Genomic DNA, 137,894 nt, shown 5'->3' on the forward strand with positions numbered 1-137,894 from the left:
TATGGATAACCATTGTCATTAATATGAGACGCATCAAAACTAAAATTTCCTCTCATACTATCATCTGCAAGTACTGACTCATCAAAATATGCATCTTCCTTCCTTTCACTTATTACAGGCTTATCACTTTTCTCCATGTTGACAAGTTTCTTTCCATACTCACACACCATACCAAGCAAAACACTACATAGCTCTTTCTCCATGTTGTCAGCATGGCAAGATGCTACTGTGAGTCCGTCCACTAAAGGCTGCGAGCTCCAGTACAGTTTCTGGGACCCCATAGCACCGTCCATTGCTGCCTACTGCTCCTGCTGCCAGTCTGCTATAGCTCGCTGCTGCAAGCTGCTTGCATCAGTGTGCCTGTAGTTTGCTGACCTCTCTGCTTGCTGTGTCCTGACCCTTGCAAGTACTGATCACAACTCACTGCACTTAAGTCCTTCTTCTATCGCCTCAGTTCAAAAGTTTATCTGTACATGAGCAGGTCTTTCTATCACTGGTTTTACACTCCTGCTTTTAAAGTTCATTCAACACTGAACTTTACTTTTTCTGGATGCTAAATGCACCAAATGTGGCTGGGTGGATTGGTCTCTCACTATCCTTTAAACATGTTGTCCACCTACCTAGATTGTCCACCTACCTAGATAGGTTTCAGGTTGTCTGCCCCTTCACTCTGTGATGGTAGATAGTGGTTTAGCTGACACAAACAGCGTTAACAAAAATTCAGCTAAATACCTACCACACAAAGGCCACATAACTGCAGTCCATGGGCAGTAGCTGAAAGCATTTGGGATACTTGCATGACTTGTCTGAAGAAATGTCTTAAATTTCCTTTAAGTTGGTGTATTGTCTTGAAAACACAGGAAATGGCTATCAAGTAGCTATTTAATACCTGATATCAATTATGCAATGTTGTTGACTGTCTCTGTTATGAGGCTCCTTGTAAAGAAGTGCTCACCATAATGTCTCAATCTGCATGAAACATGCCACACGGAGTTTATGTATAACATGAAATGTTCGTAAGGAAACATCTCCTAAAATAAAAGAATCAAAAAGCTCAAACTTTTACAAAATATTCAGTACTATAGTCACTTTTCATCAACGACATGAGAACTGACCAAATGTATGAATTTCCTCATTTTGGTACAAATCTAATCAGTGTGGTTTAATATAGATGTCTATCAGAAGACAGTTACTGAGCGAATATCTCAACTCAGAGCTGACACACAATGCCCTACTCAAAAGCATGGGAAATGCTGGATTTCTGTTGGCTAGTATCTTAACTAGCCAAGCACTTCCATACTCGCGTTATTTCTAATGTCAGGCATTCAGGTCAGCACAAGTAATTTAGACTAGAAATCTTGTAATTCTGAAACTAAGTAAAATTTAATGAAAAAATTACTATCTGCAAAATAAATTACTAATAGATTTAATATTAAATGCACCTTCTGGCTGCTTTTTATAAAATCAAGCTCACTCAGACACACCTCACAAATTCCTGTACTGCACAACAACTTTCTCAAGCATAACTTTACAGAGTTCTAATAAAATACCACCTTCTCACTTTATGTATGCTCATTACACCAATATGATTCTATATGCATTCTTTAGGAGTGGATACCTAGTTGAACATTTTGCATGGTTTATAACTACCAAGGAGTTCACCTCTGGTCTTTAGGATGTGTACCTTTATGATCACTGCAGCACACCATTTTTCATTTGGTGTTCATGGTGAAGTTGATGGTTTGTTTTCAATGTTTCTTGGCTGCCGCCATTGTCCATTTTGTGAAGTGTAATACAAATGTCCCGAAGAAGGATGATCTCTGCACCTCCAGGATGCTTATTTTCCATCATCTTCCAGATGCACATGGATTTTTCCTTTCATAATTGTTAACACAACACTTTCAAATAAGCCTTACTGAAGATTGAATTTTCACCTCATGTTCAAGTGGTTCCTCATCAGTATACCATTCTCCAAATGGCAACTTTGAAAATTTTCTCATTCAACTGAACTCTTGCCTGTGCTAAATATCACTCTTGACATCATAAATTGCATTAGGCTATGTGATGATATCCATACACATGTTGGTAAACAGAATACTGAGGAGGGAGACTTTATGAACCTAGTAGCCAATTATGAACTATTTGTAATAAATCATTTACTAACAGAGGTGATGCTTGCCTTGACACTGTGATCACAAACCTAAATACTTGGAACAATAAGATGACTGTAATTCACCCAATGATTTCTGATCACAGAGCACTGGTCATGGAAATTTACACAAAAAGAGCTAATAATCAATCAAACTGTTTCCTGCATTCTAATTATGTATTCACAAAAAGGGCCATGAACAAGGAAACATTAAGTGCTTTTCAGACAGCATTATCTGCAGTAGAGTGGCAGCTCTGATACAAGTAATGGCAGTGGTTAATGCTTTTAAAGAGTTCTTTCAGACAATTGAAACCAAATTTGACTATATCTATCAACTGAAAACCAGAAAATGTTCTACAAACATTTTACAACACAGGAAAAATGGCTGAGAGAAGAAAACGTGGTATATTAGAAAACCAAAAAACATTAAAACCCGTTATAGCCATTTTAGTCACTGTTTTTTCTTCGCCAATGAAAAAAATTTATTTTTGTGTTTTTCTTGTTCAAATGTTCACTGAAAAAAAAAAAGAAATTTCAAAGATGATTTTTGAAAAACATAATGTTGACATTTGACACCTGTGTCACTACGGGTACATATAACTAAAGAACGCAGTCAACAACTTCTTGGTACAGAAATAATTAGTAAACCATTCACATGACAAAATTTATTGCAACAAATTACTGAATATGAAATTTTACAAAACAATTGTTATTTTTGTTCAAACAAAGTGTTATATGGCATTTGGAACACTGAACTCAGCTTCTACCAATGCATTTTTCTAATTTGCATCTTTGCTCCCTCCCTTCAGTGTAATGTGGCCAATGAGAAAACCTGTCATATCTGGCATCTGAAACTGGCCTCACCTCTCTTTGCAATGTTTTTACTGCATCCAATGTGGATTCTTCATCTTCAAACTCATCCTCAATCAACAGCAGATGTCTTTTCCTCAAAGTGAAGCTGTTTTCCTTCTCCATTATCATTGAAGTTTCAGCTCCCTGATTTCTGAACTTCAGCAGATCCATTTTCTCTTTACATCCTTTTCCTTTGGCATCCAGACCTCTCAGCTATTGTAACAAGAGCTGCATATGAAGAGATTGACCATATTAAAAATTACTTTTACAGGCCACTTCTTAGTTTTCATGCATATTCTGTACCAAGAGATCAAAAAATCAATTTTGTCAACATTGCCCATAAATGAACAGTAATCCCTTATGATGGCTGGTCTTGTGACCTTCAGATGTTGCTTCTATGCCACACTCCACCTCTTTTCTTTATCGATAATGTCTGCACCCAGGTATGAGGAAGTGAGAGTAACACCACTATTATCAAGCCAGTGAACAACACAGAGATCTTCTTCTGTGGTCACACAAACATTGACAGACCCTGTTCCTTCCTTCTTCAGTTCAGACTCGGATTTCAGTGGACACTTTTGTAACCAGTTTGCTCTGATGCTCCCATTGAAAAAGATCTTCTTTTTCAACAATTCATGCACCAGTGACATAGATGTAAAATAATTATCAAAATACAGTTTGTACCTACAGCCTTGTGGAATACGTTCACTCAGCCACATCACTATGGAACCCCCAAGGTTCAGGTGCTTGTGCTCACTTCAAATTCCCATACTTTTATCCTGATATTTTTCAGAATCATATACATCCCAGAAACTCCACAGTGAACAAAATTTTTTGGACCAACAGGGTTTGGTTTACCACAAAAAAATTGCTTCATTACATTCCTTCCTTTGAAAGGAATCATATCTCGTCAGTACTTTGTCTTTCTCCTTGTATCAAACTGATACAAATTTCCCTGAGTCTATTTAGCTGTAGCCTCACCTTCTTGCAATATATGTGCAGTCTGAGAAATCTTAATGTACCCATCAAAACATGTACCCCAATCAGTTTTTGTATTTAAGAGTTGGTACATTTCACTGGCACTCCATTTTCCTGCACTGAATACAAATTTATTTGTTGTGAAAGCAGTTCCAGAAAATCATCTGTGAACTATTCTGAAAAATATTCAGCAGGACTTCTTACTTCTTCATCAGCTGAAATATCTGTACCACTGGAAGTAGTGTCAAGACATGTGAAAGACATTTTTTCCATATGAAGTTACCATGCGGCTGTTCATTTTCTGCTTGTGAAACTAATTTCTCAGGTTCTATAGTGTCTCTTTCATGTTGTGAGGTCTGGCACTCCTATTGTGCTTCTTCATTCATCTCCAACAGTTTCAGGTCCAGACTCTTCACTGTCTGAGAGCTCTGAAAGTTCGCTGGCACTCAGCTATAGTAGAATCTGCTCAATTTCCTCGTCAAAAAGTTTCACCATATCAGAGTCTGAAAAATTAAAATATTTACTCAAATGATCTATGTGATGTGTGAAAATAATCAGAATATCAATTGAATATATTAAGAATGATTATCTTCCAAAATTATTTCAACTGATCATTAAAAATAATACCTACAAAAACCAGAATGTCCATGTCACATGAACGCATGTCATCACAATGGCGTCAAATGACAACAACCAGATTTGAAAAAAAATGTAGCTAACAATGTAACAAAAAAACACCACACAATAACCTTACCTTTAAGAAACTTGTAACACCTTTGTCTTCTATAAATTGTCGACAGTACCAAAACAGAAAGAAAAAAATGGAAGCACGTTCCATACATTACAGCACATGTAACACAGCATGACGAACATTCAACTGTTGACTTCCCTTTTCAAAGGAGATGAAGGTGCTCCATGTGGCACATGCCTTTACTAGATTGTCGTCATCCACCAGCAGCATGACAAAATGTAGACATTCTGTGTTTCCAATCTGCAGTCGGTGAAACATGATGGTATCAACTGAGAACATGATGAGCAAAAGGGCTACTGCTATTAAATGATCATTTCAAAGCAGCAACAGATCCTTGTGCAAAGGAAATGTTTTACAGCAAACGTTTACAGGCAAAATGTCTTTGAAGGAGGGACACAGAAGAAGCCAAAAAGAAAAACAATGACAGGTCCATTGAAGGAGCTATCAACTCACACAAGGAAGCCTGGGACCTGATCAATGAACAAAGGAAAAAACCCACCTCTCTATTAAGCTTGTGCAGTTCAGATAAGTTCAACAATTATTTTATTCACATTGTGAGAAACACTGTAGGTGCAATCCCTGTCTGGAATATAGATCCTGCAGCTGCTGTAAGAAATGATGTGTTAGGTGAAATGGAGAAATAATAATAATTATAATATAATAAAGACTGTAAAATCTTAAAAGTCTTCTGACAGTCAGGATACATATGGGGTGTCCACTTATGTCCTCACAAAAATTATCCATGATATTGCTGAACCATTAACTATAATAATTAATAAATGTCACTCTGTTGTATTTCCGGTCTTGCATGGACAGTACCAGCTAATTATAAAGGATGACCCAGGCATGGCAGCAAGCTTCAAACCAATATCAATAATTCCTTTTTTTGCTGAAGTCACTGAGACTGCAGTGAAAGGCCAAATCTCAATTTACTTTGATATTAATGAACTTCTCTCAGATGCACAGAAAGGGTTCTATAAAGGCAAATTTACAAAAGCAGCAGCACTAAATCTTTGAGATAGAGAGAGAGCAGGGGGTCCAGTTCTCCATGCAAACATTTTCTGTCAGTTGGTCGAACAGCAAGAATCATTCACTATGGTGTTGCACCACCAATCACAGGTGCTGGACAATCAAACTTTGGTACTTCAATCATTGGCTTCTGTTTTGTCGAGCCAGCATGCTTCTCAGTCTGTGTCACCTGCTGTTTTGCCCTCCGTGGCTCCCATGGTTTATCTGCCTCCGTTTTCTGCGTACAGTGAGTCTGTTGAGGAATGAGACACAAATCTGCACCAACACTTTCAGGCTTTTAGGATTACTGACATTATTTTACATCGTGCCTTGTTCCTTGCATGGATACTGCCAAGAATGTAACAAGCCCTATGTCAACTCGCCCCTTTGCAGGATCCGTCTCTTTAACGTTTGACCAAATGTGTTGAACTACTTTCAAAATTCTACCATAAGCACACCCGCATTATTGCATCACAGGTTGCGTTTTACCGATCGAACATTGGTGGCCGAGCTCTATGGGTTAAGTCGTCCTCGTCATTTTGTGTCTGGCGTGCATAAAGAGCTGTATGCTGATCGGTAGGTGACAGATGCTATCATTCATTTAGCTCCAGATCTTGAGGGATGAGAGCATGACCTCCAGGGTGAAAATCCATCCCTGTCTGAGGTTTAAGCTATTGCACAGCCATTCAAGGTGTTGTACGCTATGGATCACCAAATTGAGTCATGGTGTGAGGTATCGGCAATTCAAGCCTCCTCCACATCAAGCTTCAGATAGTTCATGGGTGGAAGGCACAGTCACGGTGGTCTGCACACCATCACAGCATCAATGCGGCAGGCCTCGCACCCAGCAGCAGCGTACCAACAAAGTATGCAGGCCAGTAAACAGAATTCCACACTCCCACTCTGCCCTAATTGTTTCAATAATCCTGAGTGCCCAGGGGGCCCAAAATCTGGACTACCTGTCATAATTTCAACAAAAGAGGTCACATTGCTTCTGCTTGTAATGCAAAAATTCAGCACAATGACCCTGATGAAGATATGGATGTAAATATTGTATCGGCTATTTCTGATGTGCCAAACAAGCTTTTCGTTGATGTTATGGTTTTTCATAAAGTTCTGCACATGCAAGTGGATGCAGGAACTGTGGTAAGCTTGTTAAACTCATAAACTTATATGGACTTCAACTTCCCTCCATTTCTCCCTGTGTCACGGAAGTTAGGAAATTACAATAAGCAGAGTATTCCTATTCTTTGCCTTAGTGAGCTACAAGTCTAGCCTGGTCACTTACATTCTTGTTGTAGATAATGTATGTCTGGAGAATCTTTTTGGATTAGATGCTTTTAAGTTTTTTGGTTTTACCATTTAAGATGAAGTGAATTTATTGTCTGAGCAAGTGCCATATACACAGATAGATGCATTATGTTCTGAATTTTCCCCTTCATTCTCTCCTGGATTGGGGTGTCCCAACAATTTTCAAGTGCACATTACCATGAAACCTCCTGCTTGGGCTCATTTTTTCTGGGCCTGTCCAGTTCCAGTGGTACTCAGGGAAAAAATCAAGGATGATGTAGATCAGGTCACGGAATCTGATGCTGTTCAGCCTAATGCATCAAGTGAGTGTTCTACCCCCTTAGCTTTAGTAAAGAATCCTTTGGGCCAGTTATGCCTATGCAGTGATTTTAAAGTTTCTGTGGATGCACAATCTGTAGTGGATACATACCCGATACCGCACCCAGACGAACTCTTTGCAAAGTTATCAGGTAGTCAATATTTCTCAAAAATTGACTTGTCAGATGCCTATTTACAACTCCCTTTAGATACAGAGTACAACATATGTTAGTTTTAATACCCCTTTCAGATTGTACCTATACTTGAGATTGCCGTCTAGAGTCACCAGTGTTCCCACTATTTTTCAATGTTTTTTGGAACAACTTACAGTATGTGTGCCAGGTTGTGCAAACTATTTGGATGACATTGTAGTTTCTGTTGCATCCACAGAGGAGCAGTCACAAAATTTCTGTATGCTTTTTTTTCTGTACTTGAAGTATACTGACATTTAGGAAAATGCCAGTGTTTTCAACCTTCTATCATTTATCCTGGGTTTGAAGTTTCTTGCAAGGGTCTCAAATCCCTGCATCAACCTGTTTCTGCTACTGTGTTTTTTCTGTGCCCTACATCAGTCAGAGAACTTGAGGCTTTTCTAGACAAAGTCACCTACTACCATAAATTTTAGTGTGGGGCAGCGACAATCACACGGCCGTTACACGCATTGCTGCTCAAAGGGCATCAGTGTCATTGGTTGCCAGGTTGTGAAACCATGTTTTCCACCATTAAGACCAAGTTCCAGTCTTTGTCCTGCTTAGTGACATACCAACCAGACCTCCACTTGGCCCTTGCAATGGACGCTTCCAGTACGGGTCAGGGAGGAGGGGGGGTTAAGTGCTCATAGATATCCGAATGTCTCCAAGTGGCCTATTGCTTAGGCGTCAGAAAAGCTGACGTCTGCTCAAACTAGGTACGCTCAGGTAGGAAAGGAAGCTTTGGCCATTGTGTATGCTGTTAAGAAATTCCACATTGTTCTCTGTGTTACCAAATTCCACCTGGTCACCAGACACAAACCGTTGGTCTCCTTACTCAGTCCTTCTGTGTCATTACCAGATAAAGCAGCACATCACATTTCTCATTGGGATCTTTTCCTTTCATTCATGTTACAACTATGAGACTCATTTTCAACCTACCAATCAACATGCAAATGCCGATGTACTGTTCTGCCTGCTGGCCAGTCTGGGCACAGGAAGTGGTCAGGAGGAATTGCTTTGTTTCCACATTGATGTCACCACACAGCAGATGGTAGACAGTTTTCCTGTGAATTCAGATCCCATTATGCACCAGGTCATAACATTTGTACAACTCGGTCTGCCAAATACACCACTTTCTCATGTGTCTGACCCCCTCTTTAATTATTACATCTTTCAACATTGATTCTCTGTTGTGGATGGTGTTCTTCTTTTGGACACGGATCACATGGCCACTTGGGTGGTGATCCCCTCAGTGCTTCATTTAGAGGATCTCCACTTCATACATGCAGATTGCTGGGGTGTATCATGAACAAATGCATTGGCCTGTCGACATGTGTTTTGGCCCAGCTTGAACAGTGACATTACCCAACTGGTTGCATCCTGTTCACGATGTGTGATGCACCACACAGCTCACTAGGTGTTATTGTCTCCTTGGATGAGTCCATTGCATGTGTGGGCCTGAATACATGTGGATTTTGCTGGCTCCTTTCTCAACACTTATTGGCTGTTGGTCATTGATGCATATTCTCATCTCCCATATGTCGTTCATTCAATAATAGCCCACAATTTTCATTACAAGTGTTTGCAGCATTTTTTGATTCCCATAGTATCCTTCACATCCTTGCCCCACTGTTCCATCCACATTCTACCAGTGAGGTGCTACACCTAGTGCGAACAGATGAAAAAGTATGTTGCCAACTCTTCATCTGGCATTGCCTTAGATCAGTTACTCTTCTCATATCATTTCATGCCATTTGGTGAGACGTGATCAGCAGAGCCACTCCATGGGCAGCAGCCAAGGACACTGCATCCTCCACCTAGACAACAACCAGTGCAGTGCCACTCCTCTTCCCTCTGGGAGTGGCTATCTGGGTGCACCGCTTCGGACTTCACCCTAAATGGATCCCAATTGTCATCATCAGTTGCCCATGCAGCATTTTTGCAACATCCACATGGAGGATGGTCTCCACTCGAGGCACCATGGTCTGCTTTACCTTTGCATGAATGGGTGGGGGTGCCACCTGATGTCACACCAACACCTCTGTGCCCATCCATGTCGAGTGTTGCATCACCTGCTGCTGCCAGTTCTCCATTCACACACAGGCGAGTGCATCTATCCTAGGTGGTCGAACCAGCAATTCCTCTGTTGCTTCTAACACCACTGTCAGGGATTCCATCATCTGTTTCTGAACATCAGCACCACGAGCACTATCGCCAGAGCAGATACCTGAGGTTGACATGGAAAGAGCCCCAGTGTCACCAGTGTTGCCATATGGTTTGACATAGGAAGGTGGCCACACAATGTATCCATGACCAAAGCACTCCCAATACAGAGCCCAGTGGATGAGAAGTACAGTCATCTAAGGGTACTGCTACTGTTATTTGTGTGTGTAATTGGCTCCTGCTGAAAGTTACTTAAATAGTGTTCAAGTTGTTAATGCTTCCATGGAATAAAGTTGTATTCAGTCTACTGGCTGTGTTGTACTTATACCTAATTACAACAGTCACTGGCATAAAGCACAGTTTTGAAGACACTAGCACTGAAACTTCGTGACCTTACCTTACTGGTAACCTTCAGATCTTATCTGGAAAACAAAAAACAGCTAGTATCAGTCCAAGGAGCACTATCATCTGAATGGAAATTGGAATATACGGTACCACAGGGACTGATAATGGGTCCCCTCCTGTTCCTAGTTTTTATAAATGACTTAAGCTCTTGTAATATGCAGACAATACAACTTTATACTCAGAAGGTATCAATGCCAGCAAGGGTCAAGAAGAAGCAGATGCTTTGTTTGATGTAACAAAAAAAAGGTTTGTTACAAACAAAATGAAAATTATGAGGAAAAATGGAAAAATTGATATGTAAACTCAGTGACAGAGGATACCTAAACTGTGCAGGGATTGTGAAACTTCTGAGGCTCATGGCAGACAGCAAACTACATCTACATCTACATACATACTCCGCAATCCACCATACAGTGTGTAGCAGAGGGAACCTTGAAACACAACTAGCATCTTCTCTCCCTGTTCCACTCCCAAACAGAACGAATGAAAAATGACCGCCTGTATGTACAAGCCCTAATCTCTCTTATCTTATCTTGGTGGTCTTTCCACGAAATGTAAGTTGGCGGCAGTAAAATTGTACTGCAGTCAGCCTCAAATGATGGTTCTCTAAATTTCCTCAGTAGCGATTCATGAAAAGAACGCCTCCTTTCCTCTAGAGACTCCCACCCGAGTTCCTGAAGCATTTCCGTAACACTCGTGGTGATGATCAAATCTACCAGTAACAAATATAGCAGCCCGCCTCTGAATTGCTTCTATGTCCTCCCTCAATCCGACCTGATAGGGATCCCAAACGCTCAAGCAGTACTCAAGAATAGGTTGTATTAGTGCTTTATAAGCAGTCTCCTTTACAGATGAACCACATCTTCCCAAAATTCTACAAATGAACCGGAGACGACTATCCGCCTTCCCCACAACTGCCATTACATGCTTGTCCCACTTCATATCGCTCTGCAATGTTACGCCCAAATATTTAATCGACGTGACTGTGTCAAGTGCTACACTACTAATGGAGTATTCAAACATTACAGGATTCTTTTTCCTATTCATCTGCATTAATTTAGATTTATCTATTTTTAGAGTTACCTGCCATTCTTTATACCAATCACAAATCCTGTCCAAGTCATCTTGTATCCTTCTACAGTCACTCAACGACAACACCTTCCCGTACACCACAGCATCATCAGCAAACAGCCGCACATTGCTATCCACCCTATCCAAAAGATCATTTATGTAGATAGAAAACAATAGCGGACCTACCACACTTCCCTGGGCACTCCAGATGATACCCTCACCTCCGATGAACACTCACCATCGAGGACAACGTACTGGGTTCTATTATTTAAGAAGTCTCTGAGCCACTCACATACTTGGGAACCAGTCCCATATGCTCATACCTTAGTTAGGAGTCTGCAGTGGGGCACCGAGTCAAACGCTTTCTGGAAGTCAAGGAATATGGCATCCATCTGATACCCTTCATCCATGGTTCGCAAGATATCATGTGAAAAAAGGGCGAGTTGCGTTTTGCAGGAGCGATGCTTTCTAAAGCTGTGCTGATGCATGGACAGCAACTTCTCTGTCTCAAGGAAATTCATTATATTCAAACTGAGAATATGTTCGAGAATCCTGCAACAAACCAATGTTAAGGATATTGGTCTGTAATTTTGAGGATCCATCCTGCGCTTTTTTCCAGTCACTCGGGACCAGACGTTGGGAAAAGATTCGCGATAAATGCGAGCTAAGTAAGGAGCCAATGCAGTAGAGTACTCTCGTAAAACCGAATTGGAATCCCATCAGGACCTGGCGATTTATTTATTTTCAACCCATTCAGCTGCTTCACAAACCCCAGGGATGTCCATCACTATGTCCTCCATACGGGAATCTGTACGAGACTCAAATGGCGGGATGTTTGTACGATCCTCCTGCGTGAAAGATTTCTCAAATGCTAAGTTTAAAATTTCAGCTTTTGTTTTGCTGTCTTCCACTGCCAGGCCAGACTGATCAGTGAGTGACTGGATGGAAGCCTTTGACCCGCTTACCGATTTTACATAAGACCAGAATTTCCTTGGGTTTTCAGCAAGATCTTTTGCTAAGGTATGACGGTGGTAGTGGTTGAATGCTTCGCGCATCGCTCATTTTACAGCAGCACAAATCTCTACTAACTTTTGCCCGTCCTCATTCTCCGATCTTTCTTGTACCATGAGTGCAACTGCCTTTGCTTCCTGAGCATTCTCTGAATTGTGCTGTTAAACCAAAGTGGGTCTTTTATTCCGTAACCCACTTTTTCGGCACATACTTGTCCAATGTGTGATTTACAATGTGTTTAAGATTTGCTCATAATTCTTCCACGTCCATTGTACCGGAAGTAAATGAAGTCGATTCATTTACTAAGTGGGATGCTAACAACTGCTTATCTGCTCTTTCTAGTAAGAATACTCTCTTAGCCTTCTTGACCAACTTTTTAACTTTCGTAACCATAGTCGTAATGACAACATCATGGTCACTAATCCCTGTCTCAACACTGACACCGTCGATGAGATCTGGTCTGTTCGTTGCTACCAGATCTAAAATATTTCCATTACGCATTGGCTGTTGATTTAGCTCCTCAAGACAGTTTTCGGATAATGTGTTCAAAAGTAATTCACACGAAAGCTTGTCTGTACCACCTGTAATGAATCCTTAGACATCTCAGTATATACTAGGTAGGTTGAAGTCGCCTCCGACTAATATAGCATGATCCGGGTACTTCTGCGATACAGAATGTAGACTCCATTTCAATGAGTCTAGAACTGTCACAGTGGAACCTGGTGGCCGGTAATAACACCCCACAATTAACTTTATTTCCCCTAGCCCTGTTAAACGTGTCCAGATAACTTCACAATCACACTCTACTTCGACCTCAGTAGATAAAATATTTTTGTCAACTTCAATGAAGACACCACCTCCTATGGTGTCTAATCTGTCTTTCCGATACACATTCCAACCCTCACTGAATATTTCAGAACTTCCTATCTCAGGGTTCAGCCAGGTCTCAGTCCCGAGAATAATTTGCGCGCCACATGCTTCCTGGAGGGGTAAATTCAGGAACTTTATTCCAAACACTCTGAAAATATTGATAGCTGAGGTGTCTTTATACTGAGCACGTCCTGATTTCCCTGCCTGCAAGACCCCAATGCACATGTGTGTGACCAACTGTCACAAGCCATATACCTCATGAGAAAACTGAAGCATGTGATAACTGATCAGTATCTCCTAATAGCATATTATTCATTGTTTCACAACCATATAAGCTATGGCTTGTTACTATGGGGTGTCCACCCCTGGTAGCTGAGTGGTCAGCATGACAGAACATCAATCCTAAGGGCCTGGGTTCAATTCCCGGCTGGGTCGGAGATTTTCTCCACTCAGGGACTGGGTGTTGTGTTGTCCTAATCATCATCATTTCATCCCCATTGACGCACAAGTCGCCAAAGTGGCATCAAATTGAAAGACTTGCACCCAGCGAACGGTCTACCCCATGGGAGTGCCTTGTCACATGACATTTACATTTTACTATGGGGTCACTCTCAGGGTGCAAGAAAGTATTATTACTCCAAGAAAAGAAATAAGGATCATAACATCAACTAGGAGTGAGGAGCACTGCAGGCCACTATTCAGAACATTGGGAATAATCACTATTTATAGTCACTATGTCTTTTGTACACCTTTCACACTAAGGAGCATCTACATTCCCTTAGCAAGAGGCATGACATACATGACCACAAAAACCCATAACAAAGGGAGCATAAATGCATGAACCTGTCGACTGTTCAAAACAAGAGATAGCTTTTCGAACACTGCCCTGAGAATGTTCATGTCAATGCCCATGGGAGTCCACGTTCTCCCATTGGAGATGTTTTACTCCACCCAAGAATTTTTTTAGTGTGAAGAAAGTGTTGTATTTACTGAACTTTTCCCAAATCAAGTGAAGCTGTCAGAGAACTCAAATGTCAATAGCAGCTTTAATGTATATATAGTAATATGAGAGAGAGCTACATACAGCTGTACTTTATAATTAAATGATGGTGGCATCTCCTTGGGTAAAATATTATGGAGGTAAAATAGTCCTCCATTTGGATCTCTGGGTGGGAACTACTTAGGATGTCATCATCAGGAGAAACAAAACTAGCATTCTACAGACTGGAGCATGGAATGTTAGATCCCTTAATCTGACAGGTAGGTTAGAAAATTCAAAAGTGAAAGTCGGTAAATGGAAGTCAGACAGTGGGAATTAGTAAAGTTTGGTGGCAGGAGGAACAAGACTTCTGGTCAGATGAATATAGGGTTATAAATACACAAGCAGGTTTAATAATTAATAAGAAAACAGAAATGTGGGTAAGATAATATGAACAGCATCGTGAATGCATATCATAACCAAGAGAGACATGAAGCCCACACCTACCACACTAGGTCAAATTTATATGTCAACTAGCTCTGCAGATGAAGAGATTGAAGAAATGTATGATGAGCTAAAGAAATTATTCAGATAGTTACGGGGGACAAAAATTTAATTGTAACTGGGGGCTGAAATTCAATAATAGGAAAAGGAAGAGGAGGCAAAATAGTAGCTGAATGTGGAGAGGGGAAAGGAATGAAAGGGTAAGCCACTTGGTAGAATTTTGCACAGAGCATAATTTAACCATGACTAACACTTGGCTTAAGAATCATGGGAGAAGGCTGTTTATGTGGAAGAGACCTGGAGACACTGGAAGGTTTCAGATTGATTGTACAATGATAAGACAGAGATTTTGGAACCAGGTTTTAAATTTTAAGACATGTCCAGGGAAAGATGCAGGCTCTGACCACAATTTATTAGTTATACACTGTAGATTAAAACTGAAGAAACTGCAAAAAAGTTTGAAATGAAGGGATGAAACCTGGATAAGTTGAAAGAACCAGAGGTTGTGAGTTTCAGAGAGAGCATTACACAATGATTAACTAGAACAGGCAAAAGGAATACCGCAAAAGATGAACTGGTAGCTTTGGGAGATGAAATAGTGAAGGCATGGAGGATCGAATAGGTGAAAAAGACAAGGTCTAGTAGCAATACTTGGATAACATGGGAGATATTCAATTTAACTGGCAAAAGGAGAAAATATAAAGATGCAGCAAACTGAAGCAGGCCAAAGGTAATAAAAACATCTAAAAATGAGATTTATAGGAGGTGCAAAATGGCTAAGTAGGAATGGCTAGAGGACAAATGTAAGGATTTGGAAGTACAAAGTATATATCACTATGAGAAAGATAGATACTGCCTACAGGAAAATAAAAGAGGCCTTTAGAGAAAAGAGAAGCAGCTATATGAATATCAAGAGCTCAGATGGAAAATCAGCCCTAAGCAAAGAGGGGGAAGCTGAAAGGTGGAAGGGTATATACAGGGTCTATAAATGGAAGATGAACTTGCAGGCAATATTACATATATGAAAGAGGGCATAGATGGAGATGAGATGGGAGATATGACAATGTGAGAAGAATCTGACAGAGCACTGAAAGACCTAACTCAAAACAAAGCCTCAGGAGTAGACAACATCCTGTGAGAAATACTGATAGCCTTGGGAGAGCCAACCATGACAGACTCTTCCCTCTGGTGTGCAAGATATATGAGACAAATTAAATACCATCAGACTTCATGAAGAATATAATAACTACAATTCCAAAGACAGCAGGTGCTGATGGGCGTGAATATTGCCAAACTATCAGTTTAGTAAGTCATGGTTGAAAAAAATACTAACACAAATTCTTTATGGAAGAATGGAAAAAACTTATAGAAGCCAACCCTGGCGAAGTCCATTTGGATTCTGGAGAATTGTAGGCACACGTGAGGCAATACTGACCCTACAACTTCTCTTACAAGGTAGGTTAAGGAATCGCAAACCTACATTTATAGCATTTGCACAGTTAGAGAAAGCTTCTGACATGTTGACTGGAATAGTCTCTTTGAAATTCAGAAGGTAGAAAGGAGAAAATACATGGAGTTAAAGGCTATTTACAATTGTACAGATACCAGACAGTAGTTATAAGAGTCAAGGAGCATGAATGGGAAGCACTGTTTGAGAAGGGAGTGAGAGAGGGTTGTACCCTGTCCCCAGTGTTATTCAATCTGTGCATTGAGCATGCAGTCAAACCAAAGAAAAACTTAGAGAAGGGTATTGAGGGAGAGGAAATAAAAACTTTGATCAGTTTACTCATGTTGAGCTCGAAGGGCCAATCTGTAGTGATGACTTAGGAGAAGGACTTCTTAGCTCAGATTTCTATTAAAAAAAAAAAAAAAATTATTGTAGATAACCGGTTTTGGTAAAACAAAGTTACCATCTTCAGACCTTCATAACATGTACTGATACAGAGGACCACAAACAAAAAATTAAACCGCTTATGTCGTCACTCAGCAAATGGTTCAGTGAGGATAAACTGATTATAAACATACAGAAAACAACGTACATCAACTTCAGACTCTCATCCCAAAAACAAGAAATGCCTGATGTGATTCTAAATAACCAAGAGCTTATGTGTGTGGACTCTGTCAAGTTTCTTGGCATATGGCTTGAAGGAAATCTTAAGTGGGAGACTCACACAAATTATATCTCAAAAAAGCTCTCAACTGTCTGTTACATTTTAAGGATAATCAAAAAATCAGTCACAAAATCTGTTCTCATACATGTGTATTATGCTTACTTCCATTCTACATTACAGTATGGAATCATACACTCCTGGAAATTGAAATAAGAACACCGTGAATTCATTGTCCCAGGAAGGGGAAACTTTATTGACACATTCCTGGGGTCAGATACATCACATGATCACACTGACAGAACCACAGGCACATAGACACAGGCAACAGAGCATGCACAATGTTGGCACTAGTACAGTGTATATCCACGTTTCGCAGCAATGCAGGCTGCTATTCTCCCATGGAGACGATCGTAGAGATGCTGGATGTAGTCCTGTGGAACGGCTTGCCATGCCATTTCCACCTGGCGCCTCAGTTGGACCAGCGTTCGTGCTGGACGTGCAGACTGCGTGAGACGACGCTTCATCCAGTCCCAAACATGCTCAATGGGGGACAGATCCGGAGATCTTGCTGGCCAGGGTAGTTGACTTACACCTTCTAGAGCACGTTGGGTGGCACGGGATACATGCGGACGTGCATTGTCCTGTTGGAACAGCAAGTTCCCTTGCCGGTCTAGGAATGGTAGAACGATGGGTTCGATGACGGTTTGGATGTACCGTGCACTATTCAGTGTCCCCTCGACGATCACCAGTGGTGTACGGCCAGTGTAGGAGATCGCTCCCCACACCATGATGCCGGGTGTTGGCCCTGTGTGCCTCGGTCGTATGCAGTCCTGATTGTGGCGCTCACCTGCACGGCGCCAAACACGCATACGACCATCATTGGCACCAAGGCAGAAGCGACTCTCATCGCTGAAGACGACACGTCTCCATTCGTCCCTCCATTCACGCCTGTCGCGACACCACTGGAGGCGGGCTGCACGATGTTGGGGCATGAGCGGAAGACGGCCTAACGGTGTGCGGGACCGTAGCCCAGCTTCATGGAGACGGTTGCGAATGGACCTCGCCGATACCCCAGGAGCAACAGTGTCCCTAATTTGCTGGGAAGTGGCGGTGCGGTCCCCTACGGCACTGCATAGGATCCTACGGTCTTGGCGTGCATCCGTGCGTCACTGCGGTCCGGTCCCAGGTCGACGGGCACGTGCACCTTCCGCCGACCACTGGCGACAACATCGATGTACTGTGGAGACCTCACGCCCCACGTGTTGAGCAATTCGGCGGTACGTCCACCCGGCCTCCCGCATGCCCACTATACGCCCTCGCTCAAAGTCCGTCAACTGCACATACGGTTCACGTCCACGCTGACGCGGCATGCCACCAGTGTTAAAGACTGCGATGGAGCTCCGTATGCCACGGCAAACTGGCTGACACTGACGGCGGCGGTGCACAAATGCTGCGCAGCTAGCGCCATTCGACGGCCAACACCGCGGTTCCTGGTGTGTCCGCTGTGCCGTGCGTGTGATCATGGCTTGTACAGCCCTCTCGCAGTGTCCGGAGCAAGTATGGTGGGTCTGACACACCGGTGTCAATGTGTTCTTTTTTCCATTTCCAGGAGTGTATTTTGGGGGAACTCACCTGGAGGTAGATATATTTTCAAAATGCAAAAAAAAGGCAATACACATAATATGTAATCTAAGACCTAGCGAATCATGCAGACAACATTTCAAAACAAATGGCATTATGGCACTGCCCTCTGCTTACATTTATAATATCGTCTCATTTGTCAAGTCATACCTGTTAAAACCGAGCGAGGTGGCGCAGTGGTTAGACACTGGACTCACATTCGGGAGGGCAATGGTTCAATCCCGCGTCTGGCCATCCTGATTTAGGTTTTCCGTGATTTCCCTAAATCACTCCAGGCAAATGCCGGGATGGTTCCTCTGAAAGGGCATGGCCGACTTCCTTCCCCATCCTTCCCTAATCCGATGAGACCGATGACCACGCTGTCTGGTCTCCTTCCCCAAACAACCAACCAACCATACCTGTTAAACAATGACTGCACACTAAAATTCAATGGAGATATTCATAACTATGCAACAAGGCAGCAATCTGACCTACATATGATTCAGTCCAGAACTACCTGCTACCAAAAAAGTGTTTTAAATGTTGGGATACAAATGTATAATAATTTACCCAATGAAATCAAAGCAACAAAGAACCCAAGAGCCTTCACACATAAGTTAAAAAAAATATCTCTTGGACCATTGCTTTTATGCAGTTGATCATTTTTTTGAAAGGGGTTAAAAATGTAAACAATATGATAAATGTTCAATTAGGTCTGAAAATTATATACTGTGCATGTCTATGAAATATACTGGATTATTATATACTGTGCATGTCTATGAAATACACTGGACTACTTTACTATTAAATTTGTATTGGCTGTTTGCATTTTACCATACAACATTTGTATTTACTGTTTTGTTAAAGATAGCTAACTTCCTCATTGCAAATTCTATGATTTGTATTAACTGTTTTGTTTACAATAGATAATTTCCTTGCTACAAAATAACATAAAAATCAATTTGTAAATAGCTCTCTTGACCTATCCAATATCATATGTACAGCTGTACAATACTATGATTGCCTGGATCAATAAAAATACAATACAATAAAGATTATTTTAAACATGTTATGCCAGCTAAGCAGAAAATCTTCCCATTGAATTTCTAGGTACAAAAAACATGAAATGATTGATGTGTTGGCGCAACAAAATTACAATTTGAGTAATTTTAATTTTGACGTGCCAATGAATTGCTCGTTTAATGTTTTATCTACCTGAAAATTTAATGGAAAGATTTTGTGTGTAGCTGGCACAAGATGTTTGTAATAATGTTGATGACAATCTGAAGACTGTAATTTAGTTTTAACAAAATTGGTTAGACCTATGTACAACAAAAAAATTTTTATAGTGGTCTTGGCTAAGAAGTTCTTCTTCTCCTAAGCAAAAACTTTTGAGGTTTGCTGATGACCTCATAATTTTGTCACAGACAGCAAAGGACTTAGAACAGCAGTTGAATGCAATGGAGTGTCTTGAAAGTTGGATGTAAGATGAACATCAATAAAACCAAAAGAATGATAATGGAATGTAGTTGAATTAGATCAGGTAATACTGTGGGAATTAGATTATGAAACGAAACAATTAAAGCAGTAGATGAGTTTTGCTATTTGGGAAAACAAAATAACTGATAATGTTCGAAGTAGAGAGGATATAAAATGTGGACTGGTAATGGCAAGAGAAGTGTTTCTGAAGAAGAGAAATTTGTTAACACTGAATGTGAACTTAAGTGTTAGGAAGTCTCTTCTGAAAGTAGTTGTATGGAGAGTAGCCGTGTATGGAAATGAAACATGGATGATAAATGAGTTAGCAAAGAATAAAAGCTTTTGAAATGTGGTTCTGTAGAAGAATGCTGAAGATTAGATGAGTAGATTGTGTAACTAATGAGGAGGTACTGAACAGAACTGGGGAGAAACAAAATTTGTGGTGCAACCTGATTAGAAGAAGGGATTGATTGATAGGATACATTCTGTGGCATCAATTTAGTATTGGAGGGAATTGGGGGAAGGGGGGGGGGGTTAAAATCGTAGAGGTAGACCAAAAGTTGAATACAGTAAGCAGGTTTCAGAAGGATGTAAGTCACAGTAGTTATTTAGAGATGAAAAGGATCATGCAGGGCAAGGGACACGGAGAGCTGCATCAAATCAGTCTTCGGATTGAAGACCACAACAAGAACAATAAAATGCTTAATCTCTTTTTTGTATTGTTACATATTATTTATATATATTAATTTTGTAACTTCTGACACAGTATATTCAGCAATGACTGTAGAACGACATACACTTGGTAATAAAGAAATGGTAATATGTCACCTTCCTAAGGACTGATCACATAGGGTATAATTTTTGTATACTGTTGGACTACTTGCCACTACAGTGCAACAAATCATACCGCAAATGACATTTTGTTGATCTCTGTAGTACACTGTATGAGTAAAACTATGTGTTTTTGGAATATGCAAGTATAAATATTATATCCACAAACATTGGAACACTGAAATTAAGATGGCAGTTGCTCAATTTGTCACTGTGAGCCATCCACAGCGTGTGCAGGGCATGTGACTTAGTCAGCCAATTACAGTGAGCATAACTGACATGTTCCAGGCAGCCAATTACAACGTAACTTTTCTGTCATGCACGCACAGCCAAATTAATATATATACATTATGATTAAGGAAACAAGCAGAGCTATGCCTTCATATGTAATTTCAATTGTCACAAATATTGCCTTTTTTTTAGGAATGTGGTCAGGCTGAGATGTAAGAGCACAGTTTAAATTGCTGCAAATAAATTCCTATTCTTGATTGCAAGAAATACTTTAGCTGCTTTTTCCAAATATTTTACGATCAGCGAGAGTATGTTTAGGTTGGACATTTCAACACAACTTAAATTGCTGGGAGTGGGGCAGTTGACATTTATATTGTTTGATATTGCGAACATTTGGCTGATGTTCTCCGAATACACTGCAATTTTCAGGAATGTTGTTAGGCTGTTTTTGGTAGTTATTTTTTCAAGTATTTCACAATTTCTGAAGTTGTGGTTACGCTGGAACACAAGAACACAGCTTGAACTGCCCCTAAAAGGCTGGGTGTGGGGACAGATTGATTTGTAGCGTAGCCAGTGGTCTAGGTTAGGCTCGAAGTTAAAAGTTTGGTTGTGAGTTGGCAGAGCCAACAAATGCAGAAGCAAAAAATCTGGTTTTGGTGACAGACTGATCTGTAGCATAGCCCTAGGTCTAGATTATTTTGGGAAGAAACAATTTGTTTGCGAGTTGGCGAACCTAACGACTGTGAGAGCAAAGAGCCTGCTTGTAGCACAGTGACAACGTCAGGGTATTTGACTACTTTCTGGAAATCGTCTCAAACGGTTCAATATATCGTTTTAGCTCATAACATTTCTTTCCCTCATGAATTTCAGTACCGATGTATAAATAGGAAATGTAAATAATTTGAAAGCTCGCTATAACGCTTCATTTGAGCCATGTGATGTCTCTGACGTCACTGGCTAGCAAGCTGTTCCGTGAAGCTCACTGACAGTGGTATCTTGTTTTGGAATTTACGTTTCGAAAAATGGGTTACAAATGGTGTATGGTATCAAAGTGTACAAATACCTCTATAAAAAACCCTGAAAAATTGTTTTTGTGTGTTCCAAAGAATGAGAAGATGCGTAAAATATGGTTGCAACTCGCTCGTAGAGATCCAAATGAGATAGCGGTCTCGACGTGTGTTTATTTCTGTGAGGATCATTTTGATGTAAGTAAGCGCGCCATTTGAAACTTATTATCCTATTAGTTGTCTACGCCTATGAAGTATTATCCCGGTTGCAAAGGTGCAAAGTATAATTACGTACAGGTTAGTGTGTTGATGTTTACTTTTGCGAAGTAGCTCGTCACGATATGATACGCTAACCATATATATCTAGTTAAAGTCGTTCTCTAAGCTACAAATTTCATATTGTTTTGTACCACCATAAAGTATTAAGCTGCGCTTACAGCTGTCAGTTTTAATATTTACAGCACTGATGCATTACTTCCGTATAGTACATAAGGATCGGTTGATTTGCGTTTCCAGAAACGCATTTTCGAGAGCTTTCCAGAAACGCATTTTCGAGAGCATCTGATGGATTAAACTACTGAAATTCAAAGTTCATAACATGCATCCGATGAATCAGATACGGCGGCCTAGTCCAAAACTATTACTGCGAAATGCAGTTCAGCAGTGAGGGAAGTAATTCATCTTAGGTCACATTCACAACACGTTTTTAAAAATTAGTGTTTTCAGGTAGGCATCGTTGTACTGGCGTATTGGAAAGTATTTCGCAAAAGTAAATAAATAAACAATTTATAATAGTATTACTAACTAACCACGAACCAGTTATGCATTCAATTTAACGATATCAGTAAAGGATTTGCTACCAGACTAGAAAAATTCATGTGGTCTAGTGTCATTTGTAACTGAAATTTCATATTACAGCTAGAGAGGGATATTGAAAACTTCTACCAGTACAGATTGGGCTTCAGTAAAAAATTACTTTTGGTGAAAGGAGTTTTGCCATCGAAATTACACTGCCAACAAAATCGCAGCAAAAGATTCAGTGATTGTAGTACATCCAGAAGACAAAAAAATTGCTTTATTCGAGAATGTGAAGCAACAGCTCAGTCAAGTTCAGAAAATGTGATTGCTACCAGTAACGAAAGTGTTGGCATTGAGATGCAAAATGGTAATGAATCAGTGTCCATAGTTAAATGACGAGTTGTTAATATAATAGTTGCCAAATTGTTATAATGTGTGAATTCTTATAATTTTTCATTGCCTATTGTGTTTCAAGTAATGTATAAAGAGAAAATATTTTGTATTTTCAGAATCCTGTAATGAAATAACAGCAGAACATTCTGCAGCGGCTAATAAATGTATAGGCCTACAGATAAATTTGGAACCTTATTGTAGAAGCAAGTCAGTACCGTGCCTTTCGGGGAAACGACCGTCTTTACTTTCCATTCCACTAAAGGTATGTTGCAGCATCGCTTTGCTAGGTATTTAAGCGCTTTCCGCCTCTTTTCTCTGTCACAACAACGAATGGCATTTAGTACCACTTTTAACGTACCACTTCGAACAACAGTTCTTTTTCGCATTGGAGTACACGCAGCTTAAGGACCACGTACAGTTCCGTCACTTATTTTTGTAAATATGAGTGTCAATCGCAAAGAACACTACCATACACGAATCAACAATAGATTAACAATGGGTACGGCGCACAATAGTTGTAAGGTTGGCAGAGAGAATAGATTTCGGAGCACCAAGAAGCCAGCCGATTTCCTCTAAACACAGAGGGGCCACGTAAAAGTGCGCGATCAATACAATTTTTACGTTACTTTTCGACATCCACTTTATTCCTCTTTCATGTCTAGTATTTTCGTCGTTTGTGTATTGGCGGATTGAAAAAGTGATGTGATTGGCTGGTAACTCCACGTGTTACAGTCTATGCTGCGATAAGCTTCCTTTTTTCGGTTTGCTGTGTTACTGTACATTGGCAAGAAGTGCGATACCGGTATATAAAAACACAATCCCACAAAGACAAAAACAATGACGGCGCCCAAAGACATTTAAGCATTCATTCTTCCCGGTTTCTAGTGTGTAAGCCTGGATTTAGTACTATGGGGAGAAGCGATAGTATAATAACCTCACACTTCCCGTTAGCTTCACGGGCATATGCTAGTTAACTTTCCTAATATTATGTGACCATGTTTTGCAAAAGTGATTAGTTAAAACATGGCGCACAAGGCCATCAGATTGTGTTTGTTTTCCATGGACCATCCTGCTGGTTTGCCTTCATGTCATTAAAGCTACATTTGATAATGGAACCTAAAGCGAATTTTTATCATTGAAATTTTGTGTAGTAATACAATACTCCTTTCTTAAGACATACATATTTTTCGACACACTACACGAATGTGAATTTGTATCATTGTAGTCTTGTATAGTAACACAATACCCCTTTCTTAGAACGTATGATTTCCGACACTACAAATGCAACATCATCTAGCAAATGCTGTTATCTTATCGACATATGTCGGTTGCGGGTTGGACCTCCCTCGTATCACACACAAACAAAACGTAAACTGTCAGATGCCGTTGATGTTTTCATGCGGAGGTTAAGAAAATTAGAAGGAATTTTTCAGTGAGAACTACTGATTTACGTTCCAAAACAATTGGCGTTGGAGATGGTAAGAAACAATGTCGAATGAGTCGTTGAGGTTTATTCGCCAAACTCTAGTGGTCTCTCTCTCTCTCTCTCTCTCTCTCTCTCTCTCTGCGTTCTCGTAATTGGCGCTTGCCGCAACAATTAATAATTTGCTGTAATCGTATCGAAGATTGTAATGCTTCAGGTTTGTATGATAATGATAATAATGAAAACTAATAAGAGAAATTCGATTTATAAGCCTGTAGGCTATACTTTCTAAGGAGATAATGCTTTCTACACCTAGCGATGAGTGCTTAAAAATTTTGTATTTCGTGTCTCTTAATCGATTGGACATAAATTGAATTAGATGATGGGGGCAGTATTAACACCTTTCGCATTATGTAAACATACACAGTAAAATGAAATGTGCTAGAGTATAAAAAACTGATTTATTTTAGTCTCTTTGCCTTTTAATGAAGACCGCCAGGGTGTTGCAAAATTTAACACAAAAATTATTCACATACATTTACAAAAAAGCTTGTTTTGCTCATTTATGGTGAGATGTGTTGCGTCTTTGGTAGTTAGCAGTTGTCAGAAAATTCTAAATTAACACACTTGTTTGTAAATACTGGGGTTGTTATTGGAACATGAAACTTCTGAATGGAGGTGCTGTTTTTCCAAGGAAGACTGTGTGTTGACATACAGTGACTATGTTCTGAAGTGAAATAATGCTTTTAAATGCAAGTGGTAGAATCACAAAGTATTAACCTGTATAATATGTTGCAAGGAACTAGAAAAAGCCACAGTAGAGAGGAAGTTGAGGTTAACTGAAATTCAGGTTTAATTGGACCATCAAATTAATTAACAATTCAAGAGAGAAAATTGTTTTTTCATGCCGTAAATTTGACAATATACCAAGATTGGTGCCAGGAAGACAAGAGGTAGAAAGAAATGAAAATCAACTGTTCTTACCTGTTAGATGCAGCAGCAAAAGACAGAAGATCAAACCAGTTGTCAAAAAAGCACCCAGTCAACAAAGTAAAGCCCTCAGTCAAATGCCAAATGTTGGAAGAGGGCAGTAGCAAGTCTCAAGATGCTCATTATGTGCAGTACATTGATTCCTCTGATACTGATATGTACACAAGTAGCGATGAAAATGTTGGGCTGAGGTTTACAGGTGTTCTGCCATCTTACATTTCCCCGGCGATCCTTTGTAAAGTTTTATCAAATGTTGAAACAGTGAAGGAGAAGATTTCATTGTAATCAAAGTAGAAGTAAAAACGGCCATGAGTGATCACTGTTAAGATGCTCAAGTATTTAAAATGTACGATGATGGCTACTAAGTAAAATGTTTTACTAGAGTTGTTTCTACTACAATTTGAAGCTGCAGATGATGATGATACCTTTGTTGCTTCAAATAAAGTAACTGCCAGCCATGGCATTAGGTCCCATTATGAAAACATGATTTGGCTCTAGATTGACATTGCTAAATTCACTGTGCACTAGTTTAGTTATTTCCATGATTTTCATTATTAATATACTTATAAAGGTGTATTTACCATCATTATTAATGTTGTTGCAATAAAATTTTGTATTTAGGACCCTGCAATTCATTTATTTAACAGAAGTGTCCTTAAACCCTGACATATGGTCCAGTTAACTCAGCCCAGGGTTGCCACAAGTTCTGGAAATCAGGGAATTTCAAATGTATCAGGGAAATTTGAAAGAAAAAAAAAGAGACATTGGAAAAACCTCGTTTCTGTCACAGTAGATGAATTTATTTATTTATTTATTTTTTTACGGAGATGTCGTGCATTGTTGCTGGCTGGTTGCAGCTGGGTATGAGAGTCGCTTCCCTACTCCCTCATTCTTACTGCTTCTCCCCTGTCCACCACTATGGCCGAAAATTTATTTGTGAGTGTGTGGTTGTCTTTTCTGTGCACCTGTCTGCGGGCCTGCTAATCTGAAGCCCATCATTTCCCACTAATGTGCAGACCTGCCTGTCAGATATAGTCTCCTGATCTGCCTGCAGGTCAGGTCTGTTTGTGGGTGATTTTTGTGGATTTCAGGAATTGCGACCATGTCACTGCAAGTACATTGTACAGTGTGGCGTTTTATAGACATTTTATTTATTCTTGTACATTTCGACACTTCAAAAGTATATATATATTAGAAAGTACAGACAATAAGTAGAAGAAAATTGCGGCAGTCACTGGCAGTTGGTTCACTATGTACTCACGTATTTCTTGAAAGAGAAGTTACAGAATACCTGTAAAATAACAGACATAACACAGTTAGTAATAACCCAACAATAATGAACATAGTAGAACCAACATTTTATTGGCAGTCACCTACAGTGTTGGTTTACACAACTCTTCCCTGCCTTACACACTTAGTTCAAGACGCCTACTTTTTTCTGAGGTTATTTCTGAAATCAGTTGATGTATTTTAAATCTGCCGTACAAATCCAAGGAAATGCATATTTTTGTCACCAGATGTGTTTCGTTTCATTGAAATAAAATAACACCATTGGTCCTAATGAAATATACATACCATTTGGCTTGCTTTCTCTGTCTAAAAACAGAACACTGCGAAAGATGTTGATGTTAGTACTTTAAGCTTTTTGCTCACATGTTTAGAAAGACAGAAGTCATTACATTTTTTTGTCAACTTACGTCATTACGTACCATTGAGATCTCAAAACTTGTCTGGAAATCAGGAGAATATCAGAGAATTTCACTCGGAGAAACTTGGGGAAACCCTGCTGGCCACAGAGATGAAACGGTCCAAAAGTAGGGTCAAAGTTCTTCTCCAGTCCTATAAAATCTGTGTTAGATAATAAAAAAATGAAAGTTAGATAGTAAAAAAATGAAAGTGCCTATAGTTTTTGTACATGTTTTCCTCCAGATTCACGAATAGAGGTTTAAAAAGACTCATTCTTTAAGTAAGGTTTCAAGGGAAGAAAAAAATACGTTAATTTAACTCCAGCTTCTTCTAACATCCTGGACACACATGTGCTGCAAATGTTTCATGTAATTCTTAGAGCAAAACAGACTGAACTTAATCTTTGCAAGTTTCATTACAGGATCTTTATATAATTTAATTTGTGTCAGTAGTTTTTTAAATTATGTTTTTTGTGATACTGTCATTACTCAACCCTGGATTTAGGTCTTCATTCTGTTTTATTTTCACTTTTTGCATCAGCTTATCTTCATTTGCATTGCCATCATTTTAATACTGAAAGAAGAGTAGAACTCTCTCAGTAGTTGTACACAAGGATTTCTTTGCATCATTTGCAACTGCATGGCTTTGGTTGAATTATCTGTTCATACCATGTATATAAATGAGAAACAGTATGAGACCTTTCTTTGTGTCCAATACTAAACTGATTTTGTAATTGAAAATGACTGATATCAGTCCTGCAATCTCTGTTCTGTTCCAAAACATTTTTTGGCTTGTCCTTAGATATCAAATGCATCCAATTCTGGCTAAGGAATTCTTTTCTGGGAATCACAGATACAAACATGGACCCAGCTTTCAAACTGCAGAAAATTACTGTAAGAAAAATAACTAAAAGTAATGGTCGAGCTCATTACAAAGAACTATTTAAAAAAAAAGAAAAAAAAGAAATAGGGTGTCCTTACTGCTCCAAGTGAATCTATGTACCAGCCAGTTGTGTATATTTGGGAAAACATTAACAAGTATTTGACTAATAGTCCTATACATAGTTGCGGAACAAGTCAGTTTGGACTTGCATTTACCAAGGAAAAACAAACAAAATTCAAAACAGGATTTTTTTCTATCAGAGAATATAATTGTACAATAAATTGTCCAAGAAAATGAAACTTATTCTAAATATATGTTTAACTTCTTACTTTTATTTATTTTCAGATAGGAAGTCGTACAATATGATTACCAAGTTTCATGTAAACGTTCCTATTGCTAAGGCATCCACAACTGTTATTCATCACCAATGATAAAATCTGCTACATTTGTAAAAATTGTATTCCTAAAAGGGAAAGCATAACTCAAATTCAGGACCTTTGTCCCATCTTCAGGTGCATGTGAAAAATTTTAAATCAAAAACGACACCCATCCACATTTTTAATGCAAGAAGAGCTAAACAGAATCAATAGGAATCCATTAGGAAAAACCCCAATATATAGATTAAAATATGAATCCGTACAAGGTGCATAACTGAGTTAAAAATAGATAAAATGTGTTAAAATAGTGCATCCCTAGTACAGGGCTTGAAACAGGAGATCCCATTTGATCCTTGGCCTGTCAGAAAGCCCCTTGTACAGCAGGACCTGCATAAATAGAGAAAGGTCCCTGGGAGATTCCATGGTGACTCATGTTATGTTTTGAAATCGGTGCTTTATTATGTTGGCTTTTTGTCAGTCTATAAACTGATATTTTCTTTTGTAAATCATCATCATCATTATCATACATTATGTTATTCAGGCAAAGATCTTGAATTGATACTTAAGCTGGAAAGAGCATTAAAATTAAAAAACAAGAATGTAATTTATATTGTGGCTCATGTTATGAATTTGGGACACCCTATTGCTAATGTACAATTTAGCTCAAAAGTGTCCGCAAACTATGAGGATTGTGGATCTGGTTTTTATCACAGAAAGTGCAAATTAGGTTGCAGATTTCTAAAAATATTTATACTATGTAAAATATTGTCATATATTGAAAAAAGCGTGTCACTCAAATGTTATGTGACTCATGTTACTTGCTACTTATTCTGGGGAAAAACTTTTCCCTGCAGGCAGAGAAATGAAAATATGACACTATTTACCAAGTAAGATAAACTTAACGTTAACATTTCAATTTTTTAACATTATTACTAAGTACAAAAGCATGACATCATGGGAAATAAACTGTAATTTTAATTAAGTCAGAGAACTGAAAATACCTTCTTGCATTGACAACATGAGGTGGATTAATTTTCTTTATAATTTTGTCCTGTGTGTACAGAATTTCATCACATTTTGCAGGCAAGTTCCACACTTCATTGCACTGAGTAGATAAGAATTTCAAAACTTGCACATACTTCTCCAGCATAGAATTTACCATTATATTCTACTTTGTACCAGTCTCTAATTTTTGCTCTTTCGTTTCTTCAGTATGATCTGCAGCAGGGAAATTCTTTGGAGACAGTAGATATGTTTGTAGTACTCATATCTTGTAGTGAAACCAGTGAATGCTTTTTATGTTTGGTACTGATGATGCTGAAGAAAATATTCAAGCCAGATTAAGTTTCACATTGATTCCTTGAATTTCATCAGTAGACATATGAAAAACATGTGCACATAATTGTGATACTTGCAGCTGCCTGAGCAAAAGCAGATGCATCACCTATTACAAATTTTTGCCTTTTTACTGCATTGCAGACTTGCCGTTTTGCAGCTGCACAAATTCCATTTTCAGGTATAGTTGACAGTACATTGTATACAATCACAGTGTCCTTGGAATGGGTTATGTTGTCTGCTAAGTGACACAGTGAAAATACTAACTTGTGCTTGTACCCAGTGTGCACTTTGCACCTCATCTTGATTCTCATCTTGATTAACAGAAGTGTAATTTTCAGTAAAATCGATAAGCAGCAATGCGTACTTCTTAGAATCTTGGCTCAGAACCATTTCCTTTTTCTGATAATAAGATGCAGATTGAATTCTCTTTGTATAGCAATGAAGAAGAAACTGGGGAGTTATGGAAAAAATGTATTTCACTGTATCAGCTTCAGAGCCATTTTTTTCCATCTTCCAAACATACCACAATAAATTCACAATATCCAGCTTCTGACATGTCACCTTAATTCTGCCAACAAAGCTCACTGGGTGCATGGCATATGATAGCTGATACAAATGTGTTTCTGTCATCTGGAATATTACCAAGTTTCTTATGAAGGCTGCTGATAGTGTTTATGAAATTTTCATTATATTTATACAAACATATGTTATGCGGTAGTTTGCTGCTTAATTGAACATGTGGTGGCCATACTTTCCTGTGTTTGCTAACTTTCACCCTAGTTTTAGCACTTCTTTCTTCTAATAACAGTCATTGCTTATGTTGACTCATCTGTTGAAACTTTTGTTTCTGCTTCTGATGACTTCTTCTAGCTTCATCCAGATGCTTCTTCTTAAATTCTTCATATTTTCCTTCACTTTTTAACTTTTCCCTCCTCCTTTTCTGCCTTTCTGCTGTTGTTTTCACCTTTAAAAAAAATGTAACTGTGACTCAGATCATGCGATTCATGTTACAAATTTAATTTTTCTGTTTTTACAATGTTGGTTGAAATTGGGAAAATTTTAATAGTGATATTAGTAAGACCTTCACACAAAGAAGTAAATTACTGAACAAGGTGAATTTAGCTCTTACATTCCTCTTAATATAATAACTTAATTACAGGAAAGCAGCTCATGTTACATGGAGGTTCATGCTGTTGTATTATATTATTTATCCTCACATATAATTTGCCTGCTTCAATTTTGTACTGTTGGTGCAGGACGTTAAGCTATGTCATTGTAATGTAAATAATGATATACTAATTCTTACCTGCCAATTAGTTGAAAATTACATGAAAAACATACGGCCTTATAAAAATGACTACAAATTATGGAGGGAAAGCAATAATGGGCAACAAACCATTGTTGCTATACAATAAAAGTCTAGCCTTTTCAAACAACATGTAAGAAGTACCAAATTTTAAACATTTAAAAATCATAAGTATGTCCTACTTTACACAGAATATACCCTATTGATTTAAAAGAGTGGAAACTGCTGATGAATCAGATATAGAACATTGATTGCTCAACATCCCATTATAAAACTAACTATTTTAATAGGGACCTTTATCCCTTTATGTAGGTCTTCCTCAGTAACAGGCTTTCTTACAGCCCAAGGGTCAAAGAGTATCTGCTGTTTCATGCCTTGTACCAGGGATCCACCATTTTAACATATTTTAACCTATTTATGCATAATTTATCGACTCACATTGTAATGTACGTATAGGGTGTTTTTCTAATGAATTACTGTTCATTTTGTTTAGCTTTTGTGATGGTTAACAATCTTGATGGGAGCTTTTAGTGAATGATGCAGATGCACCTGAAGATGGGACAAAGGTGCCAAAACCAGGTTATGCTATCCTTTTTTAGAAATGAATAATTTTTGCAACTGTAGCAGATTTTATCATTGACAATTATGTGAAACCATTCCAGATGTTCCAGAGTTTTACTTTGTAGGACCCCCCCCCCCCCCCCTTACAACCCCTGTCAGGTTAAGTGTTATCAATACTGTCATCCATCAGCCAGTGATTTCAAATAATGTGGATTTGTCACCAGGTAATTCAGTTTGATTTCTTTTTTCTTTGTGACCCCCTTAACCTCCTTAATCCAATCATATGGGCACAAGTAGTGTTTTATCCCAGCTGTTTGTTTTGCCAGTAGTGTCATGTATGTATGAAGTTTGATTGAAATCACAGGTCTAGTGAAGTGAACTGTGATGCAATTGGCTTACAACTTTTTTTTTGGTTGTTGTGATTGACTGATGGGCAATGTAAAGTGATTTCTATTGTGCTCTGATATTGTGAAGTTTCTAATGTGATTTGAGGTATTAATAACAAGAAAATTTTCATCGAAAATCACTTATTCCTGTGGAGCTACCAACAGTTCGTCAGTTTTTGCTTTGGTTTTGTTTTCATATTAATATGAATTAATTCACCAATTAGTGATGTCACCTGTTGGTTGTTACGTGAGGCTCGTCTGTCTGCCATGTTAATGAAGTCATCAGTTCAACAGTGTTTTTTACTAATTCCTACATTGCTCCAAGCATCCTAGTGATTTGCCTAAAAGTCACCACCCCCCTGCCTTTCATCCTTCTCTCTTTCCCCTTTCCAGCATCTCTCAGCCCTTTGAGTACTATGACTTTCCTAAAACACGCATGCACACACGGGAGTCACTGATTATGTTACAAACTTTCAGGCATGAGGGATGATAGAGAAGGGTGATTGTATCAATTTGAGGTGAGGAACCCTGGTCCAGAAATGACCAAGTCAAAAGTTATAAGTTAATATCATTTTGATACCTCTGACAGTGGACCTCTTCTACTGCAGATACTTTTCTTTCAATATTTTGGAAGGAGGTAGTATATACCAAAAGAAGAAAAAAATGTGTAGTAAACATGGCATCTAAGGTGCTTACCCTAAGGGCTACGAGCACGAGATGTTTCACAGTGGCAAAGGTGAAAAAGTGCTCATAGCTCCTAAGTCATACATTTTAGAGCTCAAGTTTCAACATTTTTTTTCCTTGTTTTGGTACATACAAGCTCCTCCCAATATATGGAAAACAAAGAGCTTCTAGTAGAAGAGCTGTGTGTCACAATATTGGAGGTGAACAAGTGCTCTTTTAAGATGTGCACTGTAGAACTCATGTTGACCGGACATTTTACCTTGTTTTGGTGTAAGGAACCCATCCTTAGAGACTGTAAAGGGATTTAGTTACACTGTGTGTGTGTTTCTTTCAGATAGAGAACCTCCGTTTTAATGAATCACTGTGGACTCAGATATGTTTTCCTTAAATGGGGGTTCTGCCTAGGTACATGGAAGGAGTGACACTCAAATTTGAAATGCCGAAGTAAATTTAAAACATAAATGTCAACTGTTCGAACACACAGGTTTTCATTTACAACATGAAATGTAGAATCAAATGCATCAGTTCTTAGTCATGATAACAGACACACCTGATATTCTCCGATTACAGTGCCCTCTACTACAAATGGGAAACAGTTGTTTGAGTAAACCACACATATGAGGGTGGATTGGAAAGTTCTTGGAACCAAACAGAAAAAGAAATACTTACATCACTGAAACTTTTTTAATTTTTCAATGTAGTCTCCTTGCAGATTAATGTGCTTTGTCAAACGATGGTCCAGTGCCTTGATCCCATCTTGAAAATGAGTTTCCTCCATGCCTGCAAAATAGTTGTCAAAACTCCGTCTGTCAATTCTTCTTTTGAAGTGACTCTTCGTCCACAAAGAAAAATTTTCAGTTTTGGGAAGAGATGGAAGTCTGACGGAGCCATATCAAGTGAATAAGTCGGGTGTGGCAACAATTCATACCTTAGTTCGTGTAATTTTGCCACGGTGACGACACGTGTGTGTAGGCGTGCAGTGTCTTGATGGAAGATGACTTTCTTCCTTGTTAAACCTGGCTTTTCTTCATGTAGCCTTTGTTGCAATTTGTCCAGGAGGTTAGCATAGTATTTTCCAGTAATTGTTTGCCCAGTGGGCAGATACTCTACAAACAGAATGCCCTTTGCATCCCAGAACACTGATGCCGTGACTTTTCCCGCCAAAGGAATTGTCTTTGCTTTCTTTGATGGTGGAGAATCAGCATGTTTCCACTGCTTTGACTGTTGTTTCGTCTCTGGGTCGAGTAGGCACCCAAGTTTCATCTGTGGGCACAAACAATGCGACGAAGCTAGCTGCCTCCTTAAATTCGTTTTTTCATTTTTGGCTAATTACTATTAACATTCGTGAGTATAATCTGCATTTTCGTATGACAGAAAGTTTGGTCTACAGTATTAAAGTATATAGCACCAGATCTAATTTTGTGCTTAGTTTTGTGTATGTAATTAATTTGCTAATTCATTTTGATTATTCATAGTTAATATCTTTTGTTATAGGGTTAAATCAGTAATTGTTTTGTAACTTAAATTCTATTGTTGACATAGAAACTAATGTAAATTCTGTAATAAAGATAAACATTTGGAAAAAGACTCACTAGGCTTTTTAACATATTTATTTGGCTCGATTCGAAAACATGTTAGGAAAGCCAGCTCTTAATTAATTCCAGTTTGTATAACTATATCTGTTAATTTCATCATTTAAACAAATAATTCAGCTTAACCCTAGTAGTGGAAGAAACTGTTTAAAAGAAAGAATTTTTCCATTCATTTAGGTAATTGAATGAGGTATGTTTTAATTGTAATTTCTGTAACTTTAACATCAAACAGTGTATAATTTCAGTACCTATTATTGTGATGATATATAAAGGCCCAGTTTTTAGTCCCAAGACAGTCAGTCCACGGCTGAGTTTCAGACAAGAAACTTCTGTTGGTTAGAACAATAATAATGCATCAACTGAACTGTGAAATAAGTGTAACACAATTAGGCCATGTATTAAAACAATGACAGTGTCTATTCGATACATACCATATTATTCTGCAAGAACTGTGTGGTTAGATTTTTACTGCTCATAGATATTTAACAGTAAACTATTGTTGCAGAATGCTGATGTTTGCCTGCAACCTATTAGTGAGGCTTATCAAAATTTGCCAATAGTTAACTGGCCATATTAGCTGTGTATATTGGGGGGTTGTGGACAGTGAAAGTAAAGAACTGTGAAACGCTACTGTGCACCTGCCCTCTACATCATTTATAGTAGTCAATGTTGAACTTCCACCTCCTATTTTTCGGCCAGTATAACAACGCAGTACATTGACACCGAGGACCATCAGGAAAGAAATAAAACAGGCAAACTTCACAACCGGTGCAAAAAATCTTGTTCGTTTCTTCTAAAAGGGGCCAAATATTGTTCTGATATGTCCATTCTCATGTATTTTTGATCCAGCGTCAAGAGTTGCAACACCCATCTTGCAGATAATTTCTAATTTTTCTTTTGAAATGTGATACACCCTTTCAGATGACATCTGGCAAGTGGGAGCAATTTCACGCACTTTCAATCGGCGATCCTCCACGACTATTTTGTGCACTTTTGCAATGATTTCTGGAGCAGTGACACATCTTTGCCAAACACTGTGCAGATCATCATCCAAGCTCTCCCAACCAAATTTGAACTCGTGTGTCAACTTGGCAACAGTTGAATATGAAGGAGAAGAGTCTCCCATTGTATTCTGGAAATCGGCACGAATGTCCTCCGCTTTCATACCTTTCTTTATGAAGTGCTTAATCATTGCTCGAGTCTCAATTTTTTTCCATCTTCGCAAATCACTATGTGGTAACAACAATAGAGCCATGTCATCACCACAGCTCTCTTCCAGGAGCACTGATGTGGCATGTGTTTACAGGCAACAGTCCAATGAATATCACATGAACAACTCATTGTGCTAGTGCTGACCTCTTGTGGTGATTCCGAGAACTGTTCAAACCACCCTCTTATTTCTTGGCATAGAATCTGAATATGCAATAAAGGGGGTGGGGGATTCCCACTTGAAAATATGAAGTTGACCATGGGGGTGGCTGGTTAGGTGGTGGCCAGTTGTAGCACTTCTCATCTAGAAATTTTTATTTTATTTTTTCATTCAATGTTTCGTTTTCGAGATATTTAGTTATCTCAAATTAAAACAATCACCGTTTATACTTGATAGACAAAGTTAGTTAGTTACTTATCGCAAGTGCCAGGCTTCACATGACATTTGATTAAATAGACAGCACATCTCTTTCATGTGTATCTGTTGCACAAATACTATCCAGTAGTGCACTAGATTACATCCATTTGTAATACACATTTCTCAATTTAGTCAGTTATGAGTATCGAAACTGCCTGTCTGTTTTAAGTTTTAATGTATTGCCTTTGCAGTGACATTATAGTCACCATGTTCTTAATGTTGTTTGTCACATGTTCACTATGTCACTGGTCAAAGATGGTGACCAGTATCACAGATTCCTCTCTGTCGGTTATGTCTTTCTCCAACAGAATGTTTCCATCTATTAGGGCATATATTTACTAAGTTTTATTCCAGTAGCTCCTAGTGTTCCAGAGTTACACTGATATGTTACAACATTCCCATCCCATCCCTACAAATAGAGCTGCTAGAATTGCATTATTCTGACAGTATCTTTTTTCCCTTGTGGAAGCATCACTCCCCAAGACCTGTGTACTAAATTTGGTTGAAGTTTCTCCTTGCCTTTGGAAACTATGCTTTCATGTCATACCCACATACTCATCACCTTTCCTAATAGTTCTTTGATTGTGTAAGTCTCTTATTGGTTTTTTTTTTTTTTTTTTTTTTTTTTTTTTTTTTTTTTTTTTTTTTTTTTTTTTCAGATATTAAGCCATGTGTAACAAATTTGGTGGCTTCAGGTGTTCTCGAGTTGTGCTTTCCAGTTGTCACTGAATGTCACCAGTGCTGTCACCGATCATACAAGGAACCACAAAAACTGTAGTGTACATCAGTTTGATTATTTTTGTGTCAACATCTTCTCCACCACACTTGCCCTCCCACCTCACTCTTAAGGGTGCAGGGGTTGCCCTATCCTAACATCAAGTTTCACCAGATAATAAGTCATACATGTATCAGATTTTGCTGAAATTGTTCCAGGCATTGCCAAGTTATGGTTGTGTGTCATCATTTTCCCTACCCAGTCTCCATAAAGAAGGGCTCTACATTTTATGAAAGCCATTCACGTGCTGTGCTTGTTCACAGTATGCTGGTAATGTGTGTCTATCAAGTTGGAGGCAACCAGTGGGGTATTGATAGGGTAGTCAGTGGTATTTTGCTAACTAGATAAATTTTCGTGCCACTTTATGTAAATACAGAAAATTAAGATAGCGCCATCTGCTCTAATTCATATCTTTTGCCATTACAACAAATATTTATATTTCATACAAAATCATTAATTACATTTCAACTTAAAAAACATATGAATATATGTAATAATTGCTGAAGTCATATTTGGAATACTGGCAATATTGTATCATAATGTGACAAAAAGAAAATTGGTCCAGATCGCGAGTGGTGTTTATTTTTGTGATTGACATAGAACGAAAAACGAGAGAAAACTCATTGCCGTGATGGCTATTTAATCTTAGATTATTGCTGAAGTATTACATGGCTGCAACACGGTTTTCATGAAGGGAGGTTAACATCATTGACACGCTGTCAGTGATACTATAGTTGACTTGGGGCATTTTTGACAATTCCTACAAGGTAGAATTATACAGATTGACAATTTTTTTTAATAGTTGTTTATTTGAGTGCTGAGGTGTTGGATAAGGAAATAAGTACAGGGGGAAAGAGAGTGTCGGACTCTCACCTATAGTGATATCTGAAGTACTGACTTTTGACTTCTTGTTATGGATTGACAAAATACCACAGCCAACAATAAAGTGAGGGTTGATGAGTGACCCATAAGGCACAACAGACACCTCTCAGAGCCTCTCACAAAGAAGTCATTGTACTCTATCAACCACATATTGGTCATGAGAGACTCGCCTGTGAGTTCATCTGATAGTGTGTATGATGTGCCCTCATGACAGTGTGTGAGTGGTAGTCATAAAGTTTTACTGTCATCGTGAAAAAATAAAATTACTTAATTAATGCAGGAATGTGTTTGCAATTGTGGTGCACATTGGAGTCCCTTAACCATGGAACCACAAAGGCCACTAGGGCATCCAAATCAACTGTCACATATTGTTCACAAAGTAGTGTCGTGTGGTAATTCATTTTCATTAGCTGCAGAAATGTCACAGCTGAGTCTGGACAATCCAGCACTAAAGAAATCGTATGGATTGACCTTACAGAGCTGCAGCATTTTTGCTGCTGCTGAAAAAAAAAGTTACTGTACAACACACTGCTTTATCAGTGTGTTTTGCTGTTATCTCTCAGTTCCTCTGGTGGCATTTGAAATGTAGCAGCTCATTCTTCATATGATTCCGAGAACTGATTTAGCTTACCTTTCACGCAAAACAATCTGTTTCAGGTTGCTTAATTAACTGTTACATCATTAGGTAGGATCCATGTAGGTAATTTCACTTTTGAACAATGAAATATAATTTTCAGTAACATCATGTCAAAGTTCTCATCAGTCTTACATCCATCCACTGCAGGGAACGTATAATCAGTTTGTTTGGTTAACAATTAGAAGCATTCCCTTATGAACAATTAAATAATAAAAGAGACACTGAAAATACTGTTATAATGTTTGGAACCTGTAACAACTTGGATTAACATACTAAAAGTCAGCTTAATAAGCAATTGGTGATCATAACAGCACATAATTACTTAGTAATTACTGAAGCTCATAAAACAAAATTGTATTGATGATTATTTGGACCATTATTTATTATTTATTGAAATATTGTTCATATAAAAAAATAATGTATGCATATTTGAAATCAGAAACATGTTAGGAAGATTTTGGATGGGATAGTTTTAGAGCAGTTAACAACATTGTACTCACCATTGTTTATTTGAATAATTTCACTTACTTTTGCATGAAAACGTCAGATACATATTTGACATTGTATAGTATTTTATGTAACTTGACTGGAAGAAGGGATCGGTTGGTAGGACATATTCTGAGGCATCAAGGGATCACCAATTTATTATTGGAGGGTAAAAATTGTGGTGGGAGACCAAGAGATGAATACACTAAGCAGATTCAGAAGGATGTAGGTTGCAGTAGGTACTGGGAGATGAAGAAGCTTGCATAGGATAGAGTAGCATGGAGAGCTGCATCAAACTAGTCTCAGGACTAGAGACGACAACAACAACAACAACAACAACAACAACAACAACAGTATTTTATGTATTTCAATCGTAATCACCCAACGATAACATTTTCTGTAATGGTGAACAACTTCTGCGATAGTTATTAAGAAACTTCCAATGCATAACAGCATCCGACTGTTGGCGAATGTAGACCCATGAGAAATAGTGCAGTACAGTGTAAGATCTTGACAAGGACTCTGTGACATAATAAATAGTACACCTGAAACAAGATCTGTCTTCACATTTATTGAGAACTGTGCAGTCCTCCTGCCTGTTTTCGCTTAACAAACTTCCACAAAACAGTAACTGCAGTGGAGCATCAACAGCAAGATAAGTTGGTGATGTTAATTATTATTCTGAAAATACTGAGTTACATCCACCAAACTGCACTTTAATGTTACGAAAAGATGATTAACTTCCAGTTTGTTTTCACTTTTGTGACAACGTCTTTTATCCCCAGTGTAGCATGTGTGCCACGTGTCCTTTGGTACTCTGGCACAGGGCCTCTAAAGTGTACCTGGGCTGCAGACATGTACCTGCTAACAAACAAGAAGTTAACTAAAAACTTTATTTGTTAACTTTTATTTGTAATGATGGCCAAAGTAGGGAAGACGTAATATGCAGACTGGCATAACAAGGAAAACAGTTCCAAAAAAAGAGAAGTTTGTTAATGTGGAAAATAAATTAGTGTTAAGTATTGTGTGGAGATCTTTGCAGTGTAGCCTTGTATGGAAGTGAAGTGTGGACAATAAACAGTCCAGACGAAAGGAGAAAAGAAGCTTTTGAAAGTTGGATCTGCAGAAGAATGCTGAGCATTAGGTGGAGAGGTAATTAGCGAGGTGGTACTGAGATTGGTAAGCGAGATAAGTGTGTGTGTAAGCAGGGTCCTATGTTGCCTTAGCTATGTGGAGGTGAAGAGGTTACTGTGGGATAGTAGCTTGGAGAGCTGTGTCAGACCAGTCTACAGGCTAAAGACCACCACAAAACTAATGCTAGGTTTAATTTTTTGCAACAGTAATTAATATTTTATGTCTACCCTTCACATGCCTTACGCTCATCTGAGTCAAGTTGAAAACTGAACCTGAACCAGTGGCGGATACATATGGGGGCACGTAGGGTGCACACCCCTGCTTGCAGGGCTGCCATCCGCACTGGCCCCGCCAAGTCAGCCCGCACGCTATTCGTTCATTTCTTTCGTCAGTCGACTCAACTGAATCGAGTTATTGAGTAGTTGTACTTTCCTATGCAGCACGCATATCCACGTCGTCATATTTTGTACATTTCTGTCTGGCACATAGATAGCAAACACATGCCTACGAGCAAAGTCGCGACCATTGTAGTGATCTCGACATGTTATTCTGTGTGGCAATTGTTCAAGAAAAGTCGCGAATATTCTACTGTTTTCTTGTACGGAGAACCTTTGATAGTGTTACAGATACGGACTATTTGCCGAAGAGGAAGCATAAACGCCCTTAATGATTGTGATTCTGTTATGCAAGCATTGTCTGTCTGCCCTAGAACTGACTATCCCACTTTGCACAGGCTGTACAAAATATTTGCTTGTCTAACTGCATCTATTGCTACAGCAGAAATAAGTTTTTCAGTATTGCAGCATACAAAGACGTGGCTGAGGTCGACAATGGAAGAGGATCGACTTAATGGTTTAGCTCTATTGAACACTTGTCCTGACATTGATTGTCCTATTGACGATGTAATTAATCAATTTGCCAGGAAGAATAGGTACATAGAATTCATCATTTAAGGAAGAAAATCACAATTGTAACTTTTTTATATCATTATATGGCATTGTCTTGTCTATGTATATAATCAAGTTTAGATAAAACTTTCGTAAACTTTGCATGTGACTTGATTCTTTTTTATTACAGTAAAAGTAAATTATTTTTTACTACGGTAAAAGAATTTTTTTTACGGTAAAAGTAAAGGTAGCTCAAGATATCTTCAGCGCCCCCCTCCTTGAGGTTTCTCTGTATCCACCACTGACCTGAAAACCTTCCAACTGATAGTACTCAAAGATGGTACTGTAGTCAGTGAATGAGTGAATGAATACTGCATTTGTTAAGAGGAAACTGGATATTTCAGAAAAAAATGTAATGCGTTTTAAGTTACCGTTTTGAGGATGGATGTGCAAGCAGTAGCTCTCACCACATCAAGGTTCTCAAGAGATCTCCAGCTATGTTTTGGCACCATAATGAGACACTTAAGTGTACATTTCTAGTGTTCTAACCTGACGACCATTTTAGTTCCTGCAAATAATGTTTCTCACCCATTTTTAGGTAGAGAAGTTAGTACTTTTGAGATCCCTGTTAGTACATCGTGCACTGGTGTCACCGTAAGGTGTGCACGCTTCTTGCCTCAGATGTTGTTCTTCGCTGGGGTCCTTTTGCTGAGCTGCTTCCACACTGCCGCCCCCCCTTCTTCCCCTCCCCCTAAGTTCTCCTTCAAGTGCTTCATTTTAATAATACTGTACAGATTTTAGCCATGGTGGCAAGGTCAACAGCACTGAAATAGACTGTTACATTTTCTCTTTTGGTATTACAATTTTAGTTGAATTTCCTGAGGGTTGAGGAACATATTACTATGCTGTTTAGTCCATTTATAACCATCATAATCTGTCTTCTTGTTTCTTGCATTGTTCTTGATAACATGTTTCAGAAATTTCTGCTCTTTCCTTGCTCCTAAAAATGGTTCCTTGTGCCCCTCCTACTTCTACCAAATTAATAGTTCCTGAGTTCCCTTACACATAATTTGAATAACATTTCGTGTCGTGCATTTTCAGTAGACTTTAGCCACCATTTCATGATAGTGCCTCCTTATTGTGTTCTTTGTTTTCTAAATTTTTAACATTTCAGTAACATTTGCTGATGACACAAGGCCCAAACTCACCCATAGTGGATGTAGGCAGGAGAATAATGGAGGTGGCATGCAATTAGTGTACGACCAACAGCGTAACCTCGAATCTCATAAAAATTCTGTTTATATAACGCCAAACAAATGTGGCTTACTGTTACACAGCAGGTAAGACTTCATGTGTGAAGTTGCTGGGCATCCAGATGCATAATAAATTGAAGTGGCACTATCTCAATGATAAAAGCTCAATTCTGCATTCTTTGCACCCAGAAATCCTTTTCAGTGTGTTGAGCTGCACTAGCATACTTTTACTTAGTATTGTCTTACAGCACAATTTTCTGGGTACTACAATTAAGTTGAAAGAAGTTTTCAGTATACACAAGTGTGCAATAAGAATATTGCCTAATGTTGAGAACCATAAGAGAACTTGTGATTGTTACACTTACATGATGATAAATTACTTCGGAGTGGTATCTGTACTTAATGACAAGGGTGAATTTAGGATGAACTATGCGATTCACTACAACAATAATAGTGATAAAATGATTTCCGCATAAACTATTCATTCCTCTGTAGGGCTCAGAATAGAGTTCTATACTCTGATGCAAAGGTTTATAACAGGTTGCTAGTAGAAATCAGATTGGAAACATCGTAACTTGAAAAGCAGAGTAAGGGATACGTATCAGAATACTGCATAACTCTAAAAGTTGTGTTACACAGACAATGAGTTTGCGAGTATATAGCCAGCTGACAGTGTTCTGTGTAAAGTAATTATTTTGTTTGCAGTATTGTATAAAACCAACAGCTGAGTGCTATAATGGAACAAGCGGTGGCAGTTTTTGCAGTTGCTGTTTTTTCTCCTAACATGAACACACAAAGTAATCTAGAAGTAGTACCCAGAGCTGTCAGTGTGAGTACATTAGTACTAGTCATAATTTGTTGTTGGTATACGTTGTGGAAATGAGCTGCAGATGCTGTTTGTGCCTATTAATGTACAACTTGATTTATTACAAATGCCTAAATCCTGTGTTTTATTATGTGTTTTATGCTAAACAATGTGTGAAATGAATTAATAAATTACACTTCTTTCTGCTGACCATTGGTCTTGTCTCTAGTGTTGTGCTAATGTGTCTGGCCTATTATCTGCTCACAGGAATCTACAGGAGAGGAAGCGACACACGTACTGTCTGGCGAGATAGAAATCAAAGAGGAACCAGTAAGTCATATTAATGAAAATATTCATTGTGGCTTTTCATTGGTGTATTTCTTTTTGTGCAGCCACCATTAAAATAGTCAGTCCATTGTGTCCCCAACAAATCATTGTGCACAGGTAGAAAGTAGGTGTATGGATGTACACATGGCTACTGCCTTTTGTGTGTGTGTGTGTGTGTGTGTGTGTGTGTGTGTGTGTGTGTGTGTGTGTGTGTTTTTGTTTGTTTGTTTGTACCTTTGTAGGTAACTATATGCAGAATTGAGGTTCCATAAAGGATAATAAGTTGTTGGTCTATTAGTTATGTTATTTGTGAAAAGATAACACTAAGAATATTAATTCATTAAATACTGCTATTCAGAGAGATGCTACTTAAAAGCTTTTGAACTTTAATCAAAAGCTGAGCGGAAGTATGGTAGCGACTCAATTTCATTTATTTCACTCGCACATCATGTTGAGTGTTCCCATAATGAAAAAGATTCTTTTGGCATGTGCATGAAGTTATACATTGACAGCAGCTGGCATTGCTGTAAAGTATACTAATACCAAAACAAGTCTCATGCTGGCCTATTCACGCTGATAATTACGAAACATATTGACCTGTGAAGCTCTCTTGTTGATCAAATAAACCTATAGCCATTTGTTCTGCTTGTCCTTGTATACCTTCAATAACATCAGTTATTCCTATTTGGAATTTGTTCCACACACTTTAGCTATATTCTTAATGGGAGACACTGATGCTGTTAAACAGTCTCTTTTTTACATTGCTTTGAATTCATATTGATATCTGACAGAATATTTTCGCAGGTATTTTCAGATAGTACTTAATTTAAAATAACTGCATTATCCACAAAAGTCTGAAGGTACTATTAATATTTTCTGCCAGATCATTAATGTTCAGCACGAATAGCAAGTGTCCCAACGCACTTCGCAGGGGCACATGTAAAGTTGCGTCTACATCTATCCAGTTGATACTCCATCCTGGAGTTTCCTTTGCTTGATTTCAGTTTTACTTCCAGTGTTCCCCTGCAGTGTTTACAGAGACTAGTTACTAACATTCCATTTCTCACCTCTATAGTGATACCCTACAGTTGCATCCTCTCTATCTATAAATGATCTTTCCAGTCACAAATTACATTTGATACCACCGTGTCATTGTACTTGCGTTACTTCGTGTCACTCTGGTGCTGAGTCAAGTGCTACCTGAAGACTCGTATGTTGCTTCTATGTTAAAACATAAATTTAATTTTATAGAATTCCTTTCTGTTTTCAAGACCTTTAATTCTCATGCTGCTCTGTTCTTCAAAAATTAGCTGAGAAATTTGGAAACTGAGGTTGATATAAACATAAATGTTTTTGCTAAAGAGTTATTTGGGAGGGTCGGGCATCATAATCCCCATGAATCATCACCCACATCCCGCCCCCCCTCCCCCCTCCCTTTTCGCGGATACGCACTTGCCTACAAGGAATATTGTTGCTTTTTGACATCATCAGTATTTATTCCTAAATTCTTGACACTTTCTACACCACCACTTTTTAAGTGAATGCATTGTGCAACATTTCAACACAACACAAAGAACTTGATAGTTACATTGACCAATCTCAGCAACAGCTGAAACTATTAGTGCTTAAAATTTCTATAAGTATTACATACATAGCATCCAGATCCTTCTAGAACAAGATGTATTTCAAATGAATTTTAGTATGATTGTCTTAATTGAAATTATTTTTCAGGTATAATTTTCAAAATGTTTTCTGGAAGTAATTACATATATAGATATTTACGCACCTAATAATTAACAATGAAGGTTACAAATTTGGATAATTTTATAATTGTCAGTTGAATTATCGGTAATAAAACTAGAGGGGGGGGGGGGGGGGGGAGAGAGAGAGAGAGAGAAACAGAAACAGAAATTTTGTTTGCATAAAAACTAAAGCATAATAATATTTGTTTCACTGTAAAGTGCTTTTTGACTCATTTAAATTATTATTTGTGATTACTAATTTTTGTGGATCGATATGAAAAATAAAATGGTGTGCTGGTGATCAAATATACGCAAAATTATCTGTAAATGTGTATTGAATAGTTTAAATATAAAAATTAACCCACATCAGGCTGAAGTTTATGCAGAATCGAATAATCAATTGAAGTATGAAAGTTCTGAGTAGGCAAGATTCATTAAAAGTGCTGAACTGCTCTCCTGACATTGTGTACCCAATGTGCAATATGTACTGTATGCGTATTTGCACTCTAGCTCTAGAAAGAATCAATTCTGGGAGCTAACAAGTTTTATGGCTTTTGTGTGTGTGTGTGTGTGTGTGTGTGTGTGTGTGTGTGTGTGTGTGTGTGTGTGTGTGTGTGTTTGTGAGAAAAGTAACCATTCTTTGTGTGTGTCAGTCCTAGTGGATGTACAGCTTGCTTAATACATGAACTGAAGTTCAAGTCTCAACCCTGAGAAACAAGGTCTTGTTACGTGCAGAATAGTATAATAAATTACTATTGTGCAATGTATTTTTTTTTTTTACTTTGGGTGTCTGTCTGAACTCATTCTGTTTCCTTACCTGCAGATATTGACTGACCCCTACCAGCAACCACTGGAAGAAATTGAACAGATCTTCATAAAAGAAGAGAACATTGTAAGTATTACTAGCTATTTTTTCCCCCATGTGTGGTAGCATTTTACTCAGTTTTTAATTACATTGTGTCTCTTGCTTTGATGTTCCTTTTTTAAATTGTACCAGTCAAAAAGAGATAATATACTGCAAATTAATATACGTGTATAAGACTTCTTCAAAAAGTGGGAGACAAGGTACCAGATTTCATCGGGTTTGTAATTCTCTCACTCACCTAGCTCTAAATTTTCCTGCACTGAAAACTGCTGCTAACATCAGTGTTGTTACTAAATCGTATGTTCATTCTTACCATTGTTAACTGTAGCTGAAGGATCTAGATGATGACTATTAACAATTGCGACTCTAATGGTGAAAACAGTTTTAGCTTAGATACGTCGATTTAATAGGTGACAAACTTCAGTAAAATTCATCTTTTGACAGATCATCTTAAAAGAGAATAGTGTGTGTAATATTACGAGTAATCTCCTTAATTGATACTCTATAAGAATCTTAATTAGTGTTAAATCAGTATTACTTTCACAACTGCCCTGCTGTTGGGCAGGAGACGCACTCCTTTGCATCTGTCAGTTCGTGCCAATGCCAAGCCTGCTCAGCCAGCATTTTTAGATTCAAAAAATATACCCTATTATTATCAGTAATTATGAATTTCACTGGTGCACTGCTGTTATGTAATATTGTGCCTGAGCAATAGTACCAAATGTATAATTGCAAAGGAAGAAATACTTAAAAATTAAATAGATGATATGGGCTTTGTATGCTCATAGGTTTTAACAATAGTGTTTCAACTCATATCTTGTCGGTGGGTCTATGGGAGAGGACGAAATAACACAACAGTCACCTAATGTAATGTAGGGGCACCTGTACTGCCCTCAGTGCTCTTGGAAATGACACTTATAATTCCTGTTGTCATATAAGGCCCCAGTAGGCTGTTCTGTGGCTGATTATTAATAAAACATTACACCAGTGTGTCTGAAGAAACAATAAAATTACTTTACTTTAACTTTTGGTGTATTGAGTTTAGAGGCATTGTTTCCTTTTCATGTTCTTTACTTCTCTGATCACATTTTTTTTCTGTTTTGTGCATGATAGCAGTTTAAATACTTCCATTTGTTTTTTATTGTTGCACACAACTCCAGTGTAACAATTTTTGTAGTCTCAAGTGTAGCTCTTCCCCGCCTTTCTTCCTTTTTCAAACTAGAATCATTGTGATTTTACCATTAAGTTTAATTTGAGCAACAGGGAATTCTCAGCTCTTCAACTGATTGACAAATATACATAATTCTTCGAGTGCCTCATCTTCAAAGCACACTGGTGATCATTAGGGTGTTCTGCTGTGTACCCATAACTTTTCTGAACAGCAATTCTTTTCTCAACCCAAATCTGGGTTCTTTAGCTAGAATAATGTTTTATGTCCTGGACCACATCTGCTATTAATCTTTCCTTGAACTGTTGGTTGGGACTGGTGATATATATTATTGTGCATTATGTGGCCAAAGTATTAGAGTTTTCTTTTCTTGATGGTATTGAGAATTTCTAAATTTTTGCTCATGCGGTGCAGTACTTCCACATATGTGACTTTATCTGTCCATTGTATCCTCAGTATTCTCCGATATGCCCACATTCAGATGCCTCCAATTTATTAGTTAATATTGTATAGAATTACCTGTGCATTCTTAGTATTACATAAGAATACAAACAGTTACATGTCATAATTCTTAGGCAGTGGGCAAAGGACAATAAATCTTGATATGGTTTCATTGTGGTTCTGAAATGGTTCCATGAAGACACAAATTGCAATGAGACACTCGTATTTTTGTGTTGCAATCTGCATCTTATACTATTTGGGTGTCAGTACATTCTGCATTGTGTAAACTTCTGAAATAAGAGCTTAACAACCACAAAAATATCATTCTAAATATTAAATAACATTTATAACACACAAATATTATAAATAAGTTACTTTCACGAGAGAGTTCACCACATTAAATTGTAGGTGACATGAGAACATATGACTCTTTTTTTTTTATACACCAATTTTTCTACCATCAAAATATGTAGTTGCAGCTGTGACAAACATCTCATTCGTATGGCTGTGCTGTCTCCTCAGTGGTTGATGGGATTTATACCCTCATTGCATGTAGTTGCAGCTGTGATTAGCTGGTACAAACATGTTGTTCGTATGCCTATACTGTGTCCTCACAGTGGTTCCTTAATTGCAGGTCTGAAATTACGTTTTTAAGACAGACCACTGTGGCTGGACAGTATTCAGACCTGTAAATTGTGAACACCTCGTGTGACCTGTGTTCTGCGAAGTTTTGGATACTGCTGTGTGTGTGCATAACAAGCTGCCACAATATATCAGCACTGTCTTCAAGCCATCTTCAGGTATATGTCATTGCACCAAGTTGCAGATATCTGGCAGTTCACCTGAAATTTCATGGGACGATTTCGAGGGTGAAATATTGTGTGAAAAGCTTGTAAGGGTGTTTCAAAGTAGGTTGTGGTGAGAAATATTGTTAAAAATTTGATATGCTGCACCATTTCTGAGTTAATTAACATTGAAGTTAGCTGTAAAGACTGTGTGTGCAGTTTCAAGCAGCCTACCATATACAGTTAGTGTCAGCTGTTCTCAAGAATAAATGATAGTACATGGAGACTACTCAGCCTTTGGCTCTGCTTCAATCCTTACTACCGCCCCGTGACCGATTTTTGTATTGTTCTCTCATTTGGTATTTGGAAATCATAGGAAAAGCAGGTTTGGTGACCTCTCATCTCCAGAGGACAAATTTACGTAAAAGGAAGAAAATGAGCATGGGGCAGAAGCTGTACTTCCTTTCGAAAAAAGACAGACTGAAAGAATGGAAAATATGAAACGCAAAATAATACATGTAAAGGCAGCTGGGAAGGAAACTGATGTAGATTTATTCCTACCGAGCATGTGTATGGCTAAGGGTACATCCCACTGCTCTGTTATAGGTGAGTCAAAAAAGAAAAAAGAGTAAGCAATTTAAAGATGGATGTACAGCTCAAAAATGAGAAATTAAGACCGAGCGAGGTGGCGCAGTGGTTAGCACACTGGACTCGCATTCGGGAGGACGACGGTTCAATCCCGTCTCCAGCCATCCTGATTTGGGTTTTCCGTGATTTCCCTAAATCGTTTCAGGCAAATGCCGGGATGGTTCCTTTGAAAGGGCACGGCCGATTTCCTTCCCCATCCTTCCCTAACCCGAGCTTGTGCTCCGTCTCTAATGACCTCGTTGTCGACGGGACGTTAAACAACACTCACCTCACTCACCTGAGAAATTAAGATTGTCAGACCAGCCATATTATTTGAAACAGGTGATCATGGGAGCATGATGAGTGTCTTTTTAATATAAATTTATAGTACTGTCCCAATTTTATACTACATTTTTATGTTCCTTGAAAGTAATTTGACATTTTAATGAAAACTACTTATATTAAAATCTTTACCTCTTTGCTGCCCTCAACCTGTTGATGGTGAGGGTGGTAATGAGGGAACTGAGGAGAAAGTAGCACATACAAAGATGTCAGTGCATGTTTGCAGCTGCATTGATGGGTTTCTAGTGCATAGAAATGTACATCAGTTTCTGTTAGTTGCAAAACCTGTGCAAACTGATCGACACTTAATGTGGAATAAAATCTGAATTTTGGGTCATCATTTAGAAGTTGCTTCTTTGGTAACTTGAAGAGCGAACCTTTCAGCTTCATGCACCCATTTTCTGCCACACGCAAGCAATTGATATTCCATATTAGAGCCCCATTTTATGCCTAAATTTCTCAGGACTTCCAAACTTCCTATCACTCCATCATTGAAACATATCACTGCATCTAGTACACCAACTTTTAATGTATTTAGTCCTACAAAAACATTCTTGGGTAATCTTTCCCATATGCAATGGTTGAAACTTTCATTTGTATTCTGAGTGACCCCATGAAGACATTTACTAAGCAAAACAGGGTCACTCTGGTCTCTAAAAATTGATTTAGTTTCATTCATAACAGGCTCAGGAAGAGAAAGCTTATGATGGTATATTTGACCATTTCTTTTGCTTTTTGGTAACCACACCAAGATTCTGCTCCTTTAGGGCCAAGTCCGTGAACAGCTTGGTCATCTGTGGACAACTTATGTAAGTAAGTGTCCCATACAGCTTTTCTCATTGCTGTAACATCATTCAGAGGTGCAGTTTGTCTAATGGCCAGTCCATAATAATTCTGAAGAGGGTCTGTTTCAGTTGCTGTCAATCTGCCTTGGCAAGACAGAGATTTTTTTATCAGATAACAACTTTCCTTTCATTTCTCTTTTTAGCTTCCTTAATCTAGCACCCATCCTCTTTTGCACATGTCCAAAACACTCCAGTTTTGTTACCAAGGTATCACCATAAACATTGAACTCATTAATTTTATTGTAAGCTTTAGAGTCCCCATCGCCTAGGTATTTCGTATATCTAATGTTATAAATGGGCACTGACCTCTGAAATATTTTTAGAGCTCCATCACACTCCATACCTCCACTGTAACCATCATAATTCTTAGAACACTTATGTTCAATATGTTCTTCAGTGTTACCATGGCAGGTGTGTAAGTACTTAGATAAGCACTCAACATCAATAACTTTTCCATTCTCCAGAGAAGTAGCACTTAAACACCATTCGAGGAATGATGTCCTTGACGTTGCCATGAGTCATCAATTGCAACAGCAGTGTCCCTGAGTCCACTAATATTTACAGTTTCTTCTACTGAATGTTTCATAGGTGCTTTAGACACAACCGTCAAGGCACCTACAAGTATTTTTATGTACTTGATGAACCCACTGGGAGGAGGAGCAAGGTCCATCAAAACAAAAAATGTTTGAGCAGCCTTTTTTCCTTTTCCTATTGCATGCATTGCGTGCACTAACTTCAAATTCACATAATATGAAGTATGCACATGCTCGAAGTCATTTTCAAGGTAGATTTATAGCAGGATCTACACAGAACAACTAATTTTGACTCTAAACCCTTACTGCTACTTTTCTTTTTTTCCAGTTATATCCAGACAGCCTACATCATCACATTGTTTATATTTCACCACTTCCTTTATCAAAGAAGATAAGATGCCCACATCAACAACAACAAATCCACTACAAACAGCGTCATTGTTAACACAAAAATGTGAATCCCCAGGAGGCGTGCCATGTGGGAGTTTCTTCCCCGAAGAACTGATACATAGGTTACTTTCAACAGTGTGGCTTGCTTTGTTTGTGAACTGATTACCACGGAATTTCCTGTTATTGAATTTCTTGATGCGTGGCATAGTTCGTATTTATTGCACACTAAATGATATGTACTTCCACAAATATATGTAGCACTTGGGCAACAAACTTTCAGGAACACGTGAACAAACTGCTTCAGCGAAACAATAGTAAATACTAGTGAAGATAATCATTTACAGACACTAGAAAGCGGCACTGTTACCAACATACACAATGTATCATACATATATTCGCTGGAAACAGAAAGTTCAGTTATTTTCGAAATAATACTGCTTTTTGTTACAGAAATAAAGGGGCCGTGGCGGCATACATGACTAATTTTAAAATTTGGTATATGTAGGTCATTTTTCCTTTGGAACCCTATAATGTATCTATCGATGTAATCAGGGAAGACTATAGAATTTAATAAAGTCATAAGAAAATTTCGATTTTTCCACCATTTATAAGTACCCTGTACCCTTAATACAGTCTTTTATTATAACATTTCAAATGAGCACACAAATATGTAGATGTATATTCACCTAAGCAAAGGTACTCTGTGGCTTGCTCTGTTGTCTTCCCTGATCGTGTCCTCAAGATCTGGTTACCTAAGGAATGCATTTTACTTGCTGCTGAATTGTATGCAATGTTTAGGGTAATGAAACAGATGAGCTATGTTAAGACTGCTGTGGTCCTTGTATGTTCAAACTCTCTGGCTGCTGTTAATTCTCCACAACATTTGTACCCAGCAGATAAAATATTCCAGATTATCTAGGACTTCCTTCTTGCCTGTAAAGTCTGGGGATGAGGTGTCTTTTATTCTGGGTATCAGAGCATGTAGGTATTAGGGTAAAAGAAGTGGCAGATGTAACTACCAAGGAGGCATGTCATGATAATCAGATAGTTCACTGTGCCATCCCCCTACATGCTGTCACCTTGTCGTTGAGGTAGACGATCATGTGTTGATGGGAAGAAGATTGGCTGGAACGGACAGGCAGTTGCTGCACTTAGTAAAGTCAACTCCCTGTCTATGGCGTACCTCCTTCCAGGCACACAAATGGGATAAGGGCCTTTTCACTTGTCTTCACATAGGACACATCCGTGGGACACATTGCTTCTGGCTCCAGCAGCGGGACCCTCCACTGTGCGGTGCTTGTGGCATAGGGATCACAGTAAACCACATTTCAGTAGTTAGTGTGTTTTATTTCCAGACAAGGGGGCAGACGCTAATTTACTGACATCTTTGCTTTCTATTTTAACAATCAAATGGATGTGGCACAAATTTTAAGGTTTTGTGAAGTGTCCAACGTGTTTCCTAAAATTTTCAGAATGTGTTTTTAATTTGGTTTATCAGTGTAGCTGACTCATAAGGGTCTATTGTAAGCGATCAGCCAGACACATTTCCATGTGTAATTATTTTAATGTCTTTGTTAAATGTGTTTTAATTGCCAGTTTTAGAAAATTTAACCAATTTTATGTAACAATGAAAATAATCTGTTATTGATTATATAATGTGAATGGACAGATAAAAAAACCTACTCACCAAGCGGCGGCAGGGGAACACAACACACACAAAAGGATTTAACTTCCACAAGCTTTGGGAGCCAGTGGTTCCGCCTCCTGGCAGAAGAGTTGAAGGGGGAGGAAGAAGGGTGAAGGAAAAGGACTGGAGAGGTTTAGGGAAAGGGGTACACTTTAGAAAAGTCCCCCAGAACCCCGGTCCAGGGGACACTTCCTGGATGGGATGAGAAGGAGTCCATCTTTGCTTCTGATCCAACTCTTTAAGTCTCCCCTGGACCGGGGTTCTGGGTGACTTTTCTAAAGTGTACCCCTTTCCCTATCTATCTATCTATATATATATATATATATAAACAAAGATGATGTGACTTACCAAATGAAAGTGCTGGCAGGTCGACAGACACACAAACATACACACAAAATTCAAGCTTTCGCAACAAACTGTTGCCTCATCAGGAAAGAGGGAAGGAGAGGGAAAGACGAAAGGATGTGGGTTTTAAGGGAGAGGGTAAGGAGTCATTCCAGTCCCGGGAGCGGAAAGACTTACCTTAGGGGGAAAAAGGACGGGTATACACTCGCGCACACACACACACACACATCCATCCACACATATACAGACACAAGCAGACATATTTAAAGACAAAGAGTATGGGCAGAGATGTCAGTCGAGGCAGAAGTGCAGAGGCAAAGATGTTGTTGAATGACAGGTGAGGTATGAGTGGCGGCAACTTGAAATTAGCGGAGATTGAGGCCTGGTGGATAACGGGAAGAGAGGATATATTGGAGAGCAAGTTCCCATCTCCGGAGTTCGGATAGGTTGGTGTTAGTAGGAAGTATCCAGATAACCCGGACGGTGTAACACTGCACCAAGATGTGCTGGTCGTGCACCAAGGCATGTTTTGCCACAGGGTGATCCTCATTACCAACAAACACTGTCTGCCTGTGTCCATTCATGCGAATGGACAGTTTGTTGCTGGTCATTCCCACATAGAATGCATCACAGTGTAGGCAGGTCAGTTGGTGGATCACGTGGGTGCTTTCACATGTGGCTCTGCCTTTGATTGTGTACACCTTCCGGGTTACAGGACTGGAGTAGGTGGTGGTGGGAGGGTGCATGGGACAGGTTTTACACCGGGGGCGGTTACAAGGGTAGGAGCCAGAGGGTAGGGAAGGTGGTTTGGGGATTTCATAGGGATGTACTAAGAGGTTACGAAGGTTAGGTGGACGGCGGAAAGACACTCTTGGTGGAGTGGGGAGGATTTCATGAAGGATGGATCTCATTTCAGGGCAGGATTTGAGGAAGTCGTATCCCTGCTGGAGAGCCACATTCAGAATCTGATCCAGTCCCGAAAAGTATCCTGTCACAAGTGGGGCACTTTTGTGGTTCTTCTGTGGGAGGTTCTGGGTTTGAGAGGATGAGGAAGTGGCTCTGGTTATTTGCTTCTGTACCAGGTCGGGAGGGTAGTTGCGGGATGCGAAAGCTGTTGTCAGGTTGTTGGTGTAATGCTTCAGGGATTCCGGACTGGAGCAGATTCGTTTGCCACGAAGACCTAGGCTGTAGGGAAGGGACCGTTTGATGTGGAATGGGTGGCAGCTGTCGTAATGGAGGTACTGTTGCTTGTTGGTGGGTTTGATGTGGACGGACGTGTGAAGCTGGCCATTGGACAGGTGAAGGTCAACATCAAGGAAAGTGGCATGGGATTTGGAGTAGGACCAGGTGAATCTGATGGAACCAAAGGAGTTGAGGTTGGAGAGGAAATTCTGGAGTTTTCTTCACTGTGAGTCCAGATCATGAAGATGTCATCAATAAATCTGTACCAAACTTTGGGTTGGCAGGCCTGGGTAACCAAGAAGGCTTCCTCTAAGCGACCCATGAATAGGTTGGCGTACGAGGGGGCCATCCTGGTACCCATGGCTGTTCCCTTTAATTGTTGGTATGTCTGGTTTTCAAAAGTGAAGAAGTTGTGGGTCAGGATGAAGCTGGCTAAGGTAATGAGGAAAGAGGTTTTAGGTAGGGTGGCAGGTGATCGGCGTGAAAGGAAGTGCTCCATCGCAGCGAGGCCCTGGACGTGCGGGATATTTGTGTATAAGGAGGTGGCATCAATGGTTACAAGGATGGTTTCTGGGGGTAACGGATTGGGTAAGGATTCCAGGCATTCGAGAAAGTGGTTGGTGTCTTTGATGAAGGATGGGAGACTGCATGTAATGGGTTGAAGGTGTTGATCTACGTAGGCAGAGATACGTTCTGTGGGGGCTTGGTAACCAGCTACAATGGGGCCTCACCTTCAGCCCCACTCCCAGATTCAACCAAACAGCCCTCGTCAAAGATTTACTGTCCTACACTCGTACTCTCTGCTGGAAGTATCACTTTGCCACGAAGAAAAATGATCCTAATCCTACCCCTAATGATCCAACTCCCCAAATTGAACCCGCCTGGAACAGTTCCGTCCTCCGTCACAGCGGGACCCACCTCCTCTTCCTCAAAATCACCCTCTCCAAACCTTCCAGGAATTTCTGACTTCCAGCCTTGCCTCTCAATCCTTCTTAAAAAACCTTAATCCTACTCCCAACATCACCACTGCTGAAGCCCAGGCTATCCGTGATCTGAAGGCTGACCGGTCCATCGTCATTCTTCCGGCGGACAGGGGTTCCACGACTGTGGTACTTGATCGTCGGGAGTATGTGGCTGAGGGACTGCGTCAGCTTTCAGACAACACCACATACAAAGTTTGCCAAGGTAATCCCATTCCCGATGTCCAGGCAGAGCTTCAAGGAATCCTCAGAACCTTAGGCCCCCTACAAAACCTTTCACCTGACTCCATCAACCTCCTGACCCCACCGACACCCCGCACCCCTACCTTCTACCTTCTTCCTAAAATTCACAAACCCAATCATCCCGGCCGCCCCATTGTAGATGGTTACCAAGCCCCCACAGAACGTATCTCTGCCTACGTAGATCAACACCTTCAACCCATTACATGCAGTCTCCCATCCTTCATCAAAGACACCAACCACTTTCTCGAAAGCCTGGAATCCTTACCCAATCCGTTACCCCCAGAAACCATCCTTGTAACCATTGATGCCACTTCCTTATACACAAATATCCCGCACGTCCAGGGCCTCGCTGCGATGGAGCACTTCCTTTCACGCCGATCACCTGCCACCCTACCTAAAACCTCTTTCCTCATTACCTTAGCCAGCTTCATCCTGACCCACAACTTCTTCACTTTTGAAAACCAGACATACCAACAATTAAAGGGAACAGCCATGGGTACCAGGATGGCCCCCTCGTATGCCAACCTATTCATGGGTCGCTTAGAGGAAGCCTTCTTGGTTACCCAGGCCTGCCAACCCAAATTTTGGTACAGATTTATTGATGACATCTTCATGATCTGGACTCACAGTGAAGAAGAACTCCAGAATTTCCTCTCCATCCTCAACTCCTTTGGCTCCATCAGATTCACCTGGTCCTACTCCAAATCCCATGCCACTTTCCTTGATGTTGACCTTCACCTGTCCAATGGCCAGCTTCACACGTCTGTCCACATCAAACCCACCAACAAGCAACAGTACCTCCATTACGACAGCTGCCACCCATTCCACATCAAACGGTCCCTTCCCTACAGCCTAGGTCTTCGTGGCAAACGAATCTGCTCCAGTCCGGAATCCCTGAAGCATTACACCAACAACCTGACAACAGCTTTCGCATCCCGCAACTACCCTCCCAACCTGGTACAGAAGCAAATAACCAGAGCCACTTCCTCATCCTCTCAAACCCAGAACCTCCCACAGAAGAACCACAAAAGTGCCCCACTTGTGACAGGATACTTTCCGGGACTGGATCAGATTCTGAATGTGGCTCTCCAGCAGGGATACGACTTCCTCAAATCCTGCCCTGAAATGAGATCCATCCTTCATGAAATCCTCCCCACTCCACCAAGAGTGTCTTTCCGCCGTCCACCTAACCTTCGTAACCTCTTAGTACATCCCTATGAAATCCCCAAACCACCTTCCCTACCCTCTGGCTCCTACCCTTGTAACCGCCCCCGGTGTAAAACCTGTCCCGTGCACCCTCCCACCACCACCTACTCCAGTCCTGTAACCCGGAAGGTGTACACAATCAAAGGCAGAGCCACGTGTGAAAGCACCCACGTGATCCACCAACTGACCTGCCTACACTGTGATGCATTCTATGTGGGAATGACCAGCAACAAACTGTCCATTCGCATGAATGGACACAGGCAGACAGTGTTTGTTGGTAATGAGGATCACCCTGTGGCTAAACATGCCTTGGTGCACGACCAGCACATCTTGGCGCAGTGTTACACCGTCCGGGTTATCTGGATACTTACTACTAACGCCAACCTATCCGGAGATGGGAACTTGCTCTCCAATATATCCTCTCTTCCCGTTATCCACCAGGCCTCAATCTCCGCTAATTTCAAGTTGCCGCCACTCATACCTCACCTGTCATTCAACAACATCTTTGCCTCTGCACTTCTGCCTCGACTGACATCTCTGCCCATACTCTTTGTCTTTAAATATGTCTGCTTGTGTCTGTATATGTGTGGATGGATGTGTGTGTGTGTGTGTGCGCGAGTGTGTACCCGTCCTTTTTTCCCCCTAAGGTGGGTCTTTCCGCTCCCGGGACTGGAGTGACTCTTGCCCTCTCCCTTGAAGCCAACATCCTTTCGTCTTTCCCTCTCCTTCCCTCTTTCCTGATGAGGCAACAGTTTGTTGCGAAAGCTTGAATTTTGTGTGTATGTTTGTGTTTGTTTGTGTGTCTGTCGACCTGCCAGCACTTTCACTTGGTAAGTCACATCATATTTGTTTTTAGATTATATATATATATATATATATATATATATATACCTAAAAACAAAGATGATGTGACTTACCAAATGAAAGTGCTGGCAGGTCGACAGACACACAAACGAACACAAACATACACACAAAATCCAAGCTTTCGCAACAAACTGTTGCCTCATCAGGAAAGAGGGAAGGAGAGGGAAAGACGAAAGGATGTGGGTTTTAAGGGAGAGGGTAAGGAGTCATTCCAGTCCCGGGAGCGGAAAGACTTACCTTAGGGGGGAAAAAAGGACGGGTATACACTCGCACACACACACATATCCATCCACACATATACAGACACAAGCAGACATATTTAAAGACAAAGAGTTTGGGCAGAGATGTCAGTCGAGGCAGAAGTGCAGAGGCAAAGATGTTGATGAATGACAGGTGAGGTATAAGTGGCGGAAATTTGAAATTAGCGGAGATTGAGGCCTGGTGGATAACGGGAAGAGAGGATATATTGAAGAGCAAGTTCCCATCTCCGGAGTTCGGATAGGTTGGTGTTAGTAGGAAGTATCCAGATAACCCGGACGGTGTAACACTGCGCCAAGATGTGCTGGTCGTGCTCCAAGGCATGTTTAGCCACAGGGTGATCCTCATTACCAACAAACACTGTCTGCCTGTGTCCATTCATGCGAATGGACAGTTTGTTGCTGGTCATTCCCACATAGAATGCATCACAGTGTACGCAGGTCAGTTGGTAGATCACGTGGGTGCTTTCACACGTGGCTCTGCCTTTGATTGTGTACACCTTCCGGGTTACAGGACTGGAGTAGGTGGTGGTGGGAGGGTGCATGGGACAGGTTTTACACCGGGGGCGGTTACAAGGGTAGGAGCCAGAGGGTAGGGAAGGTGGTTTGGGGATTTCATAGGGATGAACTAAGAGGTTACGAAGGTTAGGTGGACGGCGGAAAGACACTCTTGGTGGAGTGGGGAGGATTTCATGAAGGATGGATCTCATTTCAGGGCAGGATTTGAGGAAGTCGTATCCCTGCTGGAGAGCCACATTCAGAATCTGATCCAGTCCCGGAAAGTATCCTGTCACAAGTGGGGCACTTTTGTGGTTCTTCTGTGAGAGGTTCTGGGTTTGAGAGGATGAGGAAGTGGCTCTGGTTATTTGCTTCTGTACCAGGTCGGGAGGGTAGTTGCGGGATGCGAAAGCTGTTGTCAGGTTGTTGGTGTAATGCTTCAGGGATTCTGGACTGGAGCAGATTCGTTTGCCACGAAGACCTAGGCTGTAGGGAAGGGACCGTTTGATGTGGAATGGGTGGCAGCTGTCGTAATGGAGGTACTGTTGCTTGTTGGTGGGTTTGATGTGGACGGACGTGTGAAGCTGGCCATTGGACAAGTGAAGGTCAACATCAAGGAAAGTGGCATGGGATTTGGAGTAGGACCAGGTGAATCTGATGGAACCAAAGGAGTTGAGGTTGGAGAGGAAATTCTGGAGTTCTTCTTCACTGTGAGTCCAGATCATGAAGATGTCATCAATAAATCTGTACCAAACTTTGGGTTGGCAGGCCTGGGTAACCAAGAAGGCTTCCTCTAAGCGACCCATGAATAGGTTGGCGTACGAGGGGGCCATCCTGGTACCCATGGCTGTTCCCTTTAATTGTTGGTATGTCTGGTTTTCAAAAGTGAAGAAGTTGTGGGTCAGGATGAAGCTGGCTAAGGTAATGAGGAAAGATGTTTTAGGTAGGGTGGCAGGTGATCGGCGTGAAAGGAAGTGCTCCATCGCAGCGAGGCCCTGGACGTGCGGGATATTTGTGTATAAGGAAGTGGCATCAATGGTTACAAGGATGGTTTCTGGGGGTAACGGATTGGGTAAGGATTCCAGGCGTTCGAGAAAGTGGTTGGTGTCTTTGATGAAGGATGGGAGACTGCATGTAATGGGTTGAAGGTGTTGATCTACGTAGGCAGAGATACGTTCTGTGGGGGCTTGGTAACCAGCTACAATGGGGCGGCCAGGATGATTGGGTTTGTGAATTTTAGGAAGAAGGTAGAAGGTAGGGGTGCGGGGTGTCGGTGGGGTCAGGAGGTTGATGGAGTCAGGTGAAAGGTTTTGTAGGGGGCCTAAGGTTCTGAGGATTCCTTGAAGCTCTGCCTGGACATCAGGAATGGGATTATCTTGGCAAACTTTGTATGTGGTGTTGTCTGAAAGCTGACGCAGTCCCTCAGCCACATACTCCCGACGATCAAGTACCACGGTTGTGGAACCCTTGTCCGCCGGAAGAATGACGATGGACCGGTCAGCCTTCAGATCACGGATAGCCTGGGCTTCAGCAGTGGTGATGTTGGGAGTAGGATTAAGGTTTTTTAAGAAGGATTGAGAGGCAAGGCTGGAAGTCAGAAATTCCTGGAAGGTTTGGAGAGGGTGATTTTGAGGAAGAGGAGGTGGGTCCCGCTGTGACGGAGGACGGAACTGTTCCAGGCAGGGTTCAATTTGGATAGTGTTTTGGGGAGTTGGATCATTAGGGGTAGGATTAGGATCATTTTTCTTCGTGGCAAAGTGATACTTCTAGCAGAGAGTACGAGTGTAGGACAGTAAATCTTTGACGAGGGCTGTTTGGTTGAATCTGGGAGTGGGGCTGAAGGTGAGGCCTTTGGATAGGACAGAGGTTTCGGATTGGGAGAGAGGTTTGGAGGAAAGGTTAACTACTGAATTAGGCTGTTGTGGTGCCAGATTGTGTTGATCTGAATTTTGAGGTTTTGGAGGGAGTGGAGCTGGAAGTGGGAGATTGAGTAGATGGGAGAGACTGGGTTTGTGTGCAATGAGAGGTGGTTGAGGTTTGCTGGAAAGGTTGTGAAGGGTGAGTGAGTTGCCTTTCCGGAGGTGGGAAACCAGGAGATTGGATAGTTTTTTGAGGTGAAGGGTGGCATGTTGTTCTAATTGGCGGTTGGCCTGTAGGAGGATGCTCTGAATAGCCGGTGTGGATGTGGGAGAGGAAAGATTGAGGACTTTTATTAAGGATAGGAGTTGACGGGTGTGTTCATTGGCTGAGTTGATGTGTAGGTGAAGGATTAGGTGGGTGAGGGCAATGGATTGTTCAGTTTGGAACTGGTATAGGGACTGATGGAAAGAAGGGTTGCAGCCAGAGATGGGAACTTTAAGTGTGAGGCCTTTGGGGGTTATGCCAAATTTCAGACAAGCCTGAGAAAATAAAATATGTGAGCGTAATCTGGCTAGGGTGAAGGCATGTTTGCGGAGGGAATGTAAATAAAACTTAATGGGGTCATTGTGGGGGTGTTGTGAGGGTGACATGGTATTAGAAGGTGGAAAGTTTAACATGAGGTTGAAATGAAAAAGAAAGATAGAAATATATGGGGAGAGATAAAGGTGAACAAGAAAGCACTTGGAGATCTGGTATGAAAAAAGACGAAAAAGTGTTGGTTAAGTTGATCCTGTGGTGAACTTGGGTTGGTAGACAGCGATGTGCAAAAAGGTTAGGTGGTTGTGTTGCCGCTAAATCACGTTAAAGGACGGAGAAATTCGGGAAAATTTCGAGAAAATTTCGAAAAAACGTATTAAAGGAGTGGTGTTGTGGTGAAAATTACGAAAATGGGGCTAACAATTGTAGAAATAATGACGTTAAAACCTGTGGGGAGCGGCTAAGATGATCAGTGAAGTGCGAAAAACGGAAGTGGAAATAAAGTTAAAGTTATTAGAACTAGCTGAAATGGTCGTTAAATACGTGAAACCAGCTGTTATTGAACTAGAAACGGTGGATTTTATAGCAGCGGTAGTGTTGAAGGCGGAAAATAAATTTTTTTGGTTATGGTTGGGAAGTGGGTTACGTATTGTTGAGCATATATAGGCGGGATAAAATTGTATAGTAGATTACGGTAAAAGGGGAAGGTGAATACAAAGTGAAACTACTGGTAAAAACAGAAAGAGAAAATAAAGAGAAAAAAAGAGAGAAAAAAGAGAAATAGACGACAGGAAAGATTTCGAAATGCACAGGCGACAATAACAAACGTAATTGTTGGGTTCAAATTAATGATATGGTTATAATAGAAGGAAACATTCCACGAAGGAAAAATATACCTAAAAACAAAGATGATGTGACTTACCAAATGAAAGTGCTGGCAGGTCGACAGACACACAAACGAACACAAACATACACACAAAATCCAAGCTTTCGCAACAAACTGTTGCCTCTTCAGGAAAGAGGGAAGGAGAGGGAAAGACGAAAGGATGTGGGTTTTAAGGGAGAGGGTAAGGAGTCATTCCAGTCCCGGGAGCGGAAAGACTTACCTTAGGGGGAAAAAAGGACGGGTATACACTCGCACACACACACATATCCATCCACACATATACAGACACAAGCAGACATATTTAAAGACAAAGAGTTTGGGCAGAGATGTCAGTCGAGGCAGAAGTGCAGAGGCAAAGATGTTGATGAATGACAGGTGAGGTATAAGTGGCGGAAATTTGAAATTAGCGGAGATTGAGGCCTGGTGGATAACGGGAAGAGAGGATATATTGAAGAGCAAGTTCCCATCTCCGGAGTTCGGATAGGTTGGTGTTAGTAGGAAGTATCCAGATAACCCGGACGGTGTAACACTGCGCCAAGATGTGCTGGTCGTGCTCCAAGGCATGTTTAGCCACAGGGTGATCCTCATTACCAACAAACACTGTCTGCCTGTGTCCATTCATGCGAATGGACAGTTTGTTGCTGGTCATTCCCACATAGAATGCATCACAGTGTACGCAGGTCAGTTGGTAGATCACGTGGGTGCTTTCACACGTGGCTCTGCCTTTGATTGTGTACACCTTCCGGGTTACAGGACTGGAGTAGGTGGTGGTGGGAGGGTGCATGGGACAGGTTTTACACCGGGGGCGGTTACAAGGGTAGGAGCCAGAGGGTAGGGAAGGTGGTTTGGGGATTTCATAGGGATGAACTAAGAGGTTACGAAGGTTAGGTGGACGGCGGAAAGACACTCTTGGTGGAGTGGGGAGGATTTCATGAAGGATGGATCTCATTTCAGGGCAGGATTTGAGGAAGTCGTATCCCTGCTGGAGAGCCACATTCAGAATCTGATCCAGTCCCGGAAAGTATCCTGTCACAAGTGGGGCACTTTTGTGGTTCTTCTGTGAGAGGTTCTGGGTTTGAGAGGATGAGGAAGTGGCTCTGGTTATTTGCTTCTGTACCAGGTCGGGAGGGTAGTTGCGGGATGCGAAAGCTGTTGTCAGGTTGTTGGTGTAATGCTTCAGGGATTCTGGACTGGAGCAGATTCGTTTGCCACGAAGACCTAGGCTGTAGGGAAGGGACCGTTTGATGTGGAATGGGTGGCAGCTGTCGTAATGGAGGTACTGTTGCTTGTTGGTGGGTTTGATGTGGACGGACGTGTGAAGCTGGCCATTGGACAAGTGAAGGTCAACATCAAGGAAAGTGGCATGGGATTTGGAGTAGGACCAGGTGAATCTGATGGAACCAAAGGAGTTGAGGTTGGAGAGGAAATTCTGGAGTTCTTCTTCACTGTGAGTCCAGATCATGAAGATGTCATCAATAAATCTGTACCAAACTTTGGGTTGGCAGGCCTGGGTAACCAAGAAGGCTTCCTCTAAGCGACCCATGAATAGGTTGGCGTACGAGGGGGCCATCCTGGTACCCATGGCTGTTCCCTTTAATTGTTGGTATGTCTGGTTTTCAAAAGTGAAGAAGTTGTGGGTCAGGATGAAGCTGGCTAAGGTAATGAGGAAAGATGTTTTAGGTAGGGTGGCAGGTGATCGGCGTGAAAGGAAGTGCTCCATCGCAGCGAGGCCCTGGACGTGCGGGATATTTGTGTATAAGGAAGTGGCATCAATGGTTACAAGGATGGTTTCTGGGGGTAACGGATTGGGTAAGGATTCCAGGCGTTCGAGAAAGTGGTTGGTGTCTTTGATGAAGGATGGGAGACTGCATGTAATGGGTTGAAGGTGTTGATCTACGTAGGCAGAGATACGTTCTGTGGGGGCTTGGTAACCAGCTACAATGGGGCGGCCAGGATGATTGGGTTTGTGAATTTTAGGAAGAAGGTAGAAGGTAGGGGTGCGGGGTGTCGGTGGGGTCAGGAGGTTGATGGAGTCAGGTGAAAGGTTTTGTAGGGGGCCTAAGGTTCTGAGGATTCCTTGAAGCTCTGCCTGGACATCAGGAATGGGATTATCTTGGCAAACTTTGTATGTGGTGTTGTCTGAAAGCTGACGCAGTCCCTCAGCCACATACTCCCGACGATCAAGTACCACGGTTGATATATGTGTGTGTGTGTGTGTGTGTGTGTGTGTGTGTGTGTGTTTTGGACACGGGGAAACTGTAGGTTTGAAATTGGATTTGTTCAAATGCCAGTGGTGAAAGATAAGCTAGGCCACCTTTGCAGATCATCATAATGGGTAGTAAAGAGAAAACTACTTCAACTGAACATGCTTTAGAATTCTTCTAGACAACTCACTACTGTTGAACCTACCCCAGAAGTGTGGCTAAAATTGAATGGACTGGCACAATGACTGTGATTAACAGTCTATTCATGTAGTCAGTGTTGTAAGGAAGAGGCAGTTACATTGTCAAGCTGCTTATTGCCACTGGTGGTTGTTAAATGTTTGGCAGGTGCCTAACCCTGTCGGTGACTGGTGATGGGGGCTGTGAGACGAAATATTACTCGCGACTTTTCTCAGTGTTCCTGCTATGACAGGCTCTGCTGGTCAGTTTTTATGAAATAAGACAGCAGATTAATGGTGGACGAGGGTCCTAACTTAGTCCATGGAAATGAGAATCTGATGTTAGCAATATTTGTTCACCAGAAGTCGTTTTCTTTTTACATAATGTGAAATATATCGTAAATATTTCTATGAAAGCCAGCACCTCCTCTCCCCCCCCCCTCTCTCTCCCACTATCACCTCCATCTCCAGAACCATGACCACTCTCCTCCCTCTGGGTGGGACACACTCGTCATTTTGAGGATGGATTCTATAGACAGTGGATAGTTTTTAAAATGCAGTAACATGGAGAAAATGTATTCTTTTGCTCTAAGCACTGCATGTCATATGTTTGTCATCATTGAGTTCGAGGTGAACCTTGTGACAGATATTATAGTGACAGCTGTCAGTTTCTCATATCATGTAGAAACTAACAGGTTATACATTCATTGTGGTCAGCTCTTCTCCGCCATTTGTTGACTAGGAATAAGAATTCTGGTTTGCAAAAGGTCCCAATTTTCTTTGTGTATGTATATATTTAATATATTATTGATGAGGCTATATTAGTTGATGACAGGTTGCTCCAGTTGCTGGTATATTCTTTATTTAGGTCAACCACTGGTTTCACCATTCACATCCTGGCCATTTTCAGGCGGATTGGAGATGTGTGCACTTTCCATGTGGCAGTACTCAGGCAGCATTATTACTGTCTTTGATATTGTCTGATGTGATTTTGTCGATTTGTCTTCAGAAGAGGATAACGTGCTGAAGCAGTAGCTTCAAACGACTTACATCTTGCAGTATTGCCACATGGAAAGTGCGTACTACTCAGATCCACTTGAAAATGGCCTGGATGTGAAGGCTAAGGCTACTGGCAGTGGATCTAACCAGAGAATACATCAGTAACTGGAGCAGCCTCTCATTAACTGGATATATCCTTGTGAAACAACAGTCTACACATGGAGAAACTAATAAATTAATTAAATTTGTGTTAACTTTTGCAGAAATTGGAAATTCCTGAAGATCTCGAGGCATGTGACCCACTGCAGTTGGAGGAAGAAGTGAGTGAATTTGTATTTTGAGTATTTCCTTCTTATGTAAGCTAGGTATAAGTCCCATTATTAATAATGTAAGCAGATTAGCACTATAATATGATCAAAATTGCTTGATAGTGGACTCTTCATGTGTTAGAACTGGTTTCGTACAATCAGGGTGCTCATTGCCAAGCGTAAAATGTTTGTTTGTTTGTTTGTTTGTTTCTTTCTTTCTTTCTTCTTCCCAGCATTCGTTCTTGATATGTTTGGATCCCATAACGGGGGTATGACACATTTATTTTGTATTTCATCACACATGATGAAAACAACAGAATAAAACACACACACACACAAATCATGATGATGAAACACACGTTTCATACACAGTAATAACCAAACATTACTGGATATTTCTGCACAAGACACGATCAAGCGTCACATGTACAGTTGTCATAATCTCAGAGATCGGTTTTTTAAAATACATGATTCATTAGCTTGTGACTGATTTGGTGCAGTCTTCTATGAATTCCTCTCTCGTGCCAACTTCCTCAGCTCAGAGTAGCGCTTGCAACCTACATCCTCAGTTATTTGCTGAATGTTTTCCAATCTCTGTCTTCCTCTGCCGTTTTTGCCCTCTAGAGCTCCCTCTAATACCATGGAAGTTATTCTTGATGTCTTAACTGATGTCTTATCATCCTGCCCCTTCTTTTTGGCAGTGTTTCCCCCACATTCCTTTCCTCTTTGGTTTGGCGGAGAACCTCCTCATTCCTTACCTTACCAGCGTTCGGCTGTAGCACCACATCCCAAATGCTTTGATTGTCTTCTGTTCCAGTTTGCCCACAGTCCATGTTTCACTACCATAGAATGCTGTACATTCTCAGAGATTCTTCCTCAAATTAAGGTATATGTTTGATACTAGCAGACTTCTCTTGGCCGTGAATGTGCTTTTTTCCAGTGCTACTCTGCTTTTGCTGTCATCCTTGCTTCGCCTGCCATTTGTTATTTTACTGCCTAGTTGGCAGAATTCCTTAACTTCATCTACTTTGTGACCATCAATCCTGATATTGAGTTGCTTGTTATTCTCATTTCTGCTGCTTCTCATTACTTTCGTCTTTTTTCGATTTACTCTGAATCCCTATTCTGTGCTCATTAGACTATTCATTCCATTCAGCAGATCGTGTAATTCTTCTTCACTTTCACTCAGGATAGTGATATCATCAGTGAATCGTATCTGTCCTTTCACTTTGAATTTTAATTCCTCTCCAGAACATTTATTTTATTTGCATCATTACTTCAATGTATACATTGAACAGTGAGGACAAAAGACTACATCACTGTCTTACATCCTTTTTAATCTGAGCACTTTGTTCATTGTCTTCCACTCTTATTATTCCCTTTTGGCTCATGTACCTGTTGTATATTACCCATATCTCACTATAGCTTAATCCTATTGTCCTCAGAATTTTGAACATATTGCATCATTTGACATTGTCAAACGCTTTTTCCAAGTCGACAGATCATATGAACGTGTCTTGATTTTTCTTTAGTGTTGCCTCTCTGGTGCCTTTACCTTTCCTGAATCCAAGCTGATCATCATCTAACACTTCTTCAGTTTTCTTTTCTATTCTTCTGTAGATTACTCTTGTCAGCAACTTGGATGTGTGAACTGTGAAGCTGATAGTGCAATAACTCTTGCACTTGTTAGCTCCTGCAGTAATTGGAATTGTGTGGATGATACATTTTCAAAAGTCAGATGGTATATCACCATACATTCTACACATCAGTGTGAATAGTCTCTGATGGAATATTATCTATCCCTTCTGCCTTATTTGATTTTCAGTCTTCCAAAGCTCTTTTAAATTCTGATTCTAACAGTGGATCCCCTATCTCTTCTAAATTGACTCCAGTTTCTTCTTCCATCATATCAGAGAAATCTTACTCCTCATAGAGGCCTTCAATGTACTCTTTCTACTTATCTGCTCTCACCTCTGCATTTAACAGTGGAATTCCCATTACACCCTTGCTTTTCTTTTTCTTTTCTTTTTTTAACTTCATCGAAGGCTGTTTTTACTTTCCTGTATGCTGAGTTAGTCCTTCCGACAATAATTTCTTTTTCCATTTCTTCACATTTTTCATGCAGCCATTTTGTCTTAGCTTCCATGCACTTCCTATTTATTTCATTCTTCAGTGACTTGTATTTCTGTGTTCCTGAATGTTTTTGTATTTCCTTCTTCTGTCAATTTTTCTTTCCAGCCTCTGTTATTACCTTTTTAGAGATGTACACTCCTCTTCAACTGTACTGCCTGCTGAGCTATTCCTTATTGCAGTGTGGCATCGATAGGTCATATCGACCTTAGACAACGTTAATCTTTGGGACTCAGGTCGCTCATCCGAGCCGCTATGTTAATTCAGTCTGTTCTTATACCTTGTACTGTTTGCACGTATATGATAATTGTCGAAATACATGTATGTGCAGATATTAGTGTGGACAGTTTATTCTGTATACCGCTATTCGTATCCTGTTCCCATAGCAGTATCTATAGTATTAGAGAACTTTAAGCGTGTCTCTTCATTCCTTGGTACTTCCATATCCCCCCCACCCCCCTTTGCACATAGATTCTTCATGGCTAATCTATTAACCTTCAGCTTACATTAGGAAAACTTTGTACGGTATTGTATGAAGCTGAATTTTTGAAAGCAGCAATTCACTGTTGTGACTGGGTCAACACAGTCATAAATATAATCCCATTATATAGTATTGTGCTGTAGTGCAGTGGTTAGCGTATTCACCTCATGTACAGAAAGTCGTAGGTTTGAATCTTGTCAGAGGAACAAAATTTTTTATTTTGAAATCTACGTAAGAGTTTGATTATTATTTTTCTTCAGTTAATTTGTTTAAATATAACTTTTTATTTCTAATTCTTTGCCAGGTCATTTTTCATCATCTTATTGATTTTTTTATTTGTTCTTATTTTTCTTCCTATTATTGTTTTTTCATTTGGAAACTGCCTGTGCCACCCATAATATGCAACCAAGTGCCAGCGAGGACTGCTCATCAGTTGGTAATGCAGCAGCTCATGTATCCAGTGTGAGAATAGTTTCATGTGACCAATGACTGCAAGGAACTAACTTTTACCACTGAAACTGGATTTTTTTTGTCTTTGAGTTCGCTCTTGAAGGTTAACTTTAATAGCTGTGAACAAGCAGTTGTGTTATATACTGCATACAGTGATATGCAGAAGGGTGCTGAAAACAGTTTCAAACAAAAGTTAGTCAATATTTTTCATAGAGTCATAAATATAATGAAAAGTGTGGGTTACCATTTTATGAAAACATAGCTTATGCAATGTTTATCTGCAGCAGTGTCAGTTAGGGTGCAACTGATATACAGGGAAGGAAATACATTTTTATTTTATAGCCAATTTTGGTGTTAGCTTTTGCATATTTCATTTATATTTTCCTATGTTTCCTGCTGGCTTGTTTCTCTTTACAGTTGTTTGCTTTCCTCCTGTTCAACCATTTTCAATATTATGTTGGAAATACAATATGTGTCATTTACATTATATTTACTACACCATGCAAATAACTTTTATTTAGAATGAGATTTTCACTCTGCAGCGGAGTGTGCGCTGATATGAAACTTCCTGGCAGATTAAAACTGTGTGCCAGACCGAGACTCGAACTCGGGACCTTTGCCTTTCGCGGGCAAGTGCTCTACCAACTGAGCTACCGAAGCACGACTCACGCCACGTCCTCACAGCTTCACTTCCGCCAGCACTTGCCCGCGAAAGGCAAAGGTCCCGAGTTCAAGTCTCGGTCCGGCACACAGTTTTAATCTGCCAGGAAGTTTCAACTTTTATTTATATTACACCAGTGGTTCCCAGCCTGGCGGCAACTACCCCCCTGAGGGATAAAATGAAATATTCTGAGGGGTAGAGACTAAATTATCTGATTGTGTTTGTCATGAAACTAAATTATTTTCAAAAGATCATTAGTGTTATCACAATTTTGTAAGATTAATAATAATTATACAAGTTATCAATAATTAATTAGTAACATTTATGTGGTGGAAGTTATATTCTCCACACATAGTCCGCTCACTGCATGTACATGTTGTGCTTTGTCTCACACAGCACTGATGTTAAAAGTGAGACCTATATGTAACAAATGCTAAATATCTCAAGAAAATGTCTTCTCCAAGTTGTAAATATTACCTGGAGTAAATGAATTAATTGGCAGCACTACACAGCAGTATAAATACATAAGGGTTGCTATAGTGCTGTACATATTATTATTATTATTTCTTTCCTTTCTCAGACGTTATGTCTGGTTAAAAATGGAAAGTGACGCGGACCTTGATCATGCGTCACTTCCTATTAACTGTACGGTATGTTACATTGCATTTAGGAACTTTCGGGTAATTGAACATGTAACAATAAATACAGATCTCTGCAGTTGTATATATACGTTTGGATGTAGCTGTATTGCGTTGATGTACTGGTGGATATTGCATGGTATGACTCCTGTAGTTGATAGTACAATTGGTATAATGTCAACTTTATCCTGATGCCATGTGTAAATTTCTTTTTTTTATTGGTGAGTATGATGTCAGGTTTGTTATGTGATGTTGTTTTATCTGTTATAATGGTTCTGTTCCAGTATAATTTGTATTCATCATTCTCCAGTACATTTTGTGGCGCATACTTGTATGTGGGAACGTGTCGTTTTATTAGTTTATGTTGTATGGCAAGTTGTTGATTTATTATTTTTGCTACATTGTCATGTCTTCTGGGGTATTCTGTATTTGCTAGTATTGTACATCCGCTTGTGATGTGATCTACTGTTTCTATTTGTTGTTTGCAAAGTCTGCAATTATTTGTTATGGTATTGGGATCTTTAATAATATGCTTGCTGTAATATCTGGTGTTTATTGTTTGATCATGTATTGCAATCATGAATCCTTCTGTCTCACTGTATATATTGCCTTTTCTTAGCCATGTGTTGGATGCGTCTTGATCGATGTGTGGCTGTGTTAAATGATACGGGTGCTTGCCATGTAGTGTTTTCTTTTTCCAATTTACTTTCTTTGTATCTGTTGATGTTATGTGATCTGAAGGGTTGTAGAAGTGGTTTTGAAATTGCAATGGTGTAGCCGATGTATTTATATGAGTGATTGCTTTGTGTATTTTGCTAGTTCCTGCTCGTTCTATAAAGAATTTTCTTAAATTGTCTACCTGTCCATAATGTAGGTTTTTTATGTCGATAAATCCCCTCCCTCCTTCGTTTCTGCTTAATGTGAATCTTTCTGTTGCTGAATGTATGTGATGTATTCTATATTTGTGGCACTGAGATCGTGTAAGTGTATTGAGTGCTTCTAGGTCTGTGTTACTCCATTTCACTACTCCAAATGAGTAGGTCAATATTGGTATAGCATAAGTATTTATAGCTTTTTGTCTTGTTTCTTGCTGTCAGTTCTGTTTTCAGTATTTTTGTTACTCTTTGTCTATATTTTTCTTTTAGTTCTTCTTTAATATTTGTATTATCTGTTCCTATTTTTTGTCTGTATTCTAGATATTTATAGGCATCTGTTTTTTCCATCGCTTCTATGCAGTCGCTGTGGTTATCCAATATGTAATCTTCTTGTTTAGTGTGTTTTCCCTTGACTATGCTATTTTTCTTACATTTGTCTGTTAACAAAAGCCATATTTCAGGGTGTCTACGACCCGGGACAACCGGGAGATCTTGGAAAAACCCGGGAATTTTTTCATCCGGGATAAAACCGGGAAAAACCTGGGAATCTTTTTGAGTTCCGGGAATTTTTCATTGTTTTAGTTTTCAGTTAAATTTTTGTGATTTTGACTGGTAAGAACCAATACTCTAACAAAAAAATTTACCGTATCCTGCTTCTGCAGAATAATACTGCAGCAACAAAACATGAACGAGAGAAAAAAACGAAAATAAAACTTACGTCGCAAAGAAAATGCGCCATATACAACAACAAAACACAGTGCTCTTACAAGCGTCTGCCAACAGCAAAGTGTGTCAAAGGCTTTAGGAAGACTGTGCAGTGCTTCTTAACAACAAATTGCCTCCAATGAGCGTGACGTGACAGTTTCTTACATTAGATTCGTTTTAATGCAAGATCTTTTATGTTTCACACGCACGAACATGCGGGCTTCCTGCGTAATCCTAGCTGCGCAAGCGCAGTGACGCCTGTTATCTGGCGCTCTCTGGCAACTGCTGAAATGTACCTTTCTAACAAGTCACGGAAAAATATTGTGAATATTGCTTTGAAAAGCGTTACTTTCAAAGTAAATTTCCTTTTATGTAAGATAAACTATGTAAGAGAGTGTACGACGAATTTCTTAAATCACAGAGCGCTTGACTCTCATTTAAAAATCAACTGTTTGGTGACGACCATATGAAGAATTTCGAGCCCAGAAGATCAGACATTTACGTCGTTATTAAAAAAATTTACTGGCACATTTATGTGATGTATGACGCGCAAAAAAGATCAACAATACGTGTGGAAGCTTAGCTTCTTTTGCAGCTTATTAATCTTAGAGACCAATATTATATGTGATACCTTTGCTTTTCGTGTAGCACCAATTGTACATTAATTTAATCCATTAATTTTTCTTATTTGTGTGTTCGCGCTACTTCAGAGTGATCTGACTACATCACGCGTCAAATGCTGTCATCAGTTGGCGAGATCAGGTGACATGAGCTGTGACTCGCTTACAAAAGCGCGTCGCAATCTCGATTTTAATGCTTTGGAAAGAAACATGCGGTGTTTGATGGAATTCGAATTTATACCTTCGTAACACGGAAATATGCAGTGCATATGTTGCTGCACATCAAAGATCTTTCCAAAACGTGTTTTTTTTCCCCCTGAGTTTCATTTTCTAAAGTGCCGGGAAATTCTACACAGGTGTATAAAACCATAAACCATAAAAGGATTGATAAGTGCCGAGAAAAAGTATACTGTCACTTAACATGGAAAAAGTGTATTTTCACCCGGGAGAAAGTGTATTTTCAACCGGGAAATCCGGGAAAAATCCGGGAATTATTTTTCCTTGTCCATGTAGACACCCTGTATTTATATCATTGCTGAATACGTCTGTTATATTTAGTAATTTGTTGAGTTGTTGATTTGTTGCTGCCAGTAGTTTTAGATCATCCATGTATAGCAAATGTGTGATTTTGTGTTGGTATGTTCAAGTAATATTGTATCCATAATTTGTATTATTTAGCATGTTGGATAGTGGTTTCAGAGCAAGGCAGAACCAGAACGGACTTAATGAGTCTCCTTGGTATATTCCACGCTTAATCTGTATTGGCTGTGATGTGATATTATTTGAACTTGTTTGGATATTGAGTGTGGTTTTCCAATTTTTCATTACAATGTTTAGGAACTGTATCAATTTAGGATCTACTTTGTATATTTCCAATATTTGTAGTAACCATGAGTGGGGTACACTACCAAAAGCTCTTTGGTAATCAATGTATGCGTAGTGTAGCAACCTTTGTTTAGTTTTAGCTTGATATGTCACCTGTGCATCTATTATCAGTTGCTCTTTACATCCTCATGCTCCTTTGCAACAGCCTTTTTGTTCTTCATTTATAATTTTGTTCTGTATTGTATGTGTCATTAGTTTTTGTGTAATTACTGAAGTTAATATTTTCTATATTGTTGGTAGGCATGTTATGGGGCGATATTTAGCTGGTTTTGCTGTGTCTGTTTGATCTTTAGGTTTCAGATAAGTTATTCCATGTGTGAGTGTATAAGGGAATGTGTATGGATCTGCAATGTAACTTAAATAATTTATATCTAAAAACAAAGATGATGTGACTTACCAAACGAAAGCACTGGCAGGTTGATAGACACACAAACAAACACAAACACACACACACAAAATTCAAGCTTTCGCAACCAACGGTTGCTTCATCAGGAAAGAGGGAAGGAGAGGGAAAGACGAAAGGATGTGGGTTTTAAGGGAGAGGGTAAGGAGTCATTCCAATCTCGGGAGCGGAAAGACTTACCTTAGGGGGGAAAAAAGGACAGGTATACACTCGCGCGCGCGCACACACATCCATCTGCACATACACAGACACAAGCAGACATTTGTAAAGGCCTTTGCTTGTCTGCTTGTGTGTGTGTGTGTGTGTGTGTGTGTGTGTGTGTGTGTGTGTACCTGTCCTTTTTTCCCCCTAAGGTAAGTCTTTCCGCTCCCGGGATTGGAATGACTCCTTACCCTCTCCCTTAAAACCCACATTGTTTCGTCTTTCCCTCTCCTTCCCTCCTTCCCTCTTTCCTGATGAAGCAACCGTTGGTTGCGAAAGCTTGAATTTTGTGTGTATGTTTGTGTTTGTTTGTGTGTCTATCAACCTGCCAGCGCTTTCATTTGGTAAGTCACATCATCTTTGTTTTTAGATATATTTTTCCCCCATGGAATGTTAAATAATTTAGTTAGATGTGAATGTGTTGAGGTGAACTTCTTTAGCCAGAAATTTGCTATTTTATCTTTCCCAGGGACTTTCCAATTGTGCATAGAATTAATTGCTTGGCTGACTTCATGTTCCAAAATTATCACTTCAGGCATTTGTGGTATCATCTTGTATGTGTCTGTTTCTGCCTGTATCCACCATGCATGCCTGTATGTTGTACCGGGTTTGACCATACGTTGCTCCAGAAGTGTTCCATGTCTGTGATGTTTGGTGGATTGTCTATTTTAACATGTGTGTTATCTATTGTCTGGTAAAATTTCTTTTGGTTTTTGTTGAATGTTTGGTTTAGTTTCCTTCTATTTTCACTTGTGTTGTATCTCCTAAGTCGTTTGGCCAATGCTTGTAATTTCTGCTTCTTTTCATCTAATTGCTCTGTCGCTTCTTGTTGTGAGATTTTACCTAACCTTTTTCGTTTTTTGTCTGATATTTCGTTTCTTATAAATTGTATTAGCTGTCAGATGTCTTTTCTCAGTTTTTCTATTCTGATCTGTAGCCTGTGTTGCCATGCTGGTTTTGTGGGTTTCTTCTGTGTGTTGGTTGGTTCTGATCTCTGCCTAGTGTGTATATTTAGTGTAGTGAGTGCTCCTATATAAACCAGTAGTTGTAACTCTTCCATAGTTGTTTTCATTTATTTTGTTGTGTATGATTGTGTTGATAGTTGTTATTGTTGTTTCGACTTGTGGGTTATTTGGGGGTCTATGGAAGAATGGTCTAATGTCTGTATTTGTGTCTTTGTATTCTATATATGTCAGCGGAAATTTTTCTTCTATATCTAACATGTGTGTCACTTCGTGTTCTATTTGTGCCTGTTCTGGTGACTGTCTTAAGGTTTCGTTTTCCTCTGACTGTTTAATTGATGCGTGTTGTTCTTTGTTTGTTTGCTCTGGGATGTTTGAGTCCATTACTGTATTTTCTTCTTCTGATTGCACATTATTTTGTTCCAGTATTTGTTGTACTTGTTGTTTGATGTTTTCTAATTCTGACTGGAGTATCCTGTTATTTTTGATTATTACACAGATCTGATCAGCTAGTCATTGTTCTGTTAAAAATTTTAATTCTGGGTATCCGGTAATAAATGTTGTGTATACTTGTGATCTGTATCCAGTTGTGTTGGTTCCTAAGTTTGTTGCTTGGTAATAACAGAACATGAGGTGTCGGTTAACTTCATCTGACCATCTCATCCTCTGTCTTTGTTTTCCTTCTAGAGTGGTTGCAGGAAGCATATCCTGCAAAACACCTCTATTTGGATTTAAATCATTTTCCATGTGGCTAGCAGTGTCGTTACCATTGTGGACGGGCATAGAGTTCATGCGTCGTCCCCGACCATGACAGCGCTTGTCCGAGGCTTCATTAGTTCTGTCCTGAACCAACTAATCACACTAAAAGGGGGGTTAGCCCTATTAGTGGTTTGTTCTTTTTGTCGCCTTTTATGACTGGCAGAACATACCGGAGGCCTATTCTTTTCCCGGGCCTCCACGGGGATTATTATTATTATTATTATTATTATTATTATTATTATTACTATTACAGAAAGAGTTAATAGCATAAGTCTTCCAATAGCTGTCATATCAGAAGTAAGGAGACCAGCATTCAAGTGATTTATGAACAGTAAATATGGTGCACACATTTTAGCTTGGTTGATTTTAAATAGGGTTGCAGTGTGCAGGGTAACAAGTGCCACAATGGAGAGGATTAACGCAGGGGAAATATGTTTTGTAACAAGCATCTACCCTCATTGTAAATAGTTTGCTTTCTTATTTGAGATAGAGTTGTGAATAGTGCCCGCATGCCCCCCCCCCCACACACACACACAAAAACTACTTATCATTCATATTTCATTATTTTAAAAATTCTACAGTTTAGTTAGGTGCTTAAGTTGGTGGTAGTGTGTGTGTGTGTGTGTGTGTGTGTGTGTGTGTGTGTGTGTGTGTGTGTGTGTTTGTGGGGGGGGGGGGGCAGCAGTTGGCAAGGGGAGGGTGGGAGGTCGGGAGTACTAGCTAGTGTTTAATTACTCTCAGGGGTAATACTTTACGAAAGGTTTGTTACACAGATTTGAGAAGAAAATAGGGAAAACAAAACTTTTATGCTTCACTTGATAGTTAAAGATAAAATTAACAATTTAATGTGAATAGATTCTTGTACAAACACAGCAGATAGCTTTTCAAATGACAGCATTGTCATGATTTTTAGATTATCTTCCAAGTTTTTGGCACCTATCTGTCAACACTTAACTGTGGTCAGAGGCCTCTTGCTCTCTGCATTGGAAAACAGAATCCAAAAAGCCATCAGTGCCACAACTGCAAACTGCTGATTATCAACTTCTGTGACCTGCGGACATTTGCCTGTCTCAACATTTTCTCATTACATAGACATTTGCTTTAGCAAAATTCTGAAGAGATTTATATCCATTATGAATATCTGCGCTGCTAAGAGCAGTCATTCGGAATAGACTGCAAGCGCCTTGCTGTGTCCACATTAATGGAGTTCACGCTTATTGTCCTAAGCTTTGAAGACTGATTTGTTTGGATCTGTGGCCATGAGAATTGACAGCCTCATCTGAAGATGCAACTAAGTACACTTCAATCCCCTCTTAACTTATGCATGGAGCACTTGCTTCTTTATCTTTTTTAAAATCTTGTTTGTTTAATCACTAAAAATTCCTGTGTCCTCAATACTGAAACATTCTTCAAGCCTTTTTAGCTTGGAATGAAGTTCATGCAAAGTGGGATATTTCAATGTCTCTAAGAAAAGTTATATTAATTAAGTCACAGACGTGCTCTTTAATGAATGTGGCCTCCACTAGAATCCAGTTCAGTTCATCGTCTGACATGAATTGACATACTCAGTGCCTGTATTAGACAGCTGTGGCATATCAACACTGTGGAAAAGAATTGAATAATTTCATCAAAATATTCTGCCATGTAGCAGTTCCAACATGTTAAAACTGGTAGAGTAATAACCTTGGCATCTCTGTTCCTTTCTTGCATAAACTGCAAATACAATACCTCTTCCTGATGTTCGAGATAGTATTCTTTAAATTGTTTGACCTTATATGTCATCTTCCTAAGTTCCTTTAAAAAAATGTCCACAGTCAGACAGTACTGAACATGGTTGAAGTGATCACCTATGACTGTTTTCATAGAGTGAACATATTTGTCATGTATCAGCTCGCAACTGTTTTCACATTATTGTACTGTATATTGTATTAATGAAGAACTCGCAATATTGTGTGACAAATTGCGAGTCTGCTGCCATGAGAACATGCACATATTTGTAACAAAACATTTCTGCTTATCCCAAACTTCAGTGGTTCTCAACAACAGGGTGAAAACACAAACTACCTCTTCTATCAGTGGTCCCTATGATAGTAAAAAGATATCTTTTCCTGCTAGCTGCTCCATTACATCATTTTTTCGTCATTGCTGTTCTGGAGATGCCATAATCTCCCTCACTGGAGGGGGTTGGATGTTGCCAGCTCCTAAAAAGTTACAATTATTTAATTAGTTATATTATTTAATACTGTACTAGAAAAATACTTTATTTTATTAAAATTAAATTTTAACTTTAGTAGTGTGAACAAACAAAACACTGCTCACTTTCAATGAATCCGTTCATCTGCTGCTAAAAATCTTAAAGGGTTGTAGTTCTTCGGAAAACCTGGAATTCTCAGGGAATTACAATTTATCTGGAAAAATGAGGTGAATCTCGGGGGAATTCTGTGTATTTTTAATGTAGCATTGGAATTTAATTCTATTGTAAATCACAAATTTTGAAGTATGGTACTTAATATTTGGAAGCATGTTAGTTACATGACTATTATTCCATATAAATTATTAATGTTTTAAGATTATGGTTAAGCTACTGCTTATGGCTAGTGTATCTTGGGCAAGAGGAAAGAAAAGTATTTATTGTTAAGATGCTTGATTCCCACTCACTGTAAATTACCATGAGCTTCTTACGACGCCCTCTTGTTCCCCATACTTGGAATTCTCAGGGAATATTTTTTTTTTCTAAGTCTGAGTAGTCACCCTGTCTTAGTTTTCTAGTTTGTGGAGTTGAATTTTGACCTTCAGAAATGTTTCCACAGTCCTTTGGCTCAAATATCCAAGGCTACCCTTTTTTTTTCCTTTTTCACAGTATAAAAATTAGCAGTAATTAACAGCAGTGCTAATTTGAGATTGCTACTTTATTTGCCAACTGGACTGCTTCAATTCGTTGCCCCTATGCTTTTGACTTTGCATATGTTTCAAAATGCTGTCTTTGTGCTATTATTGAATTTTCTATTACAGTATTTATGAAACACTTCCATTTTGAATTCTGATGCCATATTTACAGCAGTCACTGCAGTCTTTGATATTTTCACAGTCATCAATTATTTTAGCACATGTGTTCATTATCAAGATTATCATACAATGAATAGAGACAGAATTTGTTCTTGTCAAAGATTTTCGAAGAATTTTGGAGAAAATATTGATAGCATTGCACTGCTGCAAACCTTCAACATCTGTGTAAAACAGATACACAACCAAAAAACATGTAGCACATCACAGATTTTGCAGTATTTCATTAGAAACTGCTGATTTCAAGCTGGTGGCCACATTCTCGTTTAAATGAAATGATCTACCCTTACTATTACAGTTACCTCATGGCTTCCTTTTTTTTTTTTTTTTTTTTGCAACAAATTTTATCTGCAGGTGGTGTATTTCCTGAGATATTATTCTGCAGAGGTTAAGGTGAGACACTTATATATTCATATTGTGAAGATCATTGCTCATCTTTCACTTTCAGCAATTTGAATGCTGCACAGACAAAGGTGGGCTTGTAGACTGTGTGTCACCCAGGCTGTGTGTCATCCAGGCTGTGTGAGTTTGCAGTAGATTCACATGCACTTTCCACATATTAGGCTGCATGGTGTTAAAAGGCATAAAGATGGATACTTAAAATGATGCTAAATTTATGTAAATAATACTGTGCTTGTAATTTAATTACACTGATCAACAGTGAAAATGTTTTGGGCTCAAAATAGTTAATTATCATGGCTGAATGAAAAAAAATCACCATAAAAATGACAGATTAGCTTTTGCTTTGGAGATAAAGTGATATTTTCTTTTTATAGTCAACGTTTTCAGTTTGGGGGAAGTTTTGTTTTCGGGGTTAGCTCACCTGTCCAATAACAAAATGTAAATGCTCTTAACCTGTTTGTAAGTAATAAACATAGATACTGTTGCTGTGACTGTGAATTTCATGTAGTTTCTGTTATAATTAAAGCAGAACCTTTGGTTTGAGAGTGCTTTTGTAGTGTAAAATTCATAAAAATTTCCACAAAAATGTGTAAATAAAGTGAATAATTTTTATTACATTTATGGTGAAATAACATTTTCCTCACAAAAACGCAATCTGACACCTCTTGTGAAGACTGCCTATCAGCATTATTTCAGTATGAAAGTAGGGGACAGGATAAGTCTTCGGCCCTGTATATATGTTGCAACACATGTTCAGTTACACTGTAAGAATGGCTGAAATATAAGAAACGATGTATGGCTTTTGCTGTGCCTATGGTCTGTCGGTTCCTGCCAAACCATTCAGTGAGTGTTATTTTTGCTTGACTCCACCTATAAAGCCAGGATTGTTTAGGAAGAAAAGAAGAACAGTTCAGTACCTGAATCGTCGATCTGCAAATTGACCCATTCTGCATCCAGGTAGTTTACCAGTTCCTACTCCAGCCAAAAATTGTGAGTTTGAAGTAGAAAATGAAGACAGTGTGGAACAAGGAGAAGGGGAGAACCATAATAGCCTTCCACATCCTGCGACCCTGAGTTTTGGGAAAAGATGATAAACTGCACAGACTGAGTCAAGCAGAATTTAGTGATCTTATTAGACACCCTGACCTGTCACAGGAGAAGTCAGAAATGCTTCAGTCTTGACTACAGCAATGGCATATTTTAATAGACATGTATGGACATTATTGGATGAACCATCACGATATTTACGGACAACTACAGAATGGATGAATGCTATTCAAGCTAATAATGTTAATGAACCAATGTTTCATCAAAAAACATACTGGGGAATTGCAATGACTTTACCATTAAGAACTTTTAGTTTTAATGGAATTGCTGAATGGTTATATCCAAATGAAAATAGTACTAGGTTAAGAAGTATTTATCAGCCTTTGTATACAGCTACAAATGAATATATGCATCATGATTATTATGAAAATGACGATTTGGACGTATTTTTAATAGATTTTGACTGGTGTTGTAAAGAACATATATATTATACAAATGTGATGCATTTTTTAGAACATGCTGAATGGCAATTTCATCCATGGAACTTTTGGGCTGGTACACTTGACTTCCGGTATATGATTACATTCATATTCTTTGAATGGAACACAGAAATGTCATATTACTCATAATGTTGAAGATGGCGAACGCATTACTCTTCCATACAATTATAAAACTTTATGTAAACGATATCATAGTGAATTTCACGAATGGACCTATCATGAAGTAAATATAACTAATAGGACCTATCATGAAGTAAATATAACTAATATCAATAATTGGATTCACCATGAAAATGATATATCACAAGATAATGAACATGACACACGAACAATGAATTTTAATATGTTGACTGCAAATGGAGGATATACTACGTTTCTCCGCGTATTACATACTGAATGTGATATACTATGGTGTAACAGATGTGCAATACAATGTTTTTATATTACAACTGATGTAAACATTACTAATGATCCATTACGCTACTATAAAAATGGATTAGATGAATCATTTGAACACCTATGTGAAACTTCTCTTGCTTCATATCACGAATCTAATAATGGAGTAGAACAAGAAACTTAAATACTTCAAACCAACTCAATTTGAAGTAAACATATTTTTTGATGGCTTGTCTAAAAGGAAACCTGAAATACATTCAGACGATTCTAGTTTGGACCTCATCACCAACCCCAACGAAGAGGAGGTTGAGGGTGAGGGTTGAGGGTTGAGGGTGAGGGTGAGAGTGAGGGTGAGGACTACTTCTATTCAACACTTTGGATGAAGTAATGAGTTCTTTTTGCACTTTTGCAAGTATCACGAAGAAAGTAGTCAATAGTGGAATTTTAGACGTCATGGAAAAGATACAAGAAATAATGGCTGCTACTACTACTATTCAAAACTTGCCACGAAAGCTATGGAAACACAAATAGGAGATCCCACACATTGTATCTACTTCTACGACCAATATAAAAAGTGTTATAGTTGCATTGAGGAATTTCTACAAAAAATATTTGAATGACTAAAAACCTGTGGATTCTTTATGCTCTACATCGAAAAGATTAAAGAAGCAGGAGAGCACATCCACATCATCCGCACATGTAACAGAACCAACAGACAATGTCGATGCGAGTTCTGGTGAACCATCAATTATCACCTTGAGACTCGCAAACACAAAACAGTGGGCCAATATAATTGAAGAAAAAAGACCAAAAAAATATCATCGAGTATTTACGTCGCAAACGAGGGGTTCGGTTCCATACCCATAACATGACCCTCATCCTCAGAAATACATACTACAGTTACAAATATATCTTATGAAGCAAATAGCATTGAAAGAGAAATGGAATTGGTGGAAATAACCACATACAACATCACATCAGTCACATCGACTTGGAGAATATTTAGGATCCCAGAGCACGACTGCTACAGAAATTCATCGAGGAGGAACACAACTACCTGGAACGTTAAAAAAAGAGTTAATCACAATAACAGACAACCTCTCTTTTTCTAACCTCATTTGCAATCAAACCGAGTCTTACAGGGTGACCCAATGAGACCTTTGCTGTACATTCTTGTCACTGAAGAAGTACTGCGAATTGGAGAAAATGAAGATGATGTATACATATATGCATATGCTGACGACATAGCCATAGTATCAACAGATATACAGAAGCAGCAGAACATTGAGAAAATAGATAAGTGGTGCAGTGAACACAAGCTACGCATAAACATAACAAAGATCGAAATGGTGATTTTCAGAAAAGGAGGCAAAACACACAAGAATGCGAAAATCAACATCAGAGGACAAAGAATAATCTCATCAGACTTTAAATACTTAGGGGTGACATTGCAGTCAACAGCCAAATGCTTCACAAAACATACAACAGAACGTGCAGCCCAAGCAATAATAGCAATACAGTACATCAAAAACATCCGCCTACTCAGTCTAGAAACGGCAATGAATTTATTCAACGCAAAAATCTTGCCAATCCTGGCCTACGGGGTGGAGGTTACATGGGGCCACCTGACAGAAAAAATCTAGAAGCACTAGAAAAAGTAAAATTGACTTCTCTAAAAAGAGCACTAGGTCTCTCAGAGACAACAAGATCTAGACTAGTGTACCTGCAAGTGAGAGAGACATTCCTAATTGGACGTCAGACTTCGACATATGATGCCACATACCAGGGCTTCCAGAAATCAGCTGATCATGGAGGACAAACAAGAAAAAGTATGGTCAGAGTTCTATGGCACTGAAGCAATGACGAACTGCTCATGGACAGCACCAAACATCAAACTGCGACATGTCATAACTAGATTTTCTAGTCACGGCTTTCATCATCCAATTTGCAAAAGCAAAACTTGTCATGACCCAACCACAACAAGTGTGTGTGAACTGTGTAACAAAGCCTGTGAACGATATCACATAGAACTGTGTAGTAAAAGAGTGAAATTTAAAAATGAATAAGCAAAAATGTAAAATGTAAATGTAAGATGTTAAGCAAAGTAATTGTATCTGGCTATTTGGCTGCAATTTATTAAATAATAAATAAAATTAATGGAATCCCAATAGAGGAAAATATACGTTTGAAATTCTCGTAAATACTATTTCAAATATTATTTGTTCAGCTGTACACAAATGTAAAGAAACTATTGAATGGTTGCAAGATTCTAAACTTGCTATTATGAAAGACGACATTATTGATCAAGCTATTCATCATGTATGTATTGTACTTTCTAAATTTTCTGTAAAAGAAATGTGTGGATATATTAAAAAAAAAAATATATATATATATATATATATATATATATATATATATATATATATATATACACACACACACACCTAAAACAAAGATGATGTGACTTACCAAATGAAAGTGCTGGCAGGTCGACAGACACACAAACGAACACAAACATACACACAAAATTCAAGCTTTCGCAACAAACTGTTGCCTCATCAGGAAAGAGGGAAGGAGAGGGAAAGACGAAAGGGTGTGGGTTTTAAGGGAGAGGGTAAGGAGTCATTCCAGTCCCGGGAGCGGAAAGACTTACCTTATGGGGAAAAAAGGACGGGTATACACTCGCGCGCACACACACATATATCCATCCACACATATACAGACACAAGCAGACATATTTAAAGACAAAGAGTATGGGCAGAGATGTCAGTCGAGGCAGAAGTGCAGAGGCAAAGATGTTTTTGAATGACAGGTGAGATATGAGTGGCGGCAACTTGAAATTAGCGGAGATTGAGGCCTGGTGGATAACGGGAAGAGAGGATATATTGAAGAGCAAGTTCCCATCTCCGGAGTTCGGATAGGTTGGTGTTAGTAGGAAGTATCCAGATAACCCGGACGGTGTAACACTGCGCCAAGATGTGCTGGTCGTGCACCAAGGCATGTTTAGCCACAGGGTGATCCTCATTACCAACAAACACTGTCTGCCTGTGTCCATTCATGCGAATGGACAGTTTGTTGCTGGTCATTCCCACATAGAATGCATCACAGTGTAGGCAGGTCAGTTGGTGGATCACGTGGGTGCTTTCACACGTGGCTCTGCCTTTGATTGTGTACACCTTCCGGGTTACAGGACTGGAGTAGGTGGTGGTGGGAGGGTGCATGGGACAGGTTTTACACCGGGGGCGGTTACAAGGGTAGGAGCCAGAGGGTAGGGAAGGTGGTTTGGGGATTTCATAGGGATGTACTAAGAGGTTACGAAGGTTAGGTGGACGGCGGAAAGACACTCTTGGTGGAGTGGGGAGGATTTCATGAAGGATGGATCTCATTTCAGGGCAGGATTTGAGGAAGTCGTATCCCTGCTGGAGAGCCACATTCAGAATCTGATCCAGTCCCGGAAAGTATCCTGTCACAAGTGGGGCACTTTTGTGGTTCTTCTGTGGGAGGTTCTGGGTTTGAGAGGATGAGGAAGTGGCTCTGTTTATTTGCTTCTGTACCAGGTTGGGAGGGTAGTTGCGGGATGCGAAAGCTGTTGTCAGGTTGTTGGTGTAATGCTTCAGGGATTCCGGACTGGAGCAGATTCGTTTGCCACGAAGACCTAGGCTGTAGGGAAGGGACCGTTTGATGTGGAATGGGTGGCAGCTGTCGTAATGGAGGTACTGTTGCTTGTTGGTGGGTTTGATGTGGACAGACGTGTGAAGCTGGCCATTGGACAGGTGAAGGTCAACATCAAGGAAAGTGGCATGGGATTTGGAGTAGGACCAGGTGAATCTGATGGAGCCAAAGGAGTTGAGGATGGAGAGGAAATTCTGGAGTTCTTCTTCACTGTGAGTCCAGATCATGAAGATGTCATCAATAAATCTGTACCAAACTTTGGGTTGGCAGGCCTGGGTAACCAAGAAGGCTTCCTCTAAGCGACCCATGAATAGGTTGGCATACGAGGGGGCCATCCTGGTACCCATGGCTGTTCCCTTTAATTGTTGGTATGTCTGGTTTTCAAAAGTGAAGAAGTTGTGGGTCAGGATGAAGCTGGCTAAGGTAATGAGGAAAGAGGTTTTAGGTAGGGTGGCAGGTGATCGGCGTGAAAGGAAGTGCTCCATCGCAGCGAGGCCCTGGACGTGCGGGGTATTTGTGTATAAGGAAGTGGCATCAATGGTTACAAGGATGGTTTCTGGGGGTAACGGATTGGGTAAGGATTCCAGGCGTTCGAGAAAGTGGTTGGTGTCTTTGATGAAGGATGGGAGACTGCATGTAATGGGTTGAAGGTGTTGATCTACGTAGGCAGAGATACGTTCTGTGGGGGCTTGGTAACCAGCTATGATGGGGCAGCCGGGATGATTTTATATATATATATATATATATATATAAAAAACACACAAACGCACACACAAAATTTCAAGCTTTCGCAACCCACGGTTGCTTCGTCAGGAAAGAGGGAAGGAGAGGGAAAGATGAAAGGATGTGAGTTTTAAGGGAGAGCCTACCCTCTCCCTTAAAACCCACATCCTTTCATCTTTCCCTCTCTTTCCCTCTCCTTCCCTCTTACCTGACGAAATATATATATAGAGGGAAACATTCCACGTGGGATAAATATATCTAAAAACAGAGATGATGTGACTTACCAAACGAAAGTGCTGGCGGGTTGATAGAAACATAAACAAACAAACAAACACATACATACACACAAAATTCAAGCTTTCGCAACCAATGGTTGCTTCATCAGGAAAGAGGGAAGGAGAGGGAAAGACGAAAGGATGTGGGTTTTAAGGGAGAGGGTAAGGAGTCATTCCAATCCCGGGAGCGGAAAGACGGACCCTAGGGGGAAAAAAGGACAGGTATACACTCGCACACACACCCATATCCAAAGGCACATACACAGACACAAGCAGACAAGCATCATATGAAGCATATGTATCAAATGTATCTAATTATTTTTATACTACTGAAGAAAGTGAAATAATTTTAAATTCTCTACTCAGTCATCAATTTGATAATGATACTGACATATTCATTATTTCATTTCTAATCTTTTTCATGTATTAAATAGAACTGCTGGTAAAAAGAACTGTTTGAAAATACTTGGTCCCCCTAATTCATTTAAAAGTACTTTTGCTAGAATAGTTGCATCTGCAATGTTAAATACTCGACATTGTAATAAAGTGAGTAAGTATAACATATTGCTCTACAAGAATTTACCCATAGAAGACCTGTCATTATGGATGATCCTAATTTTGCTCATGATCAACTTGAAATGTTTAAAACAATTTTTTCTGGTGATCCAACATATGTTCAAGTTGAATTTCAACATGATAATATTATTCATAAAATACCCATTTTGCTTGTTGCAAATCATAATCATTTTAGGGGAGAGTTTTGGGATTATAGAATATGTAGATATACTTGGAGAACATGGAATATTTATTTACAAAGAAATATACATCCAATGACATTGTATACATTATTCAGTAAACATGGTTTATTATATTAAGGCATATCTTCATTTACAATTTCCCAATCATCAGTAGTTTCCATTTCTTCTATATCCCGTTAAACAGGAGCTTGCTTACATTTATTCTTTCTATATGTTTTACACACTTTAGAATACTTATAATCTTCCAATTTGCATTTTTCTTCTAATATTGAATCTTAAATTTCTTAGGAGTAGTAGTTTTTATTACTGGAACAGATGGTTTTACAGGCGCTACATTAGGTAAAGGAGTAACATTAGCAGCATGAATACGTTCAACATCTTTCTTTTTTGCTGCATTAGCTTGTTCAATTAAATAAGATGCAGTAGTTTGAGAAGTTTATGGAACAAAGATATCAGAGAACGTCACGTGGAACTACTTCTCTTTTGGGAGAAGAAAAACAAGATTGTTTGCTGCGACATTGACGGCTTGAAGACATCTTTGAATTTAAACCGTGATCCAACTGAATGGAGGCTATTCATAGACTTAGTTTGAAAGCTGTGGTACTTCACAATGGCAATCATTTTCCTTCTATTCTTGTTTGTCATGCGGTTCAAATGAAGCAAGTATGACAACCCTCGACTCAATCAAATATCATGAACACAAATGGAAAATCTGTGGCGATCTAAAAGGGATGCGACAGGGATACACAAGACATTGCTGCATTTTATGTATATGGGTCAGCATGGATAGGAAATCGCGTTATATTAAAGCAGACTGACGTGCAAGAAATCTTAACCCTAGTGAGAAAAGTGCCATTTCCGAGCATCTCGTGGACCCAAAAGATGTTCTTCTTCCACCCCTGCATATCAAGCTGGGTGTGTTGAAAAATTTTGTCAAAGTTATGAGCCAAGGAGGACAGTCTTTAAGTACATAAGAGAGAAATCTCCGAAATTAAGTGATGTAAAAGTTAAGGAAGATATTTTTATCGGGCCACAAATTCGAAACTTGTAAAGGATCCCGCATTTGACTAAGTTTTAGAGGGGAAAGAAAGGGAAGCTTGGGAAGCCTTCAAGAGAGCTGTTTGCAGATTTTTAGGCAGCAAAAGAGATGATAGCTACTCTCAGTCGGTGACAGCGCTCCTGCAAAACTACCACAAACTTGAATGCAACAATCCATTTTCTTCACCCCCACCGAGACTTTTTCCCTCCTCGTTGTGGAGCTGTCAGTGATGAACATGGAGAAAGATTCCTTCAGGACATTTATGTTATGGAACAAAGATATCAGAGCCATTGGAACGAAGCAATGCTTGCGGATTACTGTTGGTCTTCGTGCAGGGATGCTCCGAAACTCAGTTACAAGAGGCAAGCTAAAAGACGACAGTCTCATGCAGCCACCACAGTTGTTCTGCACATCCCCCTCCACTAGCAACTGGCAGCCAATAATATTCATTCTCATTCTGAGCGGGTAGCAGTGAGTTACAACTAGACAGTGAAAACCTCACTCCTACATGCTGCACTGTTTACTGCATTTAAAACTTTTCCAAGTGTGAATTTGAAAGCTGGTATCCTACTGTTGACATTTGAAGACACAAGAATGGACTCCAGAATCATGTGGTGCCAGCAGGAGAACTGTAAAGAGGATGGTAAACAAAAGTGTCATAGCTGTAGGAACCATAGAAAAAGTTGATTTTGTGTTGCCTGGAAAGGATAGAAATCACAAGGAACCTAATACACAAATGGATGTTTTAAAGTGCTCCATGTGAATGATGAATGCCCAACACCACAAAAACGTGTTACAGTTATGCAGGAGAAAGTTAGCTTCAATGATAAGTGCTTCACCAACGTAAAGAATTTTAAAAGACATTGGTTCCTGAAATGTTAAGAAGAGAGTTCTTAATTCAAAGAAGTGACACAGGTGCAGCACAAACTGCATCCCATATAAAGATTCACGATACAAGAGGAGGAAGTAGTTCAACAGTGTATTACCTTGATGATACATGGGCCGATTAAAATCATTCCAGCAAGATCTGCTGGAAAATGAGTGATGGTAGTGGCAGTTTTAAAGTTTTGATGGGAATAGGTTCTCGGTGCTGACTCTTCATCTGCTTTTGATTCTGAGAGTGAACCTGTGTTTACGTGTAAGAAAAACAGCAGTGACTACCATTCGGAAATGAACCCTCTCAGTTTCATGACGTGATTCACAGTTCTTGTCATACCTTGCTTTGAGGTCGGACATTGCCAGTAATAATTCACCTGTAACAGAAGAAACACCAAGTATAAACACCAGAAAAGCGGATATTTTTCCATGACTTAAAAATAAAAATATTAAGTACAGTATAAACCAGACTCGTGCCGATCTCCTTCAGTTTGTTAATTTATACAAGCCATGCGACAGAACATACAAACTTGACTTCCTTGCACATGAACGGGCTCACACAGTTTTGCGTTTACCCACGTGTCACTGTCAATGTAGCCCTATGGAATTAATTTGGGCAAAATAAGGCTATGTAGGAGGAAAAACAATTCAGGATTAAATTCACTGAATCGCTTGTGCATGAGGCAATAGACAACATCCCACCTGTACATGGGCACCGTCTGTGCAGCATGCCGAAAAGCTTAAGAAAGAATGATTTGACATGGAAGTGATGATGGATATAAGCCTTGAACCTATCATTGTAAATTTACAATCAGGTTGTTCAGGAACAGATTCAAATAGAAGTGACGGTGGTATTGCGATGTACACTTTGGAAAAAAATAATAATATTTGTCAGTTTAAAGACTCTTGGTTTACATAATGTGTTAGTCAACATAGCAGTTGCGTACATAATAATGAGAACTTCCTAGCAATTTTGATTAGGACTTTGTATCCTTTGAATTATGCAGACTATAATGTTCATCATATGGCCCAAGGAGAAGTTAAGCTTCTTCCACCACGGTGTATGCTCTAATAATACGTGAGACTGCATCTGGATAAATTCATCAAAAGTCCAATATTTCCATGTGTAAACCCCTGCCATTTTGAAGGGTATGAATTGGATGACAGTAACTGTTACTTATCAAGATATCTGTCATTTTCGTTGTTATCGGTCATCATTCTCTGGAGTTATTCACAGATGGTTAATTGTTTGCTTCTATATGAGAGAAGGAAAGTCGCTACTCACCATATAGCGGAGATGCTGAGTCGCGATAGGCACAATAAAAATATTCACACAATCGTAGCTTTTGGCCATTTAAGGCCTTTGTCAGCAATATATATATATATATAAACACACACACACAAAAGTGCAACTTGCACACACGTCTGCAGTCTCAGAGAGCTGAAACTACACTGCGGGCAGCAGCACCAGTGCACGATCGGAGTGGCGACTGGGTGGGGGTAAGGAGGAGGCTGTGGCGGGGAGGGGGAGGTATAGTATGGTGGGAGTGGCGGACATTGAAGTGTTGCAGTTTAGACGGAGGGTAGGAGAGAAAGTTCAGAGGGGAGAGGGGGTAAGTAGCAGAAAGGAGAGAAGTAAAAATAAAAATAAAAGAAATTAAAAAACTGGGTTTGGCGGTGAAATCACAGATGTGTAGTGCTGGAATGGGAACAGGGAGTGGGCTGGATGGGTGAGGACAGTGACTAATGAAGGTTGAGGCCAGAAGGGTATGCTTGATGAAGGGTGATTTTGAGCTCATTGGCAACAACTTTCTACCTGCTGCCCCCCCCCCCCCCTTCCCCCCTCCCCTACCAGATTGCAGTCTTTGTATGCATTAATATGCATTAATTTTGACACCCCATAGCACTGATCATAGAGGAATTGCGTTTATAAAATTCATAGTTCTCTTGTTTGTCTATTGCTGTGCATAATAAATAACAGGAACCCATCTGCTTATTTACGTGCGGGTGTGGAGTGTGCGCACATGTGTGTGTCACCTTTCGAACTAATATTGTTTTTGATCAGACAGTTGTCTGCAGCACTTTCCGTGAGAGAAGTAGAAAACAAATAAGGGAGTGACAGGGGATGCATTTGCAGATAAGGACAGAGACAGATATTTCCCTGCAGTGTGAAGTATTTTCACCCTTGCTGGACAACACCTGCAGCCGCTTTGCAATACGTTGGCAACTGCTCACAACATTTTCAAAATTGCCTTCTATTGCAGCCACGTTGCAGAAATGTTGACAACAATGCTGTTGCTGCCAAATTTTACCATAACATATAGCCACTCTAAAAACACCTTAAGGTCTGTTGTATGGAAGGTGTATGGTCAACTTTGGGTTATTGAGAGAATTCTAGAAAAGTGTAGCTCATGTATAAAGGAGGTCATATATAGAACACTTCTACAGAAGTAAGTATTACAGAAATGCTCCATGAGCTGAATGGAAATTCGTGGCAGGAAGATGACGATCTTTTCATGAAAGACTAAGGAGGAAGTTTAAAGAATAGGCATTTGTGACAGACTGCAGAATGATGTTACCGACACCAATCTATACTGCTATAAGGGCCATGAAGGGAAGATAAGAGAAATCAGGGTTCATACAGAAAGGTATAAAGTCTTTTTCCCTCAGTCCATTTGTGATTGGAACTGACAAAAGAATGATTAACTGTGGTACAGGGTGCCCTCTTGTCATAAACTGTATAGTGGCTGTGGATTATATATGTAGATGTAGGTGAAGTCTGTGAATCTGTGAGTCTGACTTATCACTAGAATTGCAACACAACTGTTTCATTAGATTGGCAGAAAAAAGTGAAACATGAAATTTTGTGTAATATTAGTCTTTTTGAATACGTTAAAAGAAAAAGAATGTTGGCTGTAATTGAAATGTTTCTTTCACTACATACCATATTAACCTGAGTACAAGATGTAAATTTCTTTTCCTCTAAGAGTCTTCTTGAGAAAAATTAATTTTTCACATATTCTTGATAATCAAAATTACAAAGTGTTCTATTGAACTAAAGTATCTGCCTAAACAGTTAATATTACATCAATGTTAAATTTAAAGTATATATTGATTGTCAACATTTTGATAATACAAAGAGAAATAAAATAAATGAAAAGAAATGTTTTACATTAATTTGAGGACTGTTTTCTTTTCTGCATTTTTTAGCTTACTGAGCCTGTAAGTGATATAAGGATTTTTAGTCACGATCCTAATTACGCAGCTGTGAAATATATATCTTTGTTATCACAAATATTTGCCTGTTTCTTTTGAATATGTTGCGATTTCTGAGGCTGTAGTTACCATGGGATCTGAGGCTGTAGTTACCATGGGATCTGAGAAGACACCGTTTTTATCTGAAAACAGGTACATACTGAATTTTGCATCTGTACTGGCGTGAGAATGTTATATGTCTCTTGCATCCAAGCATATTGTCTGCCTCTACTTGGACTTTTACCATCTTCTGTGGAAATGAATACTGTTGTAGCGTCCTTGCCAATGGATGCAGCCAGAGGTGATGCATGGAGACAGTTCATGATTGGCGCCATGGGCGGCACTTTGAAATTCACCACAAACCACAATTGCGGACCAGTCATCAAATTCCATTCCACATGTTCGATGTTGATGTACAACAGTCCTAGTACAGAGTTCCAGGACTGCCACTAGTAGCGGAGATCAGTGTGGAAGACTTAGTGGAGCCGCCTGTAGCTCTTGCATAGGGGCAGGTGTTACTACAGTGATTGACAGTGTGGCATCCAGGATGGACGTAATCTTGTTGACATTGTGTTCAGTAATACACCTCTTGATGCGCCACTGCTTAGTTGTATCTGTCTGCAAGGATGTCCAATGAGTTGCTGTACAACTTTAGTTAAGTACCACAGCACAGTCTACATCTACGTCTACATCCATACTCGGCAAGCCACCTGACGGTGTGTGGTGGAGGGTACTCTGAGTACCTCTATCGTTCTCCCTTCTATTCCAGTCTCGTATTGTTCGTGAAAAGAAAGATAGTCGGTATGCCTCTGTGTGGGCTCTAATCTCTCTGATTTTATCCTCATGGTCTCTTCACGAGATACACGTAGGAGGGAGCAATATACTGCTTGACTCCTCAGTGAAGGTATGTTCTTGAAACTTCAAGAGAAGCCCATACCGAGTTGCTGAGCGTCTCTCCTGCAGAGTCTTCCACTTGAGTTTGTCTATCATCTCCTTAATGCTTTCACGATTACTAAATGATCCTGTAACGAAGTGCGCTGCTCTCCATTGGATCTTCTCTCTCTCTTCTATCAACCCTATCTGGTACGGATCCCACACTGGTGAGCAATATTCAAGCAGTGGGCAAGCAAGTGTACTGTAACCTACTTCCTTTGTTTTTGGATTGCATTTCCTTAGGATTCTTCCAGTGAATCTCAGTCTGGCATCTAAATTTGTAAATTTGTTTGCACTGTCACAGTTTCTTCATCCACCACAGAGCTCCTAAACCTAATACAACATATGCGAGCCTTTCTGCCGATATGACCTGTACACATCAACCTGTACAAATCAATTGATTTTAAAATCAATTCAATTGATTTTAAAATCAATTCAATTCTGAATACAAATGGCTTCAGGCAAACTGCTGTGTAAATGTGGCATATGTTCCTAAAAAGCCAAAGTACACAGTATAGATTTCCATGATTAGCAACATGATGTAATTTGCTGCTCACTCGCTACTCCCCCTTCCCGCACTCGACTAGTTCTCAGCTGAGCTCATGTTGCTGTTCCCTCACCAGTCTTTGCTGTTCCCACACCAACCTTTCTGTAGTGCTGTGTTTTAGCAACTGTGAGAGAGATAGAGTGCAATATCTTCTAGGGTGCAAGACATATCTAACAACAGCAATGAATACATAAATCAAAGATCGCAGTCACAATTCAGTCCAATTCTTGAGCTTTTGCTGTCCTGCAATCTACTGATGTTTGTTGGCACTGTTTTTACAGTGGGTCTTGTTGCTGTAATTTATTCTCATGTCAGCAGTTAGTCACTTTAATATTATTTATTTCATTTAATAGCTATTTAATTCTGGATTAAATTTCCTTCTCGTTTCATCTTAACATCACCATGTCCTAAGGCTGTTAACTCACGTGGTATTCTAATACATGAACAGCGACTGAATTTCTCATTTGCAACCCACTAAGTCATTACAGTCTCTTGCAATCAAATAACATATTGATATCAGTTCAGAACCAAGTAATGTTTTTTGAAGATCAACAACTGTGCTTTTGAATATTATCATTACTTAAAAAGCAACATTAATTTTACCTTTACTAAAAAAGCAACATTAATGATTGTACCCAATATTCATACATGTATGAGAACTTTTACTGCAACCTGTTCAAATACAACAAGAGTCTGTAAGATGATAGAATTTAGTGCTGTTTCCTCCTGTGTTTCACAAAACTGTCAAATCTTAAGCAGAGCAAAAGATCATTGTTGTGGACAGGTCATAGATTCTCACGTATCCCCTGGAATAGCGCTGTGTGAGTCAAATTTCACGTGACTGTTTGAGCAGTGCCGTTACTGGATAGAGTGCATCGGTGTATTGGGAAATGCTAATATCATTTGTGCATCCCTGTCCTTCTGAATTTTGTAAATGTAAGACATCATCTATATACTCCATAAAACAACATAAAATTGTTAACCTCAGCAATAATAGTTTAATCTGTGGATATAAGACAACCCTGTAGTTTTTGAATGGCAAATTTGAGAAGAATTGGGTAAATATGGTATGTGGCACCTGTTGTTAATCATCATTAGTGTTCTTGCTCCTCTCACCTGTAACTGCAGCTCGACTGGCACAAGTAGAAAGACTTTAGGTAGTGACTAGTAGTGACAACTGTGAATGTAGGTAGGAACACCCACATAGGGCGCGGGACAGTGCTGAGTGCGCATTCACTTGTCAACTCTCTTCACTTCCGCTCGTCTCCCACTTCATTTTCCTAACTTGGATCCATTCCCATCCACCTCACTTCCACACACCAAGCAGTGCAGTGCAGTGACTATGGCACTGAATTCTCTGTGGGAGGACCGAGTGTTGAATGCCCATCTTACTGTCTTCACTCGTGTTTTATGCAATTCTCTAAAACAGAGCACCCACCGCAGTGAGGTGGCAAGTGACGTGGTGAGGCACAAAGCATTCATCTGCCTTGTGTCTTCAGATGGACCACACAATCTTGTGGAACATTGTCTTCTGGACTCGAGCTACATGGAATGCTGTGCCACAACCAAATGAGCACATCATGCCCCACAAGCTCTGCTACTGACAGTTCACGAATGTTTCTGCTTTGGTTGTGTGACTGCCTTTGTAACATTGAAAATTAGAAATCATCATCATCATCATCATCATCATCATCATCATTCTACATTCTACAGTTCTAGTTTCTTGGGTGCTATTAATGAGCCTCTTCAACTTTCTTGTGCATGTATGACCTGTCACAAAGATCATCATCCACTTTCTTCCTCTGGCAATGAGGTCATCCTTGATAATGTCCATCCAACTGGTTTTGGGTCTTCCCAGAGTGTTTTCCATCCACTTATCTTTTCACATTTAGTTGGGAATGGCTTCTAAAATTTCAAAAGACTGTAAATCACTTAATATATATGCTTAATTGTTTTTTTATTTTTGGTCAATCAGAAGCACCCTGCACCATACTGTATATCATCCTCTTGATCTTTTTTCAAGTTTTTTCTTCTTTCTGGACTCTTAGTGTCCAACTGTGCTGCATACTCTGCTTTATCAGTGTGAAACTTGTTGACCAATTCAAGTTCTCTGATGCAGTTTGCTCCAGGATTAATTCCCCTCTGCTGTAGCACTTTCGCCCTACCAATGTCGCCATCGTCAAAAGCAATAACAGCATAATTGACTCCCACTTCAGTGTCTTCATTCCAACAAAAACATTTTTTGGTAAGCGAATCCATATAAGATTGTTGAATGACTCATTGGGATTTTGAGTCTGACGATGCAGATTCTTCTTCAGTAATCCAGGATTTGCCAGGTCTCTGTAAATAGGTTTTATGATATCCATGACTGCTGGTGGGATGGAATGTTTATGGCTGTCTGAACTGTTTGAGTGCTGGGCATTGCAGTAATTGCACCATGAATCAGGTCCAGGAGGTGGTGTACTGGTTTTTCATCAGTTGATGGTCTGTGGAAGAAGGTAACCCATACTGCCTGCTTCATTTTCAACAAATCCTCTGTATTATTTCTAATGGCCATCCCATAATACTGCTGTAGTTATCAATCATTTTGTCTGTCAGCCTGCCTCAGAAAGTTTCTTGTCTCTCAGACTTTGTTTCAACTTCCTCAACCTGGTGCACATCCTCTTCTGGACATGACGTTTATAACACAGCAGTCCACAGCTTACCATATAAAAAATTACTGATTTTATTAGCTCTTGATGTAATGCACGTAAAAATTTTAACATTTTCAACCAGTGTTGATTATATTGTTAAACAAAATAAAATACTTCCCATGTGAGTTTATAAGTGATATATATAACTTTGTTTGCAAAATTGCAAATTTTATGAGATAAAAATCCGAAAAAGTGTAGAAAAAAAAATGTCCAGTCTAACTCCTCTTAATTCCTGTACTACAGTGTTGATCAAGCTCATAAAGCTGAAAGTGGTTTTTAAAATGAGATGCTGCACCATCAGTCACATTTACTTGTTTAGGAAATGCATGGTCTCCAAATGCTACATCATCAATTATCATGCTGACAGCGTAGCATGCTGTGCACTGTCGTGAATGAGAGCATCACTGACAATAGCAAAACAGTGTGATGTTACAAGGAAGTGAACAACACATGTGAATAGTGATATCTGTGATGTGTGCCAGTGATAACTTTGAATTTCATTCTGCAAAGCAACAGACTAGTTCTCAGCAAAGTCAAAATGAAGAACTAATGTGTCAGTATTTTGGGATGTGGTTGATTTTGCTTCTGCTATGGCCTGTCTCTGAATCCTCCAGATATGATGGTGAGCTACTCCCTCCATGACCCAATACCTAACCTCTGTAACAAACTTCTCTGACTCTGCTGTCTTCTTCACCTACTCTCCTCCCTCACACATTACATAAGTTAAGTCATTGTAAGTATCCTGAAGGTGTAATGCTTCAGCAGTCATGACTACAGCAGCAGGACACATTGCACACCACTGCAACTAACATTTAACTTGGGCTCTTGACATACACACATAAGCATCATATAGGTGATCTAAATGATTAATGGAAAATCTCGTATAAAGATGTGAAACAAATACTAACAAAGAGATAGAGGGGCTGGCCAGTACTTACCTCAGCTCAGTACAGCCGATAGATACACATAAAACAGAACCGAAAATTTACGTTCCTAGCTTTCGGAACAAATGTTCCTTCATCAAGGAGGAGAGAGGGGAAAGAAAGGGAAGAAGGGAAAGGAGATTCAGTTACTCACAACCCAGGTTATGAAGCAACAGGGAAAGGAAAATAGGGAGGGTAGCAAGGATGGAGGCATGGTTGTCAGAGGGAAGCCAAAGATATTCTACTGTAAGTACTGTGCCAGCTTCAAACCAAAGAGGATGCATACAGAAGTAAAGAGGTATATAGTATAAAGATAAACAAAACTATGTAGGATGAAAAGATGCGTGAATGGCTAAGTAAGTACTGTGCCAGCTTCAAACCAAAGAGGATGCATACAGAAGTAAAGAGGTATATAGTATAAAGATAAACACAACTATGTAGGATGAAAAGATGCGTGAATGGCTAAAGAGGAAAGGGAAAGAGGAGAAGACTGAAGAGTAAATGGGAGTGAGGTTGTTTAACGTAGGTTCAGTCCAGGGGGATGGCGGGATGAAAGGATGTGTTGGAGTGCAAGTTCCCATCTCCGCAGTTCAGAGGGACTGGTGTTGGGTGGGAGAAGCCAAATGGCAGGTGTAGAGCAGGTTCCTAGGTCCCTAGAATTATGCTGGAGGGCATGCTCCACTACTGGGTATTGGGCATCTCCTAGGCGGACAGTTCGTCTGTTGTCCGTTCATGCGCTCAGCCAGTTTAGTTGTTGTCATGCCGATGTAAAAGGCTGTGCAGTGCAGGCATGTCAGTTGATAAATGACATGTGTAGTTTCACATGTGGCCCTGCCTTTCCTCTGTTTTAGTCAGTCATTGCCTAATGTTTACTCTGAAACTCCCAACAGCCTCTGGTTCTTACAACGCATGTAGGCACCATCTCCTTAATTTCCTACCTTTTTGCAATTAACTTTAATGTGCAGTGCATAACCAATAAATTGTGATCAGTGTTCACATCTGCTCCTGGAAATGTCTTACAATTTAAAGTATGGTACCTAAATCTCTGTCTTACATAATATAATCAATTTGAAACCTACCACTATCTCCAGGTCTTCTTGCCACTCACATTGCTCTTGTGGCATGGCATTCTTCTTATTATGTGCCGAGGCATCGCTATTTCAATGGCTGTCTTGGATTTCTTTGGCATTGTTCACCAACTTCACAAGGGTGACTTCACAACACAATGATAAAATACAGATCAGCATTGCAGAAGACAAGGTGGCAGTCAAAACAAGGCCAGTTTTGATTTGAGTATCGATATGTCAATCCTGGCCCATAACATCACACAACCTACAGAGAAACTGAGCAAATTAGGAATTTATAAAATTAAATATAGTCATTGCAACAAATACTACATTGGGCAAATGAGAATAAATTTTTGAACCTGTTTTAAAGAACACATTGCTCATTTCAGACGGGATAAAGCTAGTAAGTCAGATATATCAAACATGTAAATGAAAAAGGACACAATGTTGTGATAGACAGTGACGTCAAAGTACTGTGTACATGGGAAAAGAGCTGGAGAATGGTCATCTGAGAAGAAATGGAAATATTAATCCAATGAGATCCTAAGTGAAATGACAGTTAAAAAATTCATATTTCTTTATGAATTTCAATTCAGTACTCTTAAAATAGTAAGTACCAATATTGGAGAAGGAAAGTTGCTACTCACTATATAGAGGAGATGCTGAGTCACGATAGACACAACAAGAAGATTCACACAATTATAGCTTTCGGCCATTAAGGCCTTTGTCAACAATAGACACACACACGTAAACACAACTCGCACACATCTGCAGTCTCAGGCAACTGAAACCACACTGCGAGCAGCAGCATCAGTGCGTGATGGGAGTGGCAACTGGGTGTGGGTAAGGAGGAGGTTGGTGTATGGAGGGGGAGGGATAGTATGGTGGGAGTGGTGGGCAGTGAAGTGCTGCAGTTTAGACAGAGTGCAAGAGAGAAGGTGGGGGGGGGGGGGGGGGGGAGAGCGGAAAGGAGATAAATAAAAAGAAATTAAAAGACTGGGTGTGGCAGTGAAATGACAGTTGTGTAGTGCTGGAATGGGAACAGGGAGGGGGCTGGATGGGTGAGGACAGTGACTAACGAAGGTTGAGGCCATGAGGATTAGGGAAACATAGGATGTGTTGCAGGGAAATTTCCTACCTGTGCAATTCAGAAAAGCTGGTGTTGGGAAGGATCCATATGGCACAGGCTGTGAAGCAGTCATTGAAATGAGGGGTACCATGTTTGGCAGCGTGTTCAGCAACAGGGTGGTCCTCTTGTTTCTTGGCTACAGTTTGTCGGTGGCCATTCATGCGTACAGGCAGCTTGTTGGTTGTCATGAATGGCCACCGACAAACTGTGGCCAAGAAACAAGAGGACCACCCTGTAGCTGAACATGCTGCCGAACATGGTATCTCTCATTTCAATGACTGCTTCACAGCCTGTGCCATATGGAACCTTGCCACCATTACCAGCTTTTCTGAATTGCACTGTTCAGAACTTTCCCTGCAATACATCCTACATTCCCCTAACCCTCCTGGCCTCAACCTTCATTAGTCACTGTACTCACTCATGCAGCCCCCTCCCTGTTCCCATTCAAACGCTACACAGCTGTCATTTCACTGCCACACCAGTCTTTTAATTTCTTTTTATTTCTGTCCTTTCCGCTACTCCCCCCCCCCCCCCCCCCTTCCCCACCTTCTCTCCTACCCTCCGTCTAAACTGCAGCACTTCACTGTCTGCCACCCCCACCATACTATCCCTCCGCCTCCCCCTCCCTGCCCTGCCTCCTCCTTACCCCCACCCAGTTGCCACTCCCATCATGCATTGGTGCTGCTGCTTGCAGTGTGGTCTCAGTTGCCTGAGACTGCAGACGTGTGTGTGTGTGTGTGTGTGTGTGTGTGTGTGTGTGTGTGTGTGTGTGTGTGTGTGTGTGAGGCCCCGAAAGCTATAACCGTGTGAATCTTTTTGTTGTGCCTGTTGCGACTCGGCATCTCCGCTATATGGTGAGTACCAACTTCTCTAATATTGCTACATTCCATCCTGGATTTTCCAGTGTTTAAAATAGTACATTACATTAAGGTTATATATGAGCACCGACCATAGCAATACCTTTGTCATTCTTAAAACAAAAAGTTTTTGTGACATTGTATTGTAAATTTGTCACAATGCTCATTATGTGAGCCAACTTCAGTAATATGACAAGACATGCTACTGACAACATCATACTTGACATATCGATAGTCAAATCAAAAGTGGCCTTGTTTAAACCGTCATCTTGTTCCCTGCATTGCTAATTTGTTTTGTGTTATGATGTTATAACGTCACTTTTTTTAATTCATTCGTCTGACATACAATTAGTGGACGAATAAGGACAATGTTATATCAGTATACAATGGGAAACATCTGTGAAGTAATCTGCTACAGTAATCTATATAAATGAAAAACAAAAAATAGAAGTAACAATTGGGGTTCGAATGCAGGGTGTAAAATTAAAAAGCTGCTACGCTAACCACTGAGCCCCTACTTTGTCTGTGAATATCATGTGGTAGATGGCAGCTAAAAAATACCTCGAAAACTGTGGTGTGTCTCCAGCTGAGCCAAGACATGTGTTTGCTTATTTTGACTCCTCTTTAACTGAGTGAACTTCCTGGGAAATCTGGTGATGGCACCTGCTGTGTTCTCCTCATAAGAACAAGAAAAAGAGATTGGACAGATGGACAAATCTCTTCGTATGAGGAGGAAGAGGTGCCTCTCTACACGAGGTGAAAATACCTGACTAACTCCTCCTCCACTCTCCTCCCTTCCAGTCCATATTTCTGCAATTGTATCCTATTTGCTCCCTCAAAAGAAATATGTGTTTCCAGAATCCCACAATTTATAGTCTACTAATGTATGTTTTATCAGAAGTATGTGAGTTTGAAGGCCAATACTGGGCATCCCTTCTGTCTTTGTACACATAACTGGTGTCAGATATGCTCAGAAGTGTAGTTGGATTGTAATTACACTGGTGTCCATTACAGTTTTCTGCACCAGTACTGGGACAGGAACATGTTCAATAGTAGTGTCATGTATTTGGTACTTTCCGGAACTGTGATAATATTTCCCAGATTTTTGGAAGTCAGTGCACATTCGAAAGTTATGAGACAGTAGCATCTTCTTCTGTGTAGCCATGAAAAAAAAAATTAAATTTTTATTTTAAGTACCCATACGTGCTGCTATATAACTCAGTGCTTCCCACTTAACAAATTGTATGTGCAACTGGATTTCCAAATACTCCACTCTTTTCTGCCAATCCCCCATCTCGTAGAGTAGGAGTCTTCTTGTAAGGGATAAATTTTTATATATCATGGTGTACAACAAGCAGAAATTTATCAGACTGAACATACTTATTCGCCTTTCTGTTTTTCATCTTAACCTTAAGTTTCTTTAAAATTAATCGTCATCCATCCATGATTGGGCTTGCACCCTATTCCTTTTTCATGAGTCGCGCCAGCTTGTACAGTCGCCCTCCACTGCTTTTCCCAAGGAGATAGTACATTATCATTTTCGGCTGCCTTCTTTCTTTTGCCCGTCTGTACACGTTGAAGACAACAAACATAATCAGCCGAGATTGGGCGTAGGGGGGGGGGGGGGGTCCAACAGTAGTTCAAATGTTACATATTCCCATATAGAGTTATGTGGAACATTATGTAAGAGATGGCATCCTTCAACATTTTGTATAAACCACATTTCATCAGTGTGAACACTGTTCTTATAGTTTTGCAATTGTCCATGTTTCAGCACCATACAGTAGCAATGGATTTATTTTTATTTTTATTATAATTGTAATTATAATTGGTGGTGGTGGTGGTGGCAGTAATAATAGTAGTAGTAATAGTGATGTTAATCCTTTCAGGAACTCAAAACTGAAGCAGAATCAACAGGTCATGGCAGTGAACCAGAAAGGTATTGTATAGTTTCTTGTAGTTTCTATTTTTCTTCTGTAGTTTGGAAAAAACCTTTCTATTACTTCTCTGCATTGACACTATTGTGATTAATTGAAGCATTCATGATAAATCTTCACATGTTGAAAACTTCTTGCTGGATAAAATACTGCTGGCTAAGATTTGTGACATTACATTGAGGTTCCACATCTGGATCTGTTCTCTGCAAATCACTGCACAGTGAATGGTTGGAGGTACTCCCTACTGTATACCACATATTAGGGTTTCTTCCCATTATATTTATATATGAAAGATGGGGAGAATGATGATGTGAGTGCTCATACACAGTGTAATTTGCCTAATCTAATAACTGAGCCCCTATGGGAGTGATATACAGGGGTTGTAGTATGCCCCGACGTTCATCACTTCTTGAAACTTTGTAAGTAAGTTTTCTCAAGATAGTTTACATCTATTTTGAAGCATCTGCCAGTTCATATGTTTCAGCATCTCTGTGATTCTCTCCTGTAGGTTGAACAAACCAGTGAACATTTGTGCTGCCCTTCTTTGTGTACCTTGAGCAACCTGCTAGTCGTCTTTGGTACAGGTGCCACAAATTTGAGTGATGAAATACAGGGTGAGTGGGGGAAAAAGAAAACTTTAGAAACTGGCAAGGCACATCTGGCACACAACAAGGATTAGTAATCAGTTATGAACCAGAGCTTGCAAACACCACGAGAGGGCGTTGCAATATAAACACGGGTGGAGGGAATGGAGACCATCACCATTCACTCCGTGGAAGCATTGAGAATAGCATGACTAGCCACACATACCATGAAATGGCTGAGATGGATTTGATTTATGGCATAGCCAACTACAATGGATGAGAAGCCATATGATTGTATCATGTGAAATATCCTGACAGAAAAATCCCATGCCACACATTGTTCGCCACCTTACATTGCCAACTGTGCGAAACCGCTCCTTCCTTGTACACAAGCCAGATGCTGGTTGCTAATGAACAACATGGACAGTTGCATCCTAAGAAAGCATTCTCGGACATATGCAACCATACGCTGTCTACAAGTACATGAGGTGTATCCCGCACCACTGGTATCCCCCATTCTTTCTTCTGGTGCGTTGTACATGATGAAGGACTGCATCCGTTTCATTTCCAATATGTCCAGGCATTGCAATCGGGAGACTACAACAAGCACTTCGGATTTGTGCAGTGATTTCTGCAAGAATCTGCTGCAGACTGAAGCTAACAGCAAGTGTCCTCTTTATCGATGGGCTGTATTCTCACTCTGAGGGTCTGCTGAACATTCAAAACCTGCATACGTGAATGGATATGAACTAATGTGCTACATGTATGCATGCCTCACAATGCAAATTTGCCCCTAATGTATATATTGGCAGCATTGGAGACCGTTTGATTGGGCCATACATTCTACTGGACCGACTTGATGTTTGCATGTGTCTTGTATTCTTGCAAGAGGTTCTGCAGGACATGCTGAATCATATTCCCATACCTGTTCATCGCCGTATTCAATTTCAGCATGATGGAGCCCCTGCACATTTAAGCAGACAACCTTTCTCAGCTGCTGGATTGGTCACGATGGACCAGTCACATGGTAGTTACAATCACCTGATCTGTCCCCAATCCATTTTTTTCCTGTGGGGATATCTGAAGCGCCTTGTGTATGATCACCTGTCACATTGCTGGAGGATCTGCGGGCAGGATTGTTGCAGTTGCAGGATGTGTTTAAGATACACCAGCTATCTTTGAAAGGGTGCGAAGTTCAATGCAACGTTAATGTTGGGCATGTCTCAATGAACCTGCACAAAACTTTTGAGCATCTCCTGTAGTGGGCATCCATTTGGTAGCATTTGACTAAATAACTGCAATGCCATTTAGTAGCCCCAGACGGCCTTTGCAGCCTCCTGGTACCAATGTGATTACTGGTACTTGTTGTATGCCTGGTGTCCCATGTCAGTTTGTAAATGTTTTTTTGAATCAGCTTGTATAATGTGTTGCATAACAGATTTATAAGTAGTCTGCTTTGTAGACAGCCTGCATTTTTGTTATATGCTGCCAATAAACTGAATTCTGCCGTCAGCTTTACTCACAACTGAGCTTATGTGATAGTTTCATATACTGGTGGTGGTGGTGGTGGTGGTGGTGGTGGTGGTGGTGATCGTGGTCATCTCCATTTTCGTCTTCATTCTCGGTCTTCAGTCCAAAGGCTGCATTGATGCAACTCTCCACTATAGTCTGTGATGTCTCTGTAAAACGACCACAACCTACATCCCTGTGAACCTGTTTACTGCATTCAGTCATTGGTCTCTTGTTACAAGAGGATGTGACGCCATGTAGCACAAAATACAAAGTGCACACACATGAATTTTAAGCACTTAAACCATATCAACAATGTGATTCTTGAGTTTCTCCTGGCGTATTTGATAATCAAAATATCGACGGGTGTACTGCCGGTCTACAGTGTCCAAAGGGCACAATATTTCGGTGATCATACATGTCGCCATCATCAGGTGAACTGACGGACTGAGCTTCTGTGAACGTGCCGGTACGGAGATCCGTATGCTAAGGCTGCTCAGGGGGAACTGGGTTCGGTCGCGGCGACGCCCGATTTAAATACCCTCCGCCCGCGGCGCACTCCCTCCGCTGTCCACGCCCCGCACCACGGTCGCGCGGTGGAACAGATTGCGACGGCATCTGAGATGACGTCAGTGTGATGGCTCTGTCCGCCGTGGTCGTCACAACTATACGTTTGCTCGCTACGCATCGATGCCGTGAACACCAGAGGCACACTCGACTGATGTATCCGAGCAAGTCGGCAGTCGCTGAACGTTGTTTGTCGGTAAATCACGCTATGGAGTATGAACACACGAGGATTCTGGTACAGACGTCGAGATACTGGGATAGCGTTGTTAGGGAGGCCATCGAAATTTGCACCAATGACGACCTCATAAACTGTGACTGTGGCTATAATCTTAGCAAGGTTTGGGAACCAGCGATTGGGTTAATCAAGAGTAAACCGAGGAAACGTATAGTTGTGACAACCACGGCGGACAGAGCCATCACACCGACGTCATCTCAGACGCCGTCGCAATCTGTTCCACCGCGCGACCGGGGCGCGGACGGTGGACAGAGTGCGCCGCGGGCGGAGGGTATTAAAATTGGCTGCGACCGAGCCCAGTTACCCCTGAGCAGCCTTAGCGTACGGATCTCCGTACCGGCACGTTCACAGGAGCTCAGTCCGTCAGTTCACCTGATGATGGCGACATGTATGATCGCCGAAATATTGTGCCCGTTGGACACTGTAGACCAGCAGTACACCCGTCGATATTTTCATATCAACAACATCTCCAATGACTAATTTTTTAAATAATTTGTGATTCATATCCACAAATAAACTGTTCCAGAGACACAATTGTTACACAAGTGAACAGCAAGGGCAAGAAAGGGCAGTGTATGATGTTTCATTGGAGACGACTTCCATCAATCAGGACTTCAATTTGTTTGCATTAAATATTTTATAACAATTCCTCTAACACAACTCTTATAATTATTTTTAACAACAATGAAATAATTCCTTCTTTATTCCCTATAGTCATCACAAAAATACACCAGGCACACCTTATAAAAGAACAATTAATACATTCAGGCACTTTACGGTGATGGCTAGTATTTTGTTTGGATAGAACTGGCATGGAGTAAGAAATGTTCGTGGCCATTCTTCTGCATATTTGATCATATTTGTAAAATGTGGGGATGCAAACTGAAAATGTAGAAATGACTGAAGTTTAACAATAAGGTTTTGCTGTAAACCTGAAATGACAGGGGTGTGAAATTATCTGAAAAATGCTTTACACTGTTGATTTTTTTTTCTTCTCTGGGAGGCTGAGCACACTATTAGCTCTTTGTGGAAATTGAATTATATTTCATTGTCCCCCTAAAGACACAGGTGTTATGTCTACTCCAAGAGTGCAGCAAAAGCAGTACATTATTTTCTACAAATGGTAAGAAAACGTTTCGGTTGTATCACTGAAGATTATTCTCTTTCATTTTTACAGATTTTGCTACATTGATTACAAGACTTTTTCCAATTAATAGCCCATTTTCGTAATTTTTGGTCCTCATTGAACTTGATGTTCCAGAAGACAGAAATAAATCTGCAGAAGCAGTAACCCACTGATACTTACCATGGGCATTGTTGTATACGAATGTGCCCAAGCACTCATTGACTGCACAAGCAACTCTGTGTGGTTTTCGCTTAAAATGAAAATGAGTGTTTTGCACGAAATCTTACTGACTGGCTTTACACGCAGCTTTTGGGAAATAACAAGAAGCTTTGTCTTCACGTCAACAATGAATGTCTCTCTAGTATTACCTGTTAATGACATCTCTACACATTCACTTGAGATAATGTTTGTAATATTGTGATTACCTTCCCTGTGTAATTTCCGAATCTGTTTAACCAGGTAGAAGCAGCCTGAAAAACAGTAGTGTTCCCAAGGTTGCCACAGGTTCTGGAAATCAGAGAATTTCAAATACAGCATGTAAATATGAAAAAAAAGAAAAAAACAACACTGGAAAAGTCCCATTTTTGTCGCAGTAGATGGGTTTACTTAGGTGTCGTGCTGGCTGGATACAGCTGAATATGTGCACAACTTCCCCACTCCCCAATTCCTACTGCTTTTCCCCTTCCTACCGCTCCTCTCAGCTTATGGTCATTGCTGCCATCTTGTCACTAGCCTAGCAGCTGCCGACGAGAGACAGAGACATGAAGAGTGGATTGTTTCGATCTGAATCTCAGAGACTGTAGACGCAGTAGCAGGAGATGGCGGTCATGTGTGCATGAGTTGTATCAGAGTGATTGTGTGAATGTGTGTGTGCTCTAGTTTTCTGACAAAAGCTATGACTGAAAATTTAGTTGTCAGAGTGTGGTTGTCTTTTCTATGTGCCTGTCTGCAGCTCACCAATCTTCTTTAATTATCTTTATGGTGAGTTGCTACCCATTCTCATTATTACTGATTTTCAGAGTATGTGAGCAAGTTACCTGTTATGTGGATTGATCGCTGTGATTTCATTTCCTCAGCATGCTGTCTGTGGCTCGTGGATTTCCATGATAAGCCAAAACTAGAGGCCGTTTCTGCAGGTATCTGCAATGGATCGGGCCTGCCGATCTGAAGCCATTTGGTTCTCACTAATGTGCAGGCTCTGCCCATCAGATCTAGACTCACCAATCTGCCCGCAGGCAGGGTTTGTTTATGTGTGGCATTAATGGAGCAGATTTTCATGGCTTATCCATGGGCCCAGGACTGCGGTGTTCCTCAGCAGGCCAGAGACCACAGGTGATGGATTTCAGGAATTACGACTGTCTCACCACAAGTACATTGTATAGTGCGTTGTTTTATATAGTCTATTCACCGAGAGCTGGGACGAAACATAAACAGTGTCACGTGTGCGACTATGCTCATTTCCAGAGAAAGCATTCGGTGTTCACGTGATACGTAGGGGTGTGGAAAATCCTTGGTGCACACTTTGCAGCTGGCGACGTTCGGCTGGCTGCCGAGCTGTCATAGCGAACCGTGAGAAACCTGGGCAAAAATTGTATGAAATAAATTTAACAATAATGTTAAACTGAGTTCATTCTGTCGAAGCAGATTTATTTTCATTCAGGTTGCTAACAGAACGCCCTGTCCCTTGCTTCCGGTGGATAATCCGGACAGAAACGCTTGGTTTGAGGAATTTGTAGTGTCATCTACCCATACGTAACATCAGGTATGTTCCTGCGTTCACCCATGTCTCGTCCAAATAGTAAATGGGTCTGCCTTCATCTCTCAACCGTTTAATAGTTCGAAGATAACGCCGCCTCCATAAAATGATGTCATCCCTGTCTATTAGCATGCTATCGCACCCACGCCGGACATACTTGAAATTCATTTATCTCAATAACTTATAAAATGTAGTTCTCCGAAAATTGCTCAGATCTGCATCTTCGTCCACAACTGTAAGCACTTTGTCAATTGTTGGCAATTCATTACGAAAAAAAAAATTCTTGTACTTTCCTTCGTATCCCATTTCTATCAAAGTCATCAACACTTTCAGAAAGTGTCTGTCGTAATTTTTCTTTCTTGAGAGACTTCAAAGAGTATGTGGCCTTGTACTCACTTATCACACGATACACTGATGAACGTCCAACACCTGTAGCTGCAGAAGTTTTTGTAACAATGTCACTCATCGACTGCTCTGGATGTAACGGTTCCGTTTTATACACATTAAGCACCATGTGCTTCTCAGAAGGATTTAAAGATTTCTTCTTTGCTCACTTCTTTGGTGGACTCAGAACTGACACGTCGACCTCGCTCGCTGAATCCGTGGATGACATAATGAGGACAGCCGTATGTGTTGCTAATGAAATAAGTGAATATATAAAATAAGAAACCATGCACACATAAACAGTGAATGCTCAGCATGACTAAAAATGTATATACTTACTCTAATAAGCAACAACTGGTCTTTCAAGCGTCTTTACAGATGAACTTAAGATATCCTGAAATCGCCGCTGTACAACACCCACTAACGAGCTCACACCTGCAACTGAGACGGCCACACTGACAGCGCCGCGCCTGCGAACCACACAATGCATCGCTCATAAAGGACAAACGGTTGCACCCATCGCATTCGAACAAACTACAAAATTAAATTCAAACCTTACTGAAACTTTTCTCGCTTACACCACCACAAAAAAATTTAAAGGGGAAAAGTTTGTCGCTTACTAGATTTCGGATGATGATTTGGTAAAAGTTGTGCATCAGACGTGAGATTTTAATTTATTACTTCACTATTACTAACTCTATTGGGCAGAAAATTTGCAGACGTCAACAACATATACTACTGAAGGCAATTATAAAATTATTTTGCTGTGCGACACACAGTTTAGGAGATATGGCATGATAAATATAGAGTAACGCAAAAAACAACTTTTCCTGAGAGCTTAAATATTTCTCTTTTTCAGTGACAATAAATTTTAATGTAATGTAGAAAAAAAGGAGTCGGAAGGTAGTTCTCGGATCACTTTATCATGTTCAGGTGCCAAATTAACACGACTTTCATTTTTTTAATTTCTGACGCCCTGCCTTGTACACCCCTCGACAGAGGGGCTGTGGTCACGTGCCTTGCCGTGTTTACAGTACGTCTCTTGTTTCGGTGAATGGAGTGTAGACATTTTATTTGCTCTAGTACATTTGGCACTTCACAAGTAGTTTATATGTTAGAAAGTATGGATAATAAGAAGAAGAAGAAAATGGTGCCAGTCGCTGGCAGTTTGTACGCTGTGTATTCACATATTTCTCGAAAGAAAAATCACACAACACCTTAAAAATAATTGATATTACAGAGTGGATAATAAACTGACAATAATGGAACATAGTAGAACAAACATTTTATTGGCTGTCACCTACAATGTTGGATTACAAAATTCTTCCCAGCCTTATACACTTCTTTCAAGAGGACAACTTTTTTGTGATCTCTGTTGGTTCATTAGGGCCAGGGGACATCAGCTGGTAAGTAATTTTCAATGTCAATAAACTTCACCGACAGCTACATACTTAAAAGATATTTTATTTTGAAAGCAACCTGTTTAGGCAATTCATTTTGCCATCTTCAAGCCCCATACGCTTTTATCCAAATGAACGAATTTGTCATACAGCAGCATAAATCACTATGTCATGAATTCCAATTGTTGCAACACAATGTTGTTGCTGTCACATCTTCATATGAAGCAATTGTATCATGATTGGAATTAATGGTATCCAGTGATTTATGGTGCTATATGACAAGTTTGTTTATTTGGATAAAAGTGGTAGGAGCCTGAAGATGGCAAAATGAAATGCTGTAACTGGTTGCTTTCAGAATAAAATAAAATATCTCAAAGTATACTGCTGTTGGTGAAGTTTTTTGACATTGAAAACTTTTTTCTGAGGTTATTTTAAATCTGTCTTGTGACTCCAAGCAAATGCGTGTTTTTGTCACCAAATGTGTTTTGTTTTATAGAAATAAAGTAACTTCAGTGGTCGTAATGAAACACACATACCATTTGGGTTGCTTTCTCCATCTAAAAACAGTTCATTACAAATGATTTTTATGTTAGTATGTGCAATTTTTACTCACATCAGGAAATACCATATGCTTGCAAGAAATTTTTATTTTTTTATACATTTCCTTGTTTCTTGTACCATAGATGCAGAGACAGATTGCCAACTTAGGTCTTGACTTATCCTTGAGATCTCAAAATTTATCAGGGAAAAATGCTAAACCTTGTCTGCAAATCAGGGAATTTCACTTGGAGAAACTTCCGGTAACCCTGATAGTTGTATTTTCATCTTGACAATACTGTTGTAAAGAAATGCACTCATCATTTCAATCCAAGAACAAAATATTATACTGCATCAGTAAGAATTTTCAAGTAAGAAGAGTATATGAGTTAAACTTCTCTATTTGTAGCTTATTCTGGAAACATATGCCTGATATTCCTAATAATTGATTTTGATATCAGTGTTCTATCATTTCACAAAAGTTACTATAATACTAGAGATGTGAACTGACTTGGTTTAAAGTGTGGTGTCCTGAGTAAATCTAAAAGGGTAGCAAAGTTCTGATGTAAATGTTCAAACCATGTTGAACATTCAAGCTTATTACAGTTACATTTTAGGCTGGTCCATAAGTTCATTCCATTTTTTTCATAAGTTTAATAAACAAAACAGATACACATAACAGATAATATAGTCTCCTTTACTATTTACAGCAGTCTACCAATGGTGGGGTAACTTTTCAATTCCCTGACTGTAGAAATCCCCTGGTTTTGAAGTGAAGAACTCATTGAGCCATGTTCGGAGTGCTTTTTCATCTGGAAAGAAAGTTACTTGAAGGTTTTTTTGATAGAGAGTGGAAAAGTTGAAAATCTGAGGGCAGAAGATCAGGTGAATAAGGTGGATGTGGAATGACTTCCCAACCCAAATCCTGTATAACTTTTTTTGTCACTCTAGAAAAATGCGGACAGGCATTATCGTTAATCCACGAGTCATTTGATGACAAGCAAGCAGAGATGCACATGCTGGCTTTTGTGATTTTGGCTTAGACCATACAGTACCCATACAAACAATTTTTTAACCTTCCCTATTGCCCTATTGCATGCAAATGCCATACATTGGTGAAATGATCACAGTTGATCACATTTTCCAATTCTCTAGTAAGCTGGTGTGAATCCTTGTTGATTAATAACTTTATAAACGATCTTCGTCAGGCTGTGAAGGTTTTCCTGAATGTCGAGAGTCACTAATGTGAAAACAATCCTCCTTAAAACGAGAAAACCATTTTCTTGCTGTGCTCTGACCAGTGGCATTATCCACCTAAATGGCGCAAATGCTTCTGACTGCCTCTGTTCCTGTCACCCCTCTACTGTACTCAAACAAAAGAATATGCCGGAAATGTTCCAATTTCTCCATGTGGCTCTCCGTTTTATAATGGCCATAGCTCCACTAACTTTCTCCAAATGACTATATGTAAACTCAAATAGTGACAGTGAACTACTAATAAAAAAGGACAGACAATAAATAAACCACTGCAAGCAGAATACCAATATGCAAAACAAAAGCTTTGCGACCTTATGCACCAACCTAATACTTTTTCATTAGCAAAACTCTTTCCTTTCATTTGCTCTCCATATTTCACAATTCTCAAGAAAAATTCATTTAGCAGATGATTAAATCTGTGGTAAAAGAGGAAAATATTTGTATTCTCATTATGTGCACCATGGCTGCACAGGCTAAACACACATTTTCATCATAACACATCTGCACTGAGCTACAAGATAAAGTTTTTCGAAGATAAATTCATGTTGTTCATTAGACTTCTATCATCCTTATCACAGCAGAGGAAAGTTTGTAGGCTGTGTTTCCTTGTTACTTACATATAAATCCTGTACATGATCTGTGCCGTATTTCTAGTCTTTTTCAGACCAAAATCAAGCAAGTATCTACAAGGTGTCCTTGTAGTCTTTCATGGTGACATGCCTGAATAAAATCTTCACAGTTTACAAGCCTTGACACTTTGAAGAAAACACTTGAGTTTCATGGCTGCCTCCACCATTTTCATCAGGAGTAAAGATTACTGACTGTCGGAGCTGTCAAAGTGTTCCATTTCTATTCACTTCATTCATTGTTGATTAGCAGTCCACCTATATAACTCCTGCAAATTATAAGTTTGAAATTCATGTCAATGTGTGTGTGTGAAGATAGACTTTAGTACTGTCTACTGCCACAGATCATGTTACTGGCTGCCCATAGGTAGTGATTGCAGCAGCATTTGTTCCGGCTTGTGAGTATACTGGTGGATTAATTTAAATTTAAATTATAATATTGAAAATATTTATACTGGTGGACATCGGTAACAGAACGTGGAAGAAGATAAGCATGGGGAACTGTGAACAGTGCAGTTTTTCTGGAGGAAAGCAGTGACTGCTTCAGACATCCACAATAGTCATATGTGAGGAAATAGCACTAAGTTGCAGATCTGTGATTGATTGGCTATCAGAGTTCAAAGACTGCAGGAACTGTGCTCGTGCTGAAAAGCACAAAAGGACTGGGGGTCCAGCAACTGCATGCAAACCAGACAATGTCCAGCGTGTCAGTGATTTGATATTGGGCACAGGCGAATCATATGTGATGAACTAAAGACAACAACAGGTCTATCACACCATGAGAACTTGAAGATGAAGTTGTCTGCACAATGACTGTCTTATTCCCTCACCATTGTGCAGAAACATAAGACTGTGGAAATGTGCCATCCATTGAGTCCTTTGAGTGTCTCGTCACCGTTGACGAGCCATGGTTTTTCCACAAGGCACCAGAAAAGAAACGCCAGTCTATGGAATGTGTTCTGAGATTGGGAAGGGATACTGCTGGTGCACTGGCTCCCTCCCAGTGACCCTCAAAGATGATTGGTTCTGCCTGTTCAGTGCGCCAACTCTGCCAACACAATGCCACTAAGGAAAATGGGGCCGCGGCATTCTGTTCTAATACGACAATGTGCAGCCACATGCCAGTCACCTTCCCATTTCCAGTATTTGTGAACTAGGGTTTACTGTGCTCAACATCCTCCATATTCGGTGGATCTTCCTCCTAGCGACAATGCCATATTTAACACTATTAAAGAGGTCATGCAGGGTAAGAAGCTCACCACTAATGATTAATTGCGTGCAGTTGTCCACCAAGTGGTGCTAGGCCACCCCCAAAGGATTGTTTGCTGTGCAGATATGGACGCTGCAGAAATGCATTGCATAGACATTGGTGGGGAATATCTGTAATATAATTTCATTCATTTGTTCCGTAAGTGGCTCCTGTGAAAACAAAAACAAAAAAAAAAAAAAATTGCATTGCCAGTCACTTTTTGAATGCTCCAAGTATAAGTCAGAGTGCAGCATTTATAACTTTAAAGAGAGGGCTGAAGTGATGTGTGGAAGGTGAGGTGGACATCTCCAGTCTGCCATGGGACTGATGACATCAAGAAACCACATTAGAAATTGCTGCTCCCACCTTCCTACAAGCATCAAGCATCTGTCTTTGCTTTCGCTCAATTTTCAAAGCCTGCCCCGCTGCGGGCATGCCTTTGGTCACTGTTAAAAATGTCACATTTTATTCTAATCTCAGCCAACTCTTCAATAACGGAATTCCACGATGATGACGTAAGTGCCAAGACTCTTGTATTTTCAAATTGTATTGATGTTCATTCTCCAGGCAATGTTCATCTATGGCCGACTTCCTAAACTTCCTGTGTTTAATATATCAGTGTAAAGCTCAGCGACATTGTGATTTATGTGACGTATATAGATACTGCCACATTTGCAGGAGATACTACAGACAGTGGCAACTTGCGAGAGCTATGCTGTCTTTAACAGGGTGTATCAGGTCTCATTTCTTGGAGACTGGCCCGAACACTGGTCTCAATCCATGTCTCTCCAGCACACCCTATCTTGCTTCTCATCAACTTGCAGTATGGGAAGTGTGCAGCTGGCTTGGTCTGTTTTGATTATTCACCAGGAATTGTTCATCATCAGTGGCACCTAAAAGCATTTGCATTGTCACCCTTGTTGTAACCATTTGTGGAAGATCCCAACCTTGTTGTATTCCAGCCACACTGTGGACAACGAGGAGGACCGTAGGACATGTGCTGTGAAGACATGTACAAAGACCAGTTGTCTGGCCTGCCTCCAAGATTCAAGATATGTTCGAGTGCACTGTGTGTATGGTGATCCATTGCAAATACAGCAGTGCCTATGTAGCTCAGAATAATCAGAGTTTCTGGGTGTTGTACTGAGCTCAAGAGACATATTAAAAAAAGGAGCATGAACATCATGTGGAAAACAGACATAAAACACTTTTTAAAAAGATGGAAGTCTTGGCTCCTGTTTCACCATGAGATTCCATTCTGAAGGAGACTGCCAAGACTAGAACAAACGACAGTTTCAAGACACCAGGGGTGTGCACATAGCAGGCCATGAGGGTAGGCTTTAGATATCAGCTGAAAGTAAAAACAGGTGCTTGACGCTTACATGGATGGGACAGCGGCAGTTTCAGATGTAGTACTGGTCCTTCACGCCACCTGTTGTCATCAGTCCCACAGCGAACTGAAGCTGCCATGACTTGCCCAACTCGCCTGATGCGCATGCCTCATTTCAGCCCACTCGGGAAGGCTCCATATGCTGCAATTATGCCTTTGTAAGTGGAACACTATGCCTGCTCTAGCAGTCAACGGTTTTTAATCCTGATGATGGGGCAGGTGATTGACTATAAAGTATCCTGCTGCGGTATGGTGTAAGAAGAAAACAAGAAGGTACAGAAGTAGCATTAAACAGTGGAAGTTTATTTTTACAATAAGGCAAGAAAGAAAACATGAACAACATCAAACAGATTCTCCATGAAGGAAATGTAAGAGATCGTCCTGATCTACGAGAAGAATTCTCACATTCGATACATTTCCAGGAAGGTGTGAGAGAAAGCACACAGTCTGCCACCATAGGTTATACAGCCATAGGTTAGGTTGGAATTGGTCACTATCACAGTCGGTGGTTGCATTGACATGTTCCTGATACTGGTGATTAGTATTGGAGACTTGTATGTCACTCAGATTCATAGTCAGTTTCAAACTCAGATTGAGACTGCCGAAGAGCTGCAGGTGGTGGTCCTATAAAATGCACCCAGCGTGTGGATCCCAGGAAGTGGCCAGAGTCACATGACTTCACACGTATGAGATAGTGCTGGCTGTGTTCAGTGATCGTAGTCCCCTCATTACTGCAGTAGATGTCTCAGTGCAGTGGAGCTGCATCAGCTGCAGGGGTGTGGCAGGGTGGCAACCTGATGGGCAGTGCTGTGTCGCATGTGTGCTGTGTCATCAGAGACAGCCATAGACTGCATTCATCTGTGCTGAGTCATCAGACACCAACCATACACTGCATTCCTCCATGCTGGTTCATGAGGCACCACCAATACAGTGCTGTCCTCTTTGCTGGGTCATCAGACACCACCTATACACTGTACTCCTCTGTGATGGGTCATCAGACACCATCTGTACACTTTTCACTTTGGAGGGAGATGGCGAAGCAATCTCAGTGCATAGATGGTGGTCTTGGCCGAGGTGGCAGCCAAGGTCAGCGCATTCCTCTTCCCCATGCAGCAAATGGTACAACCAGTTGCAGTACGTGGAATGGAGAACAGGGGCACTGGCAAAAAGGCCAGGGCTGCAACCAGGGCCAAGTGGTGCAGAGCAGCATTGAAATGATGTGCTGCGAAGGTGCCTGTTGGGAAGAAAGCTCTATGCATGAGAAGAAGCAGATGTTTTAGGGCTGAAGTAGACGCTCAATAATATGGATGTAGCAAAGTTTACAGGCAGGAAGGAGGATGGTGAGTGGATTGTGTGTGCGCATTGGTAGGTGCGGGTGGGTTGGCAGCGGGCATACAGCTAAAGTGCCAAAGGCAAGGTCAGAATCGATTGCTAACACAATCGGTGGTTGCACTGGTGTAGTCCTGGTCTGGGTGCATGGTATTGGAGACTTGCCATATGTCACTCAGATTCAGGATTGGCTTCAGATCAGACTGTGCGAGAGCTGTAGGTGGCAGTCCTTGGTCTGCCCAGCATATAGGTACCAGGAAGTCGCCTGTGTCACGTGGCTTCATGGATGTGGAATAGTCCTGTTTGTGTTCGGGGATTGCAATGCCCTTGTTAGTGCAGTGAATGTCACGTTACAGTGGAGCTGCTTGAGCTGCAAACTTGGCTACTTGCAGGACATTGCTGTGTGGCATGTCTGCTGGCTCGTCAGACACCAAATATACACTGCACCTGTCTTCCCTTCAGTGGGAGAAGGCAAAGCCATCTCAATGCGTAAACAGTAAGCCATGGTGGAAGCGACAGTCAAAGTTAGGGCAGTCAAAAACTGCATTGTTGTATACTAAGAGATGCAGCTTGTAAACTGAGAAGATTTTATTTAAGTATCTATGATGTTGATGGATTGTGGTATTAGTTAAGAAGCTTCTCCTCAGACCATGCCGATTACACTGCATCTTAAGGCATCTGGGGATCTTGTGTATGATAATATAATCCTTATTTCCTTTAGTGTACTGCTATGAGAACGCTTTTTGACAGTTTTTTTTCTGTAACTGTGCAGTGTCTTTCCCAGTGGCATGGAGGACGGCAACAGAACTGGTGGCGGTGGCAGTCTGTATACACAGTTTGGCCTGCCTACAGGAATGGGCAACACCACAGAGTGCCCCATCGAGAGGGATGCATTCTGTGAGGTAAAAAACAGGGGAAGTCATGACACTCCGCATTCCTGCAAAGTGTGTCCCAAAACATTCAGAACCAGTCTAGGCTTGAAGACACACTCACGGTCGCACAAGGGAGAACGTCCCTATAAATGTGAAGTGTGCCACAAGGTATTCAAGTTTCGCAGCAAGTTGAGGAAACACTCGCAAGTGCACACAGGGGAACGTCCATACACTTGTGGTGTGTGCAATAAGGCATTCACAGAAAAGTGCCACCTCAAGAGCCACTCGCGACAGCACACAGGGGAACGACCATATGAGTGCAGTCTATGTCAAAAGAAATTCTTGTATAGCTCCAGCTTGAACATCCATTTACGTCTGCATACTGGAGAGCGCCCGTTCGCCTGTAGCGTTTGCCCTAAGACATTCACGCAAAGTTCTGTGCTGAGGAATCATTTGCGAATGCACACAGGGGAGAGGCCATACAGTTGTAGAATTTGTCATAAGAAATTCTCGCAAGAAAGCAGTTTGAAGAATCATATTAATGTCCACACAAGCACGCGCCCATACAGTTGTGATTTGTGTCGGAAGAGCTTCAAGAGCAGAGGCAGCCTCTGGAACCACTCGGTAGTACACAGTGCCGAACGTTCATCAACTGTGACGTCTGTCTGAAGACCTTCAAACAAACCTGAAGTCAAATGAGACACCCGCAGCTGCACTCCAGCTAACGCCCTTTCTGCTGTGACGTGTGTCGTAAGTGATTTAATACGAGGCATGACACTGAAAGCCACACTGAATCTCACGTCATGCGTGGTGAAAGAACTCCTTAAGTATGCACCTTTATTATAAAGCTTTGGCAAAAAAATGGCTTTTACTCTCCGTTAACGATAGCGCTACACTGATTTGCCTTTGTTTGCTTTAGACAGCCGAGGGAAAACTGTCTTAAACAGAGTGGATATTACGAACTCAAGGCAAGAGAAGGTCAAGAACGTGGAATAATGTAGTGCCGCGATATGCTTCTGATTCTCTTTCCATCTGTTAAGCTATTAGACCAATGCGCGAAACCTAAGGACGAAAATAGATTTCCCATGATGTGTCACTGCCAAGTAACATAGCCTGATGAAACTTTGAACATATATGGAAAGAACACCTGTTGTATTGTACATTAAGTAACTGAAAGAAATACGCGACAGGATGAACAAAGGAGACACGTGTATTCGAAGATAACGCGAGGGGCGTTCAGTAAGTAATGTAACACATTTTTTTCTCGGCCACTTTCGGTTACAAAAATGTGGAATTTGTTGTGAGACATCGTGGAATATTCACTCTGCAACCCCTACAGTTCCATGCAGTTCCGATAGCTGGCAGAACTGTAAGGTGGGCATATCATCTTGATTTTTGTGAGTTATCGATGTGCATGTCACAGACAGAGAGAGAGAGAGAGAGAGCAAGAGCAAGTTGTGTTGCAGTTAATCTTCGGTCGTGCTATGACGCAGTCTGGCAAGTTCTTACTGAAGTATGGTAGGTGACGGATGGATTCAGAAGTGCTGTGTTGACTTGTGATTCTATTTGTTGTGAGAAAGATTTATTGTAAGGGACAGGAGAGATGAATTGAATGAATGATATATTGAAAGGCGAGAAGAATATAAAGTTTGAGGTTTTTTTTTTTTTAGAAGTAGCTTGAGGTAAGACAGCAGCACTGCGCATCTACTTAATCGGAATGATTATTGTCAGCTAGTTAACTTTGTTCGCTTTCTCAGAGCTAAGGAAAGACCACCCCACTTCCCTCAATCATACATGTACATAACTGAAAAAGCTGTTTGATTTTTATGGAAATTCTCTGTTAATAAAGTATTCTTCAGATCAGTTTTATATATGTAAAGATCACGCAAAATTTTACCCTTGTCCTTTTGAATACATATTTCATTCTAAAATTGTTGTCTTGGAATATTATTTTATAGGATTAGTTACTCTCCCCATCCCTCTGTTTAAAGAAGGGTTACCATTGTGTTGCACCATGTGGTATGCAACAGTTTGAATATTGTGTGGAAATTTTATTTAAAAATAGAAATCTAGCTTAGCCGCTGCCTGCGTGCTGTTTGTTATTGTGCTTTCGAGAAATCTGCAACAATGTCGAGGTAAGTGGAAATTTTGATCAGGGCCAGGTAATTGTTTAACTTCAGTTGCGCATTTAATGAAGGCCAGTTACAGTTCAACTCAATTACGTTCAGTTAAGTCGAAGGTTGGCATACGAGTTTAAGTTGGATAACAGTTCGTGGGTACATACACTCATGATCAGAAAAGAAACAGAACACCTTGCACAATTAGTGATAGGACATACATACTCACAGGACCTGTATGTTAGTATGACTACAGAAATGATTAGCTTTTGAACCATGTTGGCCTGAATGTTCAAGGTGAACATTGATATTGTGACACATCACCACCTATCGGTAAAATGTGCCTGTGGCTCTCAGCGTTGCTGTAAACCGAATTATTATTGGCACTGTTAACCAAGGGACATAATAGTAATAAAGATTTTCCTTTCAATAATTGTTTTTTTATGAAAATGTGTTTGTGAAAATACTTGTTGTTGCTACTGTATATATAAGTTACTCTTTCAGTTTCTGCGTGCAGCACGATCACGTAACAGTCCACGGCCACCGTCTGGAGCGTAACGCAAAGCTTTGACCACGCGGAAACGACAGTTTGTCGTACACACTGCTTTCATTCGTGTCGTTGCGTTTTGAGACCGCAAGTCATGTACTCGTGTTTCATACAAGAGTTTTTGCACATGATGCCACACCTGTTCACACTTCTCGACGTATCAGTTAAAGTAAGTGTAAATTTTATTCTGCATTTTCAGTACCAACTTGGTTGTCTACCACACCAGATTAGTGCAGTCGCACAGTTTTTGTTATTTTGACCTCAAAGTTCATGTACTATAGCTTTCTATGAAAGTCCAGTTTCACTGTTAAATTATCCATCATCAAACTTACGCTACCTCTGATGTTTCTACTGGTAATAAGGGACTGCTGTAGGGTGAAAGTGATGTTTCTACAATTCCCAAATCTGGCCTGTTCCTAATCTCTTTATTTACTACCCCTCTTTTGGTCCAGGGAACTGAGTAGGTGCCACAGTAATAAATTTCATGTTGTTTTACTTGCATATGATATACGTAACCTTTGATTACACCGGGCTTCTCAGTGAATACCTGTAGTTGTACGAGATACTTCTGAGTTCATACCTTTGTTGATCTGTTAAATATCCATATTTGAAGGTATTGCCCTGTAGTGCTACATTGAGATCGTGCATATCATTAATGTTATTGGTGCATTTAGCGTCATCAGCTTGAGCAATTGAAAGATTCCTTATTAACGTTGTTTCAATAGTCACAAACTTAGCCTCCCTCTGGCAAAATTTGCCATGTTTAGCTTTCGTCTTAATGAAGATCCGAGCCAAATCCTTACAATACATTTTAACACAGCATTTACCTACAGAGAGATCGATTTTTGCGTTCCCCACCTGTAGAATGTCTCTTCCTAATATGTAGCTGGGTGACATTGCCTCCACTATCAGGATCGTTCCATTACCATACTCGCAAACTAAGTTGACACTCGGCGCAGAAGCTGATGGGACCGATCGTAAAGGTATTTCCCATTTACAGTCTCTCCTATCACAGCGATTCTAAAAGTCGGTCGGGGGGGGGGGTATGGATGACTGGAATATCGGTTAACTGATAAAATTTAGTGTTGCTTAAAGTAGTTTGTGGTAACTGTTTTGGAGTTCGGGGTAAAAAATGTGTTTTAATAAATAATAAGACGCCTATTTTAAGTTAAATGATATTTATTGGTTTAGATAGTAAGCTATTTTCCACTCTTATTCCTTTGTTAAAATGTGTTTGAAATACATTGTAACCTATATTGCTACATAATTATTAAAAAAAAAAAGATTGAATCTGTGGGAGTAATATATTCGCTGATTTCTGAAGTCATTTTATCCAGTGTAATGTGATACTTCATGGGGGGGGGGGGGGCGGCGGCTATAGCCCTCATAGGTGTGTTTGCTCCATCAGCGGCCAGCATCCTGACACTATCGGTTCGCTCTCGTCGTATCGTTGCTAATGTTGTGTCCCACGCGGTGCTAAGTCGGAAGCCGCTATCCTGGTTGACCTGGTTATCATTGACTCGTATCTTCACTGCCTCTTTATTAATAGAGCATCAGAAGCTGTTCGCTCTACACAATATCTTGGTTTGTTCAAATTGAAACGTGTGTTCTTCATCGAGGCTGTGCTCCGCTGCCGGCCGGAGTAGCCGAGCGGTTCTAGGCGGTACAGTCTGGAGCTGCGCGACCGCTACGGTCGCAGGTTCAAATCCTGCCCCGGGCATGGATGTGTGTGATGTCCTTAGGTTAGTTAGGTTTAAGTAGTTCTAAGTTCTAGGGGACTGATGACCTTAGAAGTTAAGTCCCATAGTGCTCAGAGCCATTTGAACCATTTGTGCTCCGCTACCCCGGATTTTTTCCGTTTGTCCGAGGCGAGCACTTCTCACGTTTTCAGAGAGGCGTTGCGTGATGCAATGCTGCGTCGGTCACAGGGAATCCTGTAATCACCTGGTGTTTTTAAACCCAAGTTGTCTGTGATTGAGCGCAGAATATTCCCGATTTTTGCTGGAGGGCTGAAGATGGTTTTTATCTTGTTGTTCTGCACTGTTCTGGCTATCTTTGCCGTGACCGGTCCCGCGTACGGGACAAATGACAGGCCTGTGCTGATATCAAAAAGTTGATCAGTAAACCCAATGTAGCACATATAGATTATCTTAAAAGTGCAAACCTAAGTCATGATAGGGTCAAATCATCATTGAAACACTTTAAAGAGATACGCCAACATGAAGTTCTTAAAATAGTTAAAGAAATGAAAAATTCATACAGTACAAATATTTTTAATATGTCAAACAATCTATTGAAAGAAATCATACTTTACATTGCAGCACCATTAACATATTCTATAAACCTGTGTTTCATAGAAGGGGTTTTTCCTGCTCCTCTCAAACTATCCAAGGTGACTCCAGTCATTAAGAAGGGTATCAAATGAGATCCTGCAAACTACAGACCAATTTCACTAATTCCAGTACTAGGAAAAGCCTTTGAAGACATAATATATCAGCAGATGTATGATTACCTAGAACTAAATGACGTGGTTACAGAAAAGGAAGGTGGCTGCTGTATGATAACTGCTCAATTTGATTGCTGATTCTGTAGAAAAATGACTTAAGAGTGCACTTTTAAAATGCATATAATAAAATGTGAATCTTCCATATTATTATTTTTTATTTCAAAACGTTTGTTACTTCCTTGATAGCCCTCATATATTAAGAACCTGACAGACCTATCCTCATACATATTGCAGATGACACAATTACAAAAAATTACAGTTGTCTAAAATTGTTGCGTCCCTAGGCACACAGTAATATATGCGCTCCTCCAAAAATATTTTTAAATAACAGCTTTACAGTTTTTAAATCACAATAAATTGTCTCCAAGTTGCTAATACAAAACTGCAATTATAAACTGAAATTTTTATAACTAACACGGAGAAATAAACAAAACTCACCAGTTAGTGCATATGTGTTTGATGGCAGCAAACCCGTTAATCATATCTTCATAGTTGAGACTCTCATCAGTTAGGAGGTCAGCTTCGATGTGAAGAATGGACAAGGCGTTCAATTTCTCCTCAGACAAGGTAGAACAAATGTATAATTTCAGCATTTTAATGGCTTAAAACTAGCAGTCTGCTGAACAGTTTGTAAGCGCCGCACATAGAAACATTCTAAGAGCAATGTCAACATTCGGAAACGGATTGTAACCGCTCTTTTCGTAAACATTTACTCATTTCAACTGGTACATCACTAATCTCACAAGATTTCAAAAGTTCCTTGAAATGTTCAGTATCAGTTTCATACGACGCTTGGAGTTTTGCTGCACTTTCAGGCGTAACATCTGGTGAACTGTTCTTAAGTTTACTGAAAACTTTGAAGGAGTCTAACGGTGTTTTATAACTTTCCTTCCTCCTTGCTAATTCAGCGCACAAGTCGAGTATTGGGTGAAATGTTTGGACTCTAAATTTCTCCCTACCACTCAAAGAACTTCTGTGTTCGCTTCTTCATCAATACGAAGTGTGCGTTACCTTGATCATTTATGGATGCATTCGTAGTCCAAATCATTTATAATCTCTATGGATTTATTTTCATGATAATGAACATACCACGAATAGAGCTAATAAATCCTGTAAGTGATTCATATAATTCATGCACTATTTAAACATGAATATTTACACTTTGCTATTTCACATTCACGCTATTAAATCTCAGGAGTATGTCCTTCCAAAACGCCTTCATGAATAGTGTTTCTAGTCTACAGAGCTGATTCAGTAAAGTCGAAGGCTCGTTTCGCTTAAGTAGTTTCTCGCAGGTATTATTGGTAACGTGTGTGAGAGCATTGATAACACTCTCCTAATTTTAATTTAGACTTACACATGTTTCCTCTCTTGCTGACGAACTTGCTTTCGATAAACTTTCAACTGTTTTTCTTCCTGGTTTCATGAAATAAGTTGACCCCAGCGTTGTCTAGAACCGTCGAAAAAATTACTTTCGTTTCGCGCGGAACTGAAAAATAAACATGTTTCCTGACAGCGGTTTGCAACACTAGTGCCGACTAAACTCAAAGAATGTGCTGCACGAGGCACACAATGTGCTTTCGGATTTCGTTTTTTAATGCGTGCCTGCAAACCAGTGTAGGCACCTGACAAGTTGCTTGTGTAACTGGCCTCTATACTCAGTAATATCAATGAAATTTGTAGACAGGAGTTTCAGTACGGCCTCAGCTAGGTTTTCATCAATGAAATTTGTAGACAGGACTTTCAGTACGGCCTCAGCTAGGTTTTCAGACTTGTGTTCCGGATTTGGTAAAAACAGAAGGAAACATTCCAACAGGTTCACCATTCTCGTTCACATATCTTGATACGAAAGATAACTGGTCAGCATGTGAAATGTCAGCAGTAGTGTCTATTATTTTAGAGAAACATGTGGCCTGTTTGATATCACCTATGATATCTTTTATAAATTCACAGAGCAGTTCTACACTCCTGGAAATGGAAAAAAGAACACATTGACACCGGTGTGTCAGACCCACCATACTTGCTCCGGACACTGCGAGAGGGCTGTACAAGCAATGATCACACGCACGGCACAGCGGACACACCAGGAACCGCGGTGTTGGCCGTCGAGTGGCGCTAGCTGCGCAGCATTTGTGCACCGCCGCCGTCAGTGTCAGCCAGTTTGCCGTGGCATACGGAGCTCCATCGCACTCTTTAACACTGGTAGCATGCCGCGACAGCGTGGACGTGAACCGTATGTGCAGTTGACGGACTTTGAGCGAGGGCGTATAGTGGGCATGCGGGAGGCCGGGTGGACGTACCGCCGAATTGCTCAACACGTGGGGCGTGAGGTCTCCACAGTACATAGATGTTGTCGCCAGTGGTCGGCGGAAGGTGCACGTGCCCGTCGACCTGGGACCGGACCGCAGCGACGCACGGATGCACGCCAAGACCGTAGGATCCTACGCAGTGCCGTAGGGGACCGCACCGCCACTTCCCAGCAAATTAGGGACACTGTTGCTCCTGGGGTATCGGCGAGAACCATTCGCAACCGTCTCCATGAAGCTGGGCTACGGTCCCGCACACCGTTAGGCCGTCTTCCGCTCACGCCCCAACATCGTGCTGCCCGCCTCCAGTGGTGTCGCGACAGGCGTGAATGGAGGGACGAATGGAGACGTGTCGTCTTCAGCGATGAGAGTCGCTTCTGCGATGGTCGTATGCGTGTTTGGCGCCGTGCAGGTGAGCGCCACAATCAGGACTGCATACGACCGAGGCACACAGGGCCAACACCCGGCATCATGGTGTGGGGAGCGATCTCCTACACTGGCCGTACACCACTGGTGATCGTCGAGGGGACACTGAATAGTGCACGGTACATCCAAACCGTCATCGAACCCATCGTTCTACCATTCCTAGACCGGCAAAGGAACTTGCTGTTCCAACAGGACAATGCACGTCCGCATGTATCTCGTGCCACCCAACGTGCTCTAGAAGGTGTAAGTCAACTACCCTGGCCAGCAAGATCTCCGGATCTGTCCCCCATTGAGCATGTTTGGGACTGGATGAAGCGTCGTCTCACGCGGTCTGCACGTCCAGCACGAACGCTGGTCCAACTGAGGCGCCAGGTGGAAATGGCATGGCAAGCCGTTCCACAGGTCTACATCCAGCATCTCTACGATCGTCTCTATGGGAGAATAGCAGCCTGCATTGCTGCGAAAGGTGGATATACACTGTACTAGTGCCGACATTGTGCATGCTCTGTTGCCTGTGTCTATGTGCCTGTGGTTCTGTCAGTGTGATCATGTGATGTATCTGACCCCAGGAATGTGTCAATAAAGTTTCCCCTTCCTGGGACAATGAATTCACGGTGTTCTTATTTCAGTTTCCAGGAGTGTATTATGTCATCACAGATTGTTGAAGATAGATAACTTGTGTGTGTCTGCCCCGGATTTCCGTATCCTTCACTGTGAGAAAAGGATCGAACTTGGCTACAAGTTCAAGAGACGTCACGGATTAACCGTTATGCAATGAATGCAATTTTTCAACGTGAGAGAGTCCACGATTTGTTAGCTTCGTCACCAATGCAAACACCCTTTCGATCGCATTGCGCCAGGACATTATTTTACGCCTCAGCATATGAATCGAAATGGTTTTATACTGTTCCATGCGATTTTTTTCTTGTCAAAAGTGATAACTCAAAATTTTTGCGTCCAAATGAATTTTCATGATGAGATAAAATATTAGAAGTATTTCCCCGAATCTGAAATACGAATAGTAGCGATCGCAGTCTTACCTCCGAAGAGTTCACACGGTGTACAAAAAATAGCAGTGGTGTTAGAGGGATATGCTAAGTAATCACGTTGATTCACCATTTAAAAGCTTACGATAAAATAATTTTTTCTTCAATAACTGGTTTTACCGCCTACTGACCTTCGTGAACTAGAAAAGTCACCATTACAATTTTGATTAATGCCATGGCTTAAAAGAAGTCGATTGCTGATTCATTAACAGACCATTCTGCAGGTTCATCACTACGAGGTTATTTCTCTTTGTAATATCTGTTTCGACACTCAGGCTTTTGAGTGGCTTGAATTCAGAAATAACTTTTTTTTCATTTTTCTATTGTTTCGTTCCCATTTATTTCTTTCACTCCATCTGTAGTGCAAGACCTTTCATCAGTACTACTTGAACTTAGACGAACCAGCAAAATTTTTTATGAAAAATTTGTCTGCTCTGCCAAGCATTTTTAGAACATTAGCTTCTTTTCTCTCTTTTTCTTCTCAAATTTCCGAAATGCCGCCCAACTTAATTTTGTGTTTGTTTTTGTCACTCTTAATCATCTTACAGATACTTACGAAATTATCAACCAGCTCTGACACAAAAGAAATCACTTTGTAAATGAAAAGTGTCCAGCTCGAAATAGGGCACATGAGCACAAAGCGTTTTACTTTAAACACAAAAGTCAACCATCACTAAAACAAAAGAAAGTAAGTTTGTAAATAAAAGGTATCCAGTTCAAAATCGCACCACATGACACACAAGCACAAAGGTTTTTTCTTTAAAGACGACAGTGATCGGCTGATTAACTCTGATTACTTGAGCAAACTGTGCTATGAAATAATATCTCTAAGACAAGAACGAAAATGTAGAATAATTTAATGTCATTGTCATCCCTTTCTCTGTTCTCAATGAAGTCAGAAGCCGACAGCATTCTCGGGGTAATAACGTTTCAGAGCTTATATTGTCGATCGTCTTCCAGGTTACTGTGAAATAACATTGAACAATTTCACAAACATGATTACAGACAAAAATAGAGTTTTTAAATATCATTGCAGTCACCAAGGAAACTAATGATATTTCAAAGTTACTATTCTCGATTTATAAATTGTTTAAGCTATGAACTTATTTCACAGTACTAATAATTTTTGTTTTTTTGTAAAATTTTAAAATAAATACAGTATAAAAAATGCCACCCTCCAAAGCTGCCGCCTCTAGGCCCGTGCCTAATGGGCCTATATGTGAATTCTCCTCTGGATCTATCAGTGGAATGTAGACAAGACAGTCAAGCAATTTCAAGGTAAAGAAATTAGTGACACCAGAGGGCCGCAACTTATGAGCTTTGCCAGCAAACAGGGAGGTAGGCGAAAGCTGAGACACCTGGAGTGGTTGCACCAAGGTCCCTTGGCAGAGGAAAGTTGTGGTCTCTCACACTGAGAAGAAAGTTGAGTTGGCCTCAGTCTTGCCTTATGTCACTGATTCACTTCATGAATTCTTTGAAGCAGGATATCACTGTCACGGCCAACAACTCAGGTACCTCATCAACACACACAGGCGCATGTACTAATGCCAGTGCCGCACTAAACAGATCTGGCGAATATTTGGCTGTGTGAAAAGTCGCCCAGATGCAGCATCAGTCTGTGACCAGCATCGACTCAACAGGCTCGTCTGTTGACAGCTGGCGCAGCACGTGACATAGATGCTGGTTGGCCATGGACAGCTGCAATCAGTCGATGACCAGTTGGCTCTGCGTTGACAATTGCTGGATTGCTTGACTTGGCGGCTAGCTGTCTCTTTAAGGCCCTCTGTGCATGCTGATTCGAGCCCAACTGAGGCGTCGGTCTCCATTCACCTCCAGGGGGCAGCCTATTCAACTGGTCGCCACACCACGCCCCTTCGTGTCGCCACAAGACGCCTCTGCGAGTCCCAACATCAGGAATCGTGTGCCATGTGTGCAGTTCTCCTTGACCTTCACATCGCTCAGTCATGCACACCATTTACAAAGACGTTGTACATAATTCTCAGTACTGGTTCCTGACGTATTGGTTTTGTACTTTGTACAGCTTTACAAATCAATGAAAACAAGTCCACATCTACACAGGCATAGGGTGGCAATATCAATCTATTCATTGTGATTCAGTTATTAAATAGAGCTGTGTCAGCTTGTGCCACAACTGTCCTGAGTGGACTTAAAGCGTATAAATGAACGTCCTTATGGGACAGATGCAAGAGTATACATATTAACATTTAATTTCATGTTTCATTTTTAAGGGACATTTCTAGTATGGATAAAGCGCCAACCATCCACAAGAATCCTGTAGGGAGGCAAAACAACATTAGTGACAGTCGGGTTAGTGTGTAAATTCAAGGATGTTAATTGATTTATCTGCATCATGCCATCTTAATTAATTTAGTTTCATCACGCTATTAGTAAAAACAAGCATAACAGCTGCTGCCAAATTATTCTGATTCTCATACTCACTTCAGACTCCCAACTATACTACTGGACATACCAAAGATTATTTACTTGCACCTCGATCAATTCCTCAATCAATGGGCATTACATCTGGCTTACTTCATCCATTACATCATCCGTAACAAACTTGGGACAAAACATCCGCACAGTGCTAAGAGAAATAAATACAAAACCATCAAACCACATCTACTCATTATTTCCATCTGCTAACTTATGTTTTAAGAACGACAAGGTGCTGTATATTTCCTGAAAACCTTACCTCATGTTACAGTACCTCGTTATTGCCTGTTGGTACTATTTTAATACCTCTTGCAACTCTCTTTTGGCGGGAAATCTTAATTCTGTCACCTTTTGCTGAGCCTATTCATACTTACGTGAATGTCTGATGCTGCCTATTATGTGACATTCCTTCTTTGTGCTTCACGTCTCTTATTAATCTCTTGTCCGCTGCTTTACCTCCAAACAATGGCTGGATCTCTGTCTTCTACTATTAACAGACAAAACAGAATGTAAAGTCGTTATGTGTATTATGTCTCTAATCTACGAGACTAGCAGCTGGACGCCTCACCAGGTACAAGGTCTCTCGCTCACCTGTGAGCCTGGTCGTTGAAACTCTTACCTATCGTCATCTCACCTTTTCAGTGATACTCTACAAGAAACCCTAATTATGCAGAAAAAGACCTCCCTTGGAGCATGCCAGATCAACTTCATCTCAACACTAAAGGGCTGTACCCCTCGAAGTGCGCCGAATGAACATCACCTGATGTGCCACCTCTTAACACTCCTTCACTTGTATGCAACGACTTCATTCACTTACTTACTAACCTAAACAGCAGAAACTTCTGGATAGAGTGGACTGTGTCTAACCACTCACATTGATTGCATAGGAAAGATTGCTTAATACATGATCTACATGCTCCCTGTATCAACGAGTTGCGGGGCTAGAATGACAGCATTCCCGGCCTCTATTTTTGCGTCCAGTTTCACATAACTGTCTTTAATCTGCTGTTGCACGGCGGCATTGCTGTCTTCAGTTTGTTTTTAGCCATGTGCTACAATCAGTTTGCTTTTTCACCTGTGCGTTACTACCTTCAGTTTGTTTTTTCAAACCGTGTCACTAACGCCAGTTTCTTTTTTCAGCTCGGAATTTCTGTCTACGAAGTAATTTCATCGAATCCTCCATTTCTTTTACCCATTATACGCCAAAACTTTATTATTTCATTTTTTCAACATTTTTGACATTAATGTGATACCTTGATTGATAAATTGAAAGTAAAAAGCTGTTTTGAAAAGATTCAGCATATTAGTACAAGAACTACATACCCTCCCATTTTTGGGACACTGCCCAAATTACCTGTCAAAATGCGCAGTATTAGTGTCAGTGCAGGAAACTATAAGAAACTTCGTGACCACATGAAAACACTGTTTGCAATGTTATTGTCTGTTCAGTATCAAATGAAACAAAACAGTTGTCATGAACACCAATATTGCAGCTATGACACATTTTTGTTGCGTTTTTTCTCCTTTCTTGTCGTATCCACATCTCTTCTGTGTTTTATTTCAGAAAAGAAATTGGTTTCCTGGAGCTACTCATATATTTTCGCTCACCCGCCCTCCCATCACTTTGCTTCCTTATGGTTCTCTGTACTTCGGTGTTGAACCTGCTTTCTTTGAAAGGTTAATGCTGTTCTCCTTCGGACATCCAAAGGTGAGAGCTTCTCATTTGGGTTAACAATTCCATGTGCACACAAAGCTTTTACTATGCAGATATCAATCATCTGGGTGAATAATAACCACCACCAATTCTTTGATATTGCCCTCGTCCTATGAAGTGATACCTGCATGTCCAGTTGATCAGTTCCTGTTGCCAGTACATATTCTTATGAGGAAGCTTATGGTACCCACTCAGAAGTAATGCGCCTATAAAGGGTTTTAGCTCTCCTTTGGCTAGAAGAAAATTTATGTCTGTTGGCAAGCATAGATTTTGCTTTGTTGTGTAATATACTGATGTGTCAAATAAACTGGTATAGGCATACGTATTCGAATACACAGATACGTAAATAGGCATAATACGGCGCTGCGGTCGACAATGCCTACATAAGACAAGTGTCTGGTGCAGCTGTTAGATCGGTTACTGCTGCTACAATGGTAGGTTATCAAGATTTAAGTGAGTTTGAACATTGTGCTATAGTCGGCGCACGAGCGATGGGACGCAGCATTTCCGAGGTAGTGATGAAGTGGCGCTTTTCACGTACGACCATTTTACGAGTGTACCGCGAGTATCAGGAAGCCGGTAAAGCATCCAGTCTCCGACACCGCTGCGGCCGGAAAAAGATCCTGCAAGAACGGGACCAACGACGACTGAAGAGAATCGTTCAATGTGACAGAAGTGCAACCCTTCCGCAAATTGCTGCAGATTTCAGTGCTGGGCCATCAACATAATTTTCAGCGCTCTTACCTGGTTCATTATAATTGTGTACAATTGTTCACATTTATACGACTTACATTTGTGTTTTGTGTTTGATATGTTTTGTATTTTCCAGTCCATGTCCTAATGCTTTTATTCGCTTAGCATCTGGCGGTAAATCGGTGACGTGTCATCCCTTGTGCTTATAAGTTCTAAAGTACCTGGTGCATCTTGTACAATGTAGTCATTATTCAGTACAGTTTCAGTAATGTGTCCTTCATCTGTTATTTCATCAACATTGGTTGGAATAATCACCAATTTTAAGTCATCCACATCGTCTTTGCGGACTTCATAGCTTCCCAGTTCTGCTGAAACTTCTTCAACTGTAAGTTCACGTTGTATGCTTTTATCCTATTGGAATCGTAATATGTGAAATGGAATATTTCGTTCAACTACCTAACCCTGGGGAAAATCTCATACAACATAAAGAAAACAGATGTCAATAACGTATATAATAATTTTTGTATATAATATGTGTACAAATAGGCACACCTCTGAAGAAGTGCTAATGTAACATACCATTGTCCCAGAACTGGGATGCATGAAATAAATTAATATTGCACTTACGTAAGGAAATCTGAAATATACTGAATGTATATTCATAAGAAACACACCTAGACAACTAAATAACAATTCATTGTTCTACAGAAACTACCATGAAGCATACAGTATACGCAAGTGCGAAGATAGAAAATAGACAGATTAATTCCTTTCCTAATTTAAGGTATTTATCGAAAGTTACTTCTTTTCAATGTGCAAGCATTAAAGCGGTCAGTTCAGTCTTTAGGCACATCAGTCAGAATTGAAAGTTTCATGAAAGTAGTGAAATATTTACATGCCAAAAACGAGACAATGGCAAATAATGGGTTAAACATGTTTGAGAATTCCGATAACAGGTCAGCTCCAAACGCTTCACGTGTCAGACTGTACAGAGTTGGTGAGGTCATACGCACTTCTTGTGGTGTACTGCGTGGCGTTACCTTACAATCCTTGTAATCACGTTCCCTAGCTATAACTAACGCATCCACGGGGTGTCACACGATTGCGTCCAAGTCATCAAAATGCCCATTGCTCATGCCATCACCAGACGTGCCACAAACCACATTAGGCGCTGGTGCGTCCTTGCTTAGAACAGATTTTCCCGTATCAACTGGAGTTAACTCGCCTACAATGCCATGTCATCCCTAACAGGATTACTTTCCATCTCAGACATACTGTCACTCCCAAGATCTGTCTCACGTCTTGCCGGATTCCACGTCCTCATGGACTACAACTTCCTCCAGATCTCGCCTCTAGTCTACCTTCTTAAAAGCAATGTATCCACAAAACACCAGACAACAACTTCAACAAAACAACGCCAGGAATCGGATCAGCAGAGAATGCAAAATTGAAAAAATACGCACAGCAACTTAAATTTACTAACTATCCCTTTTATAAACAAAGCCATGAATTTACTGATTATCCCCTGATTTAACATTAAATTTTAAATGAGATTCACAACCATCATTAGTGAATACATTCATCGTCTGAAAGGACTGTCATGAATTACATAAATTTATCTACCTGACTTGATCAAAAGATGACCTAATGGTAAAATCCAGGCTAAGGGTCACCGCCATTTAATACAAAGCGCCACTGGTGTTGGCTGTAGCCAATCTGATTTGCTCTGACATGCATTGAGTATCTCCACTCAGTGTGTATGTCCCCCACTACAGTCTGGGAGAATACAAGGCGAGTCACTAACTATTGCCGCTAAGAATAGCTCCGAAAGTATGATAGGAGCTGAAAACTTTGTGGGACAAATGTTGCTTGGGACAACAGGGGCCATAATATGACGGTGGTTTTTTGTTACTAGGTGGGGTCACGTCGGAGATATTGAAGGTCAACTTCGTTTTTTTAATTTTTTTATTGGATGCTATAGTTTGGTACTTATTTTCTGATGGCAGCTGTCAAGACGAATCCAATGATGTGTAACAGTAAGGTCTTTCAAGGCCAACGAAGGTCACAAAGGTGGCATGAACGTCCATTTACAGACCATTAGTATCAATGCAGTGCTGCAACCTTCTTGTCATGGACTGAGTGGTGTTCCTTATCACATCGGCACTTATCGAAGCACATACTCTGACAGTTCTCTCTTGCGTATCTTCAGATGTAGTTGGAACGTCTTTATAAACAATGTCTTTTACGAATCCCCACAAGAAAAAATCCAGAGGTGTCAAGGCTGGCGAACGAGCTGGCCACGACACATCTTCATTGCGTCCAATCAAATGATTTGGGAATTGTCTCTGCAACTCATTTCTAGCCATCAGCAAAAAATATGCTGGACACCCATCGTGTTGATTCAGACCTAACGTTTCTTGTAGGAATGTGGTGTACTTCCTACCATTTAGATTTACTTAGATGAAATAGAGGCCTATAATTCTGTCCTCCAGTTTCCCACACCATACATTCACCGGCCACAGTTTTTGGTGTGCAGCTTGTCGCAGCCAACGTGGATTTTCAGTTGCCCAATAATGTATGTTATGCAAATTAACATTTCCGTGGTTCATGATTGTAGCCTCGTCAGCAAATAAAAGCAAATCAATAAATGTGTCATCCCTCTGAATCAAGTTGAGCCCATCAGCAGAATTCAGAGCGACGCATACGAGGTGCATTCAAGTTCTAAGGCCTCTGATTTTTTTTCTAATTAACTACTCACCCGAAATCGATGAAACTGGCGTTACTTCTCGACGTAATCTCCATGCAGACGTACACATTTTTCACAACGCAGACGCCATGATTCCATGGCAGCGGCGAAGGCTTCTTTAGGAGTCTGTTTTGACCACTGGAAAATAGCTGAGGCAATAGCAGCATGGCTGGTGAATGTGCGGCCACGGAGAGTGTCTTTCATTGTTGGAAAAAGCCAAAAGTCACTAGGAGCCAGGTCAGGTGAGTAGGGAGCATGAGGAATCACTTCAAAGTTGTTATCATGAAGAAACTGTTGCGTAACGTTAGCTCGATGTGTGGGTGCGTTGTCTTGGTGAAACAGCACACGCGCAGCCCTTCCCGGACGTTTTTGTTGCAGTGCAGGAAGGAATTTGTTCTTCAAAACATTTTCGTAGGATGCACCTGTTACCGTAGTGCCCTTTGGAACGCAATGGGTAAGGATTACGCCCTCGCTGTCCCAGAACATGGACACCATCATTTTTTCAGCACTGGCGTTTACCCGAAATTTTTTTGGTGGCGTTGAATCTGTGTGCTTCCATTGAGCTGACTGGCGCTTTGTTTCTGGATTGAAAAATGGCATCCACGTCTCATCCATTGTCACAACCGATGAAAAGAAAGTCCCATTCGTGCTGTCATTACGCATCAACATTGCTTGGCAACATGCCACACAGGCAGCCATGTGGTTGTCCGTCAGCATTCGTGGCACCCACCTGGATGACACTTTTCGCATTTTCAGGCCGTCATGCAGGATTGTGTGCACAGAACCCACAGAAATGCCAACTCTGGAGGCGATCTGTTCAACAGTCATTCGGCGATCTCCCAAAACAATTCTCTCTACTTTCTCGATCATGTCGTCAGATCGGCTTGTGCGAGCCCGAGGTTGTTTTGGTTTGTTGTCACACGATGTTCTGCCTTCATTAAACTGTCGCACCCATGAATGCACTTTCGACACACCCATAACTCCATCACCACATGTCTCCTTCAACTGTCGCTGTATTTCAATTGGTTTCACACCACGCAAATTCAGAAAACGAATGATTGCACGCTGTTCAAGTAAGGAAAACGTCGCCACTTTAAGTATTTAAAACAGTTCTCATTCTCGACGCTGGCGGTAAAATTCCATCTGCTGTACGGTGCTGCCATCTCTGGGATGTATTGACAATAAACGCGGCCTCATTTTAAAACAATGCGCATGTTTCTATCTCTTTCCAGTCCAGAGAAAAAAAATCGGAGGCCTTAGAACTTGAATGCACCTCGTACAATGTGTACCAGTTAATTCTTGTTGGAAACTGATATAAGGATGATATTTATGGCAGTGCAGAACACGAACAACACTGGCTCATGCAAGATTCCCTTGCGATTTGATGTGAACCACAGTGGCAAGAGTACCAATTTCCGTCTCCTCATTAGTAATGTAGCTGTCACTGCCAAATGTAGATGTTGGTGTGCGGTGGAGGAATGTTGGACGTGGATGGAAACTGTCAGGATGTGCCGTATTAAAACTCGGCCGTGATCTTCAAGTGTTTTATTATTCCCAGCTACAGTGCCGCGTTCCTCTCTGTCTGCGTCAAAGGGCCCCGCAATGCCGAGAACGCCACGTCGCTGTCTGAGGAGATCTGAAGGAAATTGCAGTTCATGAGAACGCAGAGTCAGACAAAAGGCGAGAGGGATCTCGGGACAAACAGTTTGTCTGAGATGAAAGTGAATCCGGTTAATGATGGTATGGCAGCTGTAGGCGACTTCACTGCAGTTAGTATGGGATCACTTGTTCCAATCAGGGACATACCAGCGCCTAATATGGTTAGTGGCATGTCGAGTGTAGGCGCTTTGATGACTTGGACGTGAATGTACCACATCTCGTGACGCAGTAGTCATAATTAGGGACCATAAGGACCAGGTCGATGCCCATCACTAGCCGACAAAAAAGGCGTATGACTTCACCAACTCCGATCTTGTCTGATGAGTTGTATGGAAGTGATCTGCTGTCAGCATTCCCTAAGATGTTTAAAGTGATGCAGGATTCGATGACATTTCTTGCACACAGCAACTCCGAGACGGATAACACATTGAAGATACTAAAGCAAGGATGAAAAAACTGACGACAGTAATGCAGAGATCCAAAAACCAAATTGATGATTATAACACAGAGCTAAAACAAATTGAAGATGGTAATGCTGCAATGCAAAGGCAGATTAAAGATGGTTATGAACAATTGTATGCAAAAACAAAAGGGCGGGAAAGTTGGCGTTCTAACTGTGCAACTCGAGTTACATGAAACCAAGAGGGAATTGGCAAATTTGGGCATGTGGGTTAATGGAATAACTAAGACGGTAGATCAGGTTCCCACTCTTAAGACGCAAGTGGAAGAAAGATGAGTAGGAAGATGAAACCGAAGGCGAGAAAAATGGGAAAGAGGGTGGCGATGTTGGAAGACAAAGCTCTTCAAACGTCAGTGCAAACTTAACGGCAGTCGTGCGCGGCTGCTGAGCAGTTAAAAATTAGTAACCATAAGTCAGTCAGGGGAGAGATTAAGATTGGGGAAACGTTTGCTGTTCCGATGAGCAAAGCTCCAGAAGTTCAAACATTTCTAGACGAGGAACGGCAGGTGACATTATTAACGGCCAGCAGAAAGACAGGGCTGCGCAACTGTAGTTGGCGGTCAAGGTTACGCTTGTTCTGAACACCTTCGTCATGCATTCTCCGAAAGCCAATGAGCGTGCAGTAGTACTGTGAGGCCACTGCTGTTAATGCCGTAGCTAACGCGAGCATTAAACTTGATCGTTGCGAGTTGTTTAGTGAATTTCTGTTCCATTTGTTGCGAATTGCTCCTCGCTTACCAAAGCGATAAATTCTGCAGAAGCAAGCGAGAGACAATTTGCAGGATATGCACTTTCTTCAAGCGGCAAGCACGCGTATGAGCGTACCGCAACTGTCGTTTGGAGTCGTCAGCAATGCAATCCCTGTCTGTGCCTCGACATGCGTGAACTGCTATCTTTCGTGGGTTGGACTACAGTATCAGGCAAAGGCGAATCAACGATGTATTGGGGGCTGTGGGGGACGCGAAACAATTGCAGTCTCAATAACTGTGCATCACTTAGGAGAATACACACACATGATTTGGCAAGTGTTGTGTAGGAGTCGACACAGCAGAGTCCCTCCTTGTCAGGTGGAAACAGGGAAACAGTGGAGAAACGATCGGACTTTGGAGGTCACGAAATGTCAGGTGGCTAGACAGATTTTGACTACAAAAATTTCTTAATACTCCATAAAATTCATACATTCAGTGATAATGGTAATATGCTCACCCTCGCGCTTGACTGGAACAATTTGAAATTTTTTCCCGCCGTCATGGTCATTAACTGCACCAGCTTGAATTCGTCTGTGGGCTGCTAGAAGGGGAATCCGCCACGAGAACGCAGCCGGTCGCGCAGCAGTGTTCAACGTAAAGCATTTCGCGACGTCTTCCGAAAAAGAATATAGGCAGAAATTACGAGGTGTGTCCGTTTGGTTATGTACGAGGGTCACTCCAAAAGAAATGCACACTATTTTTGTAAAAATACAGTTTTCGTTCTGCATGTGTGAAAGTTTTGCAGTGTGTAGATACATCCTTCCCGCTTGTTTTCAAACTTAGTTCAAAATGTTCCCTTGAGAGGCGCCGTCACAGCATGTCTTCCAGATGGCTGCTACACTTGACGTTCGTCAGAAGCAACGTGCTGTCATAGAATTCCTGTGCTGTGAAAACGAGACAGTGGGAAACATCCACAAGAGGTTGAAAAAGGTGTATGGAGATGCTGCTGTCGATCGCAGTATAGTTAGTCGGTGGGCAAACAGGTTACGTGATGAAAGCGGGCACGGCAATATTGAGGATTGTCCTCGCAGCAGCAGGCCTCGTACTGCACACACTCCAGACAATGTGCAGAGAGTTAACGAATTGGTGACTGCTGACAGACGCATCACAGTGAACGAATTGTCACGCTGCGTTGGGATGGGGAAGGAAGTGTTTGCAGAATACTGAAAGTGTTGGCGTTAAAAAATGTTTGTGCCAGGTGTGTTCTTAGGATGTTGACAGTGGCTCACAAAGAAACAAGAAAAATGGTATGCAGCGAACTTTTGGAACAGTACGAGAATGGTGGAAATGAATTTCTTGGAAGAATCGTTACAGGTGATGAAACATGGCTCCATCATTTTTCACCAGAGACGAAGAGGCAATCAATGGAGTGGCATTGTGCAAATTCACCCAAGAAAAGAAAATTCAAAACCACACCTTATGCTGGAAAAGTTATGGCTACGGTTTTTCGATTCCGAAGGACTCTTGCTTGTGGACATCATGCCAAGTGGAACCACCATAAATTCTGATGCATATGTGACGACACTGAAGAAACTTCAAGCTCGACTGAGTCGTGTTCGACCACATCAGCAAAAGCAGGGTGTTTTGCTGTTGCACGACAATTCACGGCTACACGTCAGTCAAAAAACCATGGAAGCGATCACAAAACTTCGATGGACAACACTGAAACACCCGCCTTACAGTCCTGACCTGGCTCCATGTGACTATGATCTCTTTGGGAAACTGAAAGACTCTCTTCGTGGAACAATGTTTCAAGATGATGACTCCCTTGTGCACACTGCCAAACAGTGGCTCCAACAAGTTGATCCAAAATCTTACTGTGCGGGTGTACAGGGACTGGTTCCAAGATGGCGTAAGGCATTTGAGAGGGATGGAAATTATGTGGAGAAATGAAAATATTGTTCCTAAAGGATGTATCTACACACTGTAAAAGTTTCAAACATGTAGAATAAAAGATTGATAAAAAAAATAGTGTTCATTTCTTTTGGAGTGACCCTCGTAAAACAAACGTGTACAGATACAGAAAAAAATATTTATTGTACAAAAATCTACAACTGTTAAACTACTTGTCGACATAGCTTCCGAAATTTTTAGGCAGTTGTCATACCGTGGAACAAGTTTTTGTATGCCTTCTTCATATAAGGTTGCCGCCTGTGTATTCAACCATGTGGTAACATGTTCTTCCAGCTCGTCATCATCGTTGTAAAAAATGGTTAAAATGGCTCTGAGCACTATGGGATTTAACTGCTGAGGTTATCAGCCCCCTAGAACTTAGAACCACTTAAACCTAACTAACCTAAGGACATCACACACATCCATGCCCGAGGCAGGATTCGAACCTGCGACCGTGGCGGTCGCGCGGTTACAGGCTGTAGCGCTTAGAACAGCTCGGCCTCATCGTTGAAGTGTTGACCACCACGGACAGATTTTAGGTGTAAGAAGAGATGAAAGTCGCTAGGAGCGAGGTTTGGCCTGTACGGAGGATGATAAAACGCGTCCCAGTGAAATTCCCGTAAGAATTGTTTGGTCACATTCGCCGTGTGAGATCGGCTTATTATGAACAGGTGCTCGATCGTGTTGAAAGATGCAATCGCCATCCCCGAATTGCTCTTCGACAGTGGGAAGTAAAGAGTTGCTTAGAACACCAACATGTGCCTCTGCTATGATAGTGCCACGCAAAACAACAAGGGGTGCAAGCCCCTTCCACGTAAAACACGACCACACGATAACACCACCTCCTCCGAATTTTACTGTTGGCACTACACACGCT

The 137,894-nt window shown here is 40.4% G+C and overlaps 1 protein-coding gene across 3 annotated transcripts; it reads left to right on the top strand.

The window, feature by feature from the left end:
* Nucleotides 1-21,778: 21,778 nt before the first annotated feature.
* On the top strand, nucleotides 21,779-117,191 carry LOC126106684 (zinc finger protein 250-like). Of its 3 annotated transcripts, none has more exons than XM_049913052.1 (8): nucleotides 21,779-22,017; nucleotides 22,738-22,984; nucleotides 23,127-23,272; nucleotides 42,989-43,051; nucleotides 45,614-45,682; nucleotides 64,974-65,030; nucleotides 100,833-100,882; nucleotides 115,602-117,191. In XM_049913052.1, exons 1-8 carry the CDS (start codon nucleotides 21,835-21,837, stop codon nucleotides 116,368-116,370), a joined length of 1,584 nt encoding a protein of 527 aa, XP_049769009.1. In that variant the 5' UTR covers nucleotides 21,779-21,834; the 3' UTR covers nucleotides 116,371-117,191. The 3 variants fall into 3 exon arrangements, with proteins under 3 accessions (XP_049769009.1, XP_049769011.1, XP_049769010.1); XM_049913054.1 differs by lacking the exon at nucleotides 115,602-117,191 and adding an exon at nucleotides 109,125-109,196; XM_049913053.1 differs by lacking the exons at nucleotides 21,779-22,017; nucleotides 22,738-22,984; nucleotides 23,127-23,272 and adding an exon at nucleotides 24,582-24,650.
* The last annotated feature ends 20,703 nt before the right edge of the window (nucleotides 117,192-137,894 follow it).

The sequence above is a fragment of the Schistocerca cancellata genome, chromosome 10, assembly GCF_023864275.1.
Source record: "Schistocerca cancellata isolate TAMUIC-IGC-003103 chromosome 10, iqSchCanc2.1, whole genome shotgun sequence".
NCBI lineage: Eukaryota > Metazoa > Arthropoda > Insecta > Orthoptera > Acrididae > Schistocerca > Schistocerca cancellata.

Excerpts from the sequence above, each read along its gene's own strand:
- LOC126106684 (XM_049913052.1), top strand. The coding sequence starts at position 21,835 with ATGGGTTACAAATGGTGTATGGTATCAAAGTGTACAAATACCTCTATA. Across the intron at positions 22,985-23,126 it reads TGGCATTGAGATGCAAAATG|AATCCTGTAATGAAATAACA; the intron begins GTAATGAATCAG and ends TTGTATTTTCAG. Across the intron at positions 43,052-45,613 it reads TAGAAATCAAAGAGGAACCA|ATATTGACTGACCCCTACCA; the intron begins GTAAGTCATATT and ends CCTTACCTGCAG.